At 38.1% G+C, this 144,179-nt stretch overlaps 1 protein-coding gene across 1 annotated transcript; it reads right to left on the reverse strand.

The window, feature by feature from the left end:
* Positions 1 to 4,837: 4,837 nt before the first annotated feature.
* SLC16A12 (solute carrier family 16 member 12) lies at positions 4,838 to 104,426 on the reverse strand. Its single transcript, XM_027839857.1, has 7 exons — positions 104,313 to 104,426; positions 28,501 to 28,755; positions 20,221 to 20,324; positions 14,745 to 14,888; positions 11,631 to 12,213; positions 8,219 to 8,478; positions 4,838 to 5,492 (listed from the first exon to the last, which is right to left on the reverse strand). The coding sequence occupies exons 2-7, from the start codon at positions 28,608 to 28,610 to the stop codon at positions 5,233 to 5,235; spliced, it is 1,461 nt and encodes a 486-aa protein (XP_027695658.1). The 5' UTR covers positions 28,611 to 28,755; positions 104,313 to 104,426; the 3' UTR covers positions 4,838 to 5,232.
* Positions 104,427 to 144,179: the final 39,753 nt, after the last annotated feature.

Consider the following 144,179-nt stretch of genomic DNA (forward strand, 5'->3'; position numbering starts at 1 on the left):
TTTGGAACTCAAAACTTTTTTTAAAAAAATGTTAAAAATTGTTTTAACATGCAATTGGGGGAAAAATATTATTTAAAAAAACATGAGCTCCTTGATAGCAGACACTGTCTTAACTTTTCTGTCTATAGCCCTAGCCCGTAGCAAAGTGCTTTGCATGTAGTAAATGCTTTTATTTATTCATTTATTCCCAGTTTGTGACTTCTAGGTGGGAGCTAGGTGGAAAGTAAGATCCAGTCATATGGGAGCCATGGCATTCCTCTTAGTCCTACTTGAAGGTGTTTGCCATGGTTACCACTCACTATGAAGAATACCCTCAAAGAGATACCTGGGTGAATACTCTTCCTTTCTCATGTCCACCTCCTGGCTTCCTTCAAGTCCCAGCAAAAACCCCACTTTCTACAAGAAACCCTTCCTGATCCCTTTCAGTGTCAGTTAAACTAATTTAATGCTGGTTAATGTTAAGCCCTCTGTTGATCATCTCCAATTTATTCTGCATACATCTTGTTTGTATGTTATCTTTGCTATTAGACTATGAGGCCCTTGAGAGCAGGGTCTGTCTTTCACTTTTCTTTGTAGCCTTAGTGTTTAGCTTAGCACTTGGCATCATAGGCATGTATAGTAGCCTTAGCAAATGCTTAAGCAACTGACAAGAGTGGAACCCTCCTTCCCTACTGTAAGGCATGACTTTGTAAAAAAAAAGCTGTAGCAACCAGAGTTCTGACAAATAGGAATGGCTGAATATTATACCCTCGTTGGAATCAACTAAGGTTAAAGAGATTTCAGAGTTTCCTAGAAATAGAATTGGAAAGAACCTCAGAGGTATGTCCATAAAAGTCCCATTTTACAGATGAGAAAACTGAAGCCCACACAGGAAGTGAGTTGCTGAGCTGGGACTTGAACCCACATCCTCTTACTTTAAAGCCAAAACATGTGCGAGTCCTGCCCACTCTGATAATATGTACTTTGGCCTCTACTCGTACCTAGTTGCCTCTGAAAAAAAATTGAGAATCTATTTTACTATTCATGACCTTTTATAGACGAATCAGTTCAAAAACTCTCAACCACACATCAAGAGATATCATGGCAAACATTACCTGCATCAACACATTCTTTGCTGCTGTCTGTAGGAATCTTCCACTAAAGTTCTCTTCTGATGGCATTTGGGTGGCACAGTGGATAGAGTGCTGAGCCTGGAGTCAGGAAGTACTGAATTCAAATCTGAACTCAGACACTTAGTAGCTGGGCAAGCCACTTCTCCTCTGTCTGCCTCAACTGTAAAAATGGGGACAATAATAATAATAATAATATCTACATCACCTATTTCATTTGAGACAATCATCCTAAAGCACTTAGTATGCTGCCCGACACATATTAGATGTTTAGTAAATGCTTATTCCCTCCCTTTCTCCTTGCCTGATGCCTCATTGAATGGTGGAAGTTACCCTGGATTCTCATAGCTAAGCCAGTTGGGCATAAGTTCTATACAGTCCTACCTAATTGGAAAGGCTTCAAGATGAGTTCAGGGGCAGCTAGGTGGTGCAGTGGATAGAGCACCGGCCCTGGATTCAGGAAGACCTGAGTTCAAATCTGACCTCAGACCCAAAACACTTACTAGCTGTGTGACCCTAGGCAAGTCACTTAACCCCAATGCCTAGCCAAAACAACAAAAATAAAAAAAGATGAGTTCAGTGATATACCTTTTGTCAGGATTCAGGGGCTTATTCCCAGTTCGATAATGTTTTTGCTTTGCTATTTGGGGGGTGAAACTGCCTACCAATTTCAGAGGGATATAATTTGAATTAGTGGGAGGAACACCAATACCAATGAAATTACACATCCTTGGAACAATGAAGCATCCATTTGAATCAATTCTCAAACTACCTTGACCAGACCCTTTGCCTGGGGGGTCATGTAGGAACCAACAAAACTTTAGTTTAAACACGTAACTGTAAATTTTTTATTATGTCATTGAAATAAGAAAATATCAGGATAAATAATTAAATCTGGTAACAAGGCTACAATTTGCATATGATGTATCCCCAAAAGTGAGCCATTTTCTTGCATTTTTCTACCTATAACTAATTCCACAGTACCATTTGCAATAGGATAATGGCACATTTAAGAAAAAGAACTCCACTCTCTACAAATCGTGCCTATGAAACTCACCGTTTCCCACAAATGCCCTGTGAAATAGCCAAAGTATAGGCACATAGCACTTCACTAGTGGGATTTAATTAGTAAATGACAAAGTTCCAGAGCGACAAAATCTGTAATTTCCTATAGGCTTTTTACAATGCTGCTCCCCAAATTAATAAACATCAAAATGGACAATTGCACATACTTGAAATGTATCAAAGGCTTCTGTTCCAGAAAAGCTCAGGGATCTATTCCACTTCTCATTAACTTTTCTGAGACTCTAAAGTAATATTTCGATATTTCTAAAACAACATGAACATTTCTCCCCAACCAATGTGTAAAAGAAAATATCTAGGAGTGTGCTGAAAAAGTCAAGCATCCTTGATCCCCTGTATAACTATAGTACAAAAAATTATGAAGATTCAAGAAATGATTTTGTGTGTGATATGCTATTGAAAGCCATATATGGGTTGTTACCTTTTTTTCTTTTTTTCATTTAACTGTAGGCTTTTACAGATATTTTCTCATCTTAAAAAAATATATAAATGACAGTAATACCTTGGTGAATTCATGGCCTCATCAGTCTTTGTGCTTCCTGATTCAGAGCAAAAGCCCTCCATGCCTTCACATCCTGTAGGATTCTTACATGTTTCTCCATGATTCCTCCACAAAGTATCTCCCTAATGTGCTAAAACTTGCCCCTCTCCTTTTAGCAACTTAGAGACACCTGACTGCCCCCTCCCTCTTTTCCCAATCTGCCTAGATGATCCTTTTTAAATGCCTTTTCAGGTGAATGTAGAAGGGTTGAAAGCACATAAAGAAAATCAACCTAAGAGATAACAGAAAGCATTCAAACGTTTCCTCTGATGAAACATCAACCATCCATCGAATGGAGTTGATTTTTTATTCTGAAAGCTAAAGGGAAAGTATCATTCTATTCCGTTAATAGCTCCCATTTATCTAAGGTTTATAAAGTTATTTTTAAAGTTGCTATAAGGTTTATAAAGTTTATTTTACATTCATTATTTCCTTTGATCCTCACAACAACCCTGTGAGGTAGGTGTGTTGTTATTCTCATCTTCCCCTTTTATAGATGAGGAAATTGAGGCCCAGAAAATGAACTACTTTGCCCCTGGTCAAATAGTTCAGAAGGGTCAAAGACAGATTTGGAATTTAGGTCTTCCTGACATCAAGTACACCATACTAAGCATGATGATACCTTGTCTTTCAATCAAGCTTTATTAAAAGGTTAAGCTCTGAGCCATATGCATATGCTAAGGAGTGTGTAACTTGCTCTCTACCTTGTATGCAAGTGTGGTTATTCCCTAAGTAACCCTTGTTAAAGGAAGCTGCCTCAAACCCTCTAGGGCACATATAATGGTATTTCTGGGGATCTCTGGAATTAAAAAGGGATCCTGTGTAAAGCTTTGCTTGAGGATCAGGAATTGATGGTTTGGTGAAAAGAATACTGAACAAGGAGTCCATTATCCCAGCCCTGCCATGAGAATTATCTGTGTGATCTTGAGCAAGTTATTTGTGGACTTTTTGCAAAATTACTGGGTTGGACCAGATGATCTCTCTTAGCATTCCACTGCTATGCTATGAAATTCATTCAGAGAATTACAAAACCTCACAGAAGACAAAGAAGAGAAAAGCAATTTAGGCTTCCTGTCTTTGCACTCATAATTGAAAGAGTCAAGGAAGTGCTCAGTGCAACAGGTTCTCCATTCTCCTCTTCCAAATGATGTCTTAAAAGATGATCTGAATCCCCACAGGAAAATCCATCCTTTCCCTCTCCTTTGACCAGTGCTCTAATGAAGGAACAGGCCTGGCGTTCACATTAACCATCAGTGTTTTCTCACTCCATAGAAAGCCTCAAAGAGGACCTGATTACTTTTATACATATAGAAGAACAGCAATGGAACTAAAAATGAATGTAATATGTCTTAGGGTGGAGGAGGGGAGAGATGGGGAGAAATTTTGGACCTCAAAATCTTATGGAAGTGAATGTTGAAAGCTAAAAATAAATAAATACATTTTTTCAAAAATTGCACCCCCCCAAAAAATGAATGTAGTGTAAAAGATGTTTTGTCTTCATTATAGCATACCAAGAAGGACAATGTGATGAGAAGAACTACCTAAAATTCTTAGTTTGAGAAACAACGTGCCAGGCTGAACACAAAAATCTTGCCATGGGATGATGGAAGAGTTCACTGATTCCATCTAGACCACTTATGACATTAATTTTAAAAAACCCTACTAAGTTGTTGATTCTTCTAATGGAATGTCCAAAAATATAAATTATATTTCAAGAGAAAAAAAAGTATGGTTTTCACATTGGAAGCAAAATCCAGAAGACCTGAGGTGGACTTTTATATACTACTAATGCACTGTAAACCATTTTCTACATGTTTAAAAAGAGAGTTTGGCATTGGATAATTATGGGAATGTAGCCTTAAAGTTATTGGGGAAATACCCTTCAAGTTGGAAAGCAAATGTTCCTAACTTGATGGTCTACAGACATGGGCAGAGGGGGAGAAATGGGGAAAAGAATGGGAGAAAGGATTGAGCTGGGGGTTCTATTTTGGGTCTGGGCTAGACTACATGGTTGCTTAACCATGAGAAAATGTTTAGAATCTTCTTTCTCCAAGTAGCATAACAAAGATAGAACAATCTGATAAACGTTTCAACTTGCCCCTTCCTGAGGAAGGTCAAACACAGGAGATAAAGACACAAACCATCAAGAACTACAGGGAGGTATGCAAATTCTGTTGCCCAGCAGAACCCAATTCTCAGGGCTATGATATTATTTCTAATTATAATCAGTTATCTTAGCTACTTCCCCATATTACTCCTGTGGCAGAGCTGACAGAAGAATGAAATTAATAGAATTGACCAGCACATATTAGAAATAAGGAAGAAAAACACCAGATGGGTCCAGTTTTCCTTTGTTGTTTGCCTTTTTATATCACTTATCTTTTCCCCCTATAAAAATATAACAGAGAATCATTCACTTGAGAGATCATGTTTCAGGCAGAGAACACCACAGCCCCAGTTCTCACATCTCTGAACATTTGCAGGCTCTGTAGGTATTGGTCATGTGTTGTAACTAGGTCCTCCAGTGGTCATCAAGTCCCCATCCTTCTGATCTAGTTCTCCCGCTACAGAATAAGCTACTGTCCCATTAGGCCAAAGCTGCAGTTTGGGGCCAGCATCTTCGTCAAGAGACGGCACCTGGGATGTTTTCATCTTTTTTAGAAGTCTAGCAAAGCCAAGTAGTATAGAACTGAAGATCATTGAAAAGCCACAGAGAAGGAAAGCTGCAGTATAGCTGCCAGTGGTATCAACCAACCATCCTGTTAGGGAAACAAAACAAAACATCATCTTTATTAAGGCAACAGTTCAATTATTTGCCCCTTCCTAAGAATGAATTATTTGCAATTACTAGAGAATATGTTACAAGATCCAAATATTATAGAGAATGTAGGTCATTGAACTGAGCAACTTGTTTTAAGATACGAACTCCAAGGCCCAACCTTTATCCATCGTACCATTCATTTCTCCTGTTCCTTCCAAATTCCCTACCATTAGAAGTTGTTAATGGAGAAACTAAAACAAGTTCTAGTAAACTTATTTTGATTCAAATTCCAGAGTGCTTCAGAACATTGTAGTGGATTTGGAAGGGAGAATGTGGAAGCCTCCTTCATTGAGGCCTTCAATATTCATACATAGGCCCCCTGTACATTGTATAACAAAATTATAGGAAGTGTAGGTCTTTGAACTAAGCAACTTGCTTTAATTAAAGTATAATCAGAGTATCAAATTATTATCATTATACTGAATTTTTGTACTGCAACAAATTCAATCTATGAGCAGCAAATCCTGAGCTGAATGTTGAAGAACAGGGATTAGACGCAAGCCCTAGTCTGAATCACAGATTAATACTTGGCAACTGAAGCCACAGAATTAAGGCAGCTCTTACAAAATTTTTGTTGTATAAGCTTCACGAAAATGAATGTATTTTCTTTTAAAAACTATTCTGATACAACTGAATGATCTGAATTTATATTTCAAAGAATTTAACAGAACAGATACACTACACTATGAAGTCTACACTAAAGGAAACACCCCATACTGTTATGGAAGCAGCAAAATCTTGTTCTGTAGCTTACATTTAAGGTGTGGTCAGCAGGCACTAAGGAGTTAAGTGACACATCTGCGGTCATGCTGCTAATGTGAATCAGAAAGAAGCCTTGAACTAAGGTCTTTCCTACTCCAAAACCTGATTTCTGTCTGCTGTACTGCTCACACACGCTCCAAATAATTAGAAATGATAATGGCAAAACTGTTATAAGCTCCAGTGAACTTATTTCAATTCAAATTCCAGGGTGTTTTAGGGAGGATGTAGAAGCATTTTTTTCCTATGTGTGTCTCCTATATATTATGTGATACAAACCAACTCAGCATTGAAAATAATCTAAATTTTCCTGGTACATTGGTTAGGCAGCTGCAGATCTTCCATGAGTTTGCTGCAGAAGCAGTGCCCATGGTCAGTAGTGGCCCGCTGTGGTTCAAAGCAGATGCTGAGAGCAGAGACATTGTTTTTCTGAGGAATTCTCATCCTTCTCCTACCCCTGATCTGTGAGTGTTCAAGGTCCCTAAGTAGGTTGCTTTTCTCTTTCTATAGTGCCCCTCAGATAGCTTGCCAATTTTAGTGGTTTCACCTGTGATCTCTATCTGAATGACTCCCAAGTCCACATTTCCAGCCCATACCTCTCTCCTGAACTTGTTTCACATCCTTTTCTTCTTAATGTACAATATCCACTACATGTCTCATTGACTACTCAAACTCCACACGTCCAAAACCTTCCTTAAAAAAAAACTTAGCTCTCTTGGGGGCAGCTAGGTAGTGCAGTGGATAGAGCTCTGGCCTTGGAATCAGGAGGACATGAGTTCAAATCTAGCCACATGACACTTACTAGCTGTGTGACCCTGGACAAGTCACTTAATCCCTATTGCCTCACCAAAAAGCAAAAAACAAAACCAAAAAAAAAAACTTAGCTTTCCCACTAATTTCCTATTTTCTATCAATGGTGCCAATATTCTCTAGTCACTGACTCAAAATCTCATCTTTTACCTTCTCACTCTTTCACTCTGAGGGTGCCTTACCTTTTTTCAGTGGGGACTTCTCTACCTAGCAGCACTTCTAAACTCCTCATCAGGAAATGAAACTACTTTTGTTATAATTGTTCAGTCATTTCAGTTGTGTCCGACTCTGTGACTCCTTTTGGGTTTTCTTGACAAAGAAACTGGTGTGGTTTGCCATTCTTTCTCTAACTCATTTTACAGATGAGGAAACTGAGGTAAGCAGGGTTAAGTGATTTGCCCAGGGTCACACAACTAGTAAAGGTCTGAGGCAGGATTTGAACTCAGGTCTCCCTGACTCCAGTCCTGGGACTCTATCCACTGCGCCACCTAGCTGCCCCCAAAAAACAACTTTAGCAGAGACAAAAGATAAACAGAAGGGTAAATCTGTTTTCAATCTAGACTAGGGAGAAAAAAACAACAAAAACTTAAAATGATTTTAATGCATTGCAGAGACCAGATAAGAGATAATTTCAATTGCATGATGTTTTGAATCCCTCCATCAGTGTGTATAATTAAGAATGGCTTGTAGATGAAATTGTTATATATACTAAATAAAAATGATTATGTGACTTAAAGTATACATTATGTAAATATATGTATTGGTATAATGTGTTATAAACACTTATACATAGAATGAGAGAAAGAGAGAGAGCGAGAGAGAGAGAAACAAAGAAACAAGAGTGTTTACTAAAGTTTCCACCTAGTTTTAAGAAAAGTCTAAGTTTGGAATGTCGGGTTGGAAGGTAGCCATTTTGTGACTATGTCACTCTCCTAAATCCTCTGCCCCCTCTTTATTTATTTATTTACTTACCTATTTATTTATCTGTTTGTTTGCTTGTTTGTTTGTTTAGTATTTGTGTGACTATCCGCTGTTCACTTACCAAACAGGGCTGGTGGTTTAGAAGGAGGGAGAGCATCTCTCTGTGAAACTGACCTGCAATGGGCGGGCTCACCAGGTATGGGACTGCATGGAGGAAGTACACCACACCAAGAGCTGAGGACAAGGAGGTGGTCCCCACCACTTCAGCTGTCACTACAGGGATCAGGGTCACATAGGCACCATCAAAGTACCCAAAGGTACAAGAGAAAGGCACGAGCAGGGGGAAACTTTGGAGCATTGGAAGGAAGAGGTAACAGAGACCGTCTAATCCCACAGCAAAGAGGTAGCAAATATATCTGGAATTCTTCAGGCACCTATGGATTGGAAGAACAAGAATGAGCATGGCATGCACAGATGTTGCTCTGTTCCCATTGAGGAATTAACTAGCAAGGGCTGCAATTACTTCTGGAGGCAACTTCTCTCACTTTTCTACCACTGAAAAACTCAGCACCCCTTCCTATGGGCTATCTGACTTTTTCCTTTTCCTCCCAATTTTTTGGGGGGAAGGCAGAAGGACTGAGGCATAAAAACAATGAGAGTTTTGCCATCATTATCAGCACAAGGAGCCAAATCCTGATATCATGCTTGCTACTAATGCTCCTTCCATTACAAACCGTATTGCTTTCTGTTGCTTCATCTATGATCCTACTTAAATTAAATGGGTTAACTGAATTCTGTTCAACTCAACACACCATTACTGAGCACCTACTAAGTGCAGGGTACTGTGCTAGGCACTGAGGATTCGGATAGAAAAGAAGGAGTTCTTGCCTTTAGGGAGCATACATTCTATTTGAACTATAGCTCATATGGATAAAAAGAAATGAGGTTTGTCCAGCACTATACAATATCTCATTTGGTTTTCTCAACAATCTTCAGAAGTAGGTGTTAATATTATCCCCATTTTACAAACAGAAAGCTAGGGGACTTTTCTAGGGTCACACATCTTGTTGAGTGTCTGGCACAAGACTTGAACAGATGGGACAGCTAGATGGCGCAGTGGATAAAGCTCTGACCTTGGAGTCAGGAGGACCCGAGTTCAAATCCGGCCTCAGACACTTGACACTTATTGGCTGTGTGACCCTGGGCAAGTCACTTAACCCCAATTGCCTCACCAAAAAAAAAAAAGAAAAGGCTTGAACAGAAACCTTCCTGACTCTGGGTTAGCACTCTCTCCGTTATGCCATGCTACCTTTGGGGGAAGGGAGAGGGGTTGTTACTATGATGATGTAACATGTCCAGAGATAGATAAATACAAAGTGAGTATAAAGTCTATATGAAACAATTTCATGAGGGGGAGAAGTACTGAGAGCTAAGCGTGGGGGTGGCAGCAGGAAATAATGAAAGCCTTGGTGTAGGAGATGGTACCTGAGCTATACTTTAGGAAGATTAATTTAGCTCAATATGGATAATCGAGAGGGTAGCAAACATCTTAGTGCAGTTTTAACCTACTAAAGGAGAGAAATTCTAGAAGTGAGATAAATGAAGAGGCTTTCATAGCCAAGATCATCATGGTTTACTAATTTAGTAGTAGAGAGTAGTAACTCTCACAATCATTCATGACAGGTCATCAAAGATTTCACTCCCTTCTCCCTTTCAGTAATATTGCCTTGTGTTTATGTGAGGCAGCATGATTGAATAAGTGAATCAAGAAGGACTAATTTCAAATCCTCTAATGCTTGTTAGTTCAGTGACCATGAACAAGTCACTTAACATTCCTGAGCCTCAGTTTCCTCATTTGTAAAGGGGGAATGTGTACCTCTAGTTCTCACCCAATGGGGTTGTTGAGAGAATCAAATGAAATAGTGTATAAAATAATCTGTTAAACTTCAAAGTACTACACAAATAACACTTATTATGTTGCTATTGTTATTGTTATCATCATTCAGCAGTCTATTCTTTACAAAGTATTTTCTTATCCATTTTTCATCAGATCTTTACAAAGACCCCAGCTCTGTGAGGTAGAAAAGTAGAAATTATCTAAGGATAATTAGTAACAGAAAAAGGCCACTTCAAATGAATCTACTCAAAACAGGGACCACCATTTATTGCATAGTAAATAATGGGGGGGAAGGTTAATTAGAAGTCTGTCTTGAAAAATAATACTAAAAATTATTTTTAAATTAGGTTATTTCATCTGATGTCCAAAAATTTAGATTTTAACTACACCTATACATTAATTTTTAGGAAGAACAAAAAACACATGAAATGTTCACTGTTTCTTCAGTGCAATTTTTCTGTCAAAATGATATGATAGCACAACACGATATCCTTTACTTCATGATTGACCTTACCAACCTCCTAAAGCAGGGTTATTGTTGAAACCGTATTTGAGGACTTCATCAATTTGCCGAAGGGCCTGCTTTAATTCTTTGAGACTCATCATTCTTTGAAGCACTTCCAATAACAGAGAGCCTTCGCTCATTTTAAGCACAGAGGGATCTTTGGGGAAGGAAGATCGACTTTATGACTCAATCCAGTGTCCTTTACACTATACCTTGTGACCTCTCTCTGGTGTTAAATGGAGCTTTTATATGTGTATGTGTTAAAAATAAGATGTTAGAATGAAAAGAAAATACTAAGTCTAGAAAATGATGCTATGTCCCTGCTAAGTGACAGACACATCCTTGTGGATGAGAAACAAATGATAAATCAATAAAAATTAGTTTCCTTAATTTTTAATCCTTTCCTAAGGGACTAAAATTTGGAATTTCAAATTTTATTTTTTTTCAAGATAAATTTCCAATTAACCCTTTTCCTCCATTATTTGGTATGAAATACATGTTAGTCCCTTTTTAAGATAAATTCACTTTAAGTGGCCTTTTTCTGTTACTAATTATCCTGTGATAATTTCTACCTTTCTACCTCATGCAACTGGGGTTGTGAAGATCTGGTGACATAATGGATAGAAAAATATTTTGTAATGAGTTGAGTGCTGAATAGCAATGATGATGATGATGATGATAAATGGAGTCTCTTAGAACCAAACAAACTAGAGTTTTTGCTGAAGAAACTACTCAGCTTTTTTTTTCATGGCTTGGATCAGTAAACCTCCCTTGTAAATTATAATATTTGTTTCTGACTTTGACGCATGATGAGGTTAACTGAGGCTCAGAGAGGTTAAGTACTTTTACACCATACCTGTATCCAAGTATCTTGAAGGCAAATGGAATGACATAAGGTCATAAGATTTTGAACTGTAGGGGACCTTGGAGGTCATATAATCCAATTCCCTTTTTCATAGATGAGAAATGAAAGCTAGAGATGAAATGAATTGCCCAAGGTAACACAGGTATTATGCAGGAAAGACAGGATTTGAACCTGTCGTCTTACTCCAAAACCAGTGCTCTTGCTACTATATCACAACTGCCTCTTAACACATCAAGGATTTTTGATAAAGGGTACCTGGAAGAATTGGATTCCTAGGTGTTCCTCAATGGACATGCAATTATTATTTCATACATTTTACCTTCTATCTGTCAGCCATCCGAAGGTAACATTGCCAACGATGTTAATCACACCAAGTATGGACATGAGAAATGCGGCTTGCTGATGACTCACACCAACACTCAGAGCATAAGGCACCAGGTACACGAAGACAGGGCTGCAGCCATAAGCCATGAACAGGATGGATGTGGCGAATACCACAAAGTCTGCTATGAGTAAGAAGTGGTATTCTTGCTGCAGGGAGCAGCACAAACAGGGCTGAGTACATTCTTTCAGTAAAGGTGAGCAGAGAGACAAAGGTGGTAAGTCCTCTTTTGGCGTTTTGGAGACAGGGTCCTGTTGGGGGAGGTTTGTATGGTCCTCCTTCAGGGTGATGGGACGCATCAAGGCACCACAAACACAGAGGTTCAAAACGAAGCCTCCAAGAATGAGCAATGCCCCTCGCCAGGAGAACTGCTCGATCAGGAGCTGAACCACGGGAGCCAAAATAAAGGTCCCAATTCCACTCCCTGACATAGCTATGCCATATGCAAGGGCCCTCCTCTTGTTAAAATATTTGCCCACCATGGCTATGGCTGGAGAATAGCAAAGTGCAAATCCAAGACCTGGGAAATAAAGAGGATTCTGTTAGTATTGGTATACTATCATTTTCTTTTTTTTGATCCAGACAAATTCATGTCCTCAGTGTGGGGGAACTCCCAGTGCGGAATGCAAATTGACAGCCTATCTACAACTTACAGTCTTAGATAGTTGCCTATGGCACTTGAGAGCTTAAATTACTTGTCTATGGTCACATAGCTAACAAATATTAAAAGTAGGGCTTGAATCCTGGTCTTTATGTTGGGGCAGCTAGGTGGGACAGTAGATAGAGTGTTGGGCCTGAAGTCAGGAAGACCTGGATTCAAATCCAGGCTCAGATACTTACTAGCTATGTGACCTTGGACAATAACTTCTGTTTGCCTCAGTTTCCTTCTCTGTAAAATGGGGTTAATAATAGCATCTACCACCCATGGTTGTTGTAAGGATCAAATGAGAAAATATTTGTAAAGCATTTAACACAGTGCCTGGTACATAGTAAGTACGATATAAATGTTAGCTATTGTTGTCATTATTATTAATTATTATTGTCATCATTATTAGTGCCAGCTATGGGAAGAGAAGTTCTACCAGCTATGGGAAGGAAAGAGAGGAAGCATTTATTAAGCACCTACCATGTGCTAAGCACTTTACAAATATTATCGCATTTGATTATTGATCAAATAAGCCTACAGATAATTAAATAAAAATAATAAAGATAAATAAATAAATAAGGTTGCAAAGCAACCTCATGTGATAACTTTTCTTGGAGTAAGGTAAAAGTGACCTTCCACATTTTTCCTATGTTAAGGTCCTTTAAAGCTCTCACCTGAAAAACTCTCCCCAGCCAAAATCTAGGCACTCTATGGTAAATAAATGGTATTCTTCTCTCAGGAAAAGACATTTTAAAATTATGACTCTGGAATCAGAAGTGGAAGAAAGAGCTTAACAAATAATGTATTTACCAAACTGGATCTAGGCAAACTATTTTAATAATTCCAACAGAAGAAATCTCCTTTTCTTAAGTTTTTTTTTCCTTAGATGATCCAGGCATTTGACTCATTTTCCACTTGATTTGATGAAGGAAGACAGCCATGATATTCTGGACATTTCTATAAATTATGTTGATAAAAAGAATGCCTATTATTCCATGCACTATTGCTGCTGCCGTTTGTCCTTCATTCTCAAAGAGGACCAATGACATCAGGGAGGTGATGCCATGACATGCAAGTGAATTGGATTTACGTGAGGGAGAGCTGTGCAAAGTCACCAGCCTCACTTTCTTCTCTGGAGCTATCACTGAAGTTGAATACAGAGAGGTAGGGAAGATATTCTAATCTGATGCTTGAAAGTAATAACCTCTTACATATTGACTATAATTACTGCAAACAGATATTAGAAAACAGGTAAAAACCTGGGAAATCTTTAGAAATACCCCCTTCCATTCCATTGATTTTTAAATGGTCTGGCAGAAAGGCAACTGCATTCAAAGTCAGAATATTTACGTTTAAATCCGGGTTCTAAAACTTACAAACTGCATGATTTTGGGCAGTTAATTTGCCTCTCTGTGTCCCATTTTCCTCATCTCTAAAATAAGCATAAACATAACAAGAATTCTAGACTCAAAGGGTTGTTGATAAGAAAGCACTCTGTAAGCCCTAAAAAGTTATAGAAATGTATGGGTTCTTTTGGAGCCATTCTGCGACACAGCATTACACCACCAGAAAAGAAGGATACCAGACCACACCAAACTCCAGTGCCTGACAGTAGTAACCTCTTGATTACTGCTAGCTAATGTAGAAGGAAGGATTTATCATCTTTCTACAAGGCTGCATTCTTAACCACACTGACTCAGGCTACCTCCTATGGTGTGGTGCCTAGAAATAAGCAGGTGGTGTTCTCGGCTGTCCTCTGGGCTGAAAGTCACATCGCTGTGTCAACATTAGTTAGCCCATCACATTATCTCATTTCTTTCCTAAGCATTCCCAGCAAAGCAAAGGCACTGTCAGCCTGCTGCTTAATACAAGCTGTCCCTTTTGAAAAAGATTCACCCATAATTACTCTCCTAAAGGAAGTTTCCTTGGCACTGGGAGAGCTCGTGTTACCAGTGTTTTGGTTACAGGGGTCTTTTTATTTGGTATAAACCTTTTTTTTTTAATTTGCAAAGGCGAGGACTTTATTACTGGAGCAAATACACACACACACTGCAAGAAGGATTTTCATTTCCTGGCAATAAAGCTGTTAGAATGACCCCATCTACAGATTTGAGGCTGTGTAGCCACCTCCTCATTATGACTCAGCTAGGATTCTCTGTGTGAGGAAGTCAGTGCTTAATTTTAATGATGCAGTTGAACTTAATGGATGATGCAGTATGTTGAGGGTAGCATAATCAATAGAGGCTCTCAGTTCTTTTTCTTAACTATTAAATATGTAGAAAGACCAGATCCTAGGTGATTTATGGGTATGATGGGATCAAAAGTTCTTGAATTGCTTCTCTGATAATATATTGTCAAGCACTGAATGGTGTGGGAAGAAGAGAGGTGATCCAAATTGCCCTTACCTGTAAGAACTCCAAGAGTGAGGTAGAGGTGCTTCAGGCTGGTGGCAAATGAACTCAGGATGAGACCAGTAGAGGCAAGCAAGCCACCCAGCATGATTCCCACTTGACAGGATAAGTAGTTACTGATAACACTCCCCAGTGGAGCTTCAAAAATAACAATAATTACAGTCAACATCAAGGCCTCAAGGGCACTTCAAAATGGCAGAAGCTTTGCAATAACAGGACACATTACCCCAAGATCTCAAAACAGTTACCAAAACAACTAACTCATTTCTTGGCCAGGAAAGTCGCAAAGTTCTCTGCATATGGTATTTCATGTAAGAATAGATTTCTTATACTATAAACAAAAATGACAACACAGGACTCATGGGAAAGATGTCGGGATGCTATATGGCTAGCCCAAGGTTATGCAGGAAAAAATACAGAGGAGAAAGCTTCAGTGTTGTATCTTGTGGTTTGGAGGTAGCAGTGTTTTTTCATCTGTAAATGAAGTATCTACTCACAAGGTTGGTATAAGGCACAAGTGAATATATGTAAAGTCCTTTACAAATCTTAAAGCACTATATATGTCTAATAGTAGCATTTAGCACAACTTTCATATTTTGCAGTATAGTATAATGGGAAAAGCAGTAGATTTGGAGTAAGAGGATTCTAGGTTTGAGTTCTGACTCTGTCCATTATTACCTGCGTGACCTTGGGCAAGTGAGGTCACCTTTCAGGGAGCTGAACTCTTCTCTGGGGCATAGAATTGCACCTACTTACCAGGGTTGTTGTAAGGAAAAAATGAGATAATGTTTGCAAAGCACCAAGCACAGTGCCTGGCACATAGAAGGCACCATATAAATGATAGTAATTATTGTTATTGTTGTTTTTGTTATCTTTAATGGTCCTTCCAACTCTAAATCCTATGATTCTAAGATAAAGGATCAATCAGAAGTCAACGCTCAAGTCACCCAAAAAACCTCTCCTGCAAATAAATTGTTTAATAGGGACATAAGCTGCCCTACCAGACCACAGTTGGTTGAGATTGGACATTAAATTTTTTTAATCAAATCTATTTGTTGTTTGTAAGAGGTTTTTGTTTTTGTTTTTGCTTTTACGAGGTTTGTTAAAGACTACTTTTGATGTGGTCACAACTGAAGTTGATAAGATTAAAAGAGCCAATGCTCTTGACACTGTACGTATATGATTTTTATTATATTTAAATGATCCTTCCCTCTTTAAAATTTTTGGGCAGGGACCTCTACTTTGCACGTAGGATGTTCTCTTTTTTACCACAGTTTTTGGTACTCAAATATTTTCTCCAAATCTTAAATTGAAAGTTTCTTGATATCAGAGTCTGTCTCCTATTTATTTTTGTATCCAGAATCCTTCACTCGATACCTTGCACTAAGTAGGTACTTAATAAAGGTTTGTTGAATTAAGTGGAATTATACTGTTGCTACTAAGGTAGCCAGATCCCTATGTACAAAGTATAATCAGACTTTGACTAAAAGATTCCATTGGCAAATTTCACCTGAATTCTTTAACGTGGTCCAAAAGGTACAACTGCTATTTCAAGGCTCTTACCCAGCTCGAAGCTTTGTAGGTGGTCTGTGAAGACTCAGGACAAGCAAATTTTTGGTTTTATCCATCTTTGCCAAGCTACCTCTGCTATAGTAAAACAATTAGAATTGTTAAGACTTTCTAGTGAAAAAAAAACCAGTTTGCTTTCCTATTTTTATAGGCTTGGAGTATCATGGGTAAATGCCACAATTTATGAATGTGTCAACTCTCCTCATTTGCTAAATGAAACTCAATCATTGTCCATTTGTCAAAAAATGTAGACTCAGTGAAAAGGTTGGTCACATCCAGATGTCTTTTGGGGGATATATATTCCCTGCCCTGAATGTATCTATTGTTAAGGTGTGATCATAGTGAATTAAGTATAGCCTGCCTGACCCAATGCCATACTGTGGAGTTTAAAGACACCACTTCCAAAATTACCTTACTGAGCCTATTGACTCAAATTGGCATTCTGATCATTAATGGTGACCAAGGCTATATACTCTCAAATAGACCTTTCTTGAGCATACCTTGCATCAAAGCCTGTAACAGTGATATTATTCTCAGAAGTCACAGAATCTCAAAGTTTGGAGGGACACCAAAGACCATCTAGCCCAACCCATAACTGAACAAATGTCCCTTCCTTGACATACCCAACATCTTTTGGGATGAATGAATACATGGATGGAAAAACATTTATGAAGCACTCACTTAATGTATAAAGTACTACTGAGAGTTATAGATACTCTTAGAAGAGCAGAAATCACCCCTGTTTTCAAAGAGCTCACACTGCAATGTCTGAAGACAATACATATAACAGGTTTCAGCCACAAATTGAAAAGGTCCCATGACCCTTAGGGTGAAGCGGCAAAGTCAGTGGGACTGCTGTTACAAAGACTCCACAAAAGCAAGGAGCATCTTTTATTTTCTCCTACTTTTCCTAGCTTATCCTACTTTATACTTAGTAGGCACTAAGTAAATATTCATTGAATTAAAGTCCTCACTAAAATATGAAGATAAATAACTATGGTACAAGGTGAATGGCATTTTTCCCACAAAAGGAAGGCCAGGTAACGCTTGTATTTTAATACATTGGTTCCCTTAAATTGTCTCGTTATTGTTGGTGAGGAGGTCTTGCCCTGTCCTCCTGAAACTCATTTTTAGATGCAAAATGTCCATCGAATTCCTCTGTAAAAAAGAACTATGTTTTAAGGCAAGGGAACTAATTTCTTGAACATGTTTATATTTTTCTAAAGATAGAAGTGGGTTTGGTACAAAGGACTCTAATTCAGTAATTTCATGAACTAATGGGTTAGAGATTACTTCTGCTAATACCAATCTGAGAAGGCCCAGTGAACAAGGAGATCTGGACTTCTTCATTATGAAACAATTATTTAAGTCTAGGCTATAATGATGTTGTTTTAACTAAATTAAGTTCATTAAAGGCTTTCAGAGTCACTTTCATAACAAATATCTCATTTGATCAGATCAGAAATGAGCAACAGTTTCTTCTTTTACCTCTGGGTTAGAGGATTTCTGTAGTTCACTAATTTCTAAAGCATTGTAAAGTACAAGATCACAGATTTGGGGCATGAAGGGAGTATACAGGTTTGGGGATAATAGAATTCCAGATAACAGACATGAAACACTGTGGGTCATCTAGTCCAAACCAGATTAGAATATAGTTAAGAAATGTTAAACAAAATAAATCCAAATACAATACAATATAGATAGCGTTAATTTGTGATTTTCTAAGTTGAAGTGACCACTTAATTCTAGTCCAATCCTGTTTTACAGATGAGGAACCAGATCACAGAACTGTAGACTGAGAGCTAGAAGGAATCTCCAAAGCAATTGAGTCTAACACTTCTTTTTTGTAGACAAGGAGCGTGGCACACAGAACGGCTAAGTGACATGACCCAGGTCACACAGCAAGTCATTTAAACTCAGGTCTTCCTAACTCCAGGTCCATCACTCGATCTACTGTGTCATCTAACTGTCTCATTGAGAGCCAGCAAAGATAAATCACTCACCCAAGGTCACACAAGGGTTAAGAGGCACAGCAATATGTGCACCCAAGTCCTCTGACTCCAAATCTCACTGATCGGTTTATCTTTATTTTAAAACAATCAAGTTTTATAACATTTCTCTGATTTCCCAAAGATAAGGGGAACTGAGGCAAATTTATAAAAATAAAAGCCATTCCTCAAATGACAAATGGTCAAAGGATATGAACAGGCAGTTTTCAAAGAAAGAAATCAGAGCTATCAATAGTCACATAAAAATGCTCTAAATCCCTAATAATTAGAGAAATGCAAATTAAAACAACACTGAGGTACCACTTCATACCTATCAGATTGGCTAAGACGGCAAAAAAAGAAGATGACAAATACGGGAGAGATTGTAGGAAAATAGGGACACTAACGCACTGTTGGTAGAGTTGTGAACTGGTCCAACCATTCAGGAGAACAATTTGGAGCTATGGCCAAAAGACTATAAAACTGGGCGTACCCTTTGACCTAGCAATACCACTACTAGGTCTATGTCCCAAGGAGATCAAATAAAAAGAACTCATAAAAATATTTATAGGGGCAGCTAGGTGGCGCAGTGGATAGAGCACCAACACTGAAGTCAGGAGGACCTGAGTTCAAATCCGACCTCAGACCAAACACTTGACACATACTAGCTGTGTGACCTCGGGCAAGTCACTTAACCCCGATTGCCTCACTTAAAAAAACCAAACAAACAAAAATATTTATAGCAGCTCTTTTTGTGGTGGCAAAGAACTGGAAACTCAGCAGATTTCAGTTATTTAGGGAATGGCTGAACAAATTATGACATATGAATGTGAGGAAATATTTTTGTGTTATAAGAAATAATGAAAGTGATTCCCAGAAAAATCTGGGAAGATTTGTGTGAAAAAAATGCAGAGTGAAGAGAACAAGGTACATAGTAACAGCAATATTATAAAGATGGTCAACTGTTAAAGACTTAGCAATTCTGATCAATGCAACAATCCATGACAACTCCAGAGGACTCATGATGAAAAATACAATCTGCCTCCAGAGAGAGAGAATGGAGGGCCTCAGAGTACAAAATGAAGCATATTTTTCTCTTCACTTTTCTTGCATTTTTTAGAATATGACTAATATAGAAATATGTCTTACATAACTTCTTATCTATAGTGGATATCATATTTCTTGCCTTTCAATGGGGGGGAGGGTAGAAGAAGGGAGAACACTTGGGACTGAAAATAAAACAAAATTGAATAAAAAAATCTATTTCCACAAATTATGAACCCAATAAGCTAGAAAGAAGTTTAAAACCATTTGAAGCTCATTTAATTATGTGCTTCAATAAACTTTATTAAATTAATTTGGAAGCTCACTTAATAATGAACTTCAAATGTAATTTAACAAAGATAGTCAAAGATAATAAAAAGACATGGAAAAGAAAAGTCAATACCTACTGGCACCTTACTTTCAAAATAATGGATAGTCAAGGCAAATAATTCCTAGCACTGAATCTCTGTCTATGGAGGAATCATATAGTCTATATGCTTCTTTTTTATGTATTAACCACAAGACCACCAGCTGGCCTCAGCTGATGTCTTGCTCATCACAAACTAGGCTGAGTTTGGCTGAGGCTGAAAAAGATCATTGCTATGGAAATGTTTTGCATGTCTTCTCACATATAATGGATATCCTATTGCTTGCCTTCTCAATGGAAGGGAGAGGGACTAGATCAGGGAAGAGAATTTGGAACTGAAAATTTAAAAATGAATGTTGAAAGATCATTGGTCATATTCCCTTAATCAATTCTCACCCTAATACTTATAGTTAGAAAAGTCCATAATGAGAGCTGATGGGAAGTCACTACCAGATACAATTAAAGATAAGCCAGTTCTTTCTCCTTGAAGGGTAACACTCACCACATAGCATGGTGACACAGTCTACAATGGAATGGATCCATGCTGTTTGTGCATAATCCTGAGCAAAATATGTCTGGAACTCCACAAAAAAAATAGAGATACATCTGAAAAACACAAAACAATTGTTTTATACCAAGGGTGGATTTCATGGGACCACAGACTTGAACTGACCAGGACCCAAAGGTTTGGTGTAATTGACTATTCAAGTCTTCATGGATCTGAATTGGCACTCCTGGAAATTCTAGCATGATCACCAGAAAAATCAGAAGTGAAGCAGAAGTATATATTCATATCAGTCTCCACCTTTACAAGTAACAAGGACTGAGGCTTGGGTACAATTAATGGAACTTTTCCTACTCAGTTGACTGCATGGCTCAGTTCCAAGTCAACACAGACTAAAGCAAACTTAGATACATTAAAATAATAGCAACAACACCAATATTTGCCCTTTAATGTTTTCAAAGCACTTTACACACATCATTTCATTTGATCCTCACATCAACCTTATTTAACTAAGTATTATTCAATGTAAGTATTATTACCTCTTTTTTTTACAGATGAAGAACCTGGAACTCAGAGAGAGATTGTGCACTGTCCATAGTCACACAGCTGAGTGTCAGAGTCAGAATTTAAACCCAGGTCTCTTTTGACTCTGAGTCCAGCATTCTTTCAATTCCACCACGCTGCCTCCCATTTAAGAAATTCATACAATATTTGCACCAGAATGAGACTTAGTAAGGCACTGAGGCATGAGTCTAAGGCAGTATGACCACTTGGTACTTATTTTTAATACACCTATATTCATCTCACCATTTTTAACAGTCTATAGAATCCTGGAATAGTCCTATAAACATTTATCTTCACTCCGAGATGGGATTATGGAGGATTGTAGCAGTGATCAAAGGCTGGGGCACAGGGGAGAGGAGTGCAGTGGGGGTCTAGATGGGTAGAAGATGTAGATGATCAGGTTAGTGAAGACAATGGAAGAGGATGCAAGGCAAAGCCCAGGATCCTTTCTAGCCCTGACTCTAAGCAGTGGTTGTAACGAATTCAGTCAAAAAGGTTTAAAATGTAGTGCTTCACCCTCAGATGAAGTCAATGTTTGCACAAGGCCTAATGCCAGAGATAGGAAGAAATAGAGTAATGAAACAAAAAGACCCCAACTACTTAGAGTTGGTGTGTTATAATACACAGAGAGCTTTGCATAACTTTTTTTGATAATTGAACTAATTTCATTTAAGACATTTTTACAGATTTGAACTTTAAGGAAAAAAATCAATAGACCACTTTTCAAGCAATCTCCTTTTTCACTGTTCATTACCTAAAAGGCCAAATGTTGCAAAGGATAGAGTGCCATAACTCTGTGGAAGACCTAAGTTCAAATCCTGCCCATTAACACTTGCTAGCTGTGTTACCATGAGCAAATGGGTACAAATGACTTAACATCTCTGAGCCTGTATTTTCTCATCTGTAAAATAAGAATAATAACACCTCTGGTAGCCCTTACACAGAGATGTGAGTCAAATGAGATGACGTATGTTTGCAAACTTTAAATTGTTATATAAATGTCTGTCTGTGTGTTTCAACCTGAGATTTCATCAGTACAGGCAATTCACAGTGAGGAAACTCCCTCCATTTATGCAGATTGGCACCAGTATTGCAAGTTAAAAACTTAGGTTGTTGCTCAGGAAACTGAGGTGGCAAATGACTTACACAGTGTCACACTGTCAGGGTGGGTCAGAAGCAGAACAAGTTGCTCCTGACTCAGAGGACAGATGCCTATCCATTATCCCATACTGCCTCACAAGTGTCAGTTATTTTTGCTACCTAAATATTGTCCTTCCTAAAATGGGATGCTCAGAACTGAATTAAATATTCCAGATGTGGTCTGATAAGGAGTGAATACCATGAGACTCTATATTTCGTTCAATACAACCAAAGATCATGTTAGCTTTTTTTGAAAACCAAGTCAAAAACTGAGAAAATATTTACTTCAGAACAGAAAAATTGTGCACAAGTCAAAAAGAAATCTGATTTTTCTGGCCAAATTCAAGATTGATGATTTCCATTAATCCCTTTGATTGAACTTTTTTTCTTTTTATTCCCAGATGCCTAAATATGGTCTATTCTCATTTGATTATCTTTTTAAAAATTAGTATTTATTTATTGATAGAACTTGACAAATATTATCAAATATGAGCATTTCCATATACAAAAAATAAGAGAAACCTCGACTCATTGTGCACATCTTTTAAAAATGTATAATAAAATCAGCACATCAGTGACAGAACTGCCTTACTTGTCCTCCTTCTATTGTCTTATGTACAGTTTTTTTATTGTTTCACTGACTCTGTTTCATGTGACTATAAATCTGTAATGCCCTAACCTTGGTTGGGCCTCCTAGGCCATGATATCACTGAGGAACATTCACCAACTCTTATCTTAATCTTTTTTACTTTGCACTGAATCATTTTGGGGAAGTTTTGCTTTTGTGTCTGACAAATGACACAAATTTTCTTGACTATTTTTTTCACTCCCTCTTCATCACCACACTCAAGATAATCAAACCAGTGAGTGTGAATATATATAAACACAGCCTAGAATTCAGGAGTTCTTAACCTTTTTTGTGTAGTGATGACCCGATCTGGTGAAGCTTATGGACTCCTCAGAATAATGTTGATAAAAGCATAAAATAAATACATAATATTTCCAAAGAAATCAATTATATTGAAATACATATTTTTTTCCATCCAACTTCATAGATTCCCCTGAAATCTACCCAAGGATTCCTTGGGGGTCCATAGAACCCAAGTTAAAAACCCCTGGCCAGGATGAATTTGAGAGAAAAAAAAATATTTCAGGAGTAACACTTGACCTTATCACTTCAATATACAAGAATCCTGAGAACAAATTATTAAAATGTCACTAGTTTATTTCTTTAACGTTATAGTTTGAGGGAGCATGAGAGGGGAAGGGTTATTCCTTCTTTCATTTGGCCTTATGGGGACAAGTGCCATAGAGATTTCTGAGCAACAATGTTTTTGGCTTATGTTTCTAAAAGCAGGTTAGTACCCCAAAGATAAAAAATGAAATATATATTCATATGTATGTGTGTGTATATATGTGCATATATTTACATATGTACGCTAGGTGGTACAGTGGATAGAGAGCTGAAGCAGTCTGGAAAAATCATCTTCCTGAGCTCAAATCTGGCCTCAGACATTTACTGACTGTGTGACCCTGGCCAAGTCATTTAAACCTGTTTGCCTCAGTTTCCTTACCTGTAAAATGAGCTGGAAAAGGAAATGGCAAACCACTACATTGTCTTTGCCAAATGGGGTCACAAAGGGTGGGACAGGACTGAAACAACTGAATAACAAAAAATAATGTATATATTTTTGTATATTTGTGTATGAGTGTGCATCTGTATGTGTGTGTGTATATATGTATGTATATGTGTATATATGTGTGTATGTATATATGTATCTCCAGCTTCCTAAATGGGAGGCACGCATACATACATGTATGGATAAACAGACTTGGGCAGTCTTCCTACCTCTCATTAGTCTGATGTCTGGACCGAGAACTGGCCAGTAAAATAAAGCCAGTAAAACCTAACAGTCAAGTCCTTCTTCTGACACACAGTGACCCTGGGCAAGTCATTTTACTTCTCAGCATTTTAGGGCAGCAATTCTCTAAGACCCTAAGTTGCAGTGAAGGTGGACTTTTCTCATCTAGGTGTTTCCTATGCCAGTGACATCAGAGATCTAGTCCTGATCTCCATTTGTTAACTGAGGGGGTTGGACTTGATCTCTAAGGTCCGTGTTGGCTCTCATACTCCATGTCTCTAATTCACATATTGGCCTTTCTGTCTCCATATTGCTTCTCCACAGTGTTTCACCACTGGCCACTGAGGGAATGGTCTTTGAAAACAACTGGCATGTAGTAGTAGTTGGGTGGCTATGACCATTGAACAGGAACCATGGGAAACCTTCTCAGGAAGCAACAGCTTGAGGACATTTACGAGGACTCCTCTGTGATCACAAAAGGGACCACATTCAGTAGTATTTCTGCCAGTCAATTGCTTCATTTTGCACATTTACAAATGGGGATAACAACAGCACCTGCTTCACAAGGACGTTGTGAGGAACTAATGAGATAATCCTTAAAAAACCTTAAAGTGTTCCCTAAATGTGTATAATAATAAATGTAAAACTTATTATTTAATAATAAAAATTATTATTTTTATAATCTCAACCCCAAGAGTTTCAGCAAAAGTTAGACTAAAGAGACACTTTAAAATAACAGTGTTTCTTTCAAAGATCAGCCACCTCCAAAGGGGTGAATTTACAATTAGACCGCAATATGGTCAGTCAATAAATATCTATAAGTTTCTACTCTATGCCAGGCACTGTGCTAAGGATACAAAAAAGAGGCAAAAGACAGTCCCTGCCCTCAAGGAGTTCACAGTTTAATGGGGGAGAAATAAGCTAACAAATATGTACAAACAAGCTATATACAAGATCAAAGGAGAATAATCAAAGGAAAGAAGGCACTAGAATTAAGAGAGGTTAGGAAAAGCTTCCTGTAGAGTATAGGATTTTAACTGAGACTTAAAGAAAGCCATGGAAGCCATTAGGCAGACATGAGGAGGAAGAACATTCCAGGAATAGGGAATGACCAGGGAAAATATTTGGAGCCCAGAGATGGCAGATCTGGTTCATGGAATAGCAAAGAGGCCAGTGTCATTGGATTGAAGTATGAATAAAATCAGTACTATCAATAAACCCATTTTATAGGTAAGGGGATTTTTTTTCAAAAATTCTATACATAGGAACCAAGAGGGAAAATAAATACACTATCTCAATAGTTTTTCATGACTTTAAAATTACATACATGTTGTGCTCCAAAGAAAGGTCTCCAATGAAGAGAAGTATTTCATTCCACTGTCAGCAGAATGCTCATATAAATGAGGTCACAAATCCATTGGAGGATTGGTGTCACATTAAAACGAGATCAGAATATAATTATACAACAATTTACTTACCCTTTGTACCAGCACAAACCTTTTTGTTTGTGTCATCTTATTCAACAAGAAGAAGTAAGTGGTTTAAGTGAAACATTATGCCTGAATTTTAGATTAAAAGGCAGAAATAATATTTGAGTTTTTTAAGGAAGGAGAAAAGGGCACAAAATTTAGCAATGCTAAAAGAGGAAACTACCCCACACTTCAAAAACCATTAGCCATTAAAAATCATGTGCTGGAAAGCTTCAGTTCATGGACGGTATCTGAATTTCAGTTTAATTTCATCCAGCGTCTAGAACTGATACAGAGTAGCAAAAGGTGATGTCATTTCTGTCTAGAGTTGTGAAAATGTAATATAATTTCCCCAAATCAGTGTAAACTCTAAAATAAAAAGTTAAAAGAGGAAAGGAGAAAGTAGGTTAACATTTCTGAGTAAGGTAATATTAGACATTCCCAACTTTACAGAGCAGGAAGTTAGCATCTGTTTCCATGGAAAATTAAGAGAATGGAAAATTCCCATGCTTTTAAAAATTAAGTAAGAATCAAAAACCTTTATACTAAACTGGCAATATTTGCCTATATTTTTAATCTAGATGATTGTATTTTTAAAAATTATTGGTAAATAAGTTAGATCTTTGCCTTTCAGCACTTCAGCCAACAATGAAGTCATGAACCTCTCCCCTCTTCTTACCCAAACTCCTACCTCTAACTCTATTATTCTCTTAATTTCTAGAAGCACAGAATCTCAGCATTTGGAAGTAACTTCTGAAATCATCTGGCCAATTGGTATCTGAGCACGAAGCCCTTTTTGTAATATCACTAACAAATGGTCATCCAATTTTTGCTTCAATTCCCCCTAAAGCAGTCCATCCACTAAGGGACCATTCTAATTGTCAGATAGTTTTTCTTTATGTTACACTGAGATCTTCCTTTCTTGGAACTTCTGCCTGCTGCCCTCTCTGGGACCAACAAAAAATTCTGGTTCTTCTTTCCCCCAACAGCTCTTCCAAAACTGTTGACATCGATCATGTCAAATGATCAGTCAACAAGCATTTAATAAGTGCTTTCTATATGCCAAGAAATGTGCTGTCACTCAGCAAATATTTACTAAGGCTTTATTCTGTGCCAGATCACTATCCCCCACTAAGTTTTCTCTTCTCCAGCTTAAACATCCCCAATTCCTTTGATGGATCTTTGTAATGTATAGTTAAGATCCCTTAATATCATGATCACCCTCCATCTGAAATGTGTTACAGTTTGCCCCTCCCTATATAAAATGTCTAGAATGGAACATCGGTATGGTCTAAGCAGGGCAGAATACAAAAAGAATGTATGTGTGCATACATGTTCCTATATTTCTATATACATATATGTATGTCTCCATATACATTAATGTTTATATATGCATACATATTTCAATGCAGTCTAAATTTGTACCAGCTTTTTTGCCTTCTGAGTCCAAAAGATGACTCATAACTCCACTTGTAATCCACTCCCAAATTAAGCTTCAGATGAAGGCTGCCAGAAATCATAAGATTGCACATATGTTTTCTTCCTGCCTTTTCTCTGCCATCTTGGCTCTGTCTCTAGAATATATGTGTTTTCTGTGGGGGAGAAAATCCTGTCTAAGCTTACAGATAGCAGAAGGTACAGGATTAGTGTGGTCACTCTCCAGTCCTATCCTACTCCACCCTCTTATCAGGCAATATATTCAGTAACTCTTAAAAATTTTTCTAGGAAAGGAATCAATGTTGTGAGAAAGTATTTCTACATCCAGACCTTTGTATAAACTCATTAACTTTATTCTCTCTCATCCTTGAAGGGGTGAAGAGTTGGAGAGCATGAACTTGACATCCTGATGTTTTTAAGGAGACCAACTTCAAAATCAAGTGAATGCTGGATTGTTTTCAACCCTCTTGATGACTCTTAATGACTATTTACTACCCATGTGACCTCAGGTCATTTACCTTCTCTGGGCTTCAGTTTCATCATTTCCAAAATGAAGGGGTTCTACTAGATGACATCCAAGGCCCCTTGCAATTTTGTGTTCCCTTAGGAAGGGATTAGCGATGAAGTCCACAATAAAGTTGTAACACAAACAAATGCCTGCCCTCTTCTCAATTAGACTTCCTTATTGGAGAATGTCTTTCTCACTCAATTGAGGATACCATCAAATTATCATTAGGAGAAACTCATTTCATTGCCAAAGATACGCCCAATCGAAAGACAATGAAAACTTCTATTTGAAGTAAAGCACCAATAAGGAACACAGCTATGTGACCTATAATAGTAGCTTACATATGTATAGGGGGCCCTTTTCTTTAAATATATATATAGAATATATATTATATAAACATGTATATATTACGTGTGTATATATATATGCATATATGTATATGCTTTTTTTTTTAATCTGGGTCTTCTTTCTAATGCTTGTCTTGACTTTTGAATTGAATATCATAACACCATTCTTTTTTCAAGCAGCTTATCTTTGGGGTGACTTGAGAGTGTGGGTCCAGAGCTGCACATTCAATTCACTCTGAGTCCCCCTTAAAGATCATTGAACAAATTTCAAATTCAGAATAATGAATGAACTCTAAGAAAGGAACCTTCAGAAATCATCTTGTCTATCCATTTGTCTCTAAACAAGTTTACACCTAATTTATCTCAGAAAGCAATGACTGCTTTACTATTCTTAAAAGCTATTTTTAAAGAGTTCTGAGAGACTATGTGACAAGTCACTTTTTTCTTTGAGCCTCAGTTTCCTTATCTGTAAAATGAAAGGGTTGAATTTGATGATGTTTAATGAACTTTTCAGCCCTAAACCTAAGGGCACACACTTTTTAGCAAAGAAAATAGTATGAAATCTATTAGTAGCTAAGGAATGTATTCCCTAAAACAAACAACAGACAAAAGTAGTTTCCTCATTTGGTCAGTTTATTGGGGAAAGGGGTATTTAAAACATCTTTCAAAACTTTGTGAATTGCTTATGAAGAAGAATGTCTAAAAAAGCCACCTCAAAGCTCTGGTGTCTTCTAAATGGTAAAATTTTAGACTGTGGATAGTTTAAATTGAGATAACTCAAGAACAATGTTAAATAAATGCAGATATTTGAGAAGATAGGGTGCCTATAAGAAAATCAGTTTATGGATTGACTGGCTCAGTCAAAGAATCATGCAAACCTAGAGGGGGAAAAAAGGAAGAGGGACACTGAACAACATGAAAAATTCAGTAATCAAGGTATTTCCACCTACCTTGTGACTGCCCTGGTGCAGATGGTGACAAGGAAACAGCCGGCCACAATCATCCAACCCCACCCTCCATCAGGTGGGGAAATGTACAAAGTTCTCTTTGGTGCTGCCATAGCTAGGACTGATGACTTCTAGTCTTTGCCAAGTTACTTCAAAAGACTCAGCTTTTATTTCAAAGATGGTTTGCTGTCCCAATGAATTCCTGTTGGCATTCAAGGGTGGCATGGAATGCTACCTGGCACATTGGTCACTGGCCATCTGAAATCAAAATTAGGCCGTGGCTGCATTTAATCATTGCAATAAGTTAAAGCTGAATTTTCCATTCTTGTAAATTTCCATTGCATCTTCCATATGTATTATAATATCCATTTAATTATTCCACCACGGAGAGGCAGTACGGGATAGGGGAAAAAGCACCAGTATGCAAGATTAGAATCAGGATTCTAATACTGGCTTTTGCTAACTACTTGAGCAACTAAGCATTAAAACCTTGAGCAATTCCCTTCACTTCTGTGTTTTTTGGCTTCCTCCTCTGTGTTACCAGGAGAAGGAAGGCAAGGCAGTTGATTTGAGTGGCAGAAATGTAGTAGCTGTTATCACTAGCCCTAATAAGAGCACCATCCTACTCCCAATTTGCAACTGCCTATCAGCAATAGATAAATGCAGGAAGGACCTAGGGGGAGGGAGGTGTGTGTATTTAAACTTGGTCTTTATAGTAGGATCTTAAAGCTGCATAATTTGTTAGGGAAGGAGGAAAACCAAAACAAGTGAGATCCCACTGTAGCAGAAGATTGTAGCCCAGGTGTTTTTCCCTGAGTGCCGGCATTTACATGTGGGAGAAAGGGCAGAATGCTTTGGGCTGTGCTATAAGCTCTTTGACGTCTTAGGCATAGAATACACCAAGCAGTCATGCCAAACTCAAATGGAAAGGGAGGAAGGGCACTAAACTGTACATAAGGATTCCTGCTGGCTACATAATGACTTTTTCAAACTGGCAGACAGTGTCTGGCACGTAGTACACATTGAATAAATGTTTGCTGACTGATGGTCAATTCCGAACAATATTCTGTCATGTCTTCCCAAAAGTTCACTACACAAGGTCCATCTAACATACCAAAGGCATTCCTTAATTTCTGCCAACATCATGAGGCAATAGTGAACCTCTTTGGCTGGCTACCACTCTGTGTCACTGTTGTCTCACTATCAGCCAGTCTTTTTTTGTGTCTTACAATTCTTTGATGTCATCCTATATACTCTTTTATTTCTTTGAATTTCCTCACTGATTAAATGTTGTAGTCTTCTCATACACAAAATGTACCTATTCAATGCCCTTTATGTGATGCTCATCTTTAGTTATTTGGAGGCAATAGAGATATAAGCCTCACTGCCATATAGCAATACGGGTAAAATTTTTGTATTAAACTTACGGGAAGATCGAGATCAGCAAAGGTGCTTTGCAGTTCACCCAAAATAATCCAACCTGTTCTCTTTTTTCTTTTCAACTCTAGGCCTAACTCACCACCCTTCTTACTCTCTGCCCCAGATATTCATACTATAGAAAAGCTCTATAGCGTGTCCATTCAGATTCACATTGAAAATGTATAAAAAACATTTTTCATCCATTTAGTCTTTACTGTATAGATAGGCTGACCAAATTCCTTTAAATGCTTATACATTTCTTCTAGATATTACTTTGTAGTATCTTAGGGCTTGATGAAATCAACGTAACGTCATCCACAAATAAGCAACTGAAAACCCTCATTATCTGCAGGGAATCCCTCCTTGACCTGGATTCTGTGCTGGATCTCTTCCATCTTCATCACTTTTGACAAGAGCATACATCTATCTCCCTGTATCTCACCTAAAATGTTGATTACCAGAGGGTCTCTGGATAGGTTTATTTCTGTTGTTACATCTTCCAAGAAAACCTGAAGATCTTGATAAGTGGATGGGAGACTCCACGTTGTAAGAGAGCTTGTAAAGTCATACTTTGCTCTACCCAATCAAGTATTTTTTTCATAATCAACAATAAGCACAGTGTGGTCTTACAGCATTCCCTAATTTTTTCATCCAATTATGAGATGATAAAGATGTAATTCTTTGTTGAATATCATTTTTGAAAGTATTCCCTACTAAATATCTTCTTTAAGAAAACCCTCAATCAATGTCCTTCAAACCAAAGACCTTCAAATCAAGACCTTCAAAGTTCGTATAGATGGGAGTTTAGATATATTGTTGTTGTTCAGTCATTTCAGTCATGTCTGCCTCTCCCTGACTTTTGGGGTTTTCTAGGCAAAGATACTGAAGTGGTTTGCCATTTCCTGCTTATTTTACAGATGAGGAAACTGAGGCAAACTTGCCCAAGGTCACACAGCTAGTAAGTGTCAGAGGTCAGATTTGAACTCATGAAGATAAGTCTTCCTAATTCCAAGCCCAGTGCTCTATCCACTGTGCCACCTAGCTACACCCGATTAGACATACGGGTCAATGGTTATTGATGGCCCTTGTTTACTTTGTGTGTGTGTGTGTCAATAAGGTCCAAGATTATTTCCACACTTCTGGTATCTTCCCCTTCTTTGGATACCATGTATATTAATCTCTCAGTGCCCTTCCAACTGTAATATCTCCAGCATGAATCTACTCTATACTCAAGTCAACCTGTATGATTTTCTAGTCTTTGTTCTCTTCAGTGCTATTTCTACTTCCTCTGTAAGCATCTCAGGGACAGTGACGTTAAAGGTCCAAGTATGGTGGTTTCATTATACTTGATAAAGAAAAGAACTAATTTTAATAGTTTTTGCAGTCTTTTCTACTGTTCTTCTGTCTGTAGTCTTTTTTTCCTCTTGAAATGACCTTCGGATGACTTTACTTACCTGGATACTTGCCAACCGTATTTTAAGTACTACCCTCTAATGTTTGTCTCTGCTTTATGAATTGATACTGCTCATGATCATATATTATTCATCTTCACAGGATTTTGCAAAAAAGTTTGTATTCTAATCTGGTGTTGTCTTTTATAGCCGTCTTTTTCCATTTGGCAAATAAGTCAAATGTTTGCTGACTAAGGCACTTTCTAGACTCTTTTGATCTTGTTGCAAATAATTTACATCAGTTGAACTTACAAATGAAATTTTTATAGTCAGAGTTGACTATTTCTCTTGTTTATTTTAGAGGCAGCTGCTTGACACAGTGGATAGAATGCTGGATCTGGAGTCAGGAAGACCTGAGTTCAAATCTAACGTCAGATATTTACTAGCTACATGACACATGTCACTTAACCTCTGTCTGCCTCAGTTTCCTCAACTGTAAAATGGGGATAATAATAACACCTACCTCCCAGGGTTGATGTGAGGATCAAATGAGATATTTGTAAAGCATTTAGTACATAGTAGGCACTTAAAAATGCTTGTTTCCTTCCTTCTATTTTTCAATTTTTTCAATAGTTCATTTAAATAAGTCAAGGTTAGCTCTTTTTAGGTAGATTCCACTTATTTTTCTCATTATTGTTCTTGTTTATTACAAATTCTGATCTTAGTTCTGACAAGTCAATGGTTCGACTGTATAGATAGCAGACTCAGCTGTATATGTATTTAGACATGTAAAATATACAGCTATTAGATTTTATATGTGTATGTATGAATGTGTATAATGATATCTATCCATATATTTATGTTCAAATATTATGGGGGTCTAGTTCATGTATAAACCCCACATGCTTATTTGGCTGATGCAAGCTCTCCAGGTAGAGGTTTCTTGGAAATTTTTTTCCAGGAGAATCATGATTTATAAAGGAAATTCCTTGGAGAGATTGTGGAACATGTATTACATAACTAGTTCCATGGTTAACATTTAGTAAAGGGGAGGCTCTTTGGAGGCCTTCAAAACAGACATGTCAGCATCCACCATGATGAACTTTGCCTCATTCTCTTTTAGCTTCATTTGGTGACTCCTTAACCCACAGCATCTAAGAAGAGACCAGGCTGACCTCATGAGCTCAGAAGGTTGGGAGATAAGACACAGGAATCTAAGAGTTGGAGTTCAGGCTGTATTTGTAGCCACCACAGCATCAATACCCCAAGCAGCAAACTTCAGGAGTAACCTTTGGAACTGCAGCCCAACCATGGCTGAAGAAGGACTCATCCAGTATGGATGCTACTTTTACATATGAATTTGGTGGAACCAATACTATGTAGAAACTGACCTAAGCTGGGGGGGAGAGAAGAAAAGGGGATTATATGTGCATTTATTCTTGCTTTATCTTTGAAGTAAATATCCTTTTGTAAACACTAATTAATATTAAGTGTATGAGTTACAAGCCCCTAACAATGAGAGGAACACATTTGGGGGGGGGAGACACTTGAACAAATGTCAGTAGAAGAAAAGATAATCCAAACCTCTCAAGGTATCATAGAAGGTATAATTTTCCCTGAGGGGAAAATATAGTATGCCTCACTCTGGGAATGAGCCAGAGCATATCCCCGTCCCACAAGTATACTACACACACACACACACACACACACACACACACACACACACACACACACACATACCTCCTTTAAATCAAGTCCAGGGAACTAATTCATGCAAGATGATTACTTATGTCCCTTTTACGAATGTATGAGTCTGGAGAAATAGCATGGTACCATCATTAGTGGGGTGACCTTTAAGAGTCAGGAAGGCCTCCTACACATACTAGCTGTATGCCTTTGGCTAAATCACTTTAGCCTCTTACTCATTCCAGACAAAGCTCTCAGACACTTACAGATGATCTACTCATCTGTACCGGTAGTGAGAATTTCTGTATTGATGAATTCCTACACCAAAGAAATTACAGGGATAAACCCCAACATCCCTTTACCCCACTATCAAAATAAAACCAATAGTCCAGGTATATCTATCACTAAATTAAGTTCAGACTATGCAAAAGTAGTAGAACGTCAAATGGATTCAGAAAGGGACACAAAACAAAGCATTTTTTTCTTGGCTAGTTTATTAAGTCATTCGACTATACTGTGTTCAATGCTAAAAGCTTATGTAAAGTTTTACTCCCTATTTTATGTTTTTATTTTGTTATTTGTATTTGTTGATAATTACTAAGGCTTTAAAAAACCCTTTGCATTAATATTAATTGCTCATGAGTAGGCTGAACCAATAAAATAAAAATGACAATTCTACCTAAATTAGTTTATTGTTATACCAATCAAATTACCAAAAACAATTTTATAGAGCTAGAAAAAATAATAACAGAATTCATCTAGATAACAAAAGGTCAAGATAGAATATCAAGGGAATTAATGAAAAGGATGTAAAGGAAGGTGGCTTAACTGTACCAGATCTCCAACTGTATTACAAAGCTGTAATTATCAAAATAATCTGATACCGGCTAAGACATAGAGTGGTAGATCAGTGGAATAGATTAGGTACACAATATACCATAGTAAATGACCATAGTAATCAGTGTTTTATAAATCCAAAGATCCATGCTGTTGGGACAAGGAAAATTGGAAAGCAGTTTGGCAGAAACTAGGTATAGACCAACATCTCACATTATATACAAAGATAAAGTCAAAATGGATATGTTTCAGACATAAAGGGTGATAACTGATAAGAGTCTGAATACAGATTGAAGCATACTTTTTTTACTTTCTTTATTTGGGGTGGGGGGGGAGTTGGTCTGTGTTTTCTTTCACAACATGACTAATAGATAAATATGTTTTGCATCACTGTACATGTATAACCTATATAAAAGTGTTTGCCTTCTCAATGAGAGGGTAGTGGAAAAGAATTTGGACCTCAATTTTTTTAAATTAATCTTAATTTTTTCACATAAAATTGAAAAAATATATTTTTAAAAGCCCCTTTGTATTATTTAGCCAATTTTGACCATATGACAAGAAACATCCTGGCTAATTTAAGACAAATAGAACTTAATAAAACAAAATAGAAATCTTAAGCCAATAACTGTAATACATATAACTCATCACACACACACACACACACAAAAGAAACCTTGAGTGCAATGGATAGCAAAATTTTCTGGCATTGCAAATATAGACACTAATCATGCTGACAAAACCTGGCAAGTTCTATAAAAAATTTTTACTTTGAAGAAAGAGGACAGGCACCACTTCAACATTCTCCACAATCAACCAACTACTTAGTCAACTTGTCACTTTTATAACTAGGTGCCTGATGCCCCATCTTCCAGGTGAGGAAGACTTCCATGTTGCAAGGCCTGGCACAATGAAAAACCAAGCTTGTAGCAGACCATCAATCAATGCTCATGAGTGTGAAGGGTGATTGCAAAGCAAGAAGATTTTTGTCCTGGATTTTGACTGTAGAGTTTAAAACTGTCCAACCTACAGTAAAAAAACAAAAACAAAAACAAAAACAAAAACTGAGACACAGCTCTGAGCCAATGGCACTTCATTAAAGGGTCCATGGTCCCCTCTAATGAAATGAGCCTCAGATCTTCCTCATCATCTGAGATGCCTCCTTCTTCCAAGGCCTTATTTTTATAAGGTCTGATACCAAGTTTGATACCTGAACACTCTAGAGAGGCTACACAAAATACAGAATCTCATTGGTTGATGCACCTTTCTTCGAGACTCAAAAATAATGTATCAGTCAAAAAATGGTGTATCAGCAGGGCAGGGGGTGTCTTGGGTTGGGCTAAGCATGGGGCATCTCCATTGACCAAGTGGTCATAAGATGGTCATGAGATGGTCACCTCTTCATGTTGGACAAGAGAGAGTGGTCTGGAGATACGAAAATAAGTTGGGGGATTTTCCATGTAATTGAGTCACCTCTGCCAAGCTGGGCGTGGTCACTATAATAAAGGAAAAACAAGGGTGGAGGGCCTCTAGTTAGCTTCCTATGACTAAGTTAGTGAACTTACAATTTACAGTTCACTGCTCCAGGGTTTAATATACAGAACTTATAATCACTACTCCTATGAAATCAAATCAAACTGATTAATACAGATTGGAATAAAGTGGGGGTCCAAAAGAATCATTTCTCATACAATTCAATTTCCAGTTTTGTTGCAAAGTACTTATTTCTGTCATCTTAAGGGTAGATTTCTAGATGAAAGCCTCCTGATGGGCTGTCAGTAAGTCATTTCCAGTCATGATGAAATAACAATAAAATGCCTGAAGTGACGATGAGTCAGGTTTTTGTTGTTGTTGTTTTTTAACTTTCTTTTGCTTTGCTTTTGTTGTTGAGATGGGGGGCAGAGGAAGAGCAGTGTGATCAAAACCTGAAATTTTATCCATGTGAGAAGCTCCCTTAATCTTAAATCTTAAAAGATTTAAATCTAAATCTTAAAAGGTTGTTTAGTGCACTGAGAGGTTAAGTGACTTGCCCATGATAACAGCCAGCAATTGTGAGATGCAGGACTCCAACCCAGGTCTTCTTGCCTCCAAGGACAACCTCCACTATCCTAGAGTCTTAGTCTGGAGAAGAGGGTCTTAACATTTTAGAAAAAGACCCCAAGTATAAAGAAGGCTGTCATTGGGAGACAGAATAGAAATCTCCACCCTACTCACCCTTCTCCAAGGGAAACTTTAATTCCTTACAGGAAGGAAAGCAGAAGATTGGGGCCAGAGATGACTCTGTTCTCCTCAGAGGGAGGGTGTACCAGATTAGAATTATATCAATCTGTTCCCTTAAACATTTTTAATCTAGTCTCCCTTAATATTTTAATGCATTATAAGGTTCAAGCTAACTTATGATTGTTTTGTCTTTTTGAGGGGAAAGTAGAACCCCAACCTCTATATCCACGGCTTGACCTCTTTCTCATCTAATACCAATTAACACCGATAATGAACACATATAGCAAATAGAAAAGAAACCTATTTATCCAAATCATAGCAAAATAGAAATTGCAAAATGTATACATAAGAGAATATATACCAGATAATGCAGAGTGAAGGAGCTCTCCCATTGGGAGCAAGATAACTCAGTTCAACCAAGAGAGGGTCCTCCATCTTATTAAAGAGAAAACTTCCTGCAGTCTCCAAAAATAGCAAGCTGGGGATGGGGACATGATGGAGAATGCCAACTCCTCCCATGACTTCCCAGAGTCTTTTCCTTCAGCAACTTGAAGTGGGATTGGCCTCTTCCATTTTCCCTCTCCAAACTGGAAGCCAGAAGTTCCTGACGCAACTTGAAGCTTGAAGAGTCCCCAGGAGGACTAAAGAAGGTCGGAGCTTTCCTGCTCTCACCATCTCTGTCCCACCCTTGAAGCAAGATAAGGCATTTATCTTGACCAATAAGAAGAGAACTCTATATCAATGGACTTTGGGACAGAGGTTACAACTTTTTTGTGTCATGGACCCCTTTAGGAGTTTGGTGAAAACTATGGTCTGTTTCTCAGAAAGATGTTTTTAAATGCATATGATAAAATACAGAGGATTACAAAGGAAACTCTCTCCAGACAAAGCTTGTTTCACACAATGAAAAGTTTCCAAAAATTTGGGTCAATACTTTAAAAATATATAATCTATGGCTTTGTTGAGACGTACTTAAGCCAGGACTATAAAGTTAGTCTACACCCTGATTCAGCATCTTTTCTTGTCCCATAAAGATAAAGGAGAGACAGTATAGCTTGTCTCTAGATGCACAACATACCCATTAGATTATAAGCTCCTCAAGCGTAGGGATGGTCTTTTGCCTCTTTTGTATCCCCAGAGTTTAGCACAGTGCTTGGTACATAGTAGATGCTTAATAACTATTGATTGATTGATTGATTGCTCATTTTTGTTTTCAATTTGATCAAAAGGAAGGAGGAAAATAATCTAGTCAAACCATTGCTTGATCTATTGACCTTTAAAAAAAAATCCCAAAGTGACCAGTTAATCCCATCAAAATTACATGATGAAGTTCATCTCAACAAAGCCATAGATTATGTATTTTTAAAGTGTTGACCCAAATTTTTGGAAACTTTTCATTGTGTAAAACAAGCTTTGCCTGGAGAGAGGCAAAGTCTGTCAAGATTTGAGGTATGGGGGCAGCTAGGTGACGCAGTGGATAGAGCACTGGCCCTGAAGTCAGGAGGACCTGAGTTCAAATCTGGCCTCAGACCAAACACTTGACACTTACTAGTTGTGTGACCCTGGGCAAGTCACTTAACCCCAATTGCCTAAAAAAAAAAAAAAAATTTGAGGTATCATTGCTGTAAGAGATTCTCATGGTGTAGAAAAATCCTTCTTTAGGTGAAATTGACACCCTTTCAATAACTTACAATTTTAGAGAGCTGCCTTGGAGCATAAGGAGATGAAGCTATGGCCCATGGTCACATAGCCAGTAACTGTGAGAGGCAGAACTTAAGCCTAGGGATTGCAGACTCCAAGGTGAATGCTCTATCCAATTTTGACACTGTTTTTTTGTCTATATGTTATATCAGGTAAAAAAAACAGAAAAAAAAATAAGCTAAATTTCCTAGCTCAGAACCCAAAATGCACTCATGCAATGGATAGGAATAACTGTATAAAAAGCAAACCCATGTTAAATACGATATGCAGTTATATATATTTAGGACTATTGTTCTTAGGCAAATGTAAGTAAGAAAAATCCTGGACATTTTCTCAAGACTAATTAATCATAATAAATTAAATCTGACCAGTTAGAATATATGTAATCATATAATGTGGATCACTATGTAGATGATAAGCCCCTGCCCAAATGAAAACATTTTCTTTTCTCCAGAAGAAATCAAATATTGTTATTATTGTTATTTATCCTCTGCTCTGATCTGATGATTTCCTGTCTTTTGTTTTAGTTTAGTGTGGAACTCCCATGTTTCATAAGCTAATATTTAGAAAAGAAATATCATGTGAGGTTCTCTAAAGCAAAGAACACAATTTTGCAAATCCCAAAACAAATAAAAGATGTAAGCAAAAATCACAATCATAGTTACTGCGGTTAGAGAGTCAGACCCTCAATTCTTCCTTGGGTCAGAGAGCAGATTTTTGAAGGAAGCCTTCCTTTCAAAGGTTTCCAGAGGTTGAGAATACATTCACTTAAGAAATACAACTCAATCCAACAAGCATTAATTAAGCCCCTGCAGTGTGCCAGACACTATGTTAGATGGTGGGGATACAAAGTCAAAATGAGCAAGGCGCTGTTTTTATTATTACCAGAAATAGCACCGTTATTAAGAAGGCCTTGCTTTGTGAAGTCTTGAAAACACTTTCACAATTCTGATCTCATCTGATCCTCTCACTGACCCTATGAAATAAACAGGAAATGAAGGCCCAAGGAGATTAAGTGGACTTGGATGAGTTTAAACCTGTGCAGCCTCTGGTAGGGGTGGGGCAGCACTCTTGTCTAGGACTATCCTAGGGTTTATAACTGCTTCCCTCTACCCTTTCAAATAGAGATATAGTCAGGATAAAGTTTCCGAATCAGCCGTTAAGAATCTAGGACCCTGAATGTGCAACTAGAAAAATAGAAGAGAAGCACAAGTAGCGTGTGTGTGTGTGTGTGTGTGTTGTGTATGTCAGACACAAGAGTATAGTTCTGCTGATCCAAACAGATCATGTCATTTTAAAAGGCCATATTTCATGGATTTATGTCTTAATGGGAAGAGAGATTGGGGTGAGCTAATGCTAATTTAGTTACCTAAATATATTGAAGTGGTTGCCTTTTCTTTATGAATAACTTGAATCTTTTTTGTAAAACAGACAAACAAGCAAACCAATGTGGTATTAGTTGAAGTATTTTGGAAGAGTCTTGGTTAAATTGCTCTACTGTGTTTACAGCTATAACCAAGGCACTCTACTTGTCAGTGGATCAAAGGCTTGGCCAATAGATGTCTAGTCCCAGAGTCTGTGAATCACGCTCTGCCTATTGCAAGCCCATGTGGAAGAGACTAGGGGGTCTACTAGAAAGGCATGATGATGTACAGTGGAAGGACCTCACTCTTTGATTGGAGCATTCACCCACATTCTAATTGTCACTTGATAAAGAGACACCTGACAACATGCTTCTGAGCCAGAACGGGAGTACAATCGAAAGACACTGCAAAGGGGAGCCTTTTCTTCCTGCTGGCTGTGTCCAAGTGAGGGGGCAAGGACTGCTGTAAGCCTTTGGTCCTTCATCCATGCCTCAACCATATGACCCACAAATGCGTGGCCCCAATGCGGTATCTGTCTCTGGTGTCTGTTGTTTCTGATTTTAGACGAAGGTGTATTGGATATATCTACAAACTTGTAAACTTCAAAATATCAGAGCATTAGGCTCCGGAAGTCCAAGAACTGAAGCCCAGGCTGAGATTTGCCAGAAGCCAGATGACTGAGTGACCTCACTGATCCAGTATAGGTCGAAGGTAACCAAGAGAGAGCCATAGAGATTCATCCATAGGCTATGCCAAATTTGGAAGTGAATCTGGTGGGGCAAATGCCATGCAGAAAGTGCTTTTAAGTTTGAGTCTACTCTCCCAAGGGGCCAACATAATATGACAGAGTGCATCTCAAATGTTGGGGGGGATAAGCTTTATAATATCTCTGCCATGCTCTGAAAGATACTTAAGTCTGACTGACTAAATTGACTCTCATCATATAATATTGGGGAAAATACACAAGAATGGGGCTCCAGCCAATAGCACTAGAAAAAGATTTCCTTGATCCCTCAGAGGTACCCCAGAACCTTAAGGAGGAATTTTGTTCTAGGAAATTAAATCCAGAGTGTGGGCTACAACAAATAAGTGATTCCTTTAAATTACTAATTACTAAATCACAGGAATTTAGAATTAGAAAGGACCTTAGAATCCATCAAGTCTGATCTATAGAAGGAAATATTTATGTGAAATGTATATGTTTACACATTCAGTCAATCAGTCAAGTATTTAGTAAGTATTTACCATTTGCCAGGCACTGTGCTAAGCTCCATAAACCTTATTCCTGACCTTTAGGAGCTCACATTCTAATGGGGGAACAATATGCAAATAACTATGTATGCACAATATATAGACAGTATAAATGAGAGGTAATCTCAGAGAGAAGTTACCAGCAATGAGCAAGTTGGGTGGTAGAAGGGGGGAACCAGACAAGATCTCTTGAAAGAGGTGAGATGTGAGCTATCTTGAAGGAATCTGGGTAAGGCAAGGCATGGTGATGGGGAGGGAGAAGATTCCAGGCATGAAGAAAAGCTACTAAAATGGAACACAATTGGAAGGTAGAGTGTCGTGTTTGAGTGAGGAACAAAAAGAAGGCCAGAGTCACTGGATCATAGTATGTGGAGGGGAAGTCAAGCATAGAACAACTTCAGAGGTAGAAAGGGGCTCCGTTGCAAAAGGCTTGAAAAGCAAAATGGGATTTTGTTTGGTTTTGTTTTGTTTTATCCTGGAAGTAATAGGAAGGCACTGGCATTTATTGAGTTGAGGGTGATATAGTCAGACCTATGCTTTAAGAAAATCACTTTGGAAGCTGAGTGGAAGATGGATTGGAATGGGAAGAGACCTGATTCAGGGACGCCACCCAAGAGGCTACCGCCGCAGTTCAGATGTAAAGTGATTCATGGAAGTGACTAAGGGAGTACATAACTGTTGTAAATATTGGCTTGGAAACAAATTGAATATGTAGTATGAGTATGAGGGATGAGTATAACAGTCTCACGTCTATGGGGTAGAATAGAGCAAAATTAAATTAAATTAAATTAAATTAAAATGTTGATGTTTTCCTCAATCATCACTCTGCAAGTCACTCCTCATTTCAGAAATAAATACGTGAGTGAATGAATTAACAGAGAGAGAGAGAGAGAGAGGATGATAGTGAGGATTGTGAGCTTGGGCAACTAGGAGGATGGCTGGGCTTTGAGCAGTAATAGGAAAGCTGGGAAGACAGAAGGGTTTGATGAGGAATATGAGCCCTACTTAGACATGTTGAGCTTAAAATGACAATGGGACATCTAGTTTGAGAGGTTCATTCAGTGGTCACACTGAGACTGGAGGTCAGCAGATGTGTCAAGATGGATAAATAAGTCTGACAATCATTTACAGAGAGATGAAATTGAATTCTGAATCACCAAGTGATAGAGGGAGAGGTAAAGAGGGCCTTGAACAAAGTCTTGAGGGACACCCTGATTGGTGTCTATGATGGGAGTGGGAGTGGGGATGGGGAGATCTAGCAAGTGAGAATAAGAAGTGGTCAGATTAATAGGAGAATCAGGAGAGATTAGTATCTTGAAAACCTAGAGGAGAAAGTATCTAAGGTGAAGAGTTTTGGGCAGTATCAAAGGCTAAAAGGATAAAAAAAAGAGACAGAGAGGTCAATGAGGATGAGAACTGAGAAAAGTTCACTAGATTTAACAATTAAGAGATCATTGTTAATATTGGAGAGAGCAGTTTCAGTTGAATGATGACGTCAGAAGCCAGACTACGATGTTGACAAAAAGTGAGAAGAGGCTCTGATTAAGTTAGTTTAGCCATGAAAGAGAAGAGATATAGGATGACAACTAGAGGATGATAAATTATGGAAGGATGGATAAATCAAGTGAGTCTTCTATCAGGAGGAGAAGCATAGGCATATGTGTAGGAAGGAGCCAGTAGACAAGGAGAAATTCAAGATTAGTGAGAGAGTGAATATGAAATAAGAGGCAATCTTCTGGAGAAAATACAATTAAAAAGATATCACTTATGCACATAGAGGTGTTTGCCTTGGCAAGGAGAACCACCTGTTCATGTGAGACAGGGACCAAGGAGGAGATTAGATAATGGGAGAATTATCTGAGAGATCTAAGATGAGGAGGAGGAAAGATAAGGGAGCTCTCAGTGTATGGTCCCATTTTTTTTGCATGTGAAGTATGAGGCAAAGTTTTCAGCTGAGAGAGTGGAGTGAGAGGATGTCATGGGAGGCACAAAGAATTACAAAAAGGTTTGTAATTGTTGCTAGAGTGAGTGGGGTAGTAAATCCATTAAGGAAGTGTAAAAAGATTTCCTTGTCACAGAGAGGGCCCAGCAGAAGATTATGTAACATAAATTTGTAGTGGACAAAGACAGCATGGTTTCATTATTTTCTCTAACTATTCAGCAACAAATGGATAGAAGCAAAGTCAATAGATGGTGACAATAATACAAAGCTGAGGTTTAGCAAGGAATGATAGGTAAGGGAGACAAGGGATTTGAATGTTGAGGATAGTGTAAAGTTGAACTGGTTCACCAATGGGTCAAGATAGGAAAGGAAGGAGATTATAGTCAGTTCAAGGGTGATAGCCTGGGGGAAAAACTGAAGGGTACAGGGGTTAGAGGTCATGGTAAGGATGAAGAACATGACTAGGGGGTGTAAGGAAGAGGGAAAGATGGCATAATAAAAGACTGTGATCAGATAAAGGAATTTTGGAGTTCATTAACCTGGGAGTGTATAATCTGTGCGTGATGGCAATACCAGCAGTATGACCCATCTCTGTAACTGAGGTGGATTGGAGGAGTAGGTCATGGGAATTTAGAACACTGAGGAATTGGTGGTGAAGAACCACCGATATGAATGTGGAAAGTTCCCTACTCTGAGGGCCAATGTTGAGGTAGAGAGAACAACTGTGAATCAGTTGTTCAACTCAGTAAAGAAGAAAGGAGAATATTTGGAAATCAACAAATAATAGCTGCCAGAATCTTGTGATAAATTCAATTAGTCTGTATAGTCAACTGATGCTAAGGAAATTTTAAACTAGCTACAGCTGTGCTAGTACATATATTTTTGGTCATTTAATTTAGTTATTTGAGTTGATACGGTACAACATAATAGCCTAAGTATTGTTTCTAGACTAAGGAAAGCATATGTGAGAATGCACATGGATAGCCCAAGATCTGTAGGGAAGGTAATGAGGTACACTTACAGACTTCTCCCATTAGTACATTAACAGAATGGGTTTATCAAATTATTACATTGTTGCCTTGGATGGCAGGGAGAGCTTGGCCTCAAGGGAATGAGCTATAGGATGAGAATTAGGAGGAATGGAGGAGGAAGTCACAGAATGGACACACTAACTAAGGACAAGAGGCTAAACTAAGGCATCCATCCCTGTGAGGTTTCTGTGCATGAAAACGCCAGCCTGAAATCTACTGGACCCCATAAGCTAGCAATTCGTTGGTTGGAGCCCATACAGTGTTTGATAGTTAATTAGATTAATAGATAAAATATAGTATAGATTCATGCATTCATGTTTGCTAAAAGGGGCATTTGAATTAGAATTAGTGTCTTTGGGAACAGGAGCAGTGGCTCGTGCGTTCCAGGGACGCCTCCCCCCCAAATAGCCAAGGAATAACTGAATCAAAAGGTAGCTGGCCATACTGACACTCATATGGGTTAGGAAGCCAGATAATGATTGTTCTTAACTTGGTTCATCTTAGACCTGACAACCCTACACTTATTCAGGGTGAAAAAGTGAGAATAAGAGTAAGGATGAGACAGGTTTGGGCTGGGAGGTGTAATGCAGCTAAGAACCCTCAATGCTTTGGCGTGAATCTCTTTATCATTTGGAGGTGTAGAGGTGTTCATGAGTATCTGTTAGTCTGGAACTGTAGATTGTGCTGCTCAATATTTCCCCACAACAACACCAGTATTGAAGAAATAAACAGTGATTAAAGCTGGAGGTTAGATCTAGGGCACTTAGTCCCCACTTGCTATCCCCAGAAAAGGGTTCTTAGCAACAGATACCAAATGTCATATTTTCCCCAAGCTAGTTAAATATACTGGGTAATCTCAATTCATACACTGCCAGGGCAGTGAGAGGAAAACGTGAAAGTCACTTTATCTGGAATTCCTATTCTTTTAACACATGGAAGGCAAAGAAACCCATTAAAACCCAGCAACTAACGTTTATACATGACAACTAACTTTCTTTAAAAATAGCAGAGCCTATGAATCAACAGGTATTCGTTGAATATCCACAGAAAGCCCATTTGAGTACTAGGCAATGATGCCACCAACTACTTAAAAGCTCAGTTCTTTGATACACAAACCAGAAGGTGAATTAGGATAAGCCTTTTGTGGGTATAGACCAGGCAGAAAGAATTATTCCCCAAACCCTTAAACAAAGGAAGTGTAATTTCAGGGTTACAACCTCATTTAACAGCATGGTTTAGGGAACTCATGAACATTAGTGAGCAATCTTGAAGTAGTCAGAAGGGAACCTTATTCAGGAACTTTGACAGTGTGGTGCAGCAGAAAGAATGCTGAACTCTTTTTGTGGTGGCAAAGAATTAGAAACTGAGGGGAGGCCCATCAATTAGGAAATGACTGAACAACTTGTGGTATATGAATGTAATGGAATACTATTGTGTTATAAAAAATGACGAGCAGGCAGATTTCAGAAAAACCTGGAAAGACTTGAATGAACTGATGCTGAGCGAAGTGAGAACCAGGAGAATATTGTACACAATAACAGCAACATTGTGCAATGATCAACTATGATAGATTTAGCTCTTCTCAGCAATACAATGATCCAATATAATTCCAAAAGACTCATGATGGAAAATATTATCCACATTCAGAGAAAGAACTGATGGAATCTGAATACAGATCAAAGCATACTATTTTCACTTTCTTTATTTTTTTCATAGCTTTTTTTTTACCTTTTGTTCTGTTTCTTCTTTCACAACATGACTTAATGTGGAAATATGTTTTACGTGATTGCACATATATAACCTATATCAAATTGCTTACCATCTTAGGGAGGAGGAAGAGAGAAAAATTTGGAACTCAAAATCTTATAAAGAATTAATGTTTAAAATGTCGTTATATGTAATTGAAAAAATAAAATACTCTTTAAAAATAAAAAAGAAAGAATGCTGAATTTGGAGTTAGGAAGATCTAGGTTCAAATCTTACCTCTGATACCTATTAGCTTTGTAACCATGAGCAAGTCATTTAACCTCTGTGAACTTTGGCCCCCTCATTTTTCAGTTGGGGATAATAAACCCTATAATACCTAATTCTTGGAGTTTGTTGTAAGACTCAAATAAGATAAGACATACAAAGCATTTCACAAACCTTAGGGTAGAGGTGTCAGCCCACAACACTCCTGACTGTCTAGGAACTAGATTGAAAGGTAATTGGGTAATTTTTAGCAAAATAAATAAAAATACAATAAAGTATAGATAATATTATATTATAAAACTAATTAAATATGCATTCATGGGAATTTTATATATGGGTTAGTGGTCTCTGTTTCTGTCTGAGTTTGACAGCACTGCCTTAGAGTACCATATAGATACATAGAGAATGTATCCACGGACAGACTTCATTTCTCACAATGCAGGTGACCAAAATATCATCATTCATTGGGGAAAATCCTCTAGACTCCATTTCTTAATAGGCTGTGTGTCAGGCCAGCGTGTTGCAATATCATATTGCATATTTCATATATATTGCATATTGCATATATATTGTATATAGCTATATAATATGAATATATATTGCATATTGCATATATTTTGTGCATATACTCTGGATCATGAGACACTTAAATCTGAAAGGTTTAAAAAAAAAGGCTCAAAAAATTAAAAAGCAACATCTGTGGGAGAGATGACCAGATGACCAGAGACATGGAATAAGACATGGTTATGGAGTACTGGAACATTAATACCTCTTCCAGATTCCGATGATAGCTGTCTTCCTCTGCTATCAAGACAAGTCAACACTGTTTTCTAGCTGCTACACCGAAGTTCAATCAAGGGATTAAGGTGGAAAACTTCAGATCATAATCTTCAATGGGGTGCTAAGAATGAGTGAGCCACACTCCCTCTCCCACAATGTTGAAGAAACAAAATCAGATGCATTAACCAGAGTGTTTAGTTAGAGCTTCCCTGGAGGCTTAGGAAGAGGTAGCCATTTGATACGGGTACAGAGAATTTACTCAGCTAGAATGCGGGTAGATTCAGTTCTCTCTTGTTTACTTTGCCGTTCTGGTTCATTAAATGCCTTTTGCACTGAATTCATGTATCATCTGGCATGGTCTGACATAAAGATGCATTAGTCAGGCTTGGAGCCATGGTTTAGAATAGACTATTATCCAAAGTGTACTCTGAACCTGGGCCTAGCCAAAATGGATTCTCTAATTATCAGCTATTATTGTCATCCCCCTTCACAGCAGTGTCTGAAAATGCATGAGCTGGTGACCATGCAGAGAAGCATCCGTGGGGGAAGCAGGTCTACCTGGGAGCCAGAGTGAAGCAAAAATCTAGGAAAACAGAAGAAATCTTTCCTCTCTGCCCTCACAGAATGCAGATTCCTTGGCATAGAAAGGAAGCCAAACTTTGTTCGTTCTCTATATATGTATAAGTATATGTATATGTATATGTATATGATGTATATGTATATGTATATATGTAATTTGTTGTTGTTCAGTTGTTTCACTCGTGTCTTACTCTTTGTGACCCCATTTGGGGGTCTTCTTGGCAAAGATACTGGAATAGTTTTCCATTTCCTTCTCCAGCTCATTTTACAGATAAGGAAACTGAGGCTAACAGGCTTAAGTGACTTGCCAGAGTCACATAGCTAGTAAGTATCTGAGGCCAGATTTGAACTCAGGAAGATGAGTCTTCCTGACTCCAGGCCTGGCACCCTATCCACTGCTCCACCTAGCTGCTCCATATATGTTAATATCTAGCATTTATACACTGCTTTTTAATGTTTTAATGTTTGCAAAACTCTTTACTTACCTCGCTTCATTTGATCCTACACTGCAAGGTAAGTCCTATCTATTATTATGCCCATACTGCAGATGAGGAAACTGAATCTAAATGAGATTAAGTAATTTGCCCAGGGAAACACACTACTTAGTGCAGGTACATCACCTATGTTACCTTCCCCTGCCCCATCCCAAAAAGAAATGTTATTCTTTAGAAAGGGTCATTACTTACTTTTTCTTTTTTTTTGCATGCTGTTTTTATTTTTCAGTAACAGGGCAGTAAATAATTACTTGCTTCAACCAGAAATTTTTGGCTGTCAGTCCAAGACCTTTGGGCCCAAAGCTGCATATTGATCTTTGCTACAGAAACTACCATGGTCTCTGCATTCTGTGAGACACTTATTAGGAGAGAGGAGGACACTTTACAGAAGACCCAGAATAAATAGCACAGTGATTTATCCAGTCATAGTCTGCAGAATGTCAAAGGAAGGTATGGCTGACAGTTCACAGAGCAATCAAAGAGACCAAAAATGTCCAGTTTCCTCCAATGTAAAATAAAGAGGTTGAACTAAATGATTTCTAAAGTTCTTTCAAGCTCTTACAAATTTTTATAATTTATTCATTTTATTCTAATCTGTAGAACAATTAATCCTGGAGAATTTGAAGAAAATGCTAATGTCTTAAATTTGGTAACCTATTGACAATGCTATTAATAAGCAGACTCAATTCCATTTTCCATTTTTGCTTCCAATTAAATTTCCCAGGTAACACTGAGCCCAGTTCCCTCCTGTTTTGAAGAATATAAATGTGAAAATCACTCAGAAGGATTGCATGGAATAAAGTTATTACACAAACAAATTCCTCTACTATTTTTTGGAGCCTAACACATTTGTCTCTTACAACCCTGAACCTAATCTTACATCCCTGGAGAACATAAATGAATATATAAAAATATATTTATTAAGCACTCACTTCCCAGCTCCCACAGCAACCTTGGAATTCCACCCTAGGTCCCCAGGTTCTGATGGTGAGCTTTCATCTTACCAGGAAGCAGGTCTCCACATCACATCTATGCCTCTTCTAGCCACAGGAGGAGAGGGAGGAGGTCCCGCTTCCTTTATGTGCTGTCTTCCCTCATTAGATGTAAGCTCCTCACTCATAGGGAATCATTTTATTTGGTTCTATCTGTATCCCCGGCACTTAGTACAGTACCTGGAACATAAATTTTAACTCTATCTATCTATCGATCTATCTATCTATCTATCTATCTATCACCTATTTATTATCTCTCTATCATGTATCCATCTCCCTATCTATCATCTATCCATTGCATCTATCATCTCTCTATCACCTATCCATCTATCATCTATCCATCTACCACCTCTCTATTACATATACATCTATTGTCTATCATCTGTCTATATCTATCCATCTCTCTCTATCATCTCTCTATCACCTATCCATCCATCTATCATCTATCAATCTGTCACTTCTCTATTACTTATATATCTGTCATCTATCCATCTATTATCTCTATCTGTCATCTATCCTCTATCCTTTTCTCTATCATCTATTCATCTATTATCTCTCTATCACCTATCCATCTCTTTCTCTCTATCATCTATCCACATATATATCTAGCATCTATTTCTCTATCTGTCATCTTTCAGTCTGCCAAGCACTGGGCTAAGTGATGAGGATACAAATATAGAAGTTAGGAGCTTACGTTGTAATAATGGGAGCCAAAACCTAAGGAATGGTGACCAGGAAAGGGTGCAGAGGAGGGGCTAGTGAGTCAAACTACAATGGTGACAAAAAGCAAGAAGAGGCACTGATTAAGTTAGTTTAGACATGAAAGAGAAGAGATATAGGATAACAACTAGTGGACGATGAATGATGGATGGATGGATGGATGAATCAAGTAAATCTTCTATCAGGAGGAAAGACATAGGCATGTGGGTAGGAAGTAGCCAGTATATAAGGAGAAATTGAAGATTAGTGAGTGGGTATGAAAGGAGAGGCGATCTTCCAGAGAAGATACAATTAAAAAGATATCACTTATGCACGTAGAGGTGTTTGCCTTGGCAAGAAGAACCACCTGTTCATGTGAGACAGGGACCAAGGAGGAGATTAGATAATGGGAGAATTATCTGAGAGATCCAAGCTGAGGAAGAGATAAGGAGGAAAGATAAGGGAGCTCTCAGTGCATGGTCCCTTTTTTTGAAAGTATGAGGCAAAGTTTTCAGCTGAGAGAATGGAGTGAGGGGATGCCATGGGAGGCACGAAGAGTTACAAAAAGGTTTATAACTGTTGCTAGAGTGAGTGGGATAGTAAATCCATTAAGGAAGTGTAGAAAGATTTCTTTGTCACAGAGAGGGCCCGCACTCCTATCTCACTGATGGGTTTGAGACTTGCTGGTTACTCTCAAACTGGCTTAGCCATCTGCCAAGACAGTTTTACCAGGGCACAGCTGCTATGCATGCTATAGATTCTTGGAGCCACTGGTGAGAGTTGGGTGATAGGTAGACACCAAAGGTGGATAAACAGCCCTAAAAAAGGCTTGGCAAGCCCTCACACCAGAGGTGCTAGTTCTCCTTGAATACCCCATACATCTGGTTCAGGTAGTTCATAATCAAATGATCCTATAATAGGAAGAAACCTCAATATGTAGGAGAAAAGTCTTTCCTGCCACTGACTGTACTAATTGAAACTGAGTGAGGGATGAGTGGGCTTCTCCTTTTTCATCTGCCACAAAGTAACATACTAAAGAAAAATTCCAGGAAACTGCATCACTTCAATTAGAAAGATTCTGAAGATCATCTGGCAAGATAAGGCACCAGACACCTGAGGTCCTTTCTCCAGCTGAACTGCCAAGCATTCAAACTCTACTGCAGAGAGTGCACTTCAATGGGCTAGCCACGATGTTGGAATGGCAAATGTACACTTGCCTAAAAGACTGTTTTGCCGACAACTCACATAAGGCAAGCCTTCATGTGGAGGTCGAAAGAAGTGATACAAGGTCAAGGTCTCTCTGAATACCTTTGGAATCAATCATGAGACATGAGACATACTGGCACAGGACCAACTGGCATGGCATGCCAGCCTCAAAGAAGGTACTGCGCTCTATGAGCAAAGCAAAATTGCAGTAGCTCAAAAGAAACATGAGATGCACAAATTTAGAGACATCTCCACTCCGAGTGTTCATATGGACTATTAGCACCCAACCTGTGATAGAGCCTTCCAAGCCCATATTGGCCTGATCAGTCACAGTTGGACACACTATACTTTGACCCCAACATAGTGATGTCATTTTGGTCCTCTTCAAAAATTAAGGACAACAACCAACCAACCAATATATGAAAGAAGGCTAGAAAGGAAGCTAAGCACCAGATTACAGAAGTTCTTAAATGCCAGCCAGAGGATTTTGTATGTTTACTGGTGGATGTGGGGGAAGACTGGCCAATGCGGGCCTGGCCCTTCAACCACGCAAAATATGCTCTGTCTGGTGCCAACAAAGCATATGGAGCAGGCCCAGCCTGCTTCTAGAAGTACATGATGACACTACTCTGCTCCAGTTCAGTGCATGTACAAGTATGCTATGACTGTTTCCTGCCTGGTTGCTTCATGGTGGAGAAAAGTCTTTTAATAGACTACTAAATTGAGTATATATACAAAAGAGTCCACCAGAAAAACATGACTTCTCTTTCCTTCTTGCTGTTCATGAGGTGCAGGGATGACCCTCTGAGCTCCAGAGAGGCAGTGGGAGGGAAGGGAGCACCTTGCCTTTTTCTGAAATGGCCCATATACAAGCCTGTGTCTGGGATGAGGCCACCTCCTATTTGTGTCTTCTTTACTTTATGTAATATAGGGCCAAGTAAGATACTGAAAGGTTGAAGGAGTCACTAGAGGTCCAGCAGCCAAGCCTAGGAAGGCACCCATCTGGAAGAAATGCTCTGCTTTACCCAGCCCAGCAGTGACTCAGTTGAACCACTGAGATATCATACCCTACAAGAAAGAGTACAATTCTTCCACTGGCTGTACTGCACCCAGAAGTGAACTTAGTAGTCGGAAACATGTTTTTATCTACCACTTAAAGTTTGAGGCCACTATTCTAGGTCTAGGCACTGAGTGTGCCTCGGCTTTGAGGGAATGCTTCTGGACTTGGATTGTTGCTAGCTTCTCAGCAAATATTCCTTTTTAAAGGTTAATTGGGGCGCATTTGTTAATCACTATTGAGGAGAAATCAAGTAATTAAATTAATAGTGGGATCTTAATCACTGATTTCAGGAGTGCCCAGGAGCAATTAATCAGCATGAGTGAAGTGATGCTGGAGGGTACATAGGAGAATGGGGTCTTGAGCTGATAGCATTAAAAGCACCTCACTGGCCCTCTAAGGTACCTGTAGTATTCTGAGAGGAAATGGAGTAATAGCTGGCTTAGGGCATCTGAATTGCCAGAGGAGCTAGACTGGGAGAGAGACTCCAGGATATGCCTACTTGTATTCCTATAAGCAAATAGCAGCCAGTGATGGGTTTTGAGTAGAAGATTAACGTAGTCATCTTTGTAGATTAACAAGGAGAGAGAATAGAAGCTGGGATGCCTGGAAAGAGGTTCCTCTTGTCTGTCTCCTCAATGAAATATATTTTTCTAAACATTAAGTGAAATTTTGCACACACAAAAATCTCCTTATGAACTACCATATAACAGGTAGCTGTGATAATGGATCACTAAGTGGTTTACATTCACTTTGGAAAGTGACTAAATCCAGACAAGGATGCCCAGCCCCAGCTCCAGCTTAAGCCTCATTCAGTCCTACAAACAGACTGAGGTGGTAATCTTGTTTTTTGCTACTGTATCAGGAGTTTTATTAAATGAAATAATGTATTATGCCACTTTGAAAGTCTTGAAGAGCTATGTAAATATTTGCTATCATTATTATTATTAGTTATGATTATTATCACATTCTCCTTTTCGATAGGGTTCAGAAATGGTTTTGGGATAAGTTGCCATCCTATTATTCCTCTATATGTGCTGTAGGGACTGTTGCACAGGTCATAAAAATAACTACTTTTTCAAGATGGATAAAAATATTCGTATATAAGCTCACCTCTGCAGACTCGTTGAAAGCATACTTCAGTACAGGGCAGCAGAAATATCTCACCCTCTTCTAATATGTTGTTTTTCTTTTAACTTCTTTGACAAGGTCTCTATACTTAGAAAGCTTTGGAAACATCTATTAAAAACAATGTCCTTATGTTTTTATGAATCAGTGTAATTTCTGAGAGACTTGGGGCAAAAGTTCAATCTGTGACAATTGTCTGGTTCCAGTAGTTTATTTTAGGATATTTTGAGATCAGTCGTTGTGGAATGGGGATTGTCATCTGTTAGTCCACAAAAGACAATGAACTTCTAACATGTAATTCTAATCACCACATCATGTCTTCCTAGGCAGTCAGTGGATAGGAAATTTTAACAGCCTATAATGATGGCTTGCATTATTCTCCACCATTTCCTTGCATCATCTACATTGATCATTAAGTATGGCCTCCTTGAGGATAACCCTTCATTGGTTTCTAGTTATGATAACCTGGTCCTGAATGGCCACCATAAACTCCGCTGTCTCTACAAACATTAAATCTGCATGATAATCATTTGTACAATGTTTCTTTGGTAATGTATTCATGGTTGGCTGAGGTCATGTGGATTTCATCCACAGAGGTGGATTCCACTCTTGGATCTTAGTTTCTTTGAAAAGCTCTACCCAGAGGTGTCACTTTAGGTTACACTTAACAAATCGATTTCATCATTTCTTGTCTACACTATACCTACAGCCTCCCTCTTGGTCTCCTGGCCTCAAGTTTCTCCCCACTCTTGTCCATCTTTCATGCAACAACCACACTGGTTTTCCTTAAACATAGATCTGATCTATATCACTCTCCTACTCGATCCACTCAATGGCTCCCCATTGCCTTAGGACAAATTATAAATTCCTCTATTTAGTTTTTAAAGATCTTCACAACCTGGCCCCAATCTATCATTCCAGCCTCATTGTACACTACTCCCTCTCCTATATTCTTCAGTCTAACCACATTGGGCTTTCTTTCTGCTCCTCACACATGGCACTCTATCTTCAATCTCCATGCTTTTTGCAAGTGCCATTCCCCATGACTAAGATATCCTCCCTTCCCAGCTTCACCTCAGAATCCCTCTATTCATTCAAGACACAGTTCAAATGCCATTTTTATGTGAAGTCTTTCCTATTAGTGCTCCTCTCTCAGGGATGGGCTGGTAAATGTTTAACAACCAGCTTGACACACTTTTTAGTTTAAAATGCATTATTAACATTTTCTTCATCGCTTTCTTAAGCCTAATCAACCAACAAAATGATATATCAAGCCCTAATTTATAGCATTTGCCAATTTCCCAGGTGTAAAAAACCACTGAGAATTTAACAATCAGCTTTGAGCTCCATCATATCTCTGCCTCCCTCACTAACTACCTCTATGTGTACTTTTTTGTCTCCCTGCATTAAAATATAAACTATTTAAAAGTAGGAAATTTTTCATCCTTTGTATTTGCATTCCGAGTGCTTAACATCGTGCCAAGCACACAGTAGATTATTATGGGACAAGTTATTGGTGGAACTGGGGAGGTATGAGTTATACCCCTTCCCCCTCATGTGCACACACACTCCCACAACACCAGCCAGGACTGCTGCAAGCAAGAAAGTTGTAGTACAGACCTGGGGCAATTTTTATCAACTTTGCCCCCAGGTATATTGATCGGGGACACTGCTACGAGCCCTTTGAGCAAGAAGAGTACAGAAATTATTTTTAGAATTTTGGCAGAGAGCTCCTGAGACCCCAGGGAACCTCCTTGCTGACTGCTTTGTAGTCTTGCTGGCAGTTTTTATTTGTTTTTTTTTTTTTCATCCTGAACTGCTTTTTAGCTACCTTGAGAACTGTTTCTACCTGAGGATAATGGAATATGATTTTAATAAAAAGAATTGTTTCTTTGAACCCTTAGGCTCTGAGTGATCTATTGCATCAGAGGAGGCACAGCTACCAGAGGGTAGATGTCTAACAAATGCTTGTTGATTGATAAGGTTTTACAATTCTGAAAAGATGCCTTAAAACTGGTGTTTGCACTTTTGCTTTGACTCTCCCACATGGTCGATGTGCTCTCAATCTTTGGACTTGTAGACAAGATTGTGCTTGGTCCCATGGTTGCATTTTTCACATTGTTTCCATTTCTGAGTAGGTAACCAAAATTAACCTCTTGGTGGATGTGTCTGGGCTTGAGGGCAACCTCATTACTCTGAGAAGTTTGGAGATCCTGGCTAACACCAGGAAAAATTTCTGTCTAAGAGATGACAGCCACCAATAGGAGGACTGGCTAAAGATTGATTATTTCAACAGCTGACACACTGAGAGTTGTTTAGATAGCACAGAACTAAGATGAAATGTAAAACGCATAATTAGCAATCCCACAGATTTATGTTCTGACGAGTTTAAGTATCAGCCTCCTAAGATGCTGGGAGTAAAACTGTGTAAGTTAGTGAATCCTATTTTAAGTTTGTCAGTTCCTGCTTTTGAGGGTTTTTTTTTGTTTTGTTTTAGCATTTCTTGTGTGCTTAGGAAATAAATACCTGTCCCATACCTTTTCTTCCAATTCAGTTTTTATTTCAGAGTGCCTATAAGTCTCTTAATATTTGGTAACATCCTTTTTCTTGATACCTTTATGCTTAATGTGTCTTGCCCAAAGAACAGGTATTTGTAGATATTGGTTTCATCTGTTAGTTCAATGTAACTTCTGTATTATGAATAATAATAATTTTAAAACAATAATTTTCATTGTCCTAGTTATGATAACTTAAGAGACCATATCTACCAAAGAGGCCAGAAATAAAGCAGAATAATCAGGCAAACATGGCAGTTCAAGGAAGGGAAGAATTATGGTGTGGAAAGAAGAATCTGTCTCTGTGACAAAGCCTGTCATTGAGTCCATCCCACTTCTGCATTGAGGTAGTAATGAAGAACAATATGCATCCTATATAAACATGCTGATATGTCAGCCCAACCAAGCAACGGAGAACAGCATTAGAGGCCTTAGCCAACAATAACGAGATAAGCAAGGAAAAGGAAATGAAGGAAGAATCAGTGCCCTGAGTCCACAATTATTATACCCTGTCCCAACTGGATATTGACCCTTTGGGAAACCCTGAGCAGAAAAGCAGATGGGGTAGAAAAGCTTGCTAGTTTTCAGAAGGAACATATAATTCTACTACTAATAATAACAATTGCTAGTGTGTATTAAGCTCCTACTATGTGCCAGGCACTGGGCTAATTGCTTTACAAAGATTATCTCACTTGATCCTCACAACAAATTATTATCCCCATTTTACAATTGAGGAAACTGAAGCACAAAGAGGTCACAAGAGGTGACCCAAGGTCACAAAGCTATTATTAGAAGCCAGATATAAACTCAGGTCTTCCTGATTGCAGGCCCAGTGCTATAGCCACTGCTCTACCTAGATGCCACAGCTGATGGGGAGGTCTGAATCTAAGTGCATTAAGTGTGTTCTTGGGTTTGGAGTGTGCCTACAAGATGGCTGAAAGGTGCCTTGGTATTGGCAATCAACCCACATGATCATTTAAAAAATAGATTTAGTTCTATTTCTTTTACTTCATTGATCATAAGTCATGAACTATATACAGTCAAACTGGGCTTGTCAAATTATATCCTTCATGCCATATTCACTTGATGAAAGGCCACTGAAATGTAGCATTAAAGAAGGAATAAAGGCAGAGTTTCCAGTGGTTGGGACCTGAACCAAGAGTTTGATGAGGTAATAAAAAATGAGACATACCCTATCCTGAGAAAACCACTACCACACAGAAAGGAGCAGAGCTAGGAGAGAGAGGTTGTCAATTTTGTGGAAATTCATAAAGAATCTGTTATTTCTCCTCAGCCATCATTGGAGTAGATAACCAACATAATTACTAATGCAAGTATGGGAAGAAGAGCCCCTGCCCTTCATCCTCAAAAATCAGGAGATACCTGGGCATCAGTGACATCCTTGTGGTTAAAAAACTTCAGAGTGGCTGAACAAAGCCCAAGCAGTGGTTTGCATACCCCAGTTCAAGACTTATTTTCAAAGTTTCCTTGTAGTCCATTCTCTGAACCAACGGAATGTAGGATAGTAAACTCAATAATGATTTATAGATCTTTATTTTCATGATTTATAATTATTCACAGTGCTTGAATCATAAGTAAGTCATATGTCATTTGGAATCTTTCCAAGGCTGGTGATTCAGCATACTTGCCATTCCAAAATAAAAAATTCATCTTATTAGGATGCTTTCCTTTTGGTAGGAGACATTACTAATAGATCTACTAAGAAAGGTACCATATACCAAAATATTTTTATAGTGGCAAAGAATTGGAAAAAAGCAGACACCCTTCAATTGGGGAATGACACATGAAAGTAACAGAATATTATCATGCTCTAAGAAACAATGGATATGATAAACACAAAGAATTATCAAAAGACTCAAACAAATTGATGCAAAATATGAAGTACAACCAGGGAAACAACATCCACATGACTACAACAGACTAAATGGAAAGAACCATTACAAATAGTTGAAAATGAATGTTGTAAAGGATGAGCTTGGCCCCAAAGAAGAGATATGAAAAGAGACTTCCTCCCCCTAACTCTTGCAGAGTTTGGAGTCCAGAGGTATGGAACATCTCATATATCTTCAGATTTTTTCAACATATTGTTTAGTTTTGCTGATTTTTTTCTCTTTCTCTTTTTCTGGTTTTTTTAATTATTTGTTATTTGGGATGGGGGAGGAGGAAGGGAAATTTAGGCAAAGTAAAAACAAAAGATATCAATAAAATTTTACATGTAAAAAGGTTATTGTGATAGACAAGAGAAGTGATGACAGTCTGAACTAGAATGATAGCCTTGTTAAAGTAGAGAAAGAGATTATTGTGAGAGAAAAAGAATTAACAAGACTTGGAGCCAAAATCATAGAATCATGGATTTAGAGCTAGCTGGAAGATACTTTAATCCCTTGGTCATTTAGTCCAACCACCTAATTTTGGAGATGAAGAGACTTGGTCAAGGGAGGTTAGTGTATTTTTTGATGTTACAAAGAGAGTAGGTGGAAGAGTTAGAATTTTAACCCAAGTCCTCTTACTCCAAAACCATCTCCTTATGCATTGTATCATGCTGCCTCCAATTGGATTTGAGGGGCAAAGGGGAGAAAGAAGGATGGATGGATGGATGGATGAATGGATGGATGGATGGAAGGGTGAGTGGGTGGGTGGGTGGAGGGATGAATGGATGGATGAATGAATGGAGTGAATGAATAAATGAGTGAAAGCCATGTATGTGCCAGGCACTATGCTAAGTGCTAGAGATACAAATATAAGAAAGCAAGACAATTCCTGTTCTGAGGGAAGACAACACCTAAAGGGGAGCTCTTAAAGGATAGGAGATGGGGAAACACAAAGCAGCATGATTTAGAAACGTTGATCAGGGCAATGACGTGGAGGCCTAATTCCAGGCAAAATAGTCTAAACCTCACCTATTCGAATGCTGGGTGGATCCAGGAGCAGAGTTCAAGGTTCCAGTGGGACAGGAACAAAAAAGAGAAAGACAATGGCCAAAGTGCAGGTGACATAATTTAGAAATAGTAGCCAAGAAATGATCACTTAAAGAAAATCACTTTGGCAGCTGTGTGAATGATGGATTGGAGAGGGAAGATAATTGGCACAGAGACCAATTAAAAGTCTATTGCAATACCCTGGGTGAGAGGGGATGAGGGCTGAACTAAGGTGGTAGCTGTGTGAACTGAAAAAAGGGCTCAGATGCAAGAGATGTTACAGAGATAAAAATGGCCATATGTCACAAATGACCAGATATCTGGGATGAGGGAAAATGAGGTATCAATGATAACATCAAGGTTATGCACCCCAGATACTGGAAGAATAGTGGTGCCTTGAAAAGAAATAAAGAAGTTTGGAACAGGGGAAGGGGAAAGATAATGAATTCAGTTTTGGGCATGTTGAGATGGCAATGTTTCTAAGTTTGAAAGCAATTGGCTATGTGGAGTGAAACTTAGGTGAAACCCTGGAACTACAGAGAGATGATAGATAGATAGACAGATAGACAGAGAGATAGAGAGACAGATAGAGAGATAGATAAATGATAGGCATATATATATATATATACATATAAATATGTGTGTATACATACATATGCATACATATGATAATTAAACCCATTGGTTCCCAAGAAAGTATAGAAAGAAAAGATGGCCTAGGATAGAGCCTTTGAGAATGCCTGCAGTTTGAGGATGATAAGCCAGCAAATAAGATGGAGAAGGATCAGAGAGATAAATAGAAGGAGAACCAGGAGAGGATAGTGTCACAAAAACCCAAAGAGGAGAGAGTATCCCAGAGGAGAATGTGGTCAACAATGTTGGCATTTGAATGCAGCAAATAAAGTGTGAAAAAAAAGATGATGACTGAAACAATACCACCAGATCTAGCAAATAAGAGGTAGTTGATAACTTTGGAGAAAGCAGTTTTAATTGAGTGATGAGGTCAGAAGCCATATTGTAAAAACACTAAAACAGCTAGATGGTGCTGTGGAGTGTTGTGTGACCCTGGGCAAGTCACAAAACCCTGTTTGCCTCAGTTTCCTCATCTGTAAAATGAGCTGGAGAAGGAAATGGCGAACCAGTCTGGTATCTTTGCCAAGAAAACCCAAATGGGGTTATGAAGAGTCAGGCATGACTGAAAAATGACTTAACAACAAGAAGAAGAAAAGAGAGGACAGAAAGTGGAAGCAATGGGGATAGATAGCTTTTTCTACCAGTTTGGCTAAGAAAGGGGGGGGGGGCATACAAAGGTAGATATTTTGAGAGGATGGGAGATTCTAGTAAAAGTTTTTTAAGAAAAGGGAGAAATTAACCAGGCATTATGGTGCAAGCCTAAATCCCAGCTGCCAGAGAAACTCAAGTTGGTGGATTACCTAAGCTTGGAAATTCTGAGCTACAACAGGCTGAGCAGGCCAGTTGTCTGTATTGAGGCTGGCACCAATAGGCAAGTCCCAGGAGCAAGGGACCACCATGCTGCCTGAGGAAGAGTGAACCAGCCTAGGCTAGAAATGGAGCAGGTCAAAGCCCCTGTGTTAATCCATAGTAAAATTGGTCCCATGAGTGGCTGCTGCACTTCCAGACTGGGTGATATAGGAAGACCTAGTTAAAAAAAAAAAGAAGAAAAAGAAGGAAAGAAAGAAAGAAAGAAGAAAAAAAGAAAAAAGGAATAGAGGAGATTTGCGAATTGGCTATGTTCGAAGACAATAGAGAAGAAATCAGTAGATAAGGAGAGGTTGTAGATGAGAAAGATGGACAGAGAGAATAAGCAAACAAAAACTTTTCATTCTTACTCCCCTCTAATCCATCCTGCACACCCTGCCAAATTAGTCACCCCAAAGCACAGCTCAATTATGTCACTCCTCTAGCACTCCCTACTGAAAAAAAGACCAAATTCTTTAGTTTTCAAGGGCTTCCAAAATCTTTTCACAAACTATCTTTCCAGCTCCATATCTCACTGCATTCCAACAAGGCCCAGGTGAAATAATATTTCCGGAATGATTCAGATTAGGGAAATTAAATTCACCAGCTAATGACTCAACTCTCTCCTTGGGTTTAGTAACGGCAATAGGACCTCTGAGCAACCCAGGGCAGTGATAAAGAGCAGCAGATTTGGTTAGAGGATTAGCATGTAGAACTCCATTTGAATGCTATTTATCTTTCTAATGCTTATTTTTTATGATTATTCTACTTCATAATTTTCCAGTCATTACAAATGAGAGGAAAACAATCATGGGACCATAAGTTCAGAACTAGAAGGGACCTTGGTCATCGTAGATCTAAGGCTGGAAGATGCCTTAGAGATCATCAAGTCCAACCCCCTTATTTTACAAATATCTGGGCCTCTCTGAGGTAGGAAGGGGCAGAGCCCCCTGATAGGAACTGAGGAGACAGCAAGAAGGCAGTATTATACTATCACTCACTATGCCCACCGCCCAGAACTTCTCTCAGGCTCCAGGGTGACCCAAATTAATGCTCTTCTCATGGAACTTCACAATTGGTTTGGGAGGGAGGCATCCTTTCTGCCACTCCCATTGATGAGGATTTTGATTCACCCTGGGTCAGTGTATTCTTCTCCCCGCCCCCCCCCACCATCTTCACCCTCATGCAATCAGCTTTACATTTTTTTGCTGCTTTTAAAAATATGATTATTTAAAAAGTGAAAATAAAAACTGAGGGGAGTTTTGTTTTGTTTTGAAGTAGAGGTTTTTGCCGAGCCAAATAAAACAGGAATAGGTAACATACAAAAGAGATGTTTTTTATATCTGAAGTATCCTGACCTATCTAAAGTGTCCCATTTAGCTCTAGATTTTTGTTTATAATTTTAGGCTAGTCATGAGAATGTTTTAAAAGACCATTTTTCTAAGAGAGAGTTTTATTTTCTATTGGAGACCCTCCACCAGAATGTGCTACTAACAAATGGGAAAAAAAATTATTTGGAAAAAGATGAAAAAGCAATTCCTCTAACAGGAAACTACTGTATAAATAAACCCATTCTTTTTTCCCCTTAGATATGCAAAAAAAATCAGTTACTGTACTTAAAAGCACCTAGAAATACTGCTACAAATAAGATCAAGCAATATGTAATCATTAAGCTGCTGATTTAACGGACTTACCCAAAATCAGAAATAATTTTTTTTCATTTTCATCACAAATCACTTTTCACTGTAATAACTTCCAAAATTACAATGCAAGAGGGAGATCCGTGGGAGGAGGTGAGGCTACTTGGAATTTAGCAAGTGCTCTGTATATACGAAGGATTCAATATAGCCTTGTTAACTAGAGGTCATACCTGATATGGGCAGCAAATGAACGAAGTAAATCCAAATGGAATGCCAAGTTCAGAGGAACAGCAAGGCAACTTTAAAGAGAAGTCCTTGGCAAAGATCCTCAACCTATATTCTTGTTTTTCACAGTTGCCTTGTTTTCCCTTGAACCTGACATTCCATCTCCTGCCTTCATGAAGCCTTTGTTCAGGCTGCACTCCACGCTTAGAATTCACTCCCTCCTCCACTCGGCCTCTTAGAATCTTCAGCTCCAACTCAGCTCAAATTTCACCTCCGATTAAAAGTCCTTCCAGTCCCCTCTAATTTTTAGTAATCTCTCTCTCCTCAAAATCTCTCGTATTTACTCACCTGTGAAAATCTCATTCCCTCCATATTCCCCCCAGCAGAATGTAAGATATTTAAGGTCAAAGATTTTTTTCATCTGTATCCCTTGCACACCACACGGTACCTGGCAAACAGCAGATACTTAATAAGTGCTTGTTTTATTAAATTGAATAGACCAGCCTGAATTCTTTCACTCACACTTGGGTGGGCTACTCTAGGACCATCCTTTCCTTTACTACTGAAAGATAACCTTCTCTCCCAGATCCTTTCACCTTCCTAGCCTATTGTGACCTATGTAACTCTGGGAAAATAAACTTTAGTAGGCCGTCAAGGTCTGCTGCACCCCGAGAATTTTGGTCTTCTGTATCTGCATTTACATGGTTAAAGTAAACATTTTAAAAAAACATTTAAAAAAAGTAAACATTTAAAAAAAACATATTTATTCCATCCAGCTGTCTTAGGATTCTTATCTAAGTGACTAGTGGTGTGCTATACCTTGGTGAATAGGTAAGTAGGGTTTTATTAGAATGTAATGTTCTTTTTCATATTATTTTGGTATCACATGAGAGAACCAATGATCGAAACATAAAAGAGGGATATGGGCCATAAAACCAAAATAATCTCCCTTCGAAGAGAGTATCTTTGAAATGAAAACAGAAAAGAAAATCCCACAGCATGTTAAATAAATAATAAATTGTTATCACTGAGAATAATTTGAGCAACACTAATAAAGAATTGCAAGGCATATTGGAGAAGAATTCTGGGCTTGGAGTCAGAAAGACTCAAGCCCAAAGGATACCTTTGACATGTGACCCTGGTCAAGTCATTTAGTCTCTATGTGCCTTACACAACATTGAGGACTTATCTATGAAAGTCATAGAAGAGTTCTGCTCTGTGTTGGTGAACCCGGTCCAGGAGTTCCCTACTTTACTGAAATCACAAATTACTCGTATTAAGATTGGAAAAATTACTGTTTAGCATGATTTTCATGATACTTCCTGGTCACTAAGAGCCATAATAGAAAATCAAGGTATTTGAGTAAATATGTTTTATAAATTAATCTATATCATACAATTAAAAAGCTGTTAAGAGTCTCAAAAGATCATTGAAATGCAAGAGTCCTCTACTACATAAAAAGCCCCTCACAAGACTTTTACCCTAGTGCTTCATGTTGATCTGTAAGTGTCCCAGTGTTCTCAAGAGCTTTCCAGTGGAACTCCAACTGTATTAGGTTGTACCAAGCTCGAAAGATTTCAAGTACAGTTCCAGAGACAGACCATATCTAGCTTAGATTAGCAACCTATGAAAAAGGTAGAAATATTAAAATGGCCCTCAGCCCTGTGTGTACCTCTGTGATGGTGGCAGTTGTAGGAAAAGAGAACTCACTTGAGAATCACAGTTTTACAGGCAGATTTCAGAAAAACCTGGAAAACCTTATATGAACTGATGTTGATTGAAGTGAGCAGAACCAGGAGAACACTGTACACAGTAACAGCAACATTGTGTGATGATCAACTCTGATAGACTTAGCTCTTCTCAACAATACAAGGATCTAAGACAATTCCGAAAGACTCATGATAGAAAATGTTATCCACACGCAGAGAAGGAACTATGGACTCTGAATGCAGATGGAAGCATACTATTTTCACTTTTTTATTTTTTGTTTTTTCTTTCTCAAAGAAGAGCTGGATTTGGAATATAGCTGAGGTTAAGTCTCAGAGATGAGCTAACCTGGGAGCATAACTGACCTTAGAGCTTAGGAGAGGCCTCAGCACTTACCCTGCTACCTAAAACCTGAGAAGCAGAAATACCTCAGAAACCCATCTAAGAGAGTAGACCTAGAAAACCTCTAAAGATACTAGGCTTACACAGCCTCAACAGGAGAGCAATCAACAGAGAAACAGCCTTCCCGGGAGGAAAGCAAAGAGGCCCAGAGGTGGAATGATCTAGAGGTAGCAAACAACAGAAAATTAGCCAACCAATCAGAACAGAGAGCCCAGATCAGTGAATTCTTGTGTTTACTATCCCTAAGGAAGACAAAGACATTCTCAAGGCCTGAAATCCAGAGTCATGACCTGCCCTAGCAATGTGTTCACTATTCATGTTCTTCTTTGCTATGGTTCTGTAAATTTGTACTCACTGTCCCCACCATGGACACTGTGTGCAACGGTGAGAGAGGATTCCTGTGTTTATGGGTGGAATGCTATTGTTATTGTTGCTTTGTCTTCTGTTTAGTAAATGTTTCTGATTAAGAGTTTATAGAGTTCACCTTGACTGATTTGTTCAATGGGAACCATACTTGAATTACCAGTGTTAGTAGTAAAAGCACAGTTCCCCCAACACCAGGGTTACCTGTTACTCTGAGAGAGTGATTTGTAACCGTGTGCCTGTGTGAGAGTGTGAGAGATTGAGTGATCAGCAAGCCAAGACAGTAAGGGTGGTGGCACTGGGGAGGGTAGGGGGTGCGAAGGAAAGATTCAGGTGCCATGCCCTCTGCTATATATGCTTTAAAAAATAAAACAAAAAGCAGTACAATAGGGGTTCACAGTTTAATACACAATCTTCTTTTTCTCTTCTTTAAATACGGAAATGTTCTTGGTTGTTGATAGTTGTCAAGGTCATATTTGTCATGGTTGTCAAGGTCATAATCATGAAAATTAATTTAAACTTTTAAAAATAATTAAACTCTGGATAGAGAAACACCCTCAAAGAGGGACAACGAAGAGAGTTTCTGTCTGAATAGACCAAGATGGATCACATCAACTGATTTAAATTTTTAAAAGTCACAGAAGATGGAATCAAGGGCAGGGAGTGAGAGATGAATACAAAACATAGCATGGCACATATTTTTTTCTTTCCCACCTAGATCTCTCTTTTGTTTCTGCCAACCTACCAGAGTGCTTTGCACATAGAAAACACTTAATACATTGTTGTTGAAATTATGACATTCCCTCCCTTCAAAATCCTGCTAAAAATGTATCCCCCTGAAGACTTCTCATTAAATCCTCCTTGACTGGCTAATCTAGTCAGTCTGGCAAACCCTTCAGCACTCACGCTGATACCTGCACAATTGTAATTAATGTCCCTCCATACACTTCAAGCTTGTTAGCTCTGTGACTTGTATTAGACTGAAAATTCCTTAGGAGGCAGGGACTATGTGGACCATAGAATTTCCATCACCGATTTCAGTGCTTTATCCAGCACTTCTTAAACTGTAGGTCATGACCCCATATGAGCTCACAAAAAATCTGGCCACAGTAAAAGATTTCTGAATGTGCAACTGTCAAAAATTAATTCAAAATCCAACAGGTAATGAATCCGAGGTGTTTCTGACAGCACTTGCCCATGTTGCATCTGGCAGCTTCAATGCAGGCTTGGTTCTGAACACAAAGCATGTGCACTTTGCACTGTGCATGCCCTCAGGCCACACAACAGCTGCCTAAATGTGGAAAGGGGTCACAAGTGGAAAAAGTTTAAGAAGCCCTGCTGTCTATACTTAGCGTGTAGTTGGTTAAAAAACTAAAATCAATATACACTTATACATTGTCTGGCTGGATTCTCAGCTCTCTGGAAATCTCACCCATCTGGAAAACAGCTAAGAAATAGAAACCAAGCCAAAAAGGTCTTTGAGCAACAGATGTCACAAAGTCCATACATTTAAACATGGAGCAGTGTGAATGCAATGGAAAGAAATTCTGAATTTACAGAACTTGAGTTCAAATCCTGTTCTGCTGTATGGCCTTGGAATATTTATAGAATCTCTCTGGGCCTCAGTTTCCTCATATGTAAGATAAGGGGGTTGGACTGGATCTACCTCTGGTATCTATAAATAGATCTATGATTCTATTAATAGGAAAACATCTTAAGATCTCTCTTTCAAAGAGTATATTTACCTCTATTCCATATATCAGAAAGACAGAAACATACATTTCAAAGGCCAACTAATTTGTGCCAGGGACCACACTAAGCACTTTAAAATTCCTGACAATACTGGGAAATACGTGCCATCATGCTTATGATTATCATTCTCATTTTACCATTGAGAAAACTAAGATAGGCAGAGGTTAAGTGATTTACCCAGGGTCATAGAGCTAGTAGTTGTTTGAGCCTGGATTTGAACTTGGGTCTTCCTGATTTCAGGGCTACTGATATATCCACTATATCCCCTAGCTGCCTCTACAGTTCTTAAAATTTTGGCCATCTGGTTTCTAAGCCCAAGAAACAATCAGAAAGTTTGCCAGGGGTGCTACAAGGAGGGAGAGGGATAGGACAGTATGAACTTTATAAATACAGAATACTCATCGGGTATAAATAGATTCCAGCATACGATATTTAAAAATGTTTTAAATGAATGATGTATGGGTCTTCTATGTATTCAGAAAATCATAGAATCTAGGGATGGCAAAGTCCCTTCATTTACCTAGCCCATTATTTATTGGGCCAGAGAGGGGAGAGGCAGATAGGGGAGACCTTGTGATTTGCAGATTATCCACAAAATCTTGGTTTTGTTAGATTTTTTACGAGCTAGAAAGGCCCTTAAGGATCATCTAGCTCAACCCTATCATTTTACAGGTGAGGAACCTAAAACCTATAAAGTCTTATTTATAATTCCACCTGCTCTGCCTAAATAGCTCTTTTTGGTGTCATAAAGAGGAATTTTGTTTACACTAATGCAAAAGGATCAGTAATAGACTTCTTGGGACAGAATGCACAGACTTTATCCATACTTGCCCAAAAAAGCACCTCATTATTCCTATCAATTCAGACAGTTAATTTGGTGAAAAATATCAGTCAGTCAATTGTTTGGCTGAACAGTCCAGCCTAATCAATCAAAACAGTTGGTCTAGATTTAATTTCCTAATTACATCCCATAGGTAAGATAACAGCTAGAACCTAACAGATAGACAGATGCCTGGTCTCCACTGTGCATATGTGAACTATCAGCTAAAATTATCATCAGGGATGGCAAGATGGGAGGAATAACATTGTGAGGCAGAATGTGTACTGTATTTCCAACTGGAACTTAGCCCTTACTATCTGCAATGACTGATCGCAAGACTTGTAAGAGTCATTCAATATCTCAAAGAATGTATTCTAGTTAGTGAAACAGAATTGATTTAGTAACATTTCCCCATTGGACTATTAAGATTTGAAAATTATTCTTTACAGAGAAGGGAAATATGCACTGGACTTTCAGTCAGGAAAACTCGAGTTCAAAACTTGCCTCAGACGCTTACTAATTGTGTGACCTTGGGCAAGTCACTTAACCTCTGGCTGCTTCAGTTTCCTGGACCATAAAATTCAGATAATAATAACACTTACCTCTCAGAGTTGTGAGGATCAAATGAAATAATACAAGGGTGTCCCAAAAGCCTTAGTACAGGTTTAAGCTCTCATAGCTTAAAACTTTAAACCATTTTAAATTTTAAACTCTCACAGCTTAAAATTTAAGCTGTGAGAGTTTAAACCTACACTAAGTAACTTTTGGGATATCCTGTATATGTAAAACTATTTGTAAACCTTGAAGTATTATATAAATGCTAGCTATAATAATTGATATCAATATAATTATCATTATTATTATTAATTGGGATTTTTATTAAAAAAAACTTCAAAACTATGCAAAGGACAACTGCTCCTGGACATTCTTTCCCTTGGTCAGCTCATTCTCTCTCAAGCAGTCAATTATTAGCTCCACGAAGATGATCCCTAACACTTTATAACCAGCCTTAATCTCTCCCTTCAGCTCCAGTCCGACACTTCAACTGATGACTGGATATCTCCTCCTGGTTGTCACCTCAAATTCAAACTAAGTCATTTTGACTATTATAAATACCCAAATTTACTACAAAGGACATATGAAGGAAGACGCTATCTGCATCCACAGAAAGAACTGATAAATAGAAGTCTGTATAGAATGTATACACATTTTATATATATATATATATATATACACATATATATATACATATTTGTGTCTAATGGTAGCCATCTCTGGGGGGAGGAGGGAAGAAAAAAAGGAAAGAAAGAAATTTACATGATAACTTTATTTTATATTTAAAAGGAATAGCAAGTTGTACATAAAAGATTTGAAGTTTCATGTACAATCATCTTTTTTTATTCTACTATGTTATGGAAATGCTTGTTTTATTTCATACATTAAAAATAAAATAAATACCAAAAAGAACAAAAACAAACTCAACATTTTAAAAAACTGAATTCAGATTTCCCCCTTATCCAGCCCCTCCTACCAAATACTCCATTTCTATTGGGAGCACTAACATCCTCCCAGTAAGTTTTGAAATATCAGTCACTTCAGTCCCAAAAGACTAATGATGCAGCATACTATCTGCCTCCAGAGAAAGAACTGATATTGATTGAATACAGGCTGAAGTGTGCTATTTTTTATTTTCTTTCTTTAATTTTTTTTCTTTTATTTAAATTTTCTTGTACAAAGTAACTAATAATGGCATATGTATAACCTATATCTGATTGCTTACCGTCTCAGGGAGGGAGAGCGGAGGGAAGGGATAGAATTTGGAACTCAAAACTTTAAATAAAAATGTTTAAAATTTTTAAAAATAGATCACTTTAAAAAAAAAAGGAATATCTGTCATTTTTGTTTCTTATTCTCACCTCCTTACCCCCATATCCAAACAATGTCCAAGTCCTTCAACTCTAGCTCCATGGCATCTCACACATCTGTCCCCTCGGTTTTCAGGTTGTCATCACCTTTCATCTGAACAATTGTATTGCCTTTCTAATTAGTCTTCCTGCCTCTAGCCTCTTTGCTTTCCAATCCAGCCACCACACAGTCATCAAAGCCATCTTCCTAATCCACAGGTCTGATCACGTCATTACCCTGCTCGAATACCTTCAATAGAGTCTTTGTCCATGCTTCAAGACCCGCACAATCTTGCTCCATCTACTTTTCTAATCTTATTTTACATCACTTCCCTTCACATACTCTGCGCTCCAGCCAAACTAGGCTATAAGCCTTTCTCATTGCTCAACTAGCCACTACTCTAGTTGAGGCCTTCATCATCTCTTGCCTTTACTTTGCATATGGTTGTATATGCTGCCATCTCTGGTACAACGTAAACTAATTGTGATTGCCTTCTCAATGAGGAGGAGAGTGGGAGAGAATTTGGAACTCAAAATTGTAAAGAAAGCAGGTTAAAAATTGTTTTTACATGGAATTGGAAAAAAATAAAATATTTTTTTCAAAAAGAACATAAATTATTTGGAGGTAAGGAATATTGCTTTCATTTCTGTATCCCCAGTGCCTGATACAATGCCTGGCACATAGAAGATATTTAATTAATACTTGTTGGTTGGTTTTTAGTGTTTACTTGTCATCTCTCATTTTTTTACAAACTGTTCCCTATGCCTGGAATGTCACAGGATGGATAGAGCTTTGGACTTGGAGTCACAAACATCTGGGTTCAAATCCGATCTCTGACCCTTAATAGTTGTCTTGGGCAAGAAACTTAAACTCTCTCAGCCTCATTGTTCTTAACTATGAAATGGTCATAATAATTGCATTACCTACTTTACCAGATTGATATGGAGCTCCAACGAGATACTATATGTAACATGCTTTACAAACAATAAAGCAACACAAGAGTGTCAGTTGTTTTTATCACTTATCATCTTCATCATTATCAGCAGCAGCAGTAGCATCAATATTATCATTATTACTTTTCCAGCAGTCTTTAGCCAACATTCTTAGGAATGTTCCACATTACAAAACATCTGCCAATTGGATTATACAGACTCGTAGCTTCTTCTTTGAGTCAAGGGAAAGTTAAGGTTAATTTTTCATTCTAATTTTATTTGTTCTTGAAGAAAATGAGTAGTAATTAAAGAAATTCAGTGGTTTATTTTTGTACAACTAAGGAATGTGTTTTATCCTAATTAAATTGAAGATCTTATAATTTTGCACCCAACATTTCAAACCTCAGAGACTATGTCTATTGAGTATTGAGTAGTAGATGCAACTGAATAGTAAATTTGGACAGTACAGCTAGCAAAATGGCATGAGTCTGGAGACATGAACTCTAGTCCCAACTACACCAAAGATAACTCTTTGTGTGTGTGTGTGTCTCTGTGTGTGATATCTCAGTCTTCCCCACTGTAAAATGGGGATGATACTTCAGAGTTGTTTTTGAAGTCTAAGTAAGATGGTATATGTGATGGTTCTTTGAAATGTATAATATAATAATAAACATGGTTTTATTCTAGGTAGTGCTGCATATAATGGCACTTAGTGCTAACTGTAGAGTAATACCTTAATGCCTTGATATTACTAAGGTTGGTCTTCATGCCAGAAGTTTAAAGTAAAGCCACAAGAGTTGAGAAGGACTCCTATTGCCCTGCCAAGACTCAGCCTTGGAATATTCCCACATTCCACTGTACAATAGAAATTCATTCTTCCCATTCTTGTAAAACTCCTTGAGAAGCCCATCTATAATTAGTACCTCAACTTCTTTTTCTCTCATTCTTTTTAACTTTCTACAATCTGACTTCTCACTTCATCATTTAACTGAAACTAATATCTCCAAAGTTATCAGTCCTCTCTTTATGGCCAAGTCTAATGGGCTTTTCTCATCCTTGACCTCTCTGAAGCCTTTGCCAGTGTCAGTCGCCCTCTTCCCTCTTCTCTGTTCTCTCCTCCTATCTGTTTGACTGCTTCTCAATCTCCTTTGCTGGATTTTCATCCAGGCTGTACCCAATAACTACACTATCCTCCAAGTCTCTTTGCTGGGCTCTCCTCTCCACTCTCTCTGTACTACTTTGCTTGATGATCTCATCAGCTCCAACGGATTCAATTGTCATCTCTATGCAAATGATTTCTATACTATTTGTCCAGTTCTAATCTCTCTCTTGACTTCCAATCTGCCATCTCCAACTGCCTATTGGACTTCTCCAACTGGATATCTTCTACACTGTCCAAAACTGAACTCATTTTATTTATCCCAAAATCCTCCCGTCTTCCTAATTGTTCTATCACTGTCAAGAACACTGTCATCCTTTCAAATCATTCAGGCTTGCAACTAAGGTGTCATTGTTGACTCCTTGCTTTCACCTCCCATAACCAATCAGTTGCCAAGTCCTATCCTACCTTCATAACATCTCTTATATATGCCCACTTCTCTTCTCTAACAATACCATTGCCATGGTACAGGTCCTCATCACCTCATGCCTGAAGTATTGCAATAATTTGCTGGTTGATCTTCTGCCTCAAGTGTCTCCCCACTACAATCCATCCCCATTCAGTTGCTGAAGTGATCTTCCTAATGTGCAGATCTAGTCATCTCATCCTCCATTCAATAAACTTCAGTGACCCCCAATCACCCCTAAGATCAAATATTAAATCCTCTTTTTGGTTTTTAAGGCCATTCATAACTTGGTCTTTTCTTATTTTTCCAGTTTTCTTATACCTTACTCCAATTCATATATTCTGTGATTGAGTAACATTGGCTTCCTTGCTCTCCCCACAAGATACTTCAACTCCTGATACCAGCCATTTTCATTGACTGTCCTCCATGTCTGTCCTGGGACTTTTATCCCTTCTCATCTCCACCTCTTGACTTCCCTGGCTTCCTTCAAGTCTCACCTGAAGTCCTACCTTCTTCAAGGAGCCTTTCCCAGTACTCCTAATCTTAGTGCCTTCCCTCTAAAATTATATGTCCTGAATGTATGTTGTTTGTACATAGTTGTTTGCATAATGTCTTCCTATTAGACTCTGAGATTCTTAAGAGCAGGGACCTTTTTTTTTGCTTTTCTTTATGTCCTCAGCCCTTAGCATAGTGCCTGGCATATAAATGGAGCTTAATAAATGTTTGCTGACTTGACTTAATTAACTCCAATGCCATCTGACCTATACAGAGCTTTATTTGAACTACATAGAGCTCAATGCTTCTCCCCACCCCTCGCCCAGCCGGTGCAACAATATACCCTCCTAAGCCATAGAGGGTAGAAAGGTCACCCTCTCCAGGATCCCTGGCTTTTCTGAGACAGCTGGACAGCTTTCATCAAAGCCTCCCTTCTGGAAGCCAAAAACAACAGTTTTATGTTTTGCTTTGTTTTCTCAGTTGAAAAATTGTGTAAAGAAAAGTCTGCTCCAAGGCCCTTAAGAGAATATACTGATAAAATTTCCCTAGTACCATGATCCTGGAATCTCAATTCATGCATTTCCAAATCCAATACTGGCACATTTATAGGTGAGTGACATATCTATGACAGCTTACTCTTCCCCCATCCTGCCTAAAAGAGGGGAAAATAAGACTTTACAAGAGCTGTTTCAAAAAGTCTCATCTGAACAGCCTTTCAAACACCCCATTCACTCACCCCCAATTCTACACTATTTCTAACAATCCATGTTCCTTTTCCTCTTTCAAAACCTGTTTCAAAATTAGCCTCCTCCAGGAAGCCTTGCTCAAGCCTGTTCAAATAACTTTTTTACTCTCTGACCCTGGCTGCTTATATACAATGCCATAGTCGTTCCATGTTATACTGTACTTATATCTTATTTCCCAAGTAAGATCAAAGATTGTCATTGTTGGAATGAGCTTTAGAGATCATCTAAGCTCAGCCCTTTGCTTAAAGGGTAAGGAAACTGAAGTCCTAAGAGACTACTCAAAGTCACACAAGCCTCAAGTATTGGAACCATAATTTGAGTCCAGGTCTTCTGAATTCCAAATTACTGCTCTTTCTACAAATAATAATAAATGACACACACATCTCGTACCTAATACTAGGAAAGGAAAGCACAGCTAAATTACACAATGACAAGGGGAGATGTGATAACTATGAACAAATATCAGGAAGGTATAAACAAAATATATGCTTCAACATACATCTTTTCACGTGAGCCTTACAACAACCTTGTGTTATATAGATCTCACTAACTTCATTTTGCAGATGAGGAAACTGAGGCTCAGATACTGGTGCGCTGATACTACTGAGGTCTGTCTTAATGCCAGCAATTGGAAGCAAAGTCATCAGGGTTGGGGATGATTCCTCCATCTCCATGTGACCCATGCAGAGTTTAATTTGAGTCACATAGAACAAGTGACTTGCCATTCCAAGCCACACAGCTAAGATGTATCACAGGCAGAATTTGAGGCTACACCTTCCTGATCCCAAAGCAGAATTCTATTTACCATCTTGATGCTATACTCTGCACACATTGTTAAATCTTTTTCGATGTTTACGTGTATGTATTTTAAAATATGTGAGGGTTTTTAAGCTTTAACATAGAAGATTTTTTTTAAAAAACTAACCATCAGACCCACCAGACCCAGAACTCTTAGAATACTACCCATAGAAGTTGTGACAGCCTAATTCAAAAGTAAAGAGAAGGGTTTCCAAGGTCACCATATACAGTTAGATTTGACTGTCAGAGGGTCTGCTGTAACCACTCATACAATTCTGGTACCAGGGAGTTAACACATTGGTCCCATGCACCTTATATCATAACATATGTCCTATCATTTTATCATTGTTCTCATCCATCTTACATTATAACATTCATTGGTCCCATCCCATACTACATCATAACAAATGTCCTATCATCCATTCATTGGTCTCAATCCATCTTACCTCATAACAAGTGTCCTATTATCCTCATTAAAAAGTGCTGAATTATGACAGGAAAGAAACTGGTTTTGCTCCCTATGGGCTGACTCCACTTTCTTCTGTTGAGATTCTATTGCTCCATGACTGCCCTCATCACTGCCCTCACTGTTTCTATCCTCTCAATGTCAGGGCTGCCTTGCATGGTTTTTGTAGCTTCCCCCAATTCTCTTGGCTCTTTACAACACGATTGCTCATTCTTTCCAGTCCTGTTTTGTTTGTTCATCATTAGCTCCACGAGGTCAAGGTCCCCAGTGTAGTGGAGGGAACCCTGAACTACAAGTCTAGAGGCCAACGAGAAAGAAGAGCAGGCTCTGTCACTAAGCCCTTGTGTCACGTTGACCAAGCCATTCTCCCTGTGCTAGGCTTCACTTTCTTTATCTATAAAAGAAGGGGGTTAGACCAGATGATGCCTAAGATTTCTTCCAACTCCAACTTTCTGGGACCCTGTGCCTTATTTACTTTGGCTTCCCCAAACTGTTCCTCATACCTAATACTAGGAAAGGAAAACACAGCTAAACTAAACAATGACTAGGGGAGATGTGATAACCATGAACAAACATCGGGAAGGTGTAAACAAACAATGGGAGAGGAAGAAGCTGCCTGAAAAAACCATATAAGTGGACTGAAAGGGGAATAATGACTTTACTATAAAATGGGAATAATGATGCCTGCAGTATCTGTTTCACGCATTTATTGGAACACTGAAAGGGGATAAGGTACAGAAAAGAGCTTGGCAAGCTCAACAGAACTATGTTAATTAGTTATTAACATTAGGAAAATCATTTCTGATGTAGTAGCTGGAGAGTTGATCTCAAAGCCATGAAGATCGAGGTTTAAGCCCTGTGTCTTACACGTAACATCTATGTAACTCTGAACATATTACATATCTTCTCAGAGTTCTAGGCCAGCTGTTCTCAAAGTGGTCTGCAGCCCCCTCCCAGGAGTCCCTGAGACCCTCCACAGGGGTCCTGGAGGTCAAAACTATTTTCATAACAGTACTAAGAGATTATGTGCCTATTAAAATACTCCTACTTTTCCAACTGTATATCTGTATGAGTTTGGATTTTCTTCAAATACTTCAACTAAATCAACAGATTTCAACAGACTTAAAGCATAAGAAGATATGAGAAACCTGCTGTCTTCTATTAAGCCAGACATTAAAGAGATTTGAAAAAATATGCAAAATAATGCCATTCTTCTCATTAGATTTGTTTTGTTATAGGAAATAGTTTTTTTTATAAAAACGTTATGTTGACATGTAATGGTTTTGTTATTTTTAATGAATCCAATATTTTAAACTGTTTATCAGTTTTCATTTCTAATATGGCAAATATCAATAGATATAACCCACATAAACAAAAGCTCTTTGCAATCTGCAATAATTTTCAAGTATGTAAAGGGGTTCTGAGGCCAAAAAGTTTGAGAATCACTGCTCTAGGCAACTCTCTAAAACTAAAACTTTCAGAATAGATGCTAGGGGCAGCGAGGTGGCACAGTGGATAGAGCACCGGCCCTGGAGTCAGGAGGACCTGAGTTCAAATCCAGCCTCAGACACAATACTCACTAGCTGTGTAACCCTGGGCAAGTCACTTAACCCCAATTGCCTCACCAAAAAAACAAACAAAAAACAACAAAAACAGAATAGATGCTAACCTGCATTGGTAAAGGGAGTTTCCTCTCCTGGAAGTTCCCTCTACCAATGAAATCATCAATCCATTCCCTATTACTATCACTATACTTGTACACTGTGTGGTAGAAGAGATAGCTTTCAGATAAGACATGAGCCAATAACTCATGGTCATCATGGTCATCAAGGCCAACAAATTAAAGTCAGTCAACTAGCACTCATTAAGTATCTACTTTATGCCAAGAACTGTGCTAAGCAAATAAAAAAAGTGTGCTGCATTATTTTTGCATTATTTTATTTAAACAAATAAAAAAAAGTGTGCTGCATCATTATTAAGTGCATCTGGCAATATAGACAACCCATTTAATCCTCAAAGTGGATTATCTAACCTCAGTTACCAGGGCTGATCTTGCACTGCGCAGATACAGAATGCTCACTACTCTACTGAATTCTAATGGACTGGAGATTATCATCTGGTACATAATCTACACAGAATGCTTAGCACAATGCCTTGGCACATAGTAGGTATTTTTAAAATGATTGTTCACAATAGTATATAGCCTGTTTTATTTTGAAATTCAGAGTAGCCTGAAGCCCACATAAATATTCCCTGTATAACTGAGAAAGAACTTCTTTGCCTTCAAATCACTAGTTCCTGGGTAATGTACTTAGATTTCTTTGGTCGCTGAAGTGAGCGTTAAGTTAAGTGCCTTTAGCCCTTGGGATAAGAGGCTGTACCATATAAACACCAGTCATTATGCCTGCATGTGTGTCTCTGACATTGCTGAAGGTAATGCTCCTTGCATAAGCAGTTCACACTAAAGTTTGCAGCTGCCAGCCGGCTCACGTGGGCGGCCCAGACTAGAGAGCAATGTGATTGTTTTAAACTTGCATTTGGCAAAGGATCAGGAATCCCCAACCTCCAACATCAGCCCTGGCTCTCGATCTGGCCAAAGAAAAAACAACAGCATATTCTCTCTCATCTATACCTTTTTATTAAAGGCTACAAATGTAAGGAAGAGCAGAAATCCCTTTTTCCCCTTCCCCCCCCCAAAAAAAAAGTGTTCTCAGGAACCACGTTTCTGTTTAACATCAAGAAAACAGAAGCCAGAAAGTACCTTGTCAAAGCAGACAAGAACTTTGATCTTTCTTTCCCAGGTACATTTTAAAGAAGGTTAAAGAACAGTTAAAGAACAACTAGTATATAGAGGATGAGCCAGCATATTCCCTTTGTGCAATGTCTCCTTTGGTCTAATATTAAATTATAGATCTACTTCTCCATTAACTAGTTTCTACCTTTATAAAATTACATTTTACATCCAGATTATGTCGCCTAAGCAACAACGGATTTTTGCAAAACAAAAAATATGTATATATATATATATATATATATATACACTTTATATGTATGTGTGTGTGTATATATATATATATATATATATATATATATATAATTGTGGGAAGTGACAAAAGGGACAGAAGTGGGCTAAAAGATGGAAGTTCCTCTGGGTCCACCCACCTCAAAGGGGAAAAAAAGCAAAACAAATGAGCTTAATAGGTTAAGTCCAAGACTTCCATTTGAGCTCCATAAACTATAATCTTCCCACCCTTACAAAGAAAGAGACTCTGCTAAATCTGCAAATTCAATTCAACAAATATTGATTAAGTGACTATTAGGTATAAAGCACTGTGCTAGGCAGAAAAAAAAATCCAGTCCCTGCCCTCAAAGAGCTTACATGCTACTGAATTGTAAGTAGCTTCTTTGTCACCCTAATCCCTTAACCATATATAGCAAGGGTTCTTAATCTTTTTTTGGTGATAGACCCTTTTGGTAAACCTAGTAAATCCTATGAAGCCCTTCTTATAATAATGCTTTCAATAATTAGAGAAAACACAAAATTTCAGCCAGAAGTTAGTGAAAATAAACATGTAAAATTTTTCCCATCCAAGTTCAGACACTGTGAAATCTGGGATCTATAGATCCCAGGTTAGGGACCCCTAAACTACAGGTTGCTGAGTCAGGTGTATGTACAAGCAAAGGGTTAAGTAGAGATTGTGAGTCTAGTGAGTGAAAAGAAAGTCATGAGATTTGCATGGAGAGAGTAGGGTTACAGTAGTTATTTAAATGAAGGAGGAAAGAGGCATAGACTGAGAGAAAGTACCTTGGATCAAATCTAAAGCATACTGGGAAACCAAAGAAGGATTCTAAAGAGAGGGTTGGAATTATCATAACAGTGGTATGGTCACAGCAATGGTGGATAACTTCGACAGTGAATTTAGGAAACAACTAGAGAAGTATAGAAAACAGTGTTTATGGGGATGAATTCATTGGGGAGGAGTTTGAAATATACCAAGCCAATGATGATTCAAGCCTAAACACAGCTGTGGCTGTAGAGGCAGGGAGGGAGAAATTCAAGAGATATTGTTAAGGGAAAAGCAAGATTTACCAATAGACTGCATAATGGAAAGCAAGTAAGGGCAATGTAAAGTCCAAAGTTACTCTGGGCAAATGTTTTAGATACAGTGGGATGATTCAGTTTAATAGAAGAGTGGGACACAAAGAAGAATTGGAGAGTGCATACAAGACAACATTTACTGAGAACCTGCTGTGTGCACATTGTGCTTGGCACTGAGGAGGATGTTTCAGTGGGGAATAGGGGTGAGGCTGGGGGAACCAAAGGGGCAAAGGAAGAGCTACATGTTCAAATCTAAAAAATTTCTTCATTCTGATGCCATGTCAGGAATCATTTTGACAATTTCCTTTCAGTGAATATAAGAATGCATAACACCTAGACAGTGAATTTTCAACATCAAAAGATTAAAACAGACCATGATATATTGTAGAAAGGGAGCAGATAAAATCTAAAGGTAGGAGTGTGTCAATATTGGAGAGAAGGGGAAATATTAAAGCATTTGTACCCAATAGAATCTCAAAACTAGCCAGCCTCTTAGCAATTAGGCCATCATATTTGCTGGATGACTCTGCTTTTGCCTCCCCACTCACATTACTGTAAGCCCCAGGTCCCTAAGAATTCAAAGCTAAGAATGTAAGGTCTCACTTGAAACCTTAGTATGGAAGGAGGCTAGAAGATTTAGTTGGGATAGTTACTGTATGTAAATCCAATGTTTGAGCCTTAATAACTAATACTTTCATCTTAAGGTACTTAAGATAGTCCATGGCAACCCTCTTCCCTTTCCTAGGAATCCAGATGCTCCTTTGAACACTGAAAAAAAAAACTCTTTAACATGTGGAGAATCACTACTGAGATTATTGAAGGATAAGGAGAAGAGGGAATGATAGTGTCTACCATATTCTCTCTCTCCCCCTCTCTTCTCTTTCTCCTTCTCTCCCTCCCTCCCTCTCTCCCTCTTTATTCCTCCCTCCTTCCCTTTCTTTCTTTCTCCCTTTCTCTCTCCCTCTCCCTCCTCTCTCTCTCTCTATATATATATGTGTGTGTGTGTGTGTGTGTGTGTGTGTGTGTCTGTGTCTGTGTCTGTGTCTGTGTCTGTGTCTGTGTCTGTGTCTGTGTCTGAGTAAATACTGATTAAGTGACATTTTCAGGCCCAGATATGGAAGGGAGAAAGAGGATGAAGACCTAATTAAGTCAAGTGTAGTCCTCAAGGTCCTCATCCCTTTTTTCCTCCACCATAAATAAGAGAAACAACAATGGCATAATGGATACTGAGTTATCAAGGAGTCAAGAGACCTGAGTTTAAGTCCTGACTCACATATATTGGCTATGAGACCTTAGGAAAATCATTTAAACATTGCGTCACAGGCAACTCAGTAAGACTAAATTTCAAAACAGGTGTTAATCTACTTTGGTGAAGAGAGATTCCTCACCAGAAATTCCCTACCCAATAAAATCATAGTTCCCATAAAAAAGTAGTAATAATGATAATAATAATTTAAAGGTAGGAGTGGGTAATTGCTGAAACTACAAAGATTCTGACTCCAGGGAACTTACACTGACTGGAGATACAACATGTATACAAATAAGATAGTGTAAATTAATTAGAGGAGGAAAGGGGCACTAAAAACTGGGGGGATTTGGAAAGGCTTCTAATAGGAGGTAGCAGCTGAGTGGGGGCCTTGATGAAAGATAAGGATTCTAAGAAGTTGAAGTGAAGATGGGGTGTATTCTAAGAGCCTATGCAAAGTCACAGAGGTGGGAGACAGACACCTAGTTCAAGGAGAGCAAGAAGGACAGTTTGGTGGGAATAAAGAATATGATGAGTAGTGTGAAATAGGTCTGGAAAAGTAGATGAGAGTGTTTTATGGTTTTAAATGCCAAGGTTTAAAATGCCAAACTAAGAGTTTGCATTTTGTCCTAACAGTAAAAAGAAGCCACTAAAATTCTTGAGCAGGGAAGTAGGACAGTCAGACTTGTAGTTTAGGAAGATTATTTTGACAGTTTGCATGAAGAATGGATTGAAGAGGCAAGAAACTGGAAAGAAGGAAACCAATTAGAAGGTTGCTTCAAGGTTCCAGGCAACAGGTGAACTAGGATGGTGGTCATACAAGTGAAGGTAATGGATGAAAGAGATGTGACAGTAGAGTTGACAAGATTTGGCAACTGATTAAAATATAGGAATTGAAGCAAAAGGAAAACTAAAAGATAATTCTGAAGTTAGAAACCAGAATGATGGAGAAAACTGTGATACCCTCAACAGTAGCAAGGAAGTTTGAAGGAGGAGTAAGCTTATGAAAAAGAGTTCTATTTCAGACATATTGAATTTAAGATGCTGGTGAAACATGCAGATAGAGCTGTGTATAAGGCAGTTGATGATGGAGAAATGGAGCTTAGGAGAAAGATTATATTTATATACTTTATATATTTTCCCTGAACTTCAGTTAAAAAAAAAAGTAAAGGAGACTTCCAATCAAGATGGCAGCCTGAATAGAGAAGAACTGATAGCTCCAACATAGCTACTCTAACAAAAACCTGAAATTCAGACCAAATGAAATGATTATCAAGAAATCCACTGAGAAATTAAAGTAAGAGTCTTCTGCCCCAGAATTTTACAAAAAAAATTAGTCAGAAGCCTGTGGGCAAAAGGAAAAGGGGTCATCAATAAAAAATTCAGAAGCAGTATAAGCAAACAAGCCCAACCTCCCAGTGCAACCAGTGATGAACCAGAGATACATGCAGCTTGCAAATGTCTGTGTCCAAAAATAGCAAGACAAAAGATGACCTAAAGAAAGACCCAGGGAGGTCAGAAAACACCAGGGTATTCTGAAAGCCCCAAGGTAGATTCCTGAGAAGTCCTAGGGGCAGAGCAATGACCAGTGTGATACAGGAACACTCAAAAAGGGACAACCCAGCCCGGAAGCACCAGGATCCTTAGCATTCGATCCCAAGAAGCCTCAAAAAGTAAAGAATGCTAAAGATACAATGCCTTTGAACTTCTAAAATCAAGAGACTCAACTTGAGGAGGTGAAGAACAGAGGAATCGATGGGACCAAGAGTGAAACCAAAAAGGGCCACCAACCCAACCAAAAACACAGCAGGAAGCAGAGCCTGATCCTGGTCCAAAGCTGGAGAGATGAATAAATCAAAGAAAACAATGACCATTACCAAAAAGTATAATAGATCCAGGGATCCCCAAAAAGAAAAAACAAGAAACTCCCTGGCAACTGTAATAAGAGACTCAAGAGAAAACATGCATTTTTCTAGAGGGGCTACATGAATACCTAGGAAAAAATGAAGCTCAAGACAAAACATGAAATAAAATCTCTTGAGGAAATAACTGAAAGAAGAATAACTAGTTTAGAAGAAAAAAAATGGCAAACTAAAATAGACCAGAGATAAATGACTCCATAAGACAAGTTATATTAGAATAAAATTAAACAAATGAAAAAAGTAGAAAAGTAATATATGTGTGACATCAAGAACAATCAATATGGAAAATACGTCAAGACGTAATTTAAAAAGCATTGTACTTCCTGAAAACAATGATAAAAAAATGCCTCGACACTATATTTCAAAAAAAATCATAAATAAAAACTATCTAGACCTATTTGAAACACAGGCCAAAGTAAAAAGAGAAAGAATTCGCCAATTGCCTGAAAGAAATCCCAAAAGAAAAAGTCCCAAGAATGTCATGGACAAAATTCACAGCTTCCATGTCAAAGAAAAAAATACTGCAAGCATACAGAAAAGAGTTCAACTGGCAAGAAGTCAAGCTGTACCACACAAGACCTGACAGCTTCTACATAAATGAGAGAAGATTATGGAATACAATATCCCAAAAAGCAAAAGAGATAAGCTTATACCAAGAACAATTTACTGATCAAAACTACTTTAAACATATGAGGGGGGAGAGTATAGATCATTGATTAAATAAAGAACTTTTCAAGCACTCCTGTTGAAAAGATCAGAGCTTACTAGGGTCTTTGAAATGCAATTATAAAACTCAAGAGAAACCTATAGAGGTAAATTTATTTGAGCAATTGGAAGGGGTCATATGATAACAAAGTGCTGACATTCTAATAGAAAGCAAAGAAACAAGTATCCTTTTAGAAACTCAATATTAATGTGTGTAATAATTCCACATGTATTGAAAGAGTTAAATAAGAAAAAAAGAGGAAATTGGGGATGGAATGGTTCTGTTCTAAGTGTTTGAAGAGGGCAAAGAGAAAATAAGGTGAAAGGAATACTCTAGTGTAGAAAGGAAGAAAATTATTTCTTATAATCAGGTTGTGTAAGAAGAGCACACAAACATAGAAGAGAGAGAATAGGCATAAAATAAACCTCATTCTCATCTGAAATGAATGAAGAAGAGTTGAACATACACACACAAAAAGTAGTTGGAGAATAAATATATCAAATTCAATGGGGAAACAAGCAGGGCTGGTGGAAAAGAGAAGTAAGAGGGAGAACAATACCAAGAAGAGAATAGCCATAAGCAAAACAAACTTCTGATCTTGAAGGGAGATTAAAAAAAAAGAAGAATTAGTCTAAGGGTATGCCCATTGATTTGGAATGACTGAACAAATTGTGGCATATGAAAGTAACAAAACATTATTTTGCTGTAAGAAATGATAAAGGAGATGATTGCAGAATATCGCAGGTACAATGAAATAACAGCTAAGTGAACAGAATCAAGAGAACAATACATAGAAAGACAATATTGTAAAGAAAAACATCTTTAAAAAACTTAAGAAATATGATCAATGCAATGATTAGCAAAGTCTCCAGAGGACCTGTGATGAAGCATATTTCTTCATAGAGCATATCTCCTGACAGAGAGGTAATGGACCCACAGTGCACAAAGGGATTTACGTTTTTGGGCATGGCCACTATATGGATCTACTTTGTGTGACTATGCTTATTTCTTAAAAGGGTTTTTTTTCTCTCAGTTTTTAATCAGGGCAGAGGTGTGACTTGAGAAAGAAATGGGATACAGCAATTGTGATGCAAAAAACAGAGGGTCATTGAAACATTTTTAAAATGCACAAAAGGTAACTGAAGGAAGTTCAGAAGGAAGCAGACAAACAGGTTTGAAAGGAACATGTGGAATTATTATACACATTAATATAATATATGTATATATATGCTATATAAGAAGATATACTTCTACATACATTGAAGCATATGGTTATACATATATTATAATTTTTTAAAATATAGAACTCTTTTGTTTTGCTATAAAAATGTAAATTTTTGGTACTTAAGTTTGGAATTTAATTTTTTTTAAAAGAAAAAAGTAAAATGTTCAATATTCTTTGTTTGAGAAGTCAGGAAAGTATGTGATGCATTTATGAAAGAATTCCATATAATAATTAATATAAAAATTTGTGTGCTTAAAGGACTTCATTTCCTTATCTAAAATTTTTAATTACATGAAACATCTCATTTCCCATGATGCCAGCTAAATGTAGTATTTACTTTAGACTTGTCACATGCAAATGAAGGCTGCCCAAGTGACTGAAAATGAAAATCTTAGCCAAGTAAAGATTAAACTTACCATGCTATGGCATATTGGATAGAGTACTGACCCTGGAATCAAGCAGACCTGGGTTAAAGTCCCGCCCATGGTATATACTAGCTTTGTGACCATGATCAAATCACTTAGCTTCATGGTGCCCCAGGGAACTCTCTAAGATTCAAAGTTACAAAGAGGTCACTCATCCGCTCAGAGATCTGAATTCTTCCCCCTCAAAAAAATTTTTTTAATTTTTCTTTTTTAGTAATTCCACTTTAAACTAACAATGCAAAGGTGGTCTCCAGTTCTTATTTAATTAGTATCAATGAATGTCTTTTTGCCCTATGCCCCTTTCTAGTATAGTATTTTTTTGATTAATTCAGATATGATTAATCTTTTGCATTTACATTTCAATAACTGGACATATTGTTGATTCACACTCTATTCCATTCATATGACTTTTGCAGCTAATCTGAGCACTCTTTTTTTTTAAATTTTTTAATAATAGTTTATTTTTCCCAATTACATGTAAAGACAATTTGTAACATTCATTTTTTTTAATTTTGAGTTGCAAATTTTCTCCCTCCCTCTCTCACCTTTTCCCTCTGAGGCTGAGTATTCTTTTAAGAAATCTCTATAGACCTTTATGAGTGAATAAAGAGATGAAGCAACAATCTTGGGTCTAGTGGCATTGTTTTGTTATGTATCTTTTAAAATGTTATTCCTTTATCACATATAACTTGTCTTCATCAGTTCCTCCATGAACCTAAAACTGCTTTACACACATCTCATCTATTACACTCCCATTTAACGAAAGAGTTTTGTCAGTTGAGTAGTTATCCTATCTGGGAAATTAATTTTTCCTTTATTGGTGCCATTGTACCATGATATGTCTATGTCTGAAAATGCTCAATGATGATCCATGACACTAGCCAAGGAGAACAAAATACAAGTCACACTAAAGAGTAATATCATGGAAAACATGTATCTTTCCAGTGAGATAAGATTGAGAACAATAGTGGCACACAGAGGCAACAAAGAGCTTAGTTTAAGTAATTGACATGTTTATATTCTATAATGCTTTTTAAAATGGGAATGAACACAAGAAAATGAAATATGAGGAAGAGAAGGAGAAAAGGTTTTTATATAAAGATTCTAGAGGTGACCTTCATGTCATGAGCAATTCTGCACAGTCCAAAGGAAGCATATTTTTCAAAAGCATTGACAGATAGAAAGGAAAGTTGGAACTTTTCTACACTGGCAACAGAAAATGAAAAAAAATAGTCCCAGAGTTTTTCCTCAGATCATCCAATGCCATGTATCAACCTTGATCAGCCTTTTAGACCAGGAGTACTAAAGGAATAGAGTTAATGGATCCTGAAAACAATTTGGCAAACCATAATCAGCTCTTCTGGTTCAACTCAACAAACATTTATTACATACTTCCTTATGTGCAGAGCCTTTAAGTAGGCACTGGTGGAAGATATAATCCTCAGATAAAATGCAGTTCTTACCTTTATGGAGTTTACATTCTAGTATCAAGGTGTCAAACATGGTGCTTGTTGGCCAAATGCAGCCCAAACACTCCTGAGTATGGCCCGAACCATATCAAAATGTCATTCCTATCTGATTTTTATGTGTGGATGTGTTATTAAAAAAAGATATACATAAACTTGCGTGGGTTTTAAGTCAATATGCAGCCCCCAGGTATCCTAATGTATGGTTTAGTGTCTCTTATTTCTATTTGAATTTGACACTAATGGTCTAGTAGATTACTGGCCTCCTGACTTTCTGACTTCCTTCAAGTCCCAGCTAAAATCTTGTCTTCAATTGGAAATATTTCTCAATCCCTCTTAATTCTAACTGACTAATCTGTTGGTTATTTCCAACTTATCCCACATACACCTTGTTTCACATAATTATTTGCATCTTGTCTCCCCAATTAGATTGTGAGCTCCTTGAGAGCAGGAACTGTCTTTTACACATAAGAGTTACTTAAATGCTTATTGACTGACCAACCACCTTCCCCACCACTCACTATTGCTTCTGCTACCTACTTAGAATTTACACTGTTAGTATCATATTAGCAAAATGGAATTATGGCACAAAATTGCATGTAATGTGTTGTAATAATAAGAGTCTCCTATCTTAATTCCCCAATTGCAGATTTGATGTAGTATCAGTAAAATGATATCTGTTGCAAAAAACTAATTTGGAATTATGGAAATACGTTGCAATCATAACCATATCATACTGTGAAATTTGAAAAAGTACACAAAGCTACCACACTTATCTTCATAAAATGCCACTTTTATCACAATATACCCTTCCTCAGAAATTTTCTATGATTCCCTCTTATTTATGGAATAACATACAAATTCCTTAACCTAGCATTAAAGACTAAAAAAGATGATCCCAAATTGCTTTTCCAACCTTATTCCCATTACTTCTCTACAGAAATACACCACTCTGTGAATCAATATCTGTATAAATTAATGCATTGATTCATTTAAAAACCATTTATTAAGTATCATGTGCCAGGAACTATACTAACACTGGGGATACAAGTACAAAAAGGAGACAGTTTTGTCATCAGGATAACAAAACAATAAATTGGAGGTTGTCTTAGCAGTTATGTAATCCAACCCATTCACAAAAGAAGCTTACATTCTAATCTGTAATAGAAGGACATAACACACAAATGGGTATGGTGGTTCGGGAAAGGAGTATCTGGGGAGTCACAAGGAAAGTGAATTGAGTTGAACCATTGTACAGTCAATTGACACACCATTTCCATGAATTAGTATGGCAGTACTGATTTGATTGCTGAGCCCATAGTAAAAGATGGAAAGGGAGGTAGGAACGGTATGCATAAGGTAGGTAGATGTCCTGCATAGGCAGCTGGATGGCATATGAAGCATGATCTGGTCTACAGGTCTAGAACCAATAGATACAATAAATTGGCTAAATGAATACTCAGTCACCAATCAAGACAGCTCAGTCCAGGACGGGAGTTCCTTAACTCTCTTAGGAACTAGGGACACTTTTTCAGATAGTCAGGCCTGAAGATACTACTCTAGGTAAAGAGAAGTGGCATTATCCCCACAAATATTCACTATCCCCATAGAAATGTCTCATCTAGTTTTACTTCTTTGGTTTTCCTCAGGTTGCTCACTCATTTTAGAATGTCCTTCCCATTTCCTCTCTGCTGTGAATCCTACAAAATGTTAGCATTGAACACAGGAACAGAAAAGCACAGCTGAGGTAGCATTACAGAAAGTGGAGCTTATAGGAGTCCCCTCAATCTGGTTTATAAAAAGAGCAGCTAAAATTAATAAGTAAATAAGTAAAATTGAATTTTTAAAAAGAGAAGCTATTCCCAGTTACCTTTGTCACCACCTTCCTTGCTAATTAATGTACCATACTGAGACTGGCCCAGTCTATTGTGAGGTTCGTAGTTTAGTGTGTGAAACAATACAGGCACAACAAAGTTCACGGTGGTTTTAGCTATGGTGGTCTGAGTTTTTAATCCTATGATGGTAAGATTAAAGTAGAGTAATGAAGCCTTAATTAAATATATCCATAAATACATGGAAAAGTCAGAATTTGAACCCAGATACTATCACCAACTGTATGACCTTGGGCATGCCACATAACTTTGTCTTTTCCCTATCTATAAAATGAGCTGGTTCAACTAGCTCTTGTGATCTATAATTTTAAGGAGTTCAGTATTAAACAATCACTATAGGCAGAAAACAAATGTCAGAAGAATGAGAATGGTCAAGTGAAGCAAATAATAAGAATAAAAGTTAGTGTCTATATAGCACTTTTAGCCTTTTACATAGATTAACTCTTTTGGTCATGAAGACTATGACCACTTAAGCAATCAGATGTTAATCCAATGATACACTTTATTAAAGCAGCAGTAATTTGGGAACATGTATATGTCACAGAGACTACTTTGCCAACCTTACCTACCAGCTCACTCACAAAGAGGATGACATGAGGGGTACATTATTTTCCAATAACATCACAATTATTTTGAGGGTTGAGAAATGGTTTCTTGACCCACTGTTAGATTCTGATGAGAACTTCTATGGACAGCTCTATCAAATCAGACACCAAAGAGCTGTACCTGATCAACAGCTAGTCAAAGCCCTCATTCAACCATGTAATGAGATTTTATGGAACTATCTCAACAGACTATTGAAAGAATCAAACTCTGTGTCAATCAAAAAAACGCCTAGCCCAGGCAGAAATCAAGGGCTGTGTTCCAATAAAGGCTGCTCAAACCAACTTGATTTATTATAAGTATAATCAATCAACTAATAAACAATAATAAATAATAAACAAATCATTAATTTAGCAATTAGTGAATAATATTATTAATATTAATGGTTACTTATTTGTATAATGGCACTGATAGAGTCGTTTCCTTCTTGCTGATTAGCATGGAAGAGGAACAACAGTCAGTGAACAAATCAGGAGACCAATTTAACAAGATTAGCTTTCTGATGACTCTGACTGCCACGAAAAGCAGCATCTTTAAATATAACTTATTAATATTAATTATAATTTTATTGATATTAATATTAATAACATTAATTATTATATTAATCAATAAACACCCACTACTATGTGCCAGGCACTGTCCTAGGTGCTAGAGACACAATTACAAAGAATGAAACAATTGCTACTTGCAAAGAGCTTACATTCTAATGTGAAACAATTAAGTTTAAGTTTATACAGAATAAACATAAAGAGAACAAATACAAATAAGTACAACAAAAGTGAATTTCAGGTAGTTTGGCAAGGAAGGCACTAGCCATTGAGGGGCACCATACAGACCAGTGATTCTTAAACTTTTTTTATTTCATGGACTCTTTAGGCAAATCTGGTAAAACCTACAGACTTTTCAAAATAATATTTTAAATGCATAAAATAGAATACAAAGGATTACAAAGGAAATCGGTTATATTAAAATAGAGTTACCAAAATAAAATTTAAAAGCAGATTACGAATCTCTTACATAGTTATGACTGAAGCATTTCATGAAGGAAGCTGGAGATTCTATGAGACAAACATGAGGGGGGAGCGCATTCCAAGCACAGAGGACAGATGGAAGGTAGAGTTTCACAAATAAAGAGCATAGAGAAAGATAGTTTGACTGAATCACTGAGTATAGGAGAGGGAATAATATACAATGAGACTGGAGAGATAGGTTGAGGCCAAGTTGTGAAGGTCTTTAAAAACTAAATACAGAAATCTATATTTTATTCTAAAGCAATCATGAGCCACTAGAGTTTTTTTTTAAGAACAATGAATATATTTTCCAGACCCCAAAACAGGATGCATAGTCTGACACTGACACATATCCCTTTTATGAAGCCTTCTCACAATAATGTATGAGGCATAAGACGTGCTAAATGCCAGGGACTGTATGTTCTACGAATATGCACTTCTTACAATCAAGACCATTCTACAAAATACAGGACATGTGGTTGCCATAACTATACCCCAAACTCTGAGTTATACATGTCTGAAACAAAGAACAAGGAAATTTGAAAAAGCAGTGTTTGCCTTAGGGAGGAATAAGTGAGGTCATGATGTTCTTGCCATTTTTCTCTCTCACTTCCCCTTAGGCCTCTCTCATTTACTCCATTTCTGAATTATTGCTGGTTATGCTTGTGGTGATCAAGTGAAGTGCCAGGACTAACTGTCCCACAACACATCTCGCCCTATTTTTCCAGTTCCCTCACAGGGAAAAGAAGAATGAGCTGAATCTCCAGCCCACAGGTAAAAGATCAAGCTTCTGAAATCCTCTGAAAAGAAGCTCTCTGAAGAATTATATCTATGACAAGGGAATATGCATTGGCATTAGAGTGAAAAGAGACCTTGGAGACAATCTAGTCTGAGGACTACCAAAGTAAAGTGACTTGTCCAAGGTCACAAGATGAGCCAGGATTCAAACCCAGGCATTTTCCAACTACAAATCCAGTTTTCTCTGTCTCTGTCTGTCTGTCTCTGTCTGTCTGTCTCTCTCTCCCTCTCTCTCTCTCTCCCTCTCTCTTCACCATGTCCTTTCTCAAAAGTGTTTTGCTTCTGATCACCACCTTCCCCAATCTACCCTCCCTTCTATCTGCCCTCCCTTCTTCTATCACACTCCCCCTACTTTCTTGTAAGTTAAGATAGATTTCTATATCAAATGGACCATGTATGTTATTCTCTCATTGAGCCAATTCCAATGAGTAAAGATCAAACGTTGCCCACGTACCCCCATTTTCCCTTCCACTGTAATTTACCAAATTCTACTTCTCCCTTCCTTCTCTCAGTGCAATCCTCTTTCTCACTCCATTTTATTTTTTATTTTTTGGATATCATTCCAACATAGGCAACTTATACCCATGCCCTCTGCCAATGTATCCTTCTTCTAACTGTCCTAATGATAAAGTTCTTAGGAGTTACAAATAACATCTTTCCATATAGGAATGTAAACAGATTAACCTTATTGAATCCCTTATGATTTCTCTTTCCTGTTTACCTTTTTATGCTTTTCTTGAGTGTTGCATTTTAAAGTCAAATTTTCTATTTAGCTCTGGTCTTTTCATCAGGAATGCTTGGAAGTCCTCAATTCCATTAAACAGTCATTTTCCCCCCAGAATCATTATGTTTGGTTTTGCTGGGTAGGTGAGTCTTGGTTGTAATCCTAGCTCCTTTGCCCTCCAGAATATCAGATTCCAAGCCCTCCAAACTTTTAATGTAGAAGCTGCTTGTATTATCTTGACTGAGGAATTGTTTCTTTCTGACTGCTTGCAATATTTTCTCCTTGACTTGGGAGCTTTGGAATTTGGCTATAATATTGCTAGGAGCTTTCATTTTGGAATCTCTTCCAGGAGGTGATTGGTGGATGCTTTCCATTTCTATTTTACCTTTGGGTTCTAGGATATCAGGGCACTTTTCTTGATAATTTCTTGAAAGATGATGTCTAGTTACTCTTTTTGCTCATGGCTTTCAGGTAGTCCAATAATTCTTAAGTTATCTTTCCTCAATCTATTTCCTTGGTCAGTTGTTCTTCCAATGAGAGATTGCACATTTTCTTCTATTTTTTTTTCATTCTTTTGGTTTGGTTTTATTTCTTGATGTCTCATGGAGTCATTAGCTTCCACTTGCCCAATTCTAATTTTTAAGAAATTATTTCAGGGCAGCTAGGTGGTGCAGTGGATAGAGCTCTGGCCTTGGAATCAGGGGGACCTGAGTTCAAATCTAGCCTCAGACACTTGACATTTACTAGCTGCGTGAACCCGGGCAAGTCACTTAACCCCATTGCCTAGCCAAAAAAAAGAAAAGAAATTATTTCTTTATTGAGCTTTTGTACCTCCTTTCTCATTTGGCCAATTCTACTTTTTAAGAAGTTTTTTTTCAGTGAATTTTTGTACATCTTTTCCATTTAGCCAATTCTGCTTTTTAAGAAGTTCTTCTGTTTGGTGAATTTTTGTACATCTTTTTCATTTGGTCAATTCTACTTCTTAAGGAGCTCTTCTCTTCAGTTATTTGTTGTACATCTTTTACCTTTTTCACTGTTTTTTCTTTTTTTCTTTTTTTTTTCAGCAATTGGGTTTAAGTGACTTGTCCAAGGTCACACAGCTAGTAAATGTCAAGTGTTTGGTCTGAGGTCAAATTTGAATTCAAGTCCTCCTGACTTCAGGGCTGATGCTCTATCCACCGCGCCACCTAGCTGCCCCTTTACTGTTTTTTCAAGTGTTATTTTCCTCAGTAATTTTTTGTACCTTCTTTACCAAACTGTTGACTCTTGTTTTTTTTTTATGATTTTCTGGCATCACTCTCATTTCTTTTCCAATTTTTTCCTCTATTTCTCTTATGTGGCTTTTAAAATCCTTTTTGAGCTCTTCTAAGAGTTTTGGGGTTTGGGTCCTGAGACATATTCACATTTTTCTTTGAGATTTTGCATGTGGCTGATTTGATTTTGTTGTTTTCTTCTGAGTTTGTGTTTTGATCTTCCCTGTGACCAGAATAACTTTCCATAGTCAGGTTCATTTTTTTGGCCTGTGCTCTGGTCTGTGAGTAGCCACAAGCATTCTTTTCCATCCTGGAATTATGATCAGGATCCCCACTCCTGCTATAGCTCCTCCTTGCTCTTGGGACAGCAACCTGGAACTGTGTATGGGCAATGCAACAGAATCCGACTCCCAGCACCAGCAAAAGGTCCCCTGTACTCTCCTTCTGACCAGTTTCTGACCTCCCTACCAACCGTTAGTTGAGAGCTCCAGATGCTGCCACTGCTGCCAGTTCAGTCACTCCCCAGGCCTGCTGCCAGCTTGCCAGGGTGCATCATGTGCTGGCATGGCCTGAACTGGACTTCACTCCATTCACACCCCTGTAAGAAAGATCTTTACTGCTGACCTTCTAAGTTGCCTTGGGGTGGAAAAGCATTTCACCCCAGCCTTCATTGGTTCTGCTGCTCCAGAATTCATTTGGAGGAGAATTTGGGAAAGCTCAGCTCAGTCCTTGCCTTTACTCTGCCATCTGACTCCCTGTCCCTTATTCTGTGGCAGTCAATTAATCTCTCAATACCCATTTTCTTCATCCATAAAATAAGGCAACTGGACTAAATGATTTCTAAGTTTCCTTTCGGGTCTGATATCCTATGCTCAATCCAGTGTCACCTTCCAAAATAAGAAAATTTACTTCCTTAGTGTAGCCCACCATCCTAAGTTGCAACAAATTCAGCCTAATTATTTAAACTCTAAAAACCCAAGCAACACATTTTTCATGGACATATACAAGGAGAGACACAAAGCAGTCAATGGAAGATTTTCTTCCCCCAGAAAACTCTGAAAGGCATAGTGTTGTGCCCTAAGAAGAGGGGAAACATGGAGACAGAGTGCTGCATTTGATAAGGAAGATCTGAATTCAAGCCCTACCTCTGACACTCAATAGATGTGTGATCATGGACAAATTATTTAACTTTTCTAAGTTCCAGTTAACTCTCTAAGACTACATCATGTGAGTTGAAAGGGGATAATCAGAATAAGCTAGAGTAAGAAAATGATCAAGGAAAAATTGTAGATTATATATTTGTCAAGAGAAAAAATAATTTCTAATTAGTCACTATTTACTAAGTCATGACAATATTTATTAAGTCCTTACTATGTTCCAGGAACTGTATGAAGCGCTGGGGAGAAAAAGAAAGGTAAATACAAACTCCCTGTCCTCAATAATTCCAATGGGGAAAACAACATTTGAACACCCCTACAATTAACCCACACAAATTGTCCCTTCCTTAAACTAGAAAAAAAATAATAATAAGTTTGACTAATCCAATACTCACTCCCTCTGGCCCATAGATTTTTTCACCACGTGGAACCAAGAAACTTATCTATATTTTTTGGGCATTACAATAAAAATAAATTGTTTACCCACTGGACATTGACCAGTTCTTGTCTTCTGGGAGTTACCAGTCTAATAGTGAGAAAAACACAAATCATCCTCACCCTCCAGCCCAATGAAATTAACAACTTGACAAAAGCCATAGCATTGAAAATAATTCATATGAGCTTGAATGACATTTCTATTGTGTTATATTTTCAGGGTATATGCTGTCATCAATGGAATTGAAGAGGGATTAGAAATTGTTATATAGAAGTACTGCTCCCTGGGAAATACAGAAGTTTCATTCATGATGGTTAAAACAAGTGAAGGTGTGCTTCAAAACATAAGTCAATCATTCCCTTCTTTCAGCAACCAGATATTTCAGCACCACCAATGGATGGTGTATAGAGTAGAGGCCCCATTGCTCTACCCAAAACATAGCATAAAGTGCTATGCAGTCTTTATGATTTCCTTTGTGGTCTAAAAGGACATGATGATGGCTGTTTCCTGCCTTGATCTTCTCTCCCCAGACACCTATGAAATTATGTGTGACTTTAAAATTCTGTGATTCTACCTTTTCCACAATAACACAGGAGGGATTCTACATGCTGTGTCTGGCACATAACATAACTGCTTTTTCACTTAGTCTCTGATTCTTATTCAGATACGGATTGAAGTAGATGGCCCTTAAGGTCCTCTTCCAACTCTGAAATTCTGTGGTTCTTTGATTCTGATATAGACTAATTTTCTCCTTCCCATCTTGTTAGGGAAAGAATCATTTCAGGCTTACTGAAGCAGAGATGTTTGAATGGAGATTTCAGATCATCTTTCTCAAAGAGTCAGATAGTTGCCCAGAGCCTGGTCATTTAGAGGCCAAGGTCATGGCAGGTGGTAAATCCCTTTATGGGCAATTAGTTTCTCACACATGTGAAGTTCCATATATTTTATTTCAGAAAGACTTAACAGTGATAATAATTTGTCCATAGAAATGTCTAGTGGGCAGACTCAAACCCAGAATTCAAAGAGGAAATGAGACAATGGGTTACTCGGCTCTGAAAATGGAAAACAACATTGCTGGCCTCCTGCGATACAGCTAACTTCAGAAGCTGATGACACCGCTCTGTGCCAAACTGAAATCTTCTGCAGCTCTCCCATGACCCATACCACCCACATGGGTTGTGACAAAGCTGCACAGCTGGAAGCCTGATGATCTTCAGCGGCCCATTTCAAGACCCAGAGAGGATTGTATCACAAACTTGCATGGGAAAAACAAAAAGAAAACTTCATTAAAGCAGATTTTTACGTCCTATAGTCCCATTTAAGAATTTGTTGACAGATCCAGTGATTCTGGCTATAGAGTTGTTGTTTTGACAAATTACAGTTTAAGCAAAAGTTAGCAAATAAAATGGAGATGTTTAGCTAGTTTTTGGGAAAACACTATTCTGGGTATTAAACAATTTGCATCTCTAAGACAGATACTGGTTTGTGTATTATGTAATTAATTGAACCCATGACATCATACATGTGATCTTGTGGGTGTCATATCTATATGGAATAGCCATGGTGTATGGTCAATTTGACTATTCTAATTAACTTAAATCTTCAACTACATGTAGAATCATACATTTGGAAAGGTCTTTATTTGTCATTTAGTCCAACTTCTTCATTTTAAAAATGAAGAAACTGAGGCCCAGAGAGGTTAAGAGATTTTCCCAGGGTCGTACTAGAAGTAAGTGACAGATTTGAACTCAGGTCCTCTAGTTCTGAATTCAGCACTGTTACCATTACACATGAAGCTACTGCTACACACTAAATTTTAGGGGGAAGGAATTGAACATCATCACCAATTGCATTTTAACAGAGCCAAAGTAACCAGAGTTTTGCCCTAAAACACTAATTTGAAGGAGTCCTTCTAGAGGAAACTTTTCCTCCCCTAGGGATTTCTTCCCTTGTGAGACAGTCACCTGGGGAACTTGTAGTTTAAAGTTTTCTACCTGCCTACATGACCCTTCTCTTTAGCCCAGTTCTACCCTTCAACAGGTGCCCATAGTCTCATTGTCTTCTGAAGCCTGCACTGCCATTCTCTCCCTCCCAGCCTCCACCCCATTTTTGGCGGACTCTCCTCTGAACCACTGCCTTCTTTACTCCCCATCCCCATACATTCCTCACTAAAGTATTTTTTGTCCCGGGTGAAAAAACTACTAGCTATGGCTCTGGGTTATACCATGTAAATGTAGTCACTGTCAGTCCCATCTGCAGAAATACCATCTATCTCCATTATTGTATAATTTGGTTTTTTTTTTCCTGCCTTGAGTGAAAATTAACATGAAAACTGAAGCATGCCACCCAAATAACTAGAGCAGGGTAGAAGATAGAATGGAAGAAGAAATTATTGGTAGGACCCAATCCCATCATATGGCCCATCCTTGTGCTGTTAAACAAGACCATACTAAGTCTGGCATAGTTCTTGGTGTTGCATGTTAACCTTCATACATAAGCATAAGATCACTGCCAGCCATCAGTATTATGAATTTTTTTAACCATGAAGATGAATTTGCTTAATCCACTCACAATCTTACTAGGTCACCCCATTGACCATATTTCTAAAACATCCAGCCAGGCAAAAAGGGGCAGACTGTGGCGGTGAAAATTTGGAAAGTTAACTCTTCGTGTAGACTAAGGTGTTCAAACCCTAAGTCTCACGTGAACTACTCCATCTCTAACAATTGAATTAGCCAGTCACAAGTGATGGGCTTTTTCTACATGAGAAAAGCAAAACTGATTTTTATGTGAATTTGAAACAAATAAAAAACTGCTCCTGAAACAGAGAGCTCTGTCTGACTGAACTTCCATAGGTTTCCTGACTATGAAGTTGAAACTCGCTGGATAATTGATTGCTGAAATCTCCTATTACTATCCCTGCTATGTAGAGAAGTAGCCCTTTTGTTTCAGGCTGGAGATGGAATTTCTAGAGAGGAATCTTCATGGAAAAACTTTCTCAGCTAGTTTCCATGCCCTTGACTGTGCCCTCCTTAACTCCTATGAGAGCTGTATTTAAAAAAAAATTGTGGGAAAAGTATTTCTCATCAAATCTCAATGTGGATGTATAGTGATAACTAGGAATAATTATGAGCTCTATCAACCAAGGCTATAATGTGTATTTTGAAATTAAAACAATATGGAAGAGTATAGGCCAAAAAAAATGCTGATTTTGTACAAAAACAACAATTAAAGTATGATGAGAAAAAAAAATACTAAAGGCAATAGTCCATGAGAGGATTGTTCTGAACTTATATAAAAACTGATCAGCGTAAAGAACATTCAAAGTAAGACAGAAACTACAAAGTCAACCAGATGAAATATTGAAGACTATAACCCAATGACCACATGATGGATCTGATTTGGTTATTACACCTTCAAAAATACAAGATCACTGAACTCAATAAATGTCTGTTAAGCACCTACAATGTGCAAGGCTAAGCACTGGGAATACAAAGAATCCTTATTTTCAAAGAGATGACATTCTATTGGGGGAGGATACAAAACATACACAGATAAGCAATGAAAAAAATTGGTAGAAGGGAAAATTCTAGCAACTGAAGGGAATGCAGAAAGGTCCCATGTAGGGAGGTGGAAGAGGGAGGAGGGGAACACCTGAGCTGTCTTGAAAAAAGCTAGAGATTCCAAAGGCACCAGTAGGGAGGGAGAGAAATCCAGGCCAGGGAAAAGTGTGTGAAAAGATGGAAGGGCCCCCAAAAGACAGTTGCATATGTGAAACAGTAACTTTGGCTGGGCCATAGAGTGTGTGAGGGGGAATAATAATGAAACTATATGTGTGTGAGTATATATATACATATATATGTATATATATATATACATGTATAATATGTGTGTGTGTATACATATATATAGGGGGATTTTTTTCAAATGAAAGTCAGGCATGAAAACCAAAAGCCAAATGAATCATTCTGATTAAGTCTATCAGTCACAAAGATACGTCACTTAAATCATATTTCTTTCCCACGCAAAAGCCAAATACTAAGTCAAAACATTTTAAATTTCCATATTTTTTTAAACTTACGCTAACAGAGGCCCAAGCAACAGGAAATGAAATTTTTTTAGCTCTAACAATGCATAGTCTGACCACAGCCTACCTTGTTAGATTTGACTCATGTAACTGCCCTTGCCACACTTTAGATTCTAGTCAAACTGGTCTGGTAGATGTTCCTAAACCACATCTCCTACCTCAGTGCCTCTTACAGGCTGTCTCTCAAGCCAGGAATTCACTCACTCTCCCTGCATTTCTGCCTCCTAGAATGCCTAGCTTCCTCCCCCTCTTCCATCTCAACCCCAGCACCATGTTCCACAGTCAATCTTTTCCCATCCAAGCTTAGTTGTTAGGGCTCTTTCTCTCTTCAAATTATTAAGTATATGCTTATCTGTTTATATATTGCGCCTCTCTCAGGATGGTATAAGTTCCTTGAAGGCAATGACTACTCCTCATTTTCATCTTTATATCTATGGTGCCCAGCACTGTGCACGTAGTGAGTGCTTTATTAATGTTTGCTGACCAAATGAATGAATGAACTGAATAAGACCATAAAGTTAAAAACTGATAAAGAAGTGAAGATGTTATAATCACTGGCAGTAAAGAGACCCATACTGATAAAATCAGAAGCTCTTCTAAAGTATTAAATGCTTTTTCAGTCACTTCAAACTCTTTGTGTACCCATTTGGGGTATTTTTTGGCAAAGGTACTAGAGTGGTTTGCCGTTTCCTTCTCCAGCTCATTTTACAGATGAGGAAACTGAGGCAAGCAGGATTAAGTGACTACGTGCGCAGGGTCAAATAGTTGTAAGTGTCCGAGGCCAGATTTGAATTCAGAAAAAGTAGTCTTCCTGACTCTAGGCTTAGTACTCTATCTACCACACAGTCTAGCTGCCCTGAATGATTCTTGCACAATTGAATGCAAATGATTGTAAATGCTTTAAAATATTTTGGAAAATTCTAGGAGTCAAGATTAATGTTTTTCTTTCAAAGCAGAAAGTTTGACTACTTTATCAATAAAAGAAGATATATGAAGAACAAGGACACACCAATATGATAAGCAAATGGTTAAAGATTAAAAAGAAAAAACATCCACTCATTTGGCTATGGGTTGACATAGACTGTACCTATGTGATGTTAATTGATCATGCAGCTAAAGTGATACCAAAATGCAAATTAACTGACTCTTCCAGTTGGCTTGACTAGATCTCATGTTTTAACATTATATAAGCATGACCTCCCTTAATTTAATAAAAAATAATCCCTCAAATTAATGAGTTGACTAAATTTTTTACATCTTCCCAAAATTGAGGGTGAAAAGTGAAAAATCAGACATCATTATAATTCCATTCAGCAAACACCTGTTAAAGCTGTGTGCCAGATCCCATTGAATATTTTAATTTTTTTTAATTCAAATATCTATTCAATAAATGAATCATTTCCAAGTATCCAGATTTGAGTATTTCATAGTACAGTTATAATAATCAACTGAAAGATGGGAATAGGGGGAATCATTCATTTAGTTTATTTGATTCTCCCCCCATTTTTTCCCACTAAATTAACTAAATTTATGTCGACACAGCACCATTCGGTCAAATCAGTTAAAAAATCAAACAGTCATGATGTAATCAAATAGCTCCATTAATTGAGCAACTTTTCACATTTCAACTGGTTTTATATCAACCTGAACTAAGCTTTGGTGCTACACAGTCTTATAATAAGTACATCCCATTCTTGATCTCAGCCTCTGTTCAGTATGGTGCCCGTGATTTCTTACATTCTGACCATCTGATAATAGCTAAGATAACTGATACCCACTTGCCTGATTGACCTGTCTTTGAAAACTGGAGAAAGCATTGACTTCTTCCTTTAAAAGGATTTACCTTTTTTTTTTAAAAAAAAAAGCAGCTCCTATTATGTCCTCTGGTCTGTTTATTTTCGAAGCCACAGCTTCAAAGCGATGAAATTACTAAATCAATGATTCAGCTGGGCTGGAATGGGGTCACTCATGCAGCTGTGTGTTTTCTCAGGCAAATCAGTTCACCTACCCAGCATGGAGATTGACAAAAACCACCGATTGGAACCAGAGTTTATGTGCAACAAGTAGGCAGGTATACCTTCAATTGTTTTGTGGCTGGAATGTAGTGCTGGAGTTGAAAGTCAGAGGTGGCGAGGTGGCACGGTGGATAAAGAACCAGCCCTGGAGTCAGGAGGACCTGAGTTCAAACGAGTCCTCAGACACTTGATACTTCCTAGCTATGTGACCCTGTGCAAGTCACTTAACCATAATTGCTTCACCAAAAAAAAAAAAAAAGTAACTCACCTAAAAAATGCCTAGAAGGACCTTAAAGTCTATTAGATTCTAAGATAAATAATTATAATGTTGAAATATTCAACATGATAAACAGATACCACTTTTCATGACAATTGAGGATAAGTACTGCTCTTCAGAATTAAGATTTGAAAGTTATGGGCCTGGGTCTTTTGGACATTCAACATAGTGACTGTTAGTACTGCATGGGTGCACATAAATAACGGGCCCTGTTCTTTATTGAGTGTTCAGGGAACATTCTGTCATACCTCCTGGTCTTCATGAGGGTCAGTGGATGACTGACTTACAAGAACATAACATAACAAAAAATGTGAATGAGCCCACAATGACACCAATGGATTTTTAGTTAGGGTTTTTGCCAGAGACATTTTGGTCAGACACATCTATCCACTCAGTATATTTGCCTACATATTACTTGGGGGGGGAGAGAGGTGGTAGAGAAGTGGTATATAACATGTACACAGAAAAGTAAAGACAGTAGAGTTAACAGCTGGAAAGATGGACATCTTTATCCCTTTTCATGGTTGTGCAGTCATTTTAGTCGTATCTGACTCTTCATCACCCCATTCGGGGTTTTCTTGACAAAGATACAGAAGTAATTTGCCATTTTCTTCTCCAGCTAATTTTACAAATGAGGAAATTGAGGCAAACATAGTTAAGTGACTTGCCTAGGGTCAGACAGCTAGTAAGAGTCTGAGGCTGGATGTGAATGCATGAAGATGACTCTTCCTGACTCCAGGCCCAGTGTTCTATCCACTGCGCCAACCATCTTCACCCGCTTCATCCATTTACCACAGCTTTATCACCAATATGTAGCCAGCTGCAGCAATTTATCTAGGTGTAAGCCTGGGTGGTGGATAGAATCCCTGATGAAGAAGGGGCATAAAGGGAGAAAAGACTCATCTCTCCTGGATGCCTAGGCAACTGAGCAAATGATCTCTTGAGCAAGATTCAACAGATGGCAGTAATTTATTATGAGGCAGTGGAAAGCCTGGGAGTCAAGAGAAACAATATTTAATATCTGTGTCACTATGGGCAATTTATTTAACTCTTCTCAGCCTCAGTTTCTTCATGTAAAATGGAGGTGATAATACCTCTAGCATCTATCTATCTATTTATCTATATCATCTATCCCCTAGGATCATTGTGAAGATGAAATAAGGTTTTATATGTGTGTGTATGTATGTATGTGTGTGTGTGTATAAAATGCTTTAGAAACATTAAAGCACAATATAAATGTCAGCTCCTATTCTTGTTGTTATTTCCAAGAGTTTCACGTTATTTCCAAGGGTTTCCTAGTTTTCACCTATTCACAGTCATGGAGAATCCTAAATAGACGTCAAAACACAGCTTCTGGTTTCCCTTGATACAGAGCATAGTAAAAGACAGACTAAGGGAAAGCATTCCTGAATCATCCAGTCTCTTCATGACTGAATTTAGTTTCCTAAATTAAACAACTAAACTACTTTTGTGAAGGAGTTTTAAGAATATAAAATAAAAAATATATAAATTATATGAAATGGAACTTGCCACTAGCACTAAACTGGGGTAGTTTTAGCATATTTTCAAAAGCACTTTATAATAGGATTTGGGCCCCAGTTTCCACAACAGTAAAATAAAGAGTTTTAGCTAGACTGGCTATCTAAAGATTCTTTTTTCTCTAAGTGCTAGGATCCTAGACTTCAAACTTGTATTAAATACAAACACAAAGTGTTTGGCTAAAGGTAAAGAATGCATCAACATTCCACTAGACTGGACTAAATACCTTTTTTTGGCTGAAGGTGACTGAAAAACAGCCAAGCACATTTTGATAATCCTTTCTTTTAAACACACACACACACACACACACACACGCAATAAACATGTCCCAGCTTGCATGCCAGGCCATTTTTGAAGTACAAAGTTTTAAGTAAAGGTTACTGAGAAAATGCTAAAGTTGGAAGTAACTGATAAAATAATTAGATCCATAATAGATGCATCAATAAAATAAGAGTGACGACTTAGTTCTAAGGTTAAAGGGATAAATACAAGGAAATACAGAAACTAAAGCAAATACAAACTGAAAAGCAGCTTTGTAATTAATGGTCTAGGTATTTCCAACTAATAAATTTATATATGAGTAACCAAGGGTGCTATGAGACTGACATGGCAGAATGTTGGGGAGAGAACAACACTTCTCCCACACTTCACTAAATTCTACCTAACTGGCTAATTCTGGCTTACTAACTAGTTCTATTTTAACAGAAACGTTATTTCATTGATTGCATGAACTGCAAAAAATAAGCAAATGATAAAATTGAGCACTACAATGTGTGTTGGTTTTGATTTTAGTTTTGTTTTTTGGTGCTATTATTTCATTTCCTTGGGGTACTCAGTGGCATGGAAACTCCCTCCACTGATACAGATCATTATTAACACTTTTTCAACCTTAATAAAGGAAGTACAAAAGACTATAGAGTAGGAGATAGGGAACTAAGCCTGGAAGTTTTCTATCTCACCTCTGATACCTGTGACTTCATATAAATCACGTAACCTTTCAGATTTAACCCCAGACCACTCTCCAAGACTGTTAGTTGCAGAACAGTTACCGACTTATACTAGTAAAGGAAGTTTCCTATGCCATTGTAATTATAAGGCGAGATGGCTCCTTCCTCCCACCCTAACTCAAAAGCATAAATAGAATAATACATGAACTAAGGGTATTAATTTGGATGATTTTTCTCAATAATATTAGGCAGAAGGATGGACCAGATGTTTTCTAAGGTCCTTTTCAATTGTGAAATCTTAAGATTCTATTCTTTCGCTACAAATAGGGAAGTGTTATAAGATAGCAAGAGTATTGGGCAGGGGCAGCTAGGTGGTGCAGTGGATAGAGCACCGGCCCTGAAGTCAGGAGGACCTGAGTTCAAATCCGGCCTCAGACCAAACACTTGACACTTACTAGCTGTGTGACCTTGGGCAAGCCACGTAACCCCGATTGCCTCACAAAAAAAAAAAAAAAGAGTATAGGGCAAAGAACTTAGGTTTCCTAAATTCTAGAACCAGTTTTGTCACAATCTATGTGACTAAGGCAGTGTAGTGGAAAGAAGCCTAGATTTGGAGTCAGAAGAAGTGGATTCAAATCCTACCTAATCTACCTACTGAGACTTCGAGTGAATCACCAGTCTATCTGGACCTGTTTTCCCATCTGTAAAATGAGGGACTGGACTAAACAATATCTAAAGTCCCTTCCAGCTCTTAATCTTATGGCCTATGAACTGTGGTTTTTGGAAATTCACTTTTACCATTTGAAACTAAATTTCTTTATCCATAAAAGCAAGGAATTTGGATTAGGTGACCTCCAGGTATCCTACCATCAGCTCTAAGTCGAATAAAAACATTCTCTAATTGATATGAACAGGTATTTTTCTAGGGAAGAAATCCAACCTAGCTGTAGCCATATGATTAAAAAATGCTCCAAATCACTAATAGAGAAATTAAAATTAAAGCAACTCTAAAGTTTCACCTCACACGTATCAGATTGGCAAAATTGAAAGGGGAAAGGGCAAATGTTGGAGGGGCTGTAGGAAAACAGGCACAATAATGCACTATTTTGTAGAGCTGTGAATTGATCCTGTCATTAAGCAGTTAGGAACTATGACCCCAAAGTTCCTAAACTATGTATAGATAAATACCACTACTAGGACTGTACCCTAAGGACATCAAAGAAAAAGGGAAAAGAAGTTTGAAATGTTGACAGTAAGTTTTTGGAGTGGCAAAGAGTTGGTGTACCTTTGGTGGCAATCTGTGGTCAACAGTGACTACTGCAAGTGAACAAGCTATCAGTTTATTGTTGTTATTGAAAAACAAACTGTAGCACAGGCAAATGGTATCTTTCTCATTCTAACAAACTGTAAACTCAAAAACTAACCATCCCATATTGTAGTATTCAATCAGTATCTGATTTAAATACACCTGGGAAACAATTAATTGATGTGTATATATGACATTTCCCAGCCCTTATTCTACTCAAAATACAATTATTTTCACCAAAATGTGCTAGCTTGGCAACGTGGGAAGGGGACAAACTTGGTATCACAAAGAAAGTTCAAGTCCCCAGTTCTACCACTTATTCCCTTTCTTTACCCTCAGACAAGTAACTGAATAAGGAATAATCTCTGGACCTCAGTTTCCTCAGCTGTAAAATGGTTCAATGTCCTGTAAAGTCCCTTCCATCTCTAAACCCAAAATCTTACTATTTTTTAATTACCCAGTAGTTGCTGTTATTGTTGTTCAGTCATGTCTGACTCTCCATGACCCCATTTGGGATTTTCTTGGCAAAGACAGTGGAGTGGTTTGCCATTTCTTTCTCCAGCTCATTTTACAGATGAGGAACTGAAGTAAACAGGGGTAAGTGACTTGACAAGGGTCACACGGCCAGTAAGTGTCTGAGGCCAGATTTGAACAAAGAAAGAGGAATCTTCCTGACTCCACGCGGGACACTCTATCCACTGCGCCACCTAGCTTTGTAACAAGTTACAAAGAATTCTTTTTTTTTACGTTAAAATTTCAAAGTTGTGAAAATCACAGACTAACAAACAACTCCCAGTACTTAGGAAAACAGTGTGCCCTACATAACCTACTGCAAATATTACTCATGCATCCATGCACGAGCTTATTCAACAGAAACTAGAAGTCAACTACGCACAAGCAATATGCCAGGTGCTAGAGGGATAGTTAGATAAGACACAGTTCTTGCCTTCATGAAGCTTACATTCTATCAGAGAGTTAAGACACAAACGCAGATTCCATAATATACAACAGTATATGATGAATTCATCAAACAACTGCACGACTGAGTGCTCTATGAGAGCTGAGAGGCAATGCCATTTGTTACCAAGTTGGCAACATCTTAGTTATATCCTTCCTGAAAAAAAAACGAAAACATTTTAGGTCACTGTCCTAGAGCAATCGTTGTCCATTGAATTAAGCTCAGTCAAGGAATCATGAAATCTTTCAAAGTTTAAAAGTTTTAATATTACTCCATTACCTCATATCACAAGTAAAAAGAAACTCTTTTCCTCTAGTGAAAAAGACACAACTACGAAAAGAAAGAACCCAGAGGAAATGAGATTTGCATTTGGAAATCCAGGAAACCGGGAGATCAACAAGGATCTCTAAGCCCAGGCTACGTACGAGCCCCGTGAGAATCCAGAAGAGTCAGCCAAGGAGGGTGCCTGCCTTTCCCGACTTCGGAATCACTGGTAGCAGAATGTTTGGTCTGATTTCTAGTGAAACCGGGCACCGGTTCCTCCTTCTGGATACAATACTGTGCTGGCAGAAATCTAGGTCAATGGGAAGCCGACGGTCCATTCCACCTTCTCGCTGCGCTTTTTTCTGGGAAGCGCAAGTTGGCAACGAGGCTGCCGCGGAGCCGCGGAGAACGAACTGCGGAGCCGAATCCAGCAGCCGGAACGAGGAAAGCCCCGCTCCTGAAACCCAGGACCCCTCTCTGTCTGCCTGCCGGTGGGCCAATCCGGCGGAGAGCAACCGGGGAAAGCTGACCCTGTCTGCACCCGCCTGTCCTCTCCTCCGGGGACCAGGACCTCCTCCTTCTCCAAATGCCCCGTTCACCCATCACCCGCAACAGGTTACCTGATCCACCTAGTCTTCGAAAGTCTTCCCTTTTCCTCCTCCCAGCTGAGCAGTAGCCGAGCCCAAGCCAGATACCTTCTCAGAGGAGGAAGTGAAGGAGAAGCTGGATTCACTTTTCCCTCAACTTGGACCAACAAGGTGCTTAGAGATCTCTCAGTGGCTAGCCCCCTACCTGGGAGCTGATCCCAGAGAATCCTCCGTCCACCCGCCACCATCCCCACCATCCCCATCTAAAAATGCCCCCTCCAACCCTCCTCAGAGGACCTCGTCTCCCACCCCGGGCTAGCCTTGGGGCCCCCTCACCTCGTAGGGGACGCTGCAACTTCGGGGCTCTTGTAGCTGGATCCGGACATACCCCCCCAGCTCCGCTCCTGCAGCGCCTAGTCCCTACCCTTCCAGCCCCGGGCTCACTCAGCGCTTCCGAGGGAAGGGGGAGGAGGGCTGGGGGGAGAGGAGGGGGCCAGCGAGGGGGGGGATGGGAGCAGTGACACCGGGAGTCCACGCCGCAAAGGGGGGCCGCAGCTGCAGCTGACTGCAGTTGACCGCAGTTGAGCTCCGGCCAGTGGCCGCGGAGGAGTCCCTGAGAAACCCTGGCTCCTCGATCCCTAGAGATCGAATTACACAGAGCAGTTCCGCTCTCCGAGCTCCTGACACTTTTCAGTCGAACTGGGGGTGGGGTGGTTTGGGGGCTCGGAGGAGTGCTATAATTCTGTATTGATGGGGGTGAGGCAGGGTATTCGGGTGAACTGCCAACGCTGTGTAAGTGAAGCTCCGTGTTTGACCAACCCAGAGGGACTGACCCACCGAGAGATAGACCTGAGAAGAGCCCCCATCATGAGTAGACCCATCAAATACGCCAATCAGGCCCTCTTGGGCAAGGTCATGGCTAGGATTCTGGAGGGACAATTGGAAGGGACTATAGGGGCCATCTAGGTCGACCCCCTTATTTTACGGACGAGGAGCCATTTGAAATACCGAAGAATTTAATAAGCACAGAACAAAGTAAACAAAAACATAGAAAGTGCTCTTAGTGCTTCTCTCAGCTGCTAGTGTCTTCCCCCCAAAATTATCTTACCCAGTTCTATACATTTTGTATATATCTAACATTTTTGTTATATACAGATATGTACTGTTACATAGGTGTGTAGATATACATACATATATCCTTTGTGTACATATATCATGTACTGATAGAACTATATGTAGATATATAGATATATTCCCCCTTTAAGTTGTAAACTCCCTGAGCTCGAAAACTATTTTACTTTTGTCTTAGTATCCCCAGCAGGAAGGGGCCTAGCCCGCAATAGGTGCTTACTAAATGCTTGTTAACATTGTTGACAGCTGTTTAATCCACATAATAACTATAGGAAACAGATCCTTTTCTTATTACAGGAGGGATGTGACTATTCATTTCTCCATTTTACAGATGAGGCAACTGAGGCCTCAGATGTCATGGAGATCGAGTCAGTCAGCAGGACTTAAAAAGACACACTTTTGAAGAGATCGTTGTTTGAGACCACAGGGCAGAACACCCTGTCCACTGAGCTTCTGCCTCAGCAGCTCCTATCAGTTTATTTTATGAATGTACCTTTCGAAAGAGCAACCTCCTGACAAACACGACCTAGTGCCAAGGTCTCTGGGTTTAATAGGCAAAGTGGTGACATTTTCTTTTTCTTTGAAAATTGGAGTTTGGAGAATAAGAGATGAAAGGACAGTTTATGTTTGTTTCTAAGACAAATTGTGGTGGTTTAAATGAGACTGATTAGTAAGTCATTAATCCCTCCTTCTCTACCTCTTCCCTCCCACCCACCCAAACTCCCCCCAGGCTTTCATCATTTTGTACTTCTGGATAGACTCGTGGGTCTCCAGGCCTCTAAATTATAAACGTCAAAGGCATGTCTTCCGGGCTGTGGCTAGAGCTAACTTTATGTGATGATTAACTAACTGCTGTCTGAAACCCCAGGATTTAACAAATATTGTGTGATGGAGGCTTCATTAAACCATTCCAAATGAGCCTATAAATTGAGAGGCAGGACATGAGTCATGATATGCCCCTAAGAGATGTTCTTGAGAATTAGCTTCTGAGACGTTTTCTTTTCAGCTAAATGTTTTTCTTTGTTACACAATTTTTAAAGTAGCAAAAGCCTGCTTTGCTGTCAGGTAAATATTTGCCCATTATAATAATATTTGACAACTGGCTTCTTTTAAAATTATTTGAGGAAAAAGAGAAAGAAACCTAGCCCCGTTTAGATGACTAAATTTTCCACTTCAGTTTTGGAAATACAACCCAAGCTGAGTGTTTTGGCTCTTGCATAAAGCAATTCATTGATTGTTTAAAGAATAATAGAATTTAGACATTTGACTTCTGTTTGTGTGATCCTTCTAGAAAAGCTCTTGGCACTCTGTGGGAGTTCAATAAATACACTGATAGTGATAATACTTCAAGTCTCCCTTGCAATTACAAGTCATTAGTTGCATCCTATCTCCAACACCCTCCACCTTCACCATCCCTGCTGCTCTTTTTGTGGGTGAGTAGAAAGAAGGAAAAGACTGTTTCTCACTGAAAGAGTGGGAAATGGGAAACGTGGGGGAAAGGATGCTCCTGTGGAAAGAGGTAGAAGACAAAGTCCCTCTAATCTGGAAACAGAACAGAAGAAAGGACTCATTTCTAGATACTGGAGTTGCAGCAGAGGCGACCTTCTCTGCCTTCCAGATTTCCCAGTTGAAATCCAGGATGGGGCAGTCAGATGGAACAATGGATAGAGTATAGGACCTAGAGTCAGGAAGACTCAGGTTCAAATACTGCCTCAGTCTCATACTATCTATATGAGTTTGGATAAGTCACTTAACCTCTCTGTACACTATTTGTAAAATGGGGGGGGGGGTAATAATAGCACCTTCCTCCTGGGTTGTTGCAAGGATCAAATGAGTAAAATGGATAATTGTGATTAAATTTAAAAAGGTTTTGTACAAATAAAACAAATGTGGCCAAGACAAGATGGAAAGCTTATAAAAGTGGGGGGGGGTGGATATTTTATAGACAGTTTCTCAGATAAAGGTCTTACAACTCGAATATACAAAGAACTTTGTGAAATATGTAAGAAATCTGTAAGTGATTGAAGGGAAAACCAACAAATGTTGGAGGGGAGGTGGAAAAATTGGGACACTAATTCATTGTTGGTGGAATTGTGAAGTGATCCAACCATTTTGGAGAGCAATCTGGAATTATGCCCAAAGAGTTATTAAATTGCCTATACTCTTTGACCCAGCAATACCACTACTAGGTCTATTTCCAAAGAGAACCAGGGAAAATGGGAAATAACCCATATATTCTAAAATGTTTATAGCAGCTCTCTTTGTGGTGGCAAAGAATTAGAAATTTCAGGGATGCTTGGGGAATGGCTGAACAAGCTGTGGTATATGATTGTGATGGAATACTATGGGAAATGATGAGCTTGATGATCTTTAAATGGATAGACTTGCACAAAATAATGAAGAATGAAATGAGCAGAACCAAGAGAACATTGTATACAGTAACAGCAATATTGTTTTAAGAAAAACTTTGAGTGACTAAGTCATTTTGACTATTATAGATGTCCAAATTAACTGCAAAGGACCTATGAAGGAAGACACTCTCTGCATCCAAAGAAAAAATTGATTAAGAGAAGTATGCATAGAATGATTTTACATATATATATATTATATATATATATATATTTGTGTCTAATGGTAGCCATCTCTAGGGTAAGGAAGGGGAGAGGGATAAAAAAGAGAAAAAAAAAGAAATTTACATGATAACTTTATTATATATTTAAAAGAATAGCAAGTTGTACATAATAAATTTGCAGTTTCATGAGCAATCATCTTTTTTATTATAGTATGTTCTGGAAATTCTTATTTTATTCCATAAATTAAAAATAAATATTTTTTAAAAAGGATCAAATGAGTTAACACATGTAAAGTGCTTTGTAAACCTTAAGGCACTGTGTCAATGCTAGCTATTATTATTCTCTCAAAGAAATAATATCAGAATTTCAGAGTAGGAAGCAACCTTTGGAAGGCATCTGATCTATCCCATACATGACCAAGAATCTTCTCATAAGCTCATCCAACCTCTACCTGAAGCCTCCAGCAGTGCTACAGTTCACCCACAAGAGAGGTTCGAGAGCACAAAAGAATCATGGAAATAAACTTCTGCAGGTTAAACTGGGATCCTGACCACCAATTACAGTGATGTTTCTATATTTTAATGCATTCCACGCTCCACACTTACACACCAACTTACACATCAACATTACAAAAACAAATTAATTGCAAATTGTAGATTGTCTTTACTAGATCCAAAACATATTTGATTAAACCTCTACCTGCTATATAGCCTATAGTTAACAAGAATTGTAACTAAAAATCACATTGCACCACCATTTAATGGAATTAATTTTCAAATGAGTTTCTCAGAAGTAGTGCCACCTCCATGTACATTCATTATGAATGAAATCGTTGGTCCCTGTAGCTGCTCAAAAAAAGTGTGTCGGACTCAACACCAAGAGAAACAAAGGAATTGACTCCAGATGAGTAGTATCTGGGGTATTTTACTCCAGTCTAGAACAGATCAAGAAGCTGAAAAAAAATGTAGCATTGGGCAAGTAGTCTAAATGATATTTTAAATTTATCATCTTGTTTTGTCTGTGTAGGTAAGCAATATGTTCTACTTACTGGGGTTTGCCCTCCATGTACAAGGCATAGTCTTCATCTAAGTTTGAGAAAAAAAAAGAAGGAAGGAAGGAAGGAAGGAAGGAAGGAAGGAAGGAAGGAAGGAAGGAAGGAAAATTCATTGTCTTGTTTGATAAAGGTTTCAAAGGTTTCATATACTCAAGTCTGAGTAAAATGAAAGTAGATGGCAGCATCTGCCAAGCAGTGGATTAAGGAAACAATTAAATAAGAAAATCATGAGCTAGATTTTTGCCTGTTCACCAATAAAACATATGTTTAAAACTAAACGACCTTTCAAATAGCCAAATTCTTAGAATCCCGCCACCACACCCCGCCTTCCAGAGCATTTAGCTCTGCCTCACTTAAATCCAAGTCACACTCAAGTTGACACATCACCCTCATCAGGTTATTGGTCCTTTTCAAGAATGAAGCACAAACAACAACAACCCACATGGGTTTATGGGGTGCTCAGGAAGGATTAGCACCTGTGGTGTGAGGGCTTGCTGAGGCCTTCTCAGGGCTGCTCATACACCTTTGGTGTCTGCCTGATTCACTTAACTCTCTCACCTGGGGCTCCAAGAAGTTGTAGCTTGTGCAGAAGCTATACCCCAATAAAACCTTCTCAGTAGAAGAGGCCAAACCAGGCTGAGGATAAGGGACAGACTTCAAACTGTAGATGAGTTAAGGAATGTCTACCCCAAGCATGTAAAGACTTTCCTCAGCAGAATGGGCAGATGAGAACAGTTTATTCCAGCGGCCATGAAGGCAGCTGAAGCAGGTGCTGTGGAGCACTTGGAGCTTGGTCAGACGCTGAAGACACCAAAGTCATCCACTGCATCCCAGGCAATTGCCAGTTGTCCTGACTTTCGTCTTGCCAGTGGACTCTAATGACTCTGGAAGAGTGAGTGAGGCTGATGAGCGTGCAATTCTGCCTCACTTAAATCCAATTCATTCCCAAGTCAAGATATGGCCCTGTGATGTCATTGGCCCTCTCTTTTTAAAAAAATGAAGGATGAACAACTAAATGATGGTAGCCTATTGCCTCTAGCACTGCTCTATCTCTTTCTCTAGCACTTCATCTTTACTCTCCTGACCTCTCTCTTATTCTCTCTCTCTGATTTTTTTATCTTTCCCTCATCTTTCTTTCTCTCTTATCTATCTCTCACCTGTTCCCTGTAATTTCTCTGTCTCCAATCTCTCTCCCTTGCAGAATTAAGTCATTCTCACTTTAGCTATCACCTTCATGCTAACGACTCTCAAATCTCTCATTCTAACTCCTCATCTCAATTTCTGTATCTTGAGCTATCACCTGGCCATTCCTGCTTAAATACCATGGGGGTATTTAATTCAGCGTGCCCAATACTGAAGCCAGCATCTTTCCAACAAAATTGGTTTCCTCTGTTAACATCCTATGAAAGGCATCATCATTTGTGGATCAGTGGAATAGATTAGGTACACAATATACAGTATTTAATGACCATAGTAATCTAGTGTTTGATAAACCTAAAGACCCAAGCTTTTGGGACAAGAACTCACTATTTGACAAAAACTTCTGGGTAAATTGGAAAACAGTAAGGCAAAAACTAGGTATAGACCAACATCTCACACTGTGTACCAACGTAAGGTCAAAATGGGTACGTTTTAGACATAAAGAGTGATACCATAAACAAACCGAGAGAGCAAGAAATACTTTACCTTTCAAATCTATGGAGAAGGGAAGAATTTATGATCAAAGAGTTAGAAGGCATTATAAAATACAAAATGGATAATTTTGATTGTATCAAATTAAAAAGCTTTTGCACAAGCAAAACCAATGCATCAAGAGTAGAAGGAAAGCAGAAAACTGGACTGGGTGGATTTTATAGCAAACGTCTCTAATAAAAGCCTGATTTCTCAAATATATAGAGAACTGAGTCAAATTTATAAGAGTACAAGTCATTCCCCAATTGACAAATGGTCAAAGGATATGAACGGACAGTTTCAGATGAAGAAATCAAAGCTATCTATATACATGAAAAAATGCTCTAAATCATTATTGATTAGAGAAATGCAAATTAAAATAACATTGGGGTACCACCTCACAGCTATCAGATTGGCTAATATGACAGAAAAGGAAAATGATAAATGTTGAAGGGGATGTGGGAAAATTGGGACACTAATGCACAATTGGTGAAATTGTGAACTGATCCAAATATTCTGAAGAACTTTTGGAACTATACCCAAAAGGCTATAAAACTGTACATACCCAGAAACAGCACTACTAAGTCTATATCCCCAAGAGATCAAAAAAGTGGGGAAAGAACCTATTTCCACAAAAATATTTATAACAGCTCTTTCGTGGTGGCAAAGAATTGGAAATTGAGGGTATGTCCATCAATTGGGGAATGGCTGAACAAGTTGTGGTGTACAAATGTAATGGAATACTATTGTGCTGTAAGAAATGATGAGCAGGATGCTTTCAGAAAAACCTGAAAAGACTTACATGAACTGATGCAAAGTGAAGTCAGCAGAACCAGGAGAACATTCTACACAGTAACAATATTGTATGATGATTAATTGTGAACGACTTAGCTATTCTCAGAAACACAATGATCCAAGACGATTCCAATGTACTCATGATGAAAAATGCTGTCCATCTCCAGAGAAAGAACTGATAGAGTCTCAATGTAGATCAAAGCATACTATTTTTCACTTTATTTTTTCATGGGTTTTTTTTGTCTTTGTTTTCTTTAATTAAATGAGTAATAGGGAAATATGCTTTGCATGATTGCACATGTATAACCTATATCACATTGCTTACCATCTCAGGGAGAGGTTGGGAGGAAGGAAAGAGAGAATTTAGAACTCAAATTTTTTTTTAAAAAAACGTTAAAATTTGTTTTTACATGTAATTGGGGAAAATAAAATATTATTCAAAAAAGAAAAGGCATCACCATTTTCCCAGTCCTCTGGGCTAAAAATTTTAAAGTCATCTTTAACTTATTTCATTCCTTCCTCTTTGACACCCAATTATTCATTAAACCCTGTCTATTTGAAATATTTCTAATATCTTTGATTTTATTTCCTTTCCCACCACAGCTCTTTCACTTAAGTCTCTCATCACCTTATGTCTGACTTACTTTGATGGCCAATTAATTAACTGACTTCCTTGACTCCCATCTCCCTGTCTTCTAATCCATTCTGCATAGTGTTGACAGACTAATATTCCTTACCCTGCTTTCATCAGTTCACTCCTCTATTTAAAGACCAAGAAAGGCTGTCTGCTGCTTAGCAGATAAATTCCTCTTCTTGGCCATAAAGAGCTCTCATTATCTTACCTCCTTCAATTTCTCATTCTTCCTCCCCACCGCCACCCCCACCCCCAATCCCAATATGTGTCCTCTCCTCCAGTCAGAGAAGGTATCTCATTGTCTTTTTAATTTAACATGGTCATTCTCGGTTATTTGCTCAAAGTCTTCTCCCTTTCCAGAAGCTCCCTTCCCTCCCTCCTCTATCTAAATCACACTCATCCTATGAAGCCTATCTCACATTGCTTCTCCATAAATCCTGCCCTCCTCCACTACTCCATCTTCCCCTTTCTTTAAACTGGGAGTTGTGATCTCTACAACACAATTTAACATTTAACTACACACAGTTCTATAAAATTTTCCATTTTTTTCATGTATGATAACCTTGTCTTCCCAAGTAGATTGATAGACAGAAATATCAGAACCGGAGGCAAGGCCAGGAGAGTTGGACATCAAACCCAGTACTCCAGACAGCATGACATAATACAACAAGTACCGAACTTGGAGTCAGTAGACCCAGGTTGGAGTCTTGGTTCTGCCATTCATTTGTTGTTTGACCTTGAACAAGTCAATTAACCTCTTAGATACTCAGTTTCCTCATCTGTCTCACAGGATGGTTGTGAGGATTAGTTGATAAAGAGTTTGTAAAACATTTTGTAATGACAAAGTGCTATAAAAATGTGAGTTATTATTATTATTATTATTACTACTACTACTCTGTTCCTGGGGGATCAGCTCATCTAAGTTAACTTCCTAAACTATAACGTCTACTGATTTGAAATTTCATTTTCCCAGTGCATTACTTTGAAATCTTCTTTCACGTGATTGCCCACCCTTTACATTAATGGAGGATTGATGTATGGATTTGACTGTAGCTCAGTTTCATCCTCTTCTCCAAGTTACTCATTCTTTCATAAAAGAATATTTGTATGAAAACCCTTTGAAATCTGTAAAGTGCTATATAACTGTTAGGTATTATATATGCATTAATGTTAACAGCAAGACATTACCTTGTGTCTGGGGATCTTAAATTTTATGCTGGTTCAGAAGACACAACTTATTGGAAACCAGACTACACAAGCCCAAGTTTCTATGCTGTTCTCAAGCTGCTATTCTTTTCAAGCATTCAGGAAAAAGCATTTTGTGAACTATTTCTTTGTGGGGGGGGGGGGGAGAAAGAAAAGGCCTGTTTCCAATGAGCTAGTTTACCGAGTGACCAAGCTGCAGGGGTCTGAGAAGACTGCTTTCATTTACTCATTCATTCATTCCTTGAAATCAAATCAACAAATGTTTCCTGAGTACCTACTGTGTGCAAGGAAGGCACTGTTTTAGGCTCTGTTGTGGAAATTAAGGAGCACGAGATATGATTCTTGCCTTCATAGAACTTACGATCTACTTGGAGAGAAAATAGATAAAGATTTAAATAACATATTGATCAAATCTAACCTTCACTTTTCCACTACGTCCTTCTCCATCTCTTTTTTAAAATTCAAATTATCCAGTGGTTTTTCTATTTATTGCTCTTTTTTTTAAAAAAAAAGCTATTTGTTCTTTTTATCATAAATTTCAATTTGTTTATTCCTTCTTTGTTTTTAGGATACTCTTTACTTAGAACTTATAAAGTAAACAAAAAGCATAAAGGCAAAGGAGAAACCTGGTTATTATTTGGTCAATAATTTTAATGGAGAAAAGCCAAATTGGACCATTTAGGCAAAAAAAAATCCACTTTATGCCTTATCTAAGCATTGACTTTGCTAATAAGTAAGAAATTCTAGACATTTTTCCCTTATGGTTTTTAATTTCTTAGGATGGACAGTACTGGGAGAACCTTCTATAACCAGCAGGGAACATAGCATTTGAAGTAATATGTTTCCCTGAAATGTCTTAATGTAGCAACCTGAGTCTGCTATAAGTAAACCCCATACATAATGATCATTTGTTAAGTCATTTTTCAATCTTGTCCAACTCTCTGTGACTCTATTTGGGGTTTTATTGGCAAAGATACTGGAGTGATTTGCTATTTCCTTCTCCAGCTCATTTTACAGTTGAGGAAACTGAGGCAAGCAGGGTTAAGTGACTTGTCTAGGGTCACAATGCTAGTAAGTGTCTGAGGCCAGATTTGAACTTACGATGAGTCCTTCTGGTTTCAAGCCCAGCATTTTATCCACTGCAGCACCTAGCTGCCCGCATAATCATCACCTTCCTCCCTAAAAGGGAATATCATTTCATATGTTTGAAGCTTCTACCTTTGTTCTGTGTGCTTCAGGGGGAGCAAAGTGTGAGGGGAATTGGACAGAACTAGTTTTGTTGCTGTAGGAAACTCCCAGGGAGGAATATTTTCTACCAATGCACATCTGTACTTGCTCTTCAACCTCCAGAGAATTGCCAGTGGCTTGAGAGTTTGTTAAGTGACTTGCAGGTCACATGGCTAGCATGTGGTAGATAAAGTGAGCCTTCTGAAAAATGTGAGCAAAGGCAAGGAGACTGGAGAGGGTAAAGCAAATACGAGGGAGAGGTACCCGTTGTGATCAGAATATAGAATATGTGAAAGGGAATAGCATGAAATGAAACCCAAAGGGTAGATTAGATATTGACGTTGTTGTTGAGTTGTTTCAGTATGTTACATTCTTCGCGACCCCATTTGGGGTTTTTTTGGCAAAGATACTGGGATGGTTTGCTCTTCCTTCTCCATCTCATTTTACAGATGAGGAAACTGAGGCGAACAGGGTAAAGTGCTTTGCCCAGGATCACATAGCTAATAAGTGTCTGAGGCCACATTTGAACTCAGGAAGCTGAGTCTTGCTGATTCCAGTCCTGGCGCTCCATCCACTGTACAACCTAACTGTCCTGTAAATTGAGTTAGGATATGAAATATAAAACCTAGAGTTGAATACCTAGTGTATTTTCTTCTTGTCTGTAGTTGATTTTTCTAATGGCTAAGTGAGATGATCTCTAAATCCCTTTTATCAAATTCTAGAATTCTAAGACTCATCTGTTAATAAGTTTTATACAACACCATAGCCTCTTTGTCTGTCTCCTTCCATCTTTTTCTTTCCAGACTTTGTTCACCATTTCACAAACTTGGAATTCAAAATTTTTAAAAAATGTTTAAAAAAAAACCTTTGGTTTACATGTAATTGAGAAAAAATAAAATTAAAATTAAATGTTTTTAAAAGGATTATTTCATAGATATTTCTCAGGAGTCAGAAGACCTGGATTCAAATTCCATCTCTGAAGCTGGTACCATCTATACGGCCTTGGGCAAATCCCAACTCCCCTAGGCTTCAGTTTCCTCATATATAAATGAAGGAATTGAACTAGATTGCCCCTGAGGTGCCTTCCAGCTCCAGATCTCCAGTCCTATCATCAGATCAACTTTTTAATTTAATTTTTTTAGCAAAAGAAAAGGGGAGAAGGAAATAAGCATTTATATAGCACCTACTGTTTGCCAGGCACTGTGCTAAGCATTGTAAATGTCCCATTTGCTCTTCATAGCAACCTTGTGAGGCAGGCATTATTATAAGCCCCATTTTACAGTTGAGGACACTGAGTCAGATAGAGGTGAAGTGCCTTGAGCTGGGTGACACAGCTAGGAAGTGTCTGAAGCTATATTTGAACTCAAATCTTCATTTGACTCTGAACTCAGCTCTCTATCCAATGGACCCCCTACTCACCAAGAGAAACTTAAAGGACAAGAAACAGATATTTTATTAACAAAAATTTATACCCCCCCCCAAAAAAAGGGAGAGAGGTAAGTCTCAGTGTAGCAAAGGTGAGCATGTTTACTTTAATGTTAATCCACAGCAGTTTAACCATAACAAACCTCGCAATTCATTTACGAAGGCAAATATTTTCAAACTGCACCATATTGCTCGTTCCCACCACGTATCTGTCTTTTTAACCATTTTTTTGTTTATTTTTTTTTATAAATGAAGCTATGGAGGTTACTTTACTCAGCTCCTGACCATCTCAAGCTGGAAGTACACTCCTTCCCTAAAGCTCCTGATTGACTGATTCCTCTTAGGACCTCCATTTTAAGGAAAGTGTCTAGGTCAGCCATGTCTTCTTTCTTCTCCAGGCTCTGCTCTTGACTTTCTGTACTTTGTTCATCCACCATTGCCCCTGGAAGGATACCTTCTCCCGACAACCTCCATTTCATCTTTCTTCTATGAGCTTTCTTCTCTCATTAGAATGTCAACTCCTTGAGGGCAGGGACTATCCTTCTGCTTATATTTGTATTTCCATTGCTTAGCATAGCACCTAGCACATAGTCAGTATTTAATAAACACTTTTTAACTTGACTAAGTAAGTTGGAAACTGGAGTTAAACTTCTCCTTGAAAGGGCTTGCACATTCTCCTGGTAACTACAGGAGTGATTTTTCAACAGACTGAGATGCAGTAATAATGGTTAGCAGGAGTGTGCTGGTAAATGTTATATATTTTAAATATATTATATGTTATGCATTATAAGCAACTTATACATAATATGTACTTATAAGTATGCATATACTTAATATGCTATATTTATATATGTATACTTAATATACTGTACTATTTGTTGTTCAGTCCCATCTGACTCTTTGTGACCCCATTTGGGGTTTTCTTGGCAAAGATACTAGAGTGGTTTGCCATTTCCTTCTCCAGTTCATTTTATAGATGAGGAAACTGAGGCAAACAGGGTTAAGTGGCTTGCCCATGTTCATATAGCTAGTAAGTGTCTGAGGCCAGATTTGAACTCATGAAGAAGAGTCTTCCTGATTCTAGGCCAGTCACTCTATCCACTGCTCTGTACTCATGGTTTAGTCACGTATTGTGGGTGGGTAGGTTGCAAGGCTGTTTTGTTTTGGTTTTATCCATGTGGGTTATGTATATCTACATGAGTCTGTCTGGATTTGGCTTACACACAGGCAAGAATAGATATCTCTAGAATAACCTCCTCCCATCTTTTTCCAAATAAGACTTTGATTCCTGCCAGAAGGGAAAGCAGGAGATAGGCTCCAGAGGCTAGTGACCCTGCTCTCCTCAGAGAAAGGTGGTATCAGGCTACAACCACATCTATTTGTTCTCTTAAATATTGTTATGCTAGGTGAAATGATTTTTAGGTTCAAGCTGCACTGTTGATTGCTTTCTCTTAATGGGAAAGAAGGCTCCAAGCCATATATCCATGACTTGACTCCCTTCCCACCAAATGCCATTTCCACAATGAACACGTGTATCAAATAGCAAATAAACTCATTTACCTGATCTGATAATAAAACAGAAATCAGAGAAAGTATACATAGGAGAATATATATCAAATAATACAGAGAATGAGCTCTCTTACTGAGAGTGAGATAATTCAACTCAACATAGAGAGCCTCAGATCTCCCTCAAGGGGAAATTCCCCAAAGTCTCTAGTACAGCAAGCTGAAGTTAAGGACAGGATAGATTGTCAACTCCTCTACAAGTTGGCTTCCCAGAGTCTTCCTTTCCCTTTAGAGACCTGAAGAGAGGTCAGAACCACATGAATTCTCTCTCAAAGTGAAAGCCAAAAAACCGGAATGTCTTTTCTCTGTAGCCCTCATCAACTCCATCCCTCATGCAGGTGCAGAGCACCAAGTAATCAATCTCCACTAATAAAGATAGTCCCATACTACTGGTCCTTTGAGCCAAGGGTTACATAATATGTATGTATAATCCACACACACACACACACACACATACATATATAAGCTAAGTGTAGCAAGAATGTTAGTTTGATGGCCACACATAGAAAACTGTTCTTTCTTTAAAATATACTCTATCACTTAACCCCAATTGCCTTACCAAAAAAAATAAAATAAAATAAAATAAAATAAAATGTACTCTAAGGCGGACTTGACCCCAGATGGAGGAAGGGATCACAGACATAGCATTCTATTGCGTGCTAGTCTCTCAAGCGGCCTCTTCCTGCCTTCAGAAGATCAGAGAGATACCACTCCATCATTTTGCCAATCTCCTCCAGGATCCTAGAGGAAAAGGCTTTCTTCTTCCTATTCAAAAGGATACAGAGAGTGTGTTAGTCTCCTAGGCCTGCCTCTTCCTGCTCATAAGATATTAGAAAGACATCATTTCATTGTGTGCTGGTCCCCTTAGCTAACCAATTTCTTTTCTCATGGGATACAGAGAACATGCTGGTCTCTTAGGCTGGCCTCTTCCTGTCTGCAGGAGGACAGAGGGATGCCGTTCCATTGCATACCCATCTTCTAGACTGACTTATTCCCACTAGTAGTGTATCCTTCCTACCTGCAGGGGACAGAGGGTCTCCACTCTATCCAGACTATCTCATGGTCTGTCCTGCCTGCAGGTAAAAGAAAGAAATGTTTCATTAGCCCCAAGTCCTTGGTCCCCTCACCTGAATTGCCTGGCACCCTGAGAGTACTCCATCCTTTAGTGACGTTGACAACCAATCTGAACTCATTTGACAATGATAAACAAATTCCCTCATCATACCCTCCCCATCCCAGTGATTCTGAAGAGTCATCACCTCACACCTGGACATTATAAAAGCCCAAAGGTTGGTGTCCTTGCCACAATGCTCTCCCCACTACAATCCATATGCCAATCAGTCATCAAAGTGATCTTACAAAAGCATGTATATGACCATGTTTTGCATTTGACAGGGAGAGGAAGAGATATAATGATAATGTAATTTTTCAAAAGATGGAAGAAACAAAGAAGGATGTTATTCTATATCTGTTTCTCACCAACAAAGAATGAACTAACAGGTCACTGCGGTGGAAATGATGGGAACCTTGAGAGAATTGACCACTGCATCCCAGAGCTGGTGAAAAAGGAAAGGAAAACCAGGAATAATGAAGCCTGAAATGCATCCTAGATTTTAGGAGAACAGCTTTCAAAAGAGAAGTAGGATCCCAGGGCATAAAGCTATACAAGGGAAGTTAGCCCAGGAAGGAAGGGAAGTTCTCAAGAAAGAAATTCTGAAGATATAAAGAGGAACAGTTTTAATTAGGAGAAAAAGGGGGAGATGCCAAAGGATCTTAGAATGTGGGCTGATAGTTTTGGTCTGCTGGGGAAAGGTGGAGCTGACACATATAAAACTCTCTGAAAACTATAAAAAGTATGACATGCATAAGTAGGAGGCAAAATACCTAATGTGTGTGCACAGGGAACAGATCAACTAGCTTATATTAAAAATTCATATCTGTAATCAGTCATTCAGTAAGTCAATAAGAATCTATTAGGTGCCTAACATGTACCAGGCACTGTGCTAAGTGCTGGGGAAACAAAGAAAGACAAAATACAGCCCCTGCCCTCAAGGAGCTCACATTCTAATGGGGGAGAATTCAGACAAACAAAAAGGCATAAAAAAAGCTGTATACAAAACAATCAGGAAATAGTTAACAGAGGGAAAGCATTAGAGTTAAAAAGGGAACAGGAAAGGCCTCCCGGGTCGAAGATGGGATTTCAGTTGAGACTTGAGGGAAGCCACTAGGTAGAGATGGAGACAGAATGAGGATAAAGATAGAAAGGCAGGATCATGTAGTGGATAGAGCACCAGTTTTAGAGTCCAGAAGACCTGGAGTCCTGACACATACTGGCCAAGTGACCCTGGGAAGGTTGACCAACCTCTCAGTGCCCAAGACAATTCTCCGTTATTCTAAGTTGCTGATCTGCCTCGGGAAAGAGAGTTCCTTCACATGGAGTTCATTGCACCAAAGAAATCACACAGGGTAGGTAGGTGGCACAGTAAATAGAGCACCAGGCCTGGAGTCAGGAAGATAACAAATTCTACCTCAGACACTTACTAGCTGGGTGATCACTTAACCTCTGATTTCCTCTGTAAAATGAGGATAATAATAGCACTTAACTCCCAGGGTTGCTGTAAGGATAAAATAAAATAATAATTGTAAAGTACCTAGAATAGTTCCTGAAACAGAAGTGCTACATAAATGTTAGTTATTATCATTATTATTATTATTATCTGTAAAATGGGAATAATAATAGCACTTTCCTTCCAGCATTGTTGTAAGGATCAAATGAGGTAGTAATTACAAGTGCCTGACACATAGTAAGTACTATATAAAATGCTAGTTATTATTATAATCATACACATCTATTATGTATAACAGTATAGCACCCCTTGGGACAGGTAGTTGGCACAGCAGATAGAACACTGGACTTGGAATTAGGAAGACTCATCTTCAGAGTTTAGATCCTACCTCAGACACTTATTAGCTGTGTGACCCTGGGCAAGTCACTTAACCCTGTTTGCCTCAGTTTCCTCATCTGTAAAAATGAGCTGGAGAAAGAAATAGTAAACCACTCCAGTATCTTCGCCAAGAAAACCCCAAATGGGGTCACAGAGAGTTGGACAAGACTGAAAAACAACATCAAATATCACCCCTTTAGGAATACATGATAGAAGGCCCTACCCCTCTGCCCACTCCTCCCTTCAGAGGAGGAGCAGGTATCCTCTGATTGCTTCCTGTCAGTTATGAGGACTCTTTTAATTGACTGCTGAGCCAAAACTTCGTTAAGGATCCCTTCCCCCAATACGCAAGCTGTGAGTGCATGTCTTCCTAGGATCTGACCACCTCCTATTGTGCCGTCTTTCTTTAGACAAAGAGCCAAGTGAGATCGTAAAAGGTAATTAGTTGATGTCTTCTCCCTTCATGGGCAACAGAGCACCAGGGTATGAATGACAGCAAGAAGCTGCCGCAGCTACAGCAGCAACAGCAGTGTGGCTTCCCCTGGAAGAGGGAAAGAGTGACCCACAGGGAGGGGAAAAGAGCTTGCGTGGTGCTGAGCAGTCTGTTCTCAGTGGAGGTGAAATGCTTCATAGCTACCAAGCAGTTCACATAAAGCAGCTGTTTGCAAAGATCCCAAAGAGCCTTCAATATTAGTCTCAGATTTCATCATTGTATGATTTTTAGCACTTATTATTATATTCCCTTTTTGCACATAGAAATAAAATTTCTTGTTTCATACCTGATTCATGTTTATATTATGAATATATATTTTTTAATTTCCTCCACCCCCTGCTGGAGAGGACCCCTTAGACTAGAGCCAAAAATAAAATTGTTCCTCAGGAATCTGAGGCACATCTAGAATTGAAGCCCTGGGAGCCTGGTTTTCTTACTGAGGAGATGGGTAACTCCCCAAGCAATGAAACCAGCAGGGAATTTTCTTTCTACTTGGTAATAAAACAAACATCTACAAAAATGAATCAAGATATAGATTCAGAATATAAAAGTACAGGATATAAAGAATTTCTTGATAAATTCTAAAAGATGAAATTTTTAAAACTTTTTACATGTCATAGAAATAGAAACCAGACCTTCCTTTGATTTCATTGATCAGAGAACCTACTGATACAGAAAATCCCTTTTATCAATTCAGGTCAGTACTTCCCCTTCTCAGAGAATTGCCTAGAGAACCAAAAGATTAAATGACCAGTGCGTATCAGAGAGAGGGCTTGAAATTCAGGACTTCTTGGTATAAGAAGCTCGCTCTCTATTTAATACTCCATATTTCCTCTCACTATAGCACCCTAAAATAGTATTCAATAAGAAAAATATAATCAAAAGATACAAGTCTAGCTTGTGACTTAAAAATAAATTGCTAAATAATCCTTAGGTTGAAGATCAAATCTTAAAAATATAAAAATGTTATTAAAAGCATAAATTAAACAAAACTTATGGGATAGCAAAAGTAGTCTTCAGAAATAAATTTTTATCTCTTGCTAATTATATTAACAAAATAGAGAGAAAATTAATAAATTGTACAGCTAAAGAAATAGAAACAAATTAGTATCTCAAAAATAAATAGACCAAAAATATCATGACAAATTTATCAAATTAACAAAATTGAAACCAAAAAGAATAATTTAAATTAACATTTTAAATATCAAGCACTGGGTTTCTAGGAAATTTATAAAATGGAAAAGCCATTAATATATTTTACTAAAATAGAAATATACTTTGCATGACTGTACACGTATAACCTATATCAAATTGCTTGCCATCTCAGGGAGAAGGGAGGGGAAGGAGAGAGGGAAAGAATTTGGAACTCAAATTTTTTTAAAACAAATATCAAAAAATTGTTTTTATGTAATTCAAAGAAGAGAGAGGAAAACCAGATTTTTATGAGAAAGGGGAAATCACAATGAATAGTTATTTAAAATTAAAATTACAAGAATCTCTTCCATAGAATTGCATGCCAACAAAATTAAGAATAAAAAAGAAATTAATATCTGCAAAAATATAAAATATCCAAATTGACAAAATAGGAAATAGCCCAAATAAAAACAATTAGGATGAGATATTAGACAAACTATTAATGACTTGCCACTTTTAAAAAATACCAAGATTAAATGTATTTATAACTAAATTTTTTCAAATATTTAAAAAACAAATCATCTCTATGCTTTATAAACTGTTTTCATGAATAAAGATACCAATCCACTCAATTTCTTATAAGCAATAAAACATAATAATAATATCTAGGATTTATATAATGCCTTTACAATTTGCAAAACTCTTTACATGTTGTTTTATTTGATCTTCACAACAACTCTATGAAGTAGGTGCTATTATTATCCCCATTTTACAAATGAGGAAACTGAGAATGAGAGAGGGTTAAGTGACTTTCCCAGAGTCACACAGCTAGTGTGTGAGGCAGGATTCAAACTCGGCTCTTCCCAACTCCAAGTCTTGCATTCTACTCACTATATCATCTAATCCCTAAGCCAGGGAGTGATAGTTGGAAAAGGGAGTTATAGACTATGTTGATGTAAAAATGTTCATTAAAATTACTTGCAAAGAAGATACAGAAATAAAAAAATTATTTTTTATGATCAAGTTGATTTATGCCAGGAAAAAAAAGATAGTTCAATAACAAATAATAGATTATAAAAATATCAACAACAAAAACCACATGATAAGATTATATCAAGAGATCAAGAAAAGATCCATGATAAATACAACATGTATTTAGGTGTTGTTTTTTCAATCATACACAAAACACAGGCACGAAGCATGTTTCCTCCTTATGATAAACAGCATTTATCTGGGTCTTATGTAAGAGCTATATGAAAAACATTGGCAACTTTCCCACTAAGACAAGGCTGTCTACTATTGCCATTATGAGTCAACATAGTTAGAAATGCTAACTGTAGCAAAAAGGCAAGAAACAGAAATTAAAGGAATAAAAATTGGCAAAGATGGGATTAAAATGTCTATTTAAAGATGGCATGAAGGTTTACTTAGAAAATCCAAGAGACCCAACAAAAACAATTTAAGATAATAGCATCAGCAAAATAGCAGGATATAAGATGAAGCCTCAAAACCAGCAGCAATTCTATGTATTAATAACAAAAAATACAGAAAAAATTATAGAAAGAGAAATATTATTTCAAATAATAATAAAAATGTTTTAAATATTTGGGACTAAATTTACCAAGGAATCATCAATGTAAAAAAAAAACTAGAGAAACAACTTTTACAGAAATACTAATAGAAAAAAATAATTTGGAAGATATTAAATGTAAAGGGTTATCAAGCTAATAACAATAATAATAATAATAATAACAATGAGCATTCACATAATAACTACTGTGCTAAGCATTTACATATATCTCATTCGATTCTCCCAACAACCCTGGGAGGTAGATGCTCTTGTTATCCCCATTTTACAGTTGAAAAAGCTGAGGCAGAGGTCAAGTAACTTGCCCAAGGTTACACAGCTAGTAAGTGTTTGAAGATGGATTTAAACTCATGTCTTCCTGACTCCAAGCCCAGCCCTCCATCTAGCATGCCATTTAGCTGCAACAATTCTACCTAAATTAACCTTTGAATTTAATGCCATACAAATCAAAGTACCACTGGAATATTTCATAGAATTAGATAAAATAAAAATGTAATTCTTATTGATGAACACGAAGTCAAGACTTTACATGGAAATCATGGGAGGCAAGGACACAACAGCATTTCAAGAGCTCAAATGATATTCTAAAGAAATAGTTGAGGATGCTATCTGGCACTAGAAATAACAGAATAATCAATGAGTAGAACAGATTAGATTATCATAATCTACATACAAATAGATGTAGCAAATTAATATTTTTCTAAATACAGGATCACAAGCCACTAGGGCAATAATTCACCATTTTGTAAAAGATGTTAGAGAAAATGGCAGCACTTCGGCCAAAAATGAGAGTAGACCCACTTTTCACACTATATGAACTACACCCAATAAATTTCAAATGGATCCATGATTTAAATTTAAAAAAAACATAAAATATTTTAAAACATAAAAATTAGAAGTTAATGGAAGGTGACATATATGTAAACATACATATGTTGTTGTTGAGTTGTTTCAGTCATGTTAGACTCTCCATGACCCCATTTAGGGTTTTCTTGGTAAAGATACTGGAGCAGTTTGCCATTGATCATTTTACAAATGAGGAAACTGAGGCAAACAGAGTTAAGTGAATTGCCCAGGGTCTCACAATTAGTAAATGAGTTTCATAGTAACACCTACCTCACAGAGTTATTGTGAAGATCAAATGAGATAAAACCATATGAAATACTTTAGAACCTTAAAGGGTCATATAAATTCTAGCTATTATTATTATTATTAGAATTCTTTTTGAGATAGGGTTTGAACTAGGTAATTTCTGAGGTCCCTTCTACTTTTCAAACTAGACATGTGTTTTTGTTAAAAACCTATGAGGAATTAATTCAAAGCCATAGATATATAGCTCCATTCTCCAACAGACATTCATTCAAAAGTCTTGAACAGGTAGTTCTCTAAAGAATACACAAAAAAAATCCATAATCAAATAAAGAAGTATTCAAACTCCCTCATAATCAGATAAATACAAATAAAAACAATTTATTTGTATTTATCTGATTGAGGGAGTTTGAATTAAAACAATTTAATGCCTATCCAGTTGGCAGAAAAACTAAAAGACAATAAAAATTCCACATAAACTGAGATCCAGAAAGTTTAGGGGACTGAATACTTTCTTCTTATGGCCTCCAAAGTCTCAGTTCTATCTCAGATATTCAGATTTCTTTTCAGCTTCATTAAGATTATATTAGTTACAAATTGCTTTCCAGAATGGCTAGATCAGTTCACAACTCCATCAACAATGCATTAGTGTTGCAGTTTACCCATGTCTTCACCAATATTTATCATTTTCCTGTTTTGTCATCCATGTTTTTGTCAGCCAATCTGATAGGTATGATGTGGTACCTCAGAGTCATTTTGATTTGCATTTCTCTAATCAATAATGATTTAGAACATTTTCTCATATAGCTATAGAAAGCTTTAATTTCTTCCTGAAAACTGCCTGTTCATGTCTTTTGACCATTTATCAGTTGGGGAATGACTTGTATTCTTTTAAATTTGGCTCAGTTCTCTATATGTTTTAGGAATGAGTCCTTTATTAGAGACTATAAAAAGTGACTATAAAAAGTATTTCCCAGCTTTCTGCTTCCTTTCTAATCTTGGTTACATTGGCTTTGTTTGTGCAAAAACTTTTCAATTTAAAGTAATCAAAGTCATCAATTTTGCATTTCATAGTGTTCACTATCTCTTGTTTGGTCATAAATTCTTCCATTCTCCATAGATCTGATAGGTAAACTATTCCTTGCTCTCCTAATTTGCTTTATATCTAAATCATGTACCCATTTTGACTTTAGCTAGATATTGGTCTATGCCTAGTTTCTACCATACTATAATTTTTGACCCAGCACTTCTGGGTCTGTATCCCAAAGAGTTCATAAAAATAAGAAAAGGATCCTCACATACAAAAATATTTATAGCAATTCTTCGTGTGGTGGCAAAGAATTGAAAATTGAGGGAATTACCATCAACTGGGGAATGGCTGAACAACTTGTGGTGTATGAACGTAATGGAATACTATTGTGCTATAAAAAATGATCTGGAGGACTTCAGAAAAACCTGGAAAGACTTACATGAACTGATGCTGAGTGAAATGAGCAAAACCAGGAGAACATTGTACACAGTAACAGTCACATTGTGCAACGACTGACTTTGACAGACTTAGCTCTTCTCAGCAATGCAAGGATCTAAGACAACTCCAAAAGACTCATGATGGAAAATGCTATCCACATCCAGAAAAAGAACCATAAAGTCTGAATGTAGATTGAAGCATACTATTTGCTCTCCTTTTCTTTTGTTGTTTTGTTTTATTTCTTCTTTCTTGTGGTTCCTCCTATTAGTTGTAATTCTTATATATATCACGACTAATGTGAAAATATGCTTAATATGAATGTATAAGTAGAGTCTATATCAGGTTACATGCCATCTTGGGGAGGGATGAGTAGAGGGAGGGAGAGAAAATTTAAAACTCAAAATCTCATGGAAGTGAATGTTGAAAAACTAAAAATAAATAAATTATATTTTAAAAAAGATTATATTAGGGGGAAGCTAGGTGGTGCAGTGGATAGAGCACCAGCCCTTAAGTCAGGAGGACCTGATTTCAAATCCAGCCTCAGATTAACACTCACTAACTGTGTGACTTTGGGCAAGTCACTTAACCCCAATTGCCTCACCATAAAATCAATTAATTAATTAACTTAAAACAATTATATTAGTTCAATGATACTGGAAGTGTTAATCTCTGCTCTAAACCATCAAGACTCTGATATGTTAATGCATAAAGGACCTATAATTTTGTTTGTGTGTTAACTCTCTCCTACTTGAAAACAATATGTCTTAAACTAGTAGTCTTAGAAAATGGCCTCAGGCTCAGAGGGTTAAGTAACTTACCCATGGTGATGAGATTTTACTCCACTGCTAATATGCATAAGACTCTCCCCATTGGTAGAGATCAGATTACTCCAAGGGTGGAGTTGGTGAGAACTTGAGGGAGAAGATAAATCTTCATCTTCTAGCTTCCAGCTTTGAAAAAGAGGACACATGATTCCAGATTCTCTATAAGTTCCTAAAGGTAGAGGAAGACTCTGGGAAGAAGGTGGAACATGAAGGAGTCAGCATTTCAATAATATTCTAATCCTCAGCTTACAACACTAGAGTCTTCTGGGAATTTTTCGTTGAGTTTTTCATTTCTCTTGGTTGAGTGGAATTATCTCACTTACAGTGGGACAGCTCATTCACTCTTGTGTATTATCTGATATATTCTTTCCTGTCTACTTTCTCTGATTTCTGTTTGCTACTAGCTTGGATAGATGGGCTTGTTTGCTATGTGCTACCTGGGTTCATTGTGGAACTGGCATTTGATGGCGAAGGAATCAAGCACTGGGTTTATGGTTTTGGACATTCCTTTCCCATTAAGAGATAGTGAACAGAAGTTCAGCTTGAAACAAAAAATCATTTCCCCTAACAATATTTAGGGGGAAAAATAGATATAATTCTAGCCTGGCACACACTCTTTCTCTGAGGAGAGTAGAATGGCCAGCCTCAAGCATCCATTTCCTCCTTTGGAAGGAATCAGTCTCCCTTGAGAGAGGTGTACGGAGGAGACTAGGGACATCTATTCATGCCTCATGCAAGCTACATCTAGATCAACTCATGTAGAAGCACATAATCTACATGGACAAAACACAGCACAACACGCTCACACATACACATACACACACACACACACACACACACACAAATAAGAATTGTCGAAAGGGGTATTTGAACCTAGGCCTTCCTGACTCCAAGTCTAGGATCCTACTATCACCATTCTGCTTCTCCTCCACACTGATATTACTGACACTTCCTTTATAGACCCATTTGCAGCTGCCATCACTGTCAGAAAAAAAAAAACCACGTACTTTCTCTGTCATATAAACCAGTTGAATTCTCAACTGCTAGAACCCTTAAAGGTTCTAGCCTTAAAGGTCATGGTATCTATTTAGAGCATGTAGTTGATCTATACATTTTATATATACTTATACTTCAGTATAATATTTGGAGGAGCAGTGATTTTATTTCTGTGCATATTTCCGTGAAAGTAGATAACAACTTCTCAACACCTAGACAGTTTAATGAGTCTATGTGGCCAAAAAACAAACAAACAAACAAACAAACAAACAAACAAAACCATTCATTTCCCAGTGCCCAGCCTCCCATTGAGGAATCTCTCTAAATTTAACTGTGTTGGTCCTTGAACAATAATTTGTTACTGCCCTATATATTTCAAGCTTTTCCAACATGGTTTTCACTGCCCTGGAACCCAGTTACTTATGCTCAGATGAGGCATTTAGAGTAACTAATGACAGATTCAGAGCTTTAAAACTGGAAAGAACCTTAGAGATCATCAAATCTGACTTCATTTTAGAAAAAAAAAAGACATTTCCCTAGGCTAGGAATTGACTTGTTCAAGGTCATACAAGTAGAAAGTGGCAGAGCTAGGATTTAAACCTAAGGTTTGAGGGACAATTTTATGTACAATGCATGCTTAGTTTTCAGATTTTGAAGATCATAGCAGGGGTTTTATCACCTCAGACTTAGTATAAAACTACACTGTTCAAATGCAGTTTCTGTTTCAAAAACATTGGAAAGAAATATTTAGAAGCAAAAGTGAAAAGAAAAATATGGACACATTGCCTCTCTACAACCATACACACTGGATTCTTCCCAGCAAAATTGCCTACTATGATGTCAACACAGTAATTACTACAAATAACAATCTGAGGTCATAAAAATAGTCCTTGAATTATTATTACTACTAAGAAATGGGGAAAACACTGATCTTGGAGCGGGGGATGGTTTTTGATTCTGGCTAAATGATTAATGAAAGACAAGACCTGGAGAAGTCACACTGTCTCACGGGGCCTCATTTTCTCATCTGTAAAATGAGAGGGTTGGACAAGGTGGTTTGTAAGGTCTTTAAGTTGTCTAGCAGTTCTGACATTCAATGAGATCTATTGGTATCACATGCCAACATGGGCAACCAAGTAAAATGCTGCATCGTACTGCCATCTAGTGGTATAACCTAGAGCAAACAGGATGATGAACTCAATATCTAGACTTAGTATTTGTATTTAGTGAAGTTCATCTTGGTAGATTCAGCCCAATGTCCTAGCCTGTCAGAACCTTTTAAAATCCTAATTCAGTCATTAAGAAGAATAATGTGACCTTAAACATCCTGCTCACTCCCACCCCCATCCCTCCTCTGAGTGCAATAGACTGCCTGGGTAAAATTTACTTTAAATGATTTCTGGAGAATAGTTTTTATTCCTTTAAAACTTCCTTTTAGCAATAGCCACAGGTATTAAACATTAAATGATCTGGAGAAGGAAATGGTAAACCACTCCAGTATCTTTGCCAAGAAAACTCCAAATGGGGTCATGAAGAGTTGGACGTGGCTGAAATGACTGAACAACTGCATTTGGGGCAGGTAGGTGGCACAGTGGACAGAGTGTTGGCGCTTGAATCAGGTGGACCTAAGTTCAAATTCTGCCTCAGATGCTTACTAGCTGTGTGACCCTGGGCAAGTCACTTAACCCTGTTTGCTTCAGTTTTTTTCATCTGTAAAATGGGCTAGCAAAGGAAATGGCAAACCACTCCAGTATCTTTGCCAAGAAGACCCCCAATGGGGTCACAGAGAGTTACACACAACTGAAATAACTCAACAACAACAACAAAATTATTAGGAAGTTTTTGCTGCTATCAAGCCTAAATTGGCAACTTGACAACTTCCACCCACTGCTCCTAGATCTATCTTCTGGAGTTATGCAGAGCTACTCTAATTCTTTCTTCCAAACAGCCCTTCAAAACCTTCAGGTGCCTCCTGAGCATTCTATTTTCCAGGCTAAACATGCCCAGTTCCTTCAACCAATCCTCATATGTCCATGGATTTAAGGCCATTGACCAACCTGGGTGCTCTCCTCTTGGTGTTCTCCAGTTTATCAATGTCCTTCTTAAAACTTCTGGCCAGGAACTGAACACAATACTCCAAATGAGATCTGACAAAGGCAGATTACAGAGGGACTATCAACTCCCTATTCCTGGAAGCCATGACCTTCGTAAAGCAACTCAAGAGGCAGCTGGTGGTACAGTGGATAGAATCAGAAAGACCTGAGTTCAAATCTAACCTCAGATATTTACTAGCAATATAACCTTGGGCAAGTCACATAATCTCTGCCTGCCTTCATTTCCCTATCTATAAAAATGAAGATCATAATAGCATCTACAACATGAGGATCAGATAGTATAAATGCTAATACTTGTAAAGTGCTTTGTAAACTATTAAGTGCTATATAAATATTAGATGTTATGATTATGCTTGGGAAGTTTTTTTTTTATCTAAGTGCAAAGTTTTACATTGATCTCTATTGAATTAGATCCAGCCCAACTCAAGTACAGTCTGTCAGATCCTTTTGGATCTCAGCTCATTGTTCAGCATATGAACTATCCCTCTCAGTTTTGTGTCCTATGAAAATTCAATAAGCAGAGTATCTATTTCTATATCCAAGTCATTGATAAAAATTTTGGAGACCTGCTGCCACATAGACATCAAACCTGTTGCTACTCTTTGTATCTGGCCATGCAAACAGTTCTGAATCTATCTGATTACATTATCATCTCATTTTCCATCAGAATAGCATGAAATACTTTGTTATGAAAAGTTGTTCTAATGTACATAAAGAGATTCACAGTTTCATGTGCAATCTTCTATGCGTGTGGAAATGCTCATTTTATTTGATGTTTTTTAAGTTCAGATTTTTTTAAATGTTAAGCTTTGTCAAAATCTAGGCAAACTCTATTCACAGCATGCCTTTATCTGGTAGTTTAGTAATCCTATCAAAAAAGGGAAGCAGGGTTAGTCTGGTATGGCCTGCTCTTGATGAAGCCATGCTGGCTGGCTCTTTGTAATCCTTGCTTTCCTTTCTAGATATTCACCAATCACCTCTTTAATGAGCTGTTCCAGAATTTTCCCAAAAATCAAAGTCAGGCCTATAGTTTGCAAACCATTTATTTCCCCTTTTTGAAAACAGGGAGAAATTTGCCTTTCTCCAATGGCACTTTTGCCATGATCTTTCAAATGTCACTGACGGAGATCCAGCAATTCTATCTGCCAGTTCTTTCAGGTCTCATGAATTCATCAAGGGCCGCTGAGTGCTCTACTTGTTTACCTAGGGTATCAGCTCCTTTTTAGTCATTTCATTCTGTCATTCAGAACACAGAAACAACCCAAGAATTGAGTTCTGCTTTCTGTTGTCAATTATTGTTGCTCAACCATCTTAAACAAAGATCCTATCCCTTCTTTGATCCTCCTTTTTCTCCCAAAATAGCAAAAAAAAAAAAATTTTAAACCACCAACCTTCTTAGCTTACTACTCAAGATTCTCCATAACCTATATCTCTAACCTTATCCTCCATTACTCCCCTATACAAACCATTCTCTGGTCCATTCCAATTCTTATCTCCCTCAGAGAATATTCTCCCCACAATCTCCCTTTTTCTGGAATACCCTCTCATCTCCACTCAGGAAAATTCTTTCCATCTCTAAGGGTTAAGTCAAATGTCACCTCTTTCATGTAAACTTTCCTGACTGCCCCAGCCCTTTGGGATTATACTATCTTCTAAATTACTACCCCGCTGACTTGATACTTAGGATATACTACCTTCTGCAATTGCTTATGTAATAGTTATATTCTGCTGTCATGTATATGACCTGTCTCTTCTGCTAGATGGGAAAAGCCTTGAGGACAGGAACCTTACCATACCTGGGCATCCCTCATAGCATGTAGCACAGTGGCCGCTCAGAGTAGGTAGGTGCTCAATGAATGTTTGAAGAAGGTGGTGACTCATGCTAAATGCTAATGTTCAGTTTTTTTTCTTCTCAGTATAACAACACATAAATCAAAATTTCGAGGAAGTTTGAGATGGAACTTTTCTACATCTGCATAAATCAGTAACTTGTGTTACAGAAAATCTAGTGAAAACTAACTGGAAAATTATTAACCAAATGCCAGCAGGGCAGGGGTTGTTAACTTGGTTTATGAAATTGTTAGGGTTTTTAAACATATATATAATTTGTGATGGTACTTTGATGTGATTGGTTTCCTTTGTAACTCTATGTATTTTCTTTCATGTATTTAAAAGAATGATTCTGAGAAGGGGTCCAAGGTCTCACCTGACTGCCACAAGAGTCTATCACACACACACACACACACACACACACACACACACACAAAATTAAGAACTCCTGTTTTAAAGTCATAGTAAAGTTTTCCATATGTAATCTTTGCAGATCAAGAGCACATCGGCAGCAGCAGGATCACAGCAAGTCTCCTTTAAGTCAAATAATACTCATTTGTTTTCTTTTCTGAAGGGGGAAATAGTAATGGGCTTAGAAATTGGGGAAAATGCCAGATCTGATCCCATAAAGTGCCAGAAAAGCAAGTGTGTCTATAACAGAGGGTGCAAATAACGGAGCAGGGGGCCCCTTACTCTGGCATGTGCATTCCAGTCCTAGTTGGAAGCTTAGTGATTCCGCTCCACTGCTCTTGAAATCCTAATGCATCCTGAGGAAGCAAAGAGCCTGGCTCAGCAAGCAGAAGGAGGCTCTAGTCTAGACATGCTGCCAACTATCCGTGATACCTTTGGTTTCTCTGAGCTTCAGTTTCCGTAGCTATAAAATGTCACGGTTGGACTAGATGACCTCCAGGGTCCTGCCCAGCTCATAAAACTCAGTTTCTGCTAAAATCTTTAACTTCCTCAGGATGCGTTCCAATTTCAGAGTCCCAGGTCACATTCCAAATACTATGTCTGCTCCCCTGTTGCCCTTAGGAGAGAGGTGTGAGGGAGAGGACTGGAAAGGGCAGATGGGAATAAAAGAAGAACAAATGGTGCCCGGTATACTGTGATAGCAAAGCAACAAAGTAGTAAGAAACCTCACCAGCTCATACTGTAGCCTTGTCCATAGTAACGGTGTAACAATGTCATTGGTTTTAAATCACTGGTACTAGAGAAATGGCAAAGTATTCTTCTTCAGCGATTCCAGCCAGTGGACTGGTTGGAAATTTAGTTTAAAGGGGCTGTAATTTTAAAGAGGCTCTGAAGCAGAAAGTTAACTTTGAACATAAAAATATTTTCAAAACAAAATGGGAGGTGTGATACATCCTTATTTCACGTTACTCTTAAAACCAAAACAAGAGTCTATCCTTCAGAAGCATGCTATATTATTTTTTATCATCATCATTATTACTTGGTTTGGCTAGTCTGTTCTTAATCATCACCATATTCTGATTTTGTACATAAGAACATGGTTTGGCTTGATTGGTAGTTTGTACTTCTTACTCTCTCCCTTCTGCTGATTGAAACAACAGTGTTAACTTTATTTGACAGTAGGATTTTCCTTTTTCTTCCTGTTCTTTTAGTATTGAGAGGAAAATACATTGTGGATAAAAGGAAAAGAAAAATGTTAGCAAATAATTGCTACAACAATTATCCATGAAAGAAGAAATGTGAGTCCCAAATGTCTTAACTTAAACCTTCCCTCAGTTGGAAGTGAGAGTAAGCAGCCATTAAAACAGTTTCCGTGAAAATGAATTTTTAATGGACAGCAATAAAAAACAATGGGTCTTGGGCTAAATGATATGATTGGTTCAAATGTCAAAATCATTTCAGGATTTTGTATATCTCCTGCTGGCTTCTGTTTTAAAGGGAACACAGAAGCACTGGAGTTGCAAAGGAATTTAAAATATGAAACACAGTAATTAAAACAATTTGAAAACCATAGTTAATTTTCCTACATGTACTGGAATATTTTTTATTTCATACATACTTGAAGAAAAATCCATGCAGTGGCAGTCACCCCAAGGCTTTATTAAGTATGTATTTATATTTGTGTATGTGTATACGTATGTATGTGCAGCACCCCCTCTGGGATTACTTGCCTAGCTCCCAGTAATACTGCTAGGCCAGCTTCACAGAAGACAACTATTTCTCCTCTGAGTTTTCTAGGTGCAACCCTGAGAGTTTTAGGGTTTCTCATATTATAGCTCTGAGCCCCCAATCATTGTGCTCCCCAATGATTACCAGTTAGCTAGTCAGAGTTAACTTTTTGAGTATTTACTAAGGTAATAAGAAAAGTTGGCACAAAACAAATCCCCCCCCCCAAATAAAAATCTAGAATACACTCTCCCACAAGAACATACATAATCTAGGAGTAAAAGAGCTCAAGCTTCAAGAGTTCATGTGGCAAAAAGGGTAACTCACAGCTCCTAATTATTGGAAGCTATGTTTTTCCTTTGTGGAGTCATCTCACACACACACACACACACACACACACACACACACACACACAAAGGTAGCAGTTGTCTCATGACAGCAGCTCCATTGTCTGCCATATCTGAAGTTGACCATGAGAGATGGCCTCTATCTAGATGGACAAGGCTATAGCCACAGACAGTTCTCACTTTACATAAATTCACATTACGGTTCTGGCAGGTGGTGACAGGGGCAGCAACAGTGCAGGTGCCAGGCATCCTCTGCTCCAGGCTCTGAAGCTGCTCCAACTGTAGGGCATAGAGCCTCAGAGTAGGTAGGGTCCCAGATGGGAAGAGGAAGTCTGTGAAACGGTCCACATACGCTAAATGAGAACTGGCTATATAGACAGTTCTCACTATATGTAAATTTGCATTATGGAAATTTGAGTTCAGTCAAGAATTCTGAAAGAAATCCACTTCCAAAAAGAATCATGCAGAGCAGATAGCTGTATGACTGTGTGGTGCAGGCAGCATAAGTGGTAGTGAGAAGCTGAGAAACGTCTCTAAGTCAGTTCTCATCCATCTGCGGACAGTAAGTGATACTGCTCCTCTCCCTGTATTCAATAATGATCCTTATATTTTCACCATAGCTGGTGGCAAACATGCTCTTGAGGGGAAAAGTGAACCATCTCATAAGCATAATCCAATAGACTTGGAAATAAAAATGAAAATAATTAGAAAATATGAAGGAGATCAAAATTGTCATCTATAGCACATGAACATAGTCTTGTTGTGTAGACTGTGAATGCCATAATGAGGGATGCTGCCCAAATAATGGAGCGTGCAAAAGGCAGCACTTGCATGAAGCTGACTTATCTGCAGAAACAAAGAGAAGATGCTGTTCTAGAGATGGAGAAACTATTAACTATGCAGATAGGAGACCAGACTCAGAAGAATATTCCTTTAAGCTTGATGATTATTCAAGCCACGGCTCAAAGCCTCTTTGAAGATTTAAAGGTAAAGTATCCTGAAGGAACACAGGTATTTACAGCAAGCAGTGGTTAGTTTGGATTTAAAAATCATGCAGGATTTCATAATGTGCAAGTATCAAGAGAGACTGCTGTTAGTGCAGATATTGAAGCAGCAAGGAAGTTCCCAGAGTTCCTGCAAAAAATAATAGATGAAAGTCTCTACTTGCTGGAGCAAATCTTTAATGTAGACAAAACTGGCTTATTTTATCAAAGAATGCCATCTTGAACCCATATCTCAGTGGAGGAAAAAATTCCAATAGGGCATAAAACTTCAAAAAATTGTTACTCTTCTACTTGGAAAGACTTGCACATTAAAGGCACTTATAAATTAAAACCTGTTCTTATGTACCACACAGAAAATCTAAGAGCATTGAAAGGAATCAGCAAGGCAATAATACCTGTGCGTATTGTCACCAACTTGGAGATGTGGATAACCTTTATCATCTTTGAACAATGGCTCGTGCACTGCTTCATTCAGGAAGTCGTTAAGTTTTGTAATGATAATGGCATTCCTTTCAAGATTCTACTGATTGTGGATAATTCTCTAGGTCATCTGGATGATATAATGAAAATGTGAAAGTGATCTACCTTTCTCCTAACACCACTTCATAATTAGAACCCTATGGATCAGAGAGTGATTACAAATTTCAAGGCATACTATTTATGCATTACATTTGCCCAGGCAATTGCAGCTTTGGATACAGAAAAGGACTTGACATTGAGAGATTTCTGAAAGTCCTATAGTATTTACCATGCAATCTGGAATATTGCTGATGTATGGGAAGATGTAACAAAAACATATGTGAATAGAGTTGGGGGAAAAAAAGTGTGCCCTCAGTTCATTCCCAATTTTCATGGATTTGACAAAGATGAAACCTTAGAAGAAGTAACAAGATCATAAAATTAGCACAAGAATTGGAGCTAGAAGTAGATGAGAATGATGTGGAGGAGCTGATTGAATCTCATGGAGAAGAATTGCTGAATGAAGATTTGATTGAGCAGCTCACTGCAAAGATTGCAGAAGAAAGGAAAGCTTTGGAACACAAGGTCAAACCATAAAGGTTCACCATGAAACAGTTGGCAGAAGTATTTCCTCATTTAAGTGAATTTTTTTCTTGTATTGAAAAGATAAATCCAAATACTTCAAGATTTTTTGAAGTTCGAAGACTGGTTGAGGGCAATATTGCTTGTTCTAATCAGATGTATGAAGAAAAAAAAGAAAGCCACTGTCCAAACATGTCTTGATGGCTTCATAAAAGATTCTGCATAGACAACCACCAGTGATAAAAGCTTAGGAGCAATAGGTGGGGAAGGGACAACATACTGCACACTTAGGTTAATTTTACTGTTAAATAATACTATGCATACTTTATCATTACCTTTACCTTTCATCTCACAATTCTGTTTATTATCATGGTAAGTACATTTTGTAACTTGCATAAAGGTATTATTTTGTGTATGCCTTTGTCATATAGGCATATGACAAAGGTGGGTGGGTAGGGGCAAATTTGCAATGTGTAAAAATCACTTTATGTAGAGGTCTGCAAAACTTACATAAAGTGAGAAGTGTCTGTATGTATTTTTATGGCAGCAATTACTCCAGTAGCAAGAGTGATGAAAGAAACAAGCTGAAAAAAAAAAAAAAGAAACAAGCTGAGAAGAACAGTATGCCCTACTCTGCCCCAGCCTTCCTTCTGCTTGACAGATTTAATCTTATTTCTCATAAATACCTATGGTTCACTTGTTCCTTATGTTGCCTGGAGTCCCTTTGAGTATGAGGACGAGATGGGGGCCACACATGAAAGTGGTGCCTTTCTGAGTATAGGGCTGGAAGTTATTATTATTCAGAGTTTTGCTGTCCAAGTGGGGACATAAGCTAGTTATTGCATAACTATAATTCCAAGGGCAAAATTATTATGATGAGGGGGCATATATCATAAATCTCCTTATAGACATGAACCAACATTACATATATGTGTGTTATGTGTATACATACATAAACACACATACATTTGTGATTATTTTTTATGGCTGGAAGGGACCTTGGATATTGTCTGGTCCAACTTCTTCATTTTATAAATGGGGAATCTGAAGCTAAATGAGGGAGATGTCAGTCAATGAGTCATCAAGCATTTAGTAAGTGCTTACTGTGTGGCTGAAGATACATCAAAAAGCAAAACTACCACCTCTGCTTCAAAGGAGCTCCCATTCTAGCGGAGGATGCAATGTGTAAAGCATCTAAGTAAGAGATGTATAGAGTAGATGAAAAATAAGCTCAGTGAGAATGTACTAGCAGGAGGAACTGGAAAAAGTTTCATTGCAGGAGGAGAGATTTGAGACATCGTGTAGGAAGCCATGAAAGCTAAGAGGCAGAGGTAAGGAAGGAGAGGGGCATGCGCGCGTGTGTGTGTGTGTGTGTGTGTGTTCGTGTGTGATGTCATTAGAAATGTGCTTTTGTGAAATCAGTTTGGTAGTAGTGTGTAGGATAAATTGAGGTGAGGAGGAGACATGAAGCAGAAAAAACAAGTTAGAAGAATATTGCAATAAGCCAGGCAAGAGATGGTAAGGGGTTATGTTGGGGTGGTGGCTATACCATTAGACAAAAGGGGAAATATGCAAAAAAATGTTTTGAAGGTAAAAACAATGATATCTGACAACAGATTGGATATGTGGGGTGAGTGCAAGTGATGAACTGAAAAGGAATGACCCTAAAATTGAGAGTCTAAGTGACTGGGGGGGTGGTGGTACCCTTGATAGTAAGAGGAAAAATCTGAAGGTAGCAATTGAAGGGAAAGAGGATTGTTTGTTTTAGATATGTTGTGTTTAAGATACCTGTTGGACATTCATTTTGAGATTTTTAAAGGCAAATGTGATATGGGCCATATGTGAGGAGAAAGATGAGGGCTGGATGTATAGATTTGAGAATTATCTCCATAGAGATGATAAATTGAACCAATGAAAGCTAACGAGATCACCAAGCAAGACATTATAGCAAGAGAGAAGAAGAAGGCCTAAAACAGTCTAAGGAAAGATTCTAATAGATTACATCCTCAATCGTCTGCCCTCTCTCTGAGATCTTCAACCTTAACTATCAACTGGTTCTGTCCCTACTGCTTTCCAACATGTCTGTCTCCCTCATCCTTAAAATTTTTTCACTAGATTTTAATAACCCCTAAAGTTATAGTTCTACATTTCTGCTCTTTCTCAGCCTGCTTGCATTTCCTCTCCTCAGCCCTCTATAATTTGACTACTTGTTCAAAAGAAACTTCTCTCTTCAGAGTTACTAATTATATCTTAATTGAGAGCGCTGATGGTTTTTTCTCAGTTCTATTCTTTCTTAACCTGTCTACTGCATTTGACACTTTTGAATAGCCTCTCCTTTGGATACTTTCTCCTCTGTGTTTTTATGACATTGCTCTCTCCTTTTTCATCTCCTATTTATCCTACCATTCTCAGTCTCCTTTGCTGGTTCTTCACCTATCATGCCCCCCAACTGTTGGTATTCCCCAAGATTCTGTCCTTAACCCACTCCGCCCTTCACATCTGTCTTAGTAACCTCATCAACTCCCATACATTTACCTATTATCTCTATGCAGATGACTACCAGATCTATAGATCCTACGATACCAATTACCTATTGGATGTTTCAAACTGGATGTCCCAGAGGCGTCTTAAACTCAATATGTCTAAAACTGAACTCATTATCTTTCCTTTTAAACTTTCCAATCTTCCAACCTTCTCTGTTTCTACTGAAAGCCCCACCATCTTTCCAGTGGCTCAGCTTTGTAATTTTGGCATTATGTTGGACTCCTCATTCTCCCACATCTCACAAATCCAATGAGTTGTCAAATTTTGCCATTTCTTCCTTCACAATATCTCTGGCATCTGACCCCTTTTCTCCAATCAAATGGCTACCACCTTAATTCAGGCCTTTGTCACCTCTTAACTAGATTTTTGCCATAGACTCTTACTTGGTCTCCCTGTCTCAAGCCTCTCATCACTAAAGTCCATCTATATGTTGCTGCCAAAGAAATATTCCTTAAGCACAGATCTGACCATGTGACTCTGCTACTCAATCAAACCCAGTGACTTCCTATTACCTCTAAGATCAAATATGAACTCTTCCGTTTAGCTTTTAAAAGCCCTAAATAACCTGGCTCTAACCTATCTTTCCAGCCTCATTGAATATGACCCTCCCTACCATACTTTGTGATCCATTCAAACTGGTTTTCTCTCTTTTCTTCACACATGACACTTCACCTTCTGCTGTCGTGCCTTTGAACTAACTATCCACAAGCCTGGAATATACTCCCTTCTTGACTCCACCTCATCAGGTCCCACTGTTCTTTAAGATGCACCTCATTCCCTCTCTCAAACTTCCTTGCATCCTTCCTCCCAAACTACCTTGCATTTAGCTATTTTGCATATATTTGTATTTATTAATTTTCTATTTATGCTACATGTATTTTTACATTTACCTGTCTCCTCCATTACAAAGGAAGTGTCTTGCCACCAAGGTTTATTTCATTCTTTGTATTGTAATGTAATCCCTGTCCCCAAGGAGCTTACAATCTAACAGGAGAGGCAAGTATTTACAAAATACGTACAAAATGAATATAGGCATACCTCAGAGATATTGCAGGTTTGGTTCCAGACCATCACAATAAAGCAAGTCACAAGAGTTCTTTGGTTTCCCAATGCATATGAAAGTTATGTTTACACTACACTGTAATGTGTTAAGTGTGCAATAGTATATGTCTAAAAAAAACATACATACTTTAATTAAAAAATACTTTATTGCTGAAAAATACTAACCATCATTTGACCCGTCAGCATGTGGTAACTTTTTTACTGGTGAAGGGTCTTGCCTTAATGTTGATGGCTGCTAACTGATGAAGGTGGTGGTTGCTGCATTTTGGAGTCATTGTGGCAATTTCTTAAGAATAAGACAACAATGAAGTTTACTGCGATGACTGAGTCTTCCTTTCATGAAAGATTTCTCAGTAGCAAGCGATGTTGTTTAACAGCCTTTTACCCACAGCAAAACTTTCAAAGTTGGAGTCAATCCTCTCAAAACCTGCCAATGTTTTGTCAACTAAGTTAATGTAATATTCCTCAGTATTGTCCTGTTTCAGGGAATAGAGAGGGAGAGAGATGGGAAATAGCCAGTCTATGGAGCAGTCAGAACACACATGACATTTATTGATTAAGTTCACCATGTTATATGGGTGCAGTTCATGGCTCCCCCAAACAATTACAATAGTAACATCAAAGATTACTGATCATGGGTCGCCATAACAGATACAAAAATAAAGAAAAAGTTTGAAATATTGGGAAAGTGACTAAAATGTGACGCAGAGGCAACATTTGAGCACATGCTGTTGGAAAAATGGCACAGATAGACTTGCTTGAGGCAGGATTGCCACAAACCTTCAATGTGTAAAAAAAAACAGAAACAAAAACAAAAAAACAAACCAATATCTGCAAAGCACAATAAAATGAGGTATGCCTGTACAAGGCAGTTTGGGGAAGGAAGGCACTAGTAAATGGTAAGATCATGAAAGACTTCATGTAAAAACTGGAGTCTTAACTGTTTTTATTTATGTAACCACATTCATTCATCCATTCATTCCTTCACTCATTCATTCATTCATTCATTTATTTGTTCAGATCTAAGCTGGCAAAATGTATTTGGATCTTTTCTAAATAACATTATGTGTGAGAGGGCCTTTTTTCTTGGGCTTTTCTTTTTTGTCTTTCATTATCATCTATCTCCCTAAGGCACAGAAACCTGTTTCTCGTTCTGGAAATAATTAAGGAAAATATGACCAAGTTGGGGGGAAATGTTAAGCAAAATAAACAGAAGGTATTTTTAATAACCTGAATTTTAATATGATTACAGATCTTGCTGGGTAATGTTCTTTCAGGAAATATTAGGTTTAAATATGACTTTTTGAAGAAGTCTAAACTGACCCTAGGAGAATGAAAATATTATTATCATGTGTTCACTGCTAATTTCTACTCTCTTTGTCCAAAGAATTTCAAGACATACTAAGTGACTCCATCCTCCATCATCCCTAACTAAAGCACTATATAGTGTATGTTTTGTTTTGTTTTTGAACTGAAGCTTGGTGGAAATAGCATGGAACTAGGAAACTGAAGACCTAATTCTGTTGTTAAGTAGCTGAATGACCTTGGTCAAGTCACTCAACTCCTTTGGAAGCCAGTTACCTCACCTGTTAAAGGAAGAGCTTGGACTGAATAATCTCAATGTTTCCTTTCATATTTAACATTCTCTGATTCTTCACCTCATCCCCTATTAGCTTCTCTAATGCTGGCTGTTCTTCCCTAATGTCTCCCCAAAACATTGGGCCAAGAGGACAAGTTGGAATACTCCTTACTCACCACCGCTATCCCCAAATACTTCCCCTCCTATCATTATTCAACATCTCTTTCTTTGACTTCTACTTCATCTGTCTGTATCCAAATCCTTATCTTAGGTATCTACCAGTCTCTAAGGCACTGTTTTTCTTATTTCAAGGAGTTTAGTGTCTTAATTACAGTCTTCCTTTTCACCCCAATTATTGTTCTTCCATGGTGGCATCAACATTTATGCTGACATCTTTTCAAATAACCTAGTCCACCTCCCTGTTCACCACTCTCTTCATCTGCTCAGCCTAAGGGGAAGTGTGTGGTAAGGAGGGAGCACTGCCTTTGAAGTAGATTCAAATCCTGACTTTGTTACCAGGACCCATACGACCTTGGGCAGGACATGAATTCAAATCTCAACTCTGCTGCTTACTACTTATGTGACCTTAGACAAGTTATTTAACTTCTAGGGTCCTCAGTTTCCTCATCTTTAAAATGAGGGGGTTGAACCCAGGACCATCCAAGCTGGCTGAGACCCTTTTAAGAGGTCCAGGATGTCCACCAAGTCTTCTTCCTTTGCCTTCCCTTCACCCCTTCTGATCCTCACTACCCAGAACTCATCCAGGCTGCTTAAATGTTCACATCACTCAGAAGAAATGAGTCAGCAACTATATTCTCATCCAGTGAGAGAGACCACTACTCTTACCATCTATACTGCCTCTACACCCACCTGTTGCACTGTTCTCTTTCCTACTAATGTGACCTGAGGACTTCTGGCAGCTGAACACTCTTTTATGTGTTGTCTCACCCAATTAGAGTTAGAGCTCCTAAAGAACAGAGACTGACTCAGTTTTTCTATTTGTAGCCACAGAACCTGACACAGTATCTAGCATTTCATAAATGCTTTTTCATTCATTCATGAAAAGTTTACTTCTACCTCTAGAATCATAGATTTAGAAATATGGTCTGAGAGATAAATAAATTCAAACCCTTTCATTTTATGGATGAGGAAATAGAGTAATACTAAATCACTTAACCTTACTGGGTCTCGGTTTCCTCAACCGTAAAATGAGAGAGCTAGATTAGATATTTTCTCAGGTGCCTTCCAACTTATAGGTTCAGAGGTTCTCAAATATTTTGTCTCAGGATCTCTCTACACTCTTAAAAAATTATTGAGGACTCCCCCAAAGAGCTTTTGTTTATGTGGGTTATATCTATTGATAATTATGATAATAGAACTTAAAACATCTTAGCAATATTATGAAAATGCTTTCTGAAATGGTCTCAGGAACCCCTGGGGGTACCCTGATCATACTTTGAGAATCACTGCTCTAAGTCTTTGATCTCTAATCCTATTGTGATCTCTGTTCTACCTCAGCTATTGACAAGTATGGTCAGAATTTATATTTCACCATCATCCAAACCCCACCTCCATGATCTTGGACTCTGAAATACACTTCTCTGATTCACTTCTCCTACCTTTCAATCTCTCCCCACTTCTCATTCCTCTTCAAACTATTCTTCATCTTCACTTCAAGCTCCAACCTGACCATTCCTCCCTTTTCTCCCAGATTATCATTGCTCCTCTGGGCTCCCTTTTTTCCCTTCAGACTCTTGACCCTGTATTTAACCATTTCAGCCATACATTATCTTCTACCCTTGAATCTTTTCTTCTGGTCCTATCACTTATTCCACCTGTCCTTGACCCTGAGTCATCCCCATTTCTACTTCTAAGCTTTTGGACACTGCTGGAGAAAGTCAAGAAACTATGTGACTGAATCCATTACAAAATTAAGTTATCTAATCTTCATTTGACCTTCACTACTAAACAGTAATCTTGCTTTTTATCATTTTCTAATTGGTTCTCTATCATGTTTCCAATAATGGCCATTCCAGACTTTTTCTTCTATTTTTAATCCCCCTATAAAACACTTCATTCAGCATAGGACCCTGTTTCCTACTTTATGGACGTAATAGAGGCCATTCACCATGGTCTCCCTCTTTCTCCTACTCTGTATTTTAAAACTCTGCTACATCTTAATCCATCCTCTCACTCTTTGCACCAATATCTATGAAAGTATTGTCCCAGGGCAGCTAGGTGGTGCAGTGGATAGAGCATCAGCCCTGGAGTCAGGAGGAGCTGAATTCAAATCTAGCCCCAGACACTTGAACTTACTAGCTGTGTGACCTTGGGCAAGTCACTTAACTCCAATTGTCTTGCCAAAAAGAAGAAAAAAGAAAGAAAGAAAAGAAAAGAAAGTATTATCCCTTCTTTTTTTTTGCCAGTTCCAGTCTTACTACCCCCACCAACCTTGATTTCATCTCCTCCTCTCACCTCTAGGAACATGCTCCAACAATCAACCCTTTTTCTTTTCTTTAATATCTCTGATTTCTAATCTGTTGCACTCAGCACATACATGCAGCACACACATGTAGCACCTGAGATACCCCTTGATACACTGGCTTCCAGAATAGCTACCCCCAGTTAAAGGCATTTTGTGACCAACTCAAAACCATAGCTCGCAAGACTCCACCAATGTATTTTTACTTGCTAGCCAGAATACATATTAGGCTTTTTTAAAAAATC

Source organism: Vombatus ursinus, unplaced genomic scaffold, assembly GCF_900497805.2.
Source record: "Vombatus ursinus unplaced genomic scaffold, bare-nosed wombat genome assembly UNPS02014833.1, whole genome shotgun sequence".
Taxonomy (NCBI): domain Eukaryota; kingdom Metazoa; phylum Chordata; class Mammalia; order Diprotodontia; family Vombatidae; genus Vombatus; species Vombatus ursinus.

Excerpts from the sequence above, each read along its gene's own strand:
- SLC16A12 (XM_027839857.1), bottom strand. The coding sequence starts at position 28,610 with ATGGCAGCACCAAAGAGAACTTTGTACATTTCCCCACCTGATGGAGGG. Across the intron at positions 20,325-28,500 it reads TGCACCAGGGCAGTCACAAG|ATGTATCTCTATTTTTTTTG; the intron begins GTAGGTGGAAAT and ends TGTGTTTTTCAG. Across the intron at positions 5,493-8,218 it reads GGTGAGCCCGCCCATTGCAG|GATGGTTGGTTGATACCACT; the intron begins GTCAGTTTCACA and ends TTTCCCTAACAG.